The 144,179-nt window shown below is 45.5% G+C and overlaps 3 protein-coding genes across 7 annotated transcripts; 1 reads left to right on the top strand and 2 right to left on the bottom strand.

The window, feature by feature from the left end:
- Nucleotides 1-595: 595 nt before the first annotated feature.
- Nucleotides 596-27,022, bottom strand: WDR91 (WD repeat domain 91). 2 transcript variants are annotated; one of them, XM_088459241.1, is made up of 16 exons: nucleotides 26,818-27,022; nucleotides 25,444-25,580; nucleotides 24,151-24,330; nucleotides 22,730-22,937; nucleotides 20,137-20,219; nucleotides 19,330-19,445; nucleotides 19,033-19,219; nucleotides 17,529-17,678; nucleotides 15,080-15,267; nucleotides 13,280-13,430; nucleotides 7,409-7,503; nucleotides 6,142-6,310; nucleotides 4,360-4,468; nucleotides 4,019-4,131; nucleotides 3,727-3,924; nucleotides 596-2,199 (listed from the first exon to the last, which is right to left on the bottom strand). In XM_088459241.1, exons 2-16 carry the CDS (start codon nucleotides 25,564-25,566, stop codon nucleotides 2,035-2,037), a joined length of 2,235 nt encoding a protein of 744 aa, XP_088315367.1. In that variant the 5' UTR covers nucleotides 25,567-25,580; nucleotides 26,818-27,022; the 3' UTR covers nucleotides 596-2,034. The 2 variants fall into 2 exon arrangements, with proteins under 2 accessions (XP_088315367.1, XP_088315368.1); XM_088459242.1 differs by lacking the exon at nucleotides 26,818-27,022 and adding an exon at nucleotides 26,684-26,783.
- Nucleotides 27,023-29,823: 2,801 nt separating this feature from the next.
- Nucleotides 29,824-70,862, top strand: STRA8 (stimulated by retinoic acid 8). Its single transcript, XM_088459243.1, has 9 exons — nucleotides 29,824-29,936; nucleotides 38,757-38,955; nucleotides 44,046-44,121; nucleotides 50,300-50,387; nucleotides 56,044-56,208; nucleotides 58,311-58,599; nucleotides 65,825-65,901; nucleotides 67,035-67,140; nucleotides 69,439-70,862. The coding sequence occupies exons 2-9, from the start codon at nucleotides 38,785-38,787 to the stop codon at nucleotides 69,514-69,516; spliced, it is 1,050 nt and encodes a 349-aa protein (XP_088315369.1). The 5' UTR covers nucleotides 29,824-29,936; nucleotides 38,757-38,784; the 3' UTR covers nucleotides 69,517-70,862.
- Nucleotides 70,863-83,970: 13,108 nt separating this feature from the next.
- Nucleotides 83,971-138,946, bottom strand: LOC148473996 (solute carrier family 23 member 2-like). 4 transcript variants are annotated; one of them, XM_088459221.1, is made up of 13 exons: nucleotides 138,822-138,885; nucleotides 133,957-134,026; nucleotides 128,167-128,331; nucleotides 124,519-124,676; nucleotides 108,201-108,360; nucleotides 100,500-100,681; nucleotides 99,900-100,023; nucleotides 97,793-97,949; nucleotides 95,244-95,497; nucleotides 88,991-89,155; nucleotides 85,679-85,787; nucleotides 85,134-85,229; nucleotides 83,971-84,656 (listed from the first exon to the last, which is right to left on the bottom strand). In XM_088459221.1, exons 3-13 carry the CDS (start codon nucleotides 128,203-128,205, stop codon nucleotides 84,430-84,432), a joined length of 1,671 nt encoding a protein of 556 aa, XP_088315347.1. In that variant the 5' UTR covers nucleotides 128,206-128,331; nucleotides 133,957-134,026; nucleotides 138,822-138,885; the 3' UTR covers nucleotides 83,971-84,429. The 4 variants fall into 4 exon arrangements, with proteins under 4 accessions (XP_088315347.1, XP_088315346.1, XP_088315345.1 ...); XM_088459220.1 differs by lacking the exon at nucleotides 133,957-134,026 and having other exon boundaries at nucleotides 138,822-138,946; XM_088459219.1 differs by lacking the exon at nucleotides 133,957-134,026 and having other exon boundaries at nucleotides 128,167-128,349; nucleotides 138,822-138,946.
- Nucleotides 138,947-144,179: the final 5,233 nt, after the last annotated feature.

Raw genomic sequence — 144,179 nt, forward strand, 5'->3', positions numbered from 1 at the left:
TAGTACATAGACTCCCAAAGTTTGCAAGCTGCACTGTGGCAGGGACTGATGGGAGTCCATAGCGGAATGAAATTGAAATGCCGACAGCCGCTGGTTCAAATCCCGACAACGGCCCCCCGACAGGATGAAAATTCCGACAGAGGCAGGCAAGTATGCTAACCTCCCGTCTCCCCCCCCCTCCCTAACCCTCCCTTAGTGGTGCCTAACCCCAAACCCCCCTTACCGCTCCCTAACCCTCCCAGGGGGGTGCCTAACCCTAAACCCTCCCACCAAAACCTAACGCTAAACCCGCTAACTGCCCTAAATTTAACCCTCTCCCCCCCGCAGCTAACAGGACGGGCGCCCTGGACTTACTTCGTTCGGCCACGCATCGTCGCGGATTCCAGCGTCGGGATTTTGATAGGAGTCGTATTTCGATGCCTATCATAACTCCCTAGCCGGCATTCTGACGGGATTGTGCCCGGCGGCCGCAACATAACTGCATCCATAGCATATAGCCATCTCAACCATTTTATCAAGGATGTTACTCATTATTTACCAAATTTACTGGCCTTCCTTCCATTGGACAGGCCATTTAATAAACGCTGTGCACAAATTGTAATAAATGCCATTTTATTTTTCTTTTGTCGAATCCAAATATTTTTTTGCATTGGCCACAGAGCGGCCATGTTTATTGTTCGTGTATATATATATATTACAATCTGAGCAAAAGAAGAAGACACAGATGATGGAGGTGGCCGTCTATTCATAGGGCCCGGGAGAGAAATGGAGGAGACGTTAATATAAAACAATCACGCAGAGCACGCTGCAGCTTTAGAACGAAAATATACATCCCAAGGAACAAACACACACGGAGAAAGTGAAGGACATTCGGGGAGATTAATAACAGCTGTTGCACAGGTAACAGGGTATACAAAGGTAGGTGTAACTCATAGCAACCAGTGAGAGGTTGGGTCTCTATTTTTAAAACAGTAAAAAAAAAAAAAAAATGAATATATATACAATGTGACCGGTTGCTACAGGATACAGCACCATTTAATTTTTTATACAGTACCTGTGAACCAGTTCTCATAGATGTCCCCAAGTTGCAGCAGTAACATTTAACACAGAGATGGGTTTTACGAGATGAAAAACAACAGGCTTGAATCTGTCTGGCAAATAAAAATAAAATATAAAGCCTTGGTATATATCGCAGGGGTATAAAACTCCCATACACGGCCATTCTACCCTTATAACATACCCCAAGGGACTGCGAACAAACTACCTGCATGCTCAATGTGCAATAAAGTATAGCAGATATAGAATATTTATTTAAAGTTGTGTTTTGTGACCTAAATCCACCTGTTACTTTTGTGCTGTTTATACTTAAGGAATGGAACCCAACCAATTATGTCGCATGTGTTTCAAGATGGAACGTGTAACAGTCAGTGAATGTAAAAACACTCCTATACACAGGGATCGCCTCATACATGCAACTTGTTATTGGGTGCAGCCACTGAACGGAGGTCTCCATTTCGTGGACGTACCCCCAGAATTCATGATTATGCACTATTTATCCGCCTGGACCCAGGTACCATCACAGAGGCATCTGTTCCAGCGGCATGATTGTTTTCTAGTGAGTGTTCTCCTCAGGAACATTGGTTCAGGTGACAAAATGGCCGCCTCCTGTGTGTAAAAGCAACAGGTTCACATTAACACGAGACCCACCTTAGATAAAAGCTCCAATCTGGGTTTTTCTTTTTATATAAATAAGACACTGTGTGAACCAATATTCTTAATCTCACAGCGGGAAAAACTACATGTGAGATTTTAGCAACATTAATACTGTTTAAGTCCCATCCTTGCTAGAAAGTGCTGCGGTCTGGTCTTTCCCTCTGAGTTACTGGAGGAACTTTACACAAACATCCTGTTGATTTATGTGCGTAGAAAGGTACTAAACGTAAATGCTCAACAGGTATTTCCGCTGTTTAGGAGTCATGGTTATTCTAGATCCATAAAATCTGTCGCTGTAGATAAAAAATATGAGATGCTAAGTCAGGGCTTCTGGGCCAAAAGGGTGGTGAGTCTGATTTTCCCATCCATCGAGGCTGTTAAACAGGTCCCGCATTCCACCGCCGTGCTCCAATCAACTGTGACAACAGGGGCCCGGTGCCCGCCCAAAGAGAGAGAGTGCTCCAACGTTCTGCCATCGCTGTTCAGCTGCAGAGGAAGGGGGAAAAAAAAGTGTAATTGCTAATTTACTATTAAAATTATGTACAATTTACTTTCACCGACACGATCGTTTAACAGCTATTGCACAGCGCAACTTGTAACCTTTCCTCAGACCACCAAGTACAAGATCATCCAATCAAAGAAGCACCTTGCAGACCTGTATAATGTAACATGTAAGCTCACAAACCATTACAGAACAAAGCGACGATCTGGTATTTTTTCAGGAGGAAATTGCAAACATTTACATTAAGTGGGTCCTAGCACGGTAGTACATTGGACTTTACAGCAGTGATTTTTTTTTTTTTTTTTTTTTTCATTTTTGTACATCATGCACATATCCTGGTGTATAAACCCACAGAACCGGGCAGACTGATTAATCGGAGACAGTTCCAATACCAGCGATTACAAAAGTGGGTGCGCACCTTTAAATGCACTTTGACAAAATGGCTGCACTAGCGCAAATAAACGAGATGTGCAGATCCATATTGTAGTGGTTCATAACTCGCTGCTGTTTTCTTCAATACACTTAAGGCGCCTGGTGCAGACCTGGACGGACATCGGGTGCATGTTGCCCCCTCATTGGGTGCATGAAATAATTTAGATATTTGAAGATATGCAGAGTAAAACACCCCCTGCAGTTTGTCCGTCCCTTTTCATCAGGCCCAAGGTGTCCACGCCCACTGTGATTTGGTCATTTTTAACCAATATGGAGGGGTCCCAAAAAGACAGTCAATTCTGAGCTTTCAGCTTACATCGGGATGTCTAGTCGCACATTACCAAGTCTGACTGGGCCCGGTAAATATCAAAACACATTAAACGGCCCCGTGTGGAGTTTGTATATTCTCTCTGTGCTTGCGTAGGTTCCCTCTGGGTGCTCCAGTTTCCTTGCACACTCCAAAAATATACTTGGTAGGTGAATTGGCTGCCAGCAAAATGTAACCTTTGTGCGTGTGCATCATTATGAACACGCTGCAGCATTTGGGGGCGTGGCTGGTCACCGTTCCAGGAAAAGGTCGCTTCTGTTTTCAGGGAGGGACGAGGCCAGGGTCTGAGTTGGCAGGCGCAGGTTCCTGACCTCGCGATGGTAGCTTCTTTGGTCAGGCTACGCAAAGCTTCAGCTCCTGCAGCCTGACCAAAAGGCGCAACCATCCCGAGGATGCAAAGGTACTCGACAATGCAGCAAGGAGATGTCTGACACAAGACGGACAGAATAGCAAAGCTGTTCTGCAATTCCGCCCATCTCTGAATCAGGCCCAATGTGCGAAATAACGTGAAAAACTACAGCGCGTCTTTAAAGCTCAAAATGTTTGCCGACAACACGTTCTGGAAATAAATGAATGCTTAACGCAGAGGCTTTGGAGCGGATGTCATGCTGCTTCTGTAAAATATTATTTATTGCTTTTCCTATAAATGACACGTGCAATGCTAAACATACAGGATTCAGCGCTGACAGGTCTCCCAAAACAAACAGTCGCAGGAAGGTGTAAATGTTGTACTTTGCCAGGAAGGCTTTACCTTATAAATGACTCCTCCGTTGTTCGAGCACGTCAGCATGTAGTTGCCTTCAGAGTCAAAGGCGAAAAGCCGTCCGCGGGGGAACTGCACTTGTTTGTAGCCACTATACCCGGACAGCATGAAGGGCCCGGTGGCGTCAGGCGGCAGGGAATACTCCGACACTTTCTGACCGCTCTTGTGAATGTCCCATTGAATAAACTAAGAAATAAGAATACAAGAGAAATTATAACCAGTCAGGTCCCGGTAACTGTTCCCCATCTCGGAAGACTATTGTCCAGCAGTCAGCGCTCACCTTCCCGTCCTCTCCGATGCTGTACACCGCGTTCTCATCATAGCTAAAGTCCACGGAATAGACTTCGCCCATGTGGGCCTTCCAGCTCATGGCGCACTGGTGCTGCTGCATATCTGGGGGACAGAGGGATTGTTACTATGTATCAGGCACCAATTTAAAAACATTCCTAGGCCCATGGCTGCACCCATGGCGGTCACTACTGCACTCGGGACATGAGGGGGTGGAAAGAGTCAGGAGCACAATGACCTCATCTCCACCAACGTTATCAGGTATACCGCATCAGCAGATGTGATGCTTCTAAAAGATCATTCTGAGTAAAAGGGATTAAATAGAATATTTACCGAACAGTCTAATGACCCCGTCGGCAGCCCCGGTCACCAGCAGGTTGCCATTGTGGTTGAAAGATGTGCAGTTCACAGCGATGGGCATAGGTTCCAGGGAGAACTGGAGCTGGTAGGATAGAGACATAGATAATGGTCTATGAGGGGTATTCAATATGAAACGTAAACTTTGCTGTCGAAGTTTACGTTTCATATCGGAGCTTTTACCTGGGATAAAGTATCGGGCGCGCGCCCGCTTATCCCCGTATTCAATATGAAACCTACGAAAACGGGAGCCTGCAAAGTGGGATTTGCGTTAAATTACGAAATTTTCCTTAAAAAAATTGTAGAACCCCCCTAAAGCTGTAAAAACATGGGGGTTCACTATGGGTACCCCCGTTTTAGCCAACAAATGAAAGTCGGTGATTTAAATAGCTGCGGCAGGTGCTTTTTTCCCCGACATTGAAGAAGTGATGCAGAAGAGCACTTAGGTTATTTTTTGTTTTTTTAAGTGGTCCCATCAAATTTGGGGTACATGGAAAATGGGTACTAGCATATTTTGATGTCCCTAAAGTAATGTTTTTTTAAATTCTGCAACTGTGCACCTGGCGCTATTAATCTATTCTAGAATACACCTGCCGCATATTTGCAGAATAGTCCGGAACCTATTTCCCTATTGTTAAACAATTTTTTCCACCCCAATTTTTAAATTAAATTTTTTGGTGTGTCCCTATTTTTTTTTTTTTTTTTGACAGTTATTTTTAAAATGTCATTCCCAGGGGTGCAGGCTATTTTTTTTTAAGCCTGCACCCCTAAACCCCAATTCTGCACTTTTTTTCGCCACCTATTCAGTGGTGAAAAGTTATCCCCGTTTTGTTTCAAAGACTTTTCGAACCTGCGAAAAGTCTTTGAAATTGAATACGGTGTAAAACTAAAACCTGCGATAATGACGTCGTAGGTGCGAAATTAACGCAAAAACTGAGTTTTCGCTCCCATATTAAATACCCCTATATATATTAAAAAGAGAATTGTGCACCGTGGAATATGTCAGACATTCATCATCTCCCCTTCTGGTTCATTTTATGGACTACAAGAACCTGTAGTAGCTGCACCCACATGGGACGTAACAGGCCGATGAGGAAAAGAGAAACAATACCACTCACTGCACCTGTCCAAACTTGGCGCCACGAGCAGGATGTACAGGAGGTTACAAAGAACGTGCAATCCCCAGTAAAAAATAAAAAGTGTGTAGGCAGTAAGTGATAAGAGCTTCCTACTTATTGCTATTAAATAGTCAATCATAACGTTAGTTTGTACTTTCTGTGATGCTCTCCAAGTACGGTAACTTCTCATTTATGACCCCTGTGTGGTACTGGTGGTGTTGCTCATGGCAAACGCACACTAGCTTTGGTTTTGTAATCTAGACTAGAAAAATGACAGCTAGATTGTGATTGGTCGCTATGGGCATAACTTCTTTGACCACCAAGCTTTTAATTGGCAACTAAACACCTTCACTATATTTAATACACAAACATTTCTATCTCAAATACACAAGGAGCAGAGACATAATATTGCCTGGTGGGCCGCGTGCAGCACCCGTCCAGCCTCCTGCCGACGACGCCATCTTCCGCGTGATGCCTACAGGTGTAGCAACAGCTCTGGCCGGCAGACTGAATAGTGAGGACCCGCTGCCGGAACACCGTGGGGTATGTTTTGAATGAAGGAAGGTGCGGTGCCCCCCTGCACCCGTTACAGATATTCCACTGACGCCCAAAGTTGGTATGATGGTGGATACAGCCTCACCTGTTGCTTCATCGTTTTCGTGTCCCACAGTAATAATCTTCCTGGCACATGGTTGTTTACGTTCTCCCCTAACCCGGGGATGGGCGGGTCTACGTGGCTGGCGGAGCATGGGGCAGCCGCTGAACAGACAAAGGAGGTTCCGCTGGGGTTGCAAGCAAGAGACAAAATCCTAGGGGCAGAAAGATCTCTATCATGGCAGAGAACACAGTGTAAAACAGCACCCACCCCTGTATTTCTATGTGGGGGTGGAGGATAGGTAGTGTGAGAGGGGGAGAAGTGGAATGGTAGCAGGGAATAGACGAGAGTCATATTAGTAATAGCAGATACAGATAGCAGCAATAATGGATACATCATTGTTTTATTTTGGCCGAATTGATAAATTAGGAGATTGGAGCCTACTAATTCACTGATTGGCTGCGTGCGAGCACTGGTCCAGCCCACAAAAATGGCTGCACGCACTGTGTGTAGGTGATGAGTTTACGTTAATGAGAATGGGAAACCTACATTGTCGCGGTATAACTTAGGTTGACGGAAAACCGGTTATTGGAACAGCGCTGGGGCAAATCACCCAAGTGCCCCGGAAAAGCATCACAAATTGCTTTGCTTTTGAAACCATGTGTGTAGCCGGTGCGCCCAGTGCACCCTAAGGGGCGTCACCACTATCAGGACACGCTTCTGCAAACTTAGGAGGGTGCCTACGTACGGGGGGAGTAGGACTGAAGAGACGCACTGCGCAAACTCGCAGCAGTCACAGTGTTCATTCTAGCACCCTGCACCTGTCACAACCTGTGCTGTTTCTCTTTCCTGCCTGGAGTGTCGCTCTCTGCTCTGGTGCTTCTAGCACACTCGGCTGATGCAACAAATCAGTTAGATACAGACCAGAGTGTGCTAGAAGCTCCAGAGCAGAGGGAGACACCCCAGGCAGGAAAGAGGAACAGCACGGGTTGTGACAGGTGCAGGGTGCTAGAATGAACACTAGTGACATCTGAGTCTAAGGTTTAATCACTTTAGAACATCCCTTTAATGACGACAATTAAAATAGACTGGTGCGCCTATTTCAGACTTCACAAGGAACGTACATAACTGTCGACCTAACATACCACACCCCTCTAATTAGATGTCAGGCATGTTATCATTGGACTGGACCACAACATAAACGGAGACTGTATATTCACATTTACTTTACCAAACACGTGTAACACAAAGGAAGGAGAACTTGGTGCAGTAAGTAACTTTAATAATAGGATGTGGGAAACACGGCACTTACCGGGGCATATCGTCCACTATCCCGATCTCACACAAGTTCTTCTTTGCTTCTGTATCATAAAGACGGACAGTGCCGACCTCGCTCCCCAGTAACAGCTGGACCACCGACACCATAGAAAGAATTACAGGGGTTACATGGAAGTCACAATCCACAGCCAAGAGCCGGCAACCTAAATATCTGTACCCAGTTCATGTGTACATATCCCTCAGTCATTTCGTGGAAGAAGCAATAGCCAAGAAGCTATATAACTGTATGTAGACCAAAGTGATTGGACACCATTGCGCAAGTGAAATGCGTAACACTGCACAGGAGTTCCAAATGGCCACTAATGACCAGAACACTCGGTAGGGAGGCCCATGCACGTGCAGTTCTACGGGAACAATGAATGTTTTTGTCAGGACGACAATGTCACCGGTCATGCTGCCTGGGCGACGCTGGACTGGTATACAGAGAATTCGGTAACCCGGATGGGCTGGCCGGCTCAGAGTACAGATCTTATCTCCATTGAGAACTTCTGGGACTAATTGGAGCGACGGGGGCGTTCTAGGCCGACTCGACCTTCCTCAGTGTCACAGTCGGTCACTGTACATAAGGCGGAATGGCAGAACATACCCCCTGCTGCTGCCCAGGAACTTGTGGACAGTTTGCCAAGAAGGGCGTCTGCAGTAATCACTGCACGTGGGGGTCCTACAAAGTACTGACATCAATAACCTCTCGTTGATCTATTTGCCGTCAGCGTCCAATCCCTTTTGTCTACATAGTGTAATTACATAATTGAGGTGTGAGGTATAAAGTGCCTTATGCCTCAGTGATATTGCTAACCTAGTTTCCTAGTTAACTCAAAGACTGATAATTTGTTCCAGATTACCAAACAAATTCATTCTGGATTCCACCCCACGAGAGGACATTTATGTCTATCTCCTCCCCTGTTACCTGTTAACTTCCACAACAAGTGGTACATAATATTTCTATAAAAATAAGTTACTTTGTTCATTTTTATTTCCTAACAATGCAATGAAAAATCACAATAGCCCCAAAAATGTAAAACAAAAAGTCTGGCCGCTGTTGCAGTAGGGACTTGGAGCTTGCACACAGCTAAATCACCTTATTGAAGAATGAATACAATGTGTGTATTGTACATGTTGGTAAAGAGAAGTTAATGTGAATCTGTCCGTGTGCTGGCAGCAGACTATCGGGACATGGCCCAGGCGTGTTGTAGTGACAGAAGATTACACGCCAGCAACAGGCACCTCATCAACTCTCAGTTTCCAGTCTGTTATATTTATTAAAGCTGGACTAACTTACACTCACGCAGTACAGTAGCGATCACCATAAGCATTATAAAATAAACAGTGTAACCACAACTTATGCCATTCCCAACTTAGGGCCGTATTCAATTTGGAGCGAAAAGCCGTTTTCGCATGTTTTTGGCGGAAACTTTTCGCTGATGACGACATTTTGGCCTGTTGTGATTTTACTCCGTATTCAATTTGGAAGACTTTCCAACTAGGCGGAAATTCAATGCAATGTAATAGGCGGAAAACTTTCGCTATGGATAGCAGGCGGAAAAAAGTGCAGAATTGGGGTTTTGGGGTGCAACATTGCGGGAACAACCCTGCAGCCTTCACAGTCCCCCAAAGGTAAACTGTGTCAATTTACAAAAAAAAAAAAAAAAAAAACTTAACACCCCAAAAAAAAGGACTTTGAATTTGGGGGTGTAATAAAAAAATTTGGGGGTAAAAACTAGCAAACTTGACTCTGGGGGGGTCCCCAAGTGTTTTTGTGATTGCAGGGGCTTGCGGAAGGTGGATTTTTCATGTTTTTTTCAAACTTTGGTTTAGCAACTTTAAATATGCTGACCCCCATTTTCAAGTACCCCAAATTTGCTGGGATAAGTTATTTTCAACAAAAAAAAACTCCTAAATATGATTCTGCACCACTTATTAAATAACGTTATTTAGCAGCTATTGAGCCTGTTTAAAAACACCAAATACCTTCAGCAAGCCAAATCGGGGGGTACCATAGGGAACCCCCATGTCAGAGCATCATTTGGGGGGTGTCAGGCTGATTTCCCCAAATCTGACAGTACTTTCCACCTGTTCAAGTTTCACCGGGTCCAGTTTTCACCTCCTTTCAAATTGAATACGGCGATACGCGGGCCCGCGCGCGATACTTTTCCGCCTGCAAAACGAAGTAGGCGGAAAGTCTGGGGAGGCAAAAAAAAGTATTGCGGGTCCGCTCTAATTGAATACGGGCCTTAGCCATAGTCATGTGTGGTTTTTATGCATTCTTGAATTCGGACACTGGTTCCTAGAGATATGCCCCCTTACACACCTTTGAGGCAGTTGTGCCAAAAAGCCCCTCTCAGCACGTCAGGTCCTGTGAGACCCTGATAGCATCTTTATTTGCATTTTTTTTTTTTTTTTTACAGAAAATGCGTCTAAGGGCTGTATTCAATTAATTTCGCCTCCGCGTAAAAGTTCCGCCTACCCGACTTTTCGCAACATCTCGTGTTTTGGAAGCGAAAACTTATCGTGCGTGTCCCCGCTTTTCGCCCTATTCAGTCACTAACCAGGCGAAAAACGTCAAGCGGTGAATGTAAAACAGGTGAAAAGTACTGTCAGAATAGGAGAAACCAGGCTGAACCCCCCAAAAAGATGCACTAACATTGGGGACCAATGTAGAAGTGTTCCAATAGCCCTAATAAAACTATATGGGGTACTGAAGTTGCTTAAAATCCTTGTTATTAGCGTCATTGTTAAAGTGGTGAAGAATGGCATTAAGCAGGATTTTTTGGTAAAAATAAGTAGTCCAGTCAAATTTGGGGTACTTGAAAATGGGTGCAAACATCTTCTAAAATCTCTAAAGTGAAGTTTAAAAAAAACTTGTAAACAAAAAAACGCACCTGCTGCACGCACCTGCAATCCCAAAAACACCTGACCCATCCTTGCAGACCCCTAAGAAGGCTATTTCGCTAGTTTTTATGCTTGTTCCCCCACTTTTTACTTTTTCGCCCCAAAATGAAAGTACTTTTTTGGGGTGTTATGTTTTTTTCCTGTTTTTTTTACACACAGTTGTCCTATGGGGGGCTGTCCCAAGGGTTCCGAGTGGTTTCCCACGTTTGCACCCCAAAATTAAAATTTTACAGTTTTCTCCTGCTATTCTTAGGCGAATCTTTTTCGCCATTACATTGCATCGACTTTCTGCGTAGGCGAAAACTGTCTGGAATTGAATGTGGAGATAAGTTCCGAATACGCGAAAAGCCGCGAACGGCTATACTTTTCAGTGGATAACGGCTTTTCGCTTCTAATTGAATACGGCCCTAAGTCGCAACGTAGTGTGACCAGGACGCACCAGCAGACTGTGCCGATTCATTTGATATTTGCTACTTGCATATCTGTGTGTGACAGTCTCTGAATTTGTATACAAAGTGCTTTTTTTTTTTTTTTTTTCTTTCATTCCAAGTTCCGTTGAAGGTTCACATACAGGCTCGGTTGCACACAGATATACAAATGTTGCATATGAGTCTCCTGGTGCGTCCTAGTCACATCACATTGTGACTTTTTTCAGCAAAAAAAGACGCCCGGTGATAGCAGGGTTGCATGGGATCAGGACAGAAAGTCGCACTGTGTGTCATATTGAGGCTAGATAACCTGTGTTCTACTGCAGGTCCACAATGCAGATACCTCCGATGCGCATAATCCCACACACACACACACACACACACACATGTAAATTATACTGTAGGCACGTTTTGCAAGAAAAGCTCAGTAAAGGTGTTTCTGTAGCTCTAAAATAACCTGAGGACCCTTTTTGTTTGTTAATCTAATTCCGTTATTAGGAGTATTTGCACACGGACATTCCATCAGATTAATGGCAAAAGCAGTCTGCATAGTGTAACCGCAGAAGCCTGGGTACAAAGACACATCACAACAACACTGTAGGTCCTAGGATTATAATATCTATACCATCATTAGGTAACTTCAAACCATGTACTTGGTAACGACAGAGTAAACACACACACACTGCGGAGATCAGCAACACTCTGACTGCAGGAGAATAATTATTTCTAGAATGGAAACATTGCCTAGGGCTTTGCATAAGCAATAGCGGGTTAGATGTAATAGTGACCTGCAGACATCAGTGACTTCAATACACCTACAGTAAAAAGGCTCGACAGGGACAAAAAGGTCGACATGGATTATTATAGTCAGGTACAAAAAGTGAACAGGTTCACAAGGTCGACATTGAAATTGTCGACACAAATAAATTGTCGACACTTTTTTCTTATGGTTAGCGTTAGGCACTTAGCGGAGGGTTACTGTTAGGCTCTAGGAGGGACGGTTAGGGACTTACTGGAGGGCTAGGTACTAGGAGGGATGGTTAGAGTTCGGCACTTGCCCCTACAGTTAGAGTTAGGCACCAGAGAGGGGAGGGTTAAGGTGAAGATTAGGGTTAGAAAGCAAAAAAAACACAACATGTGTTGACCATTTTTGTGTCAACCATTTAAATGTGGACCTTTAGTACCGATCTATCTTCATCCATGTCGACCTTTTGTCCCTGTCTACTATTGACTGTCTATCTAGTCTAGACATTGTCTATCTTTTTACTATATATCTTTTATACCAAGCCCAGTGAGTTCCCGGCACACCTGGCTGATGTTTTAAAGCGGCAATCGTTTAAAGGGCAAAACCAGGCTGGTTTTTACTTTTAAACGATTGCCGCTTTAAAACACCGAGCAGACTGGGCAGAAGCCCTACGATGCCTGCAAGTCACAGGCTATGACATTTACCTCTATATGTTCATCCAGGAATAGAATGGATACCTTTCCCATAACCATTGCCACTGAACAAATAAATATAGGGCAAAAACAATTTAACGAGTTTGAGCCATTTCCTTGTATAGACTCCAAGGGAAAATTAAGTCACCCTAAAACACAGACTCCTGCTCATTTAAATTAAGTACCCCAGTACATAAACATAACCACATCCCTCTAGGTCACACAGCTGGTGATACAGGTCACTAATGTGTCTGCTTCTAGCATTGACCTTCCCAATATTTGCAGGCTTGATACATCCATGGTTGTCTTAGAAAACGAGATATCCTCTAGAAGCTGGCACAACGAAACCACGTCCTGGCTGGCACAAGCTGCTTATAAACATATTCTGCCTCTGTACATAACACTCGTTTTCTCTTCTAGACCCAAGGTTTGTGCTGGTTGAAAACCAAACTTTTTTTTTGTTGCCAAATGACGCTTTCTTGCTGCAGTCAGTAGCTGTACTGCGCTATACCCAACAGTGCTCCCTGTGAGCAGGGTTTCTGTCTTGGAAGCAGGAAGAGGACAATTACTATGTCACCGGAGCATTGTTAAAGAAATCCTGAAAACATGAGCTGTTAAGAGGCGTGTGAGGGCTGTCGTTAAAACAAACACACAGTAGTATACAAAAGGTTGACCTGTAGACACCGGTCAACAGCACGGACATGAATATCAGAACTAAAACTACGTGACCACTATTTTGTATGGATGTTTTCTTATGTTGTATCTTACATTTATTTAACAATGGATGCCGATTTTGTCTGTCTCGCAAGCCCGCTATGGGGGGTTATGTAATAGATTCCGATTTCACGGGAATTGGCAAGATTGGCACGAAGTTTCAAGCAGCAATCCGTTATAAAACTTAGAACGGATTGCCGCTTTAAATTTAGAGTCAGGTCCCAATGAAATCCCGCTGTTTAGTGAAATCAGAACCTATTCCATAATGCCCTATATGTTTGATGCAGTGTCTTGTACTTGTATTGTTTTGTAAGCATAAAAAAAAAAATTATAAAAAACCCCATAAAAAAATGTACAATTTAAAAACAGACACTCACCAGTCTGTCTCTCTTAGTTGCCCACTCAAGGGACAGGAGAGCGGACTTGGATATGGCTGAAGCCTTTGTCTGCATAATACCATCAATGGACCACACTTTTATAACCCCGTCGACATCCAGACTGGCCACCCGCCGACCCGAGCAGTCAACCCTGGAAAAAAAAAAAAGTAACAAAAAAGATGGTCACAATCTCTTGGAGACGCAAATGATTACATTACAGGGAACAGTTTTTTGTTTTGTGTATGGGAAAGTCCAGCTTAGAGAAACAGACTTTACTTCTATACGGTTTTACTAACTAAAAAGTATAACACAGAGTAAAATGAAACTGAGTTTCTGGTACATGATGGTGAACAGCGCCGCCCTAGAGGCCGCTGCCAAGTAAAGCACATCTAGTAACAAGAAACCAAAGCTTCACCAGCATTGCATGTAACATCCGCACAGGTATTTACTGAGCCAGCGAAATGAAAACCAACGATAGACTAGATTGTACAGTTTCTCGCTCTCTCTCTCTGTTATAAATATGATCTTTTAAGTTTAATATAATTATGTTTAGGCCTTTTTTTATATTGTATTTATAACTTATTTTTGGAGTTTCCTTTAGAAGCAATTAAATAAAAGCTGAAATTGATAGTAGAAATCTTAGTGTTATTTATTTGCATCTAATAAGTCAGTAAAGTCAAGCAAAAAATTACGCACATTTCATCTCCCTAATAGCTCCTCTTGGCGCGTCAGGGTCCGTGCGACTTGACCGCGCCGAGTGTCCTATTCGTTAAAAATGTGTATCTGCTAAACAACCAGGAGCGACAAAACTACACTGCTACCCTACACTGAACCTGGGGCTCTCTGTTCTTGTACGTCTGTGTGCAACGGGATGTAGCTAAAAGAACGAAAGAGAATATTGACAGAAATGTCTACAATATTAAAAATGCCAACATGCAAAGTGTCGACATTATCAGACTGTCGACAGATTGAACGTCGACAAGGTTTGGCTGTGGACAAGAGGGTTAGGGCAGAGTTTCCCAAACTCCGCCATTACAGACCAGGTTTTAAAGATATCCTTGCTTGAGTCCAGATATTTAAATTAAATTGACTAAAGGTACTAATTAAAGTCACCTGTGCGCAAGCATGGATAGCCTTAAACCTGGACGATAATGGCAGAGTTTGGGAACCGCTGGGTTAGAGTTAGGCTGAAGGGGGAGGTTAGGGTTAGGCTGTGGTGGTGGGCAGGGTCATTTAAGGCACTAGAGGTACGGTTAGGGGTAGCGGTTAAGATTAGGGGAGAAATACTCACTGGAACGCTGCAGCATCAGAGGTCTGACCCGGAAGTCACAGTCAAATGACCGCTGGAATCCAGAAGCCGTGCTGGATTCGCCGCAGCAGTCTGGAGTAGGAAAATCACTGCTAGGCCACCAGGGACGATATGTCGACATTCTAACAAGTCCACATTTCATCACTGTCTACATACTGAATGTAGACATAACATACCCAACCCATAGTGCGGCCGAGTCTCAGATCTGTGGGTTCCGATAAGAGCAGCCGCGGCTTTTCCTCGCTCCATTTTCCGCTGTGCTTCATCTGCGACTCAGTAGGTGCGTTATGCCAAATCCTGTGCGCAAAACGTCTTAGAGCCTAGCGTCTCTGGTTTACTGCGAGCGACATTGCCTGCTGCTGCGACGCAAAGACGCAACATTTTTTTTTTTTTTTAATTTAAAAATATTTGCCATGCTAGCCATCGCCATGTGCTGCAAAGACGCAGGGTATAGGAGGACACATCTGTACCAGAAGGGCTAAGACATGTACCTGCAGTGCATGATAGAGGAATGGTGTTCTCCATATTCTTCTTGGCTCAGAACTATAAACGGCTGCTCCGGCTTTTCCCCTCCTCCCACAGCGCTGCTCTTTATCAGTGCTTCCACCTGCTCGTGCTGCGTCTCAGGGCGAGTCTCGGGCTCCGTTTCGGAGCTCTCCGCCTTCTTCTCCGTGCTTGGCTGCAAGAATTAAAAACACTTCATGAGCCTGAGATGCAATTACCCATCTGCTATTTCTCTGCTGCAAAACAATACAAGATCTCCTTACACAGGGCCGGCTCTGGCCTTACACAGGGCTGCATTGTGTCTGCAGTAAGCCCATAGGATGAACAGAATAAGAGACACTGGCAGGTGACTCCTGACTGCGCTTCAAGGATTATGGACCTCATTCAGACCCGGTTGCGAGCGCAACTGGGCTGATGTTTTGGTCCTGCGCACACGCAGCAGCCGCACTGCGCGTGCGCAAGCCCCAGAGCGAGAGAGAAACTCTCTCGCTCCGGAGCTTACTACAAAAGGGGCGTTTGTCGATGTTGATTGACAGCTCGCCCCGTTTTGTAGGCGGGGCGGGGGGGTTGGCTACACAAACGGAGGCGTTCCTGCAGCAGTGATGTCAGTGGGGAGCTTCCTGCTCGATCAGAGCAGGAAGCTCCCTGGGGCTTGCGGTTGCCGAGACCCAACCTTAGGGTCACGTCGCAAGCCCCGATGGTCGCGATGTCTCGACAATCACCCTAGTCGGTCGCTAAGCTGTGGGTGGTAACCCACAGCTTAGCTAGCGACCAGGAGGCCGCACTAAAAAAAAAAAAAGCGGCCACCCTCAGAGAGAGCGATCGCTTCTTGCGACCGCCTCTGAATGAGGGCCTATGTCAGGACGCAGCTGCAGTGAGGGCTTGTGTGATGTCGCCGCTTCCGAACCACAATCATCCCACACATCAGAGAGACACACCCTGATTTGCGCAACAGGAGCAAAACCCTTAAGTCAGGGAACAATTGCACGTGTGTAGAAACACTTCTTCATGTAGGCCTTGCCTTTCATATGTGAGCCCTCATGTCGGATTGCAATATTCAGATTGGGGAGGGGGTGCAGGGCTATAGAATGTCCTAAAATAATGTGACCTGCTAAAAAGCACAAAGAAAAAAAAATGTTGTAAATAGATCTTACAAAACGATGGTTCTGCCAATCGCTTAATAGCGAGTTACGTTATAACATAGTGCAGTAAGGCGTTTTCTGCTGCAGATCATCAGCTGATGAAAGGTTTTGTGACGGCCGAGATCCCTAGAAAAATGAATTTTCTAGGAGCATATGTTCGCTACACTCTGTAACTGCCGTAAGATGTGCGAATTTATCTTGGTTTCCTACAAGCGCGACAGGACAGATGGACGGACAATGTCAGCTCTCGGTCATTCGCCGTTCCCTGCAAAAATGACTACGGGTCTATAGTGTACGGAATAAGAATACTAACAGACGGTCATTCACATGCATAGAGGGGAAAAAAAAAAAAAGAAAACAGAACACAAACTTCCCTTACAATCAGATTTGTATCGTCAATATATTCAATTCTGAGAAGTTCCTGAAACTTTTATCTATATATTTGTAAATTGTAGAAAGTAACTTTTTATATACAACCCAATACGGTATTTTAATTTTTTTTTTTTTTTAAGCTTTGCGATTTAAGCAAAACAATAGGAGACACTGAAGGGTCTAGTTACTAAGCAGTGTTATGGTGCATACACGCGGTCAGATTTTTCTTCACATCTGAACGATAACGATTTAAAAAATCGTTCATATCTGAAGGAAAATCTGACATGTCTGAACGATGCGCGTTCCCGATGGTCGGATAAGGATATCCGACATCTGATGTGTTTGCAGTCAGATTTGGACGATTCCATTCATTTTAATGCAGTCAAAAATCGTTCATAGTTCAAATCGTTGGTCAAATTGTTCATCTGACACATCTGACCGTGTGTATGCTCCTTTAGTAGACAGAGTGGAAAGTGATAAGTCTGTGATAAGCTGCCAGCCAATCAGCTCCCAACTGTCATTTTTCAAACACAGCCTGTGAGATGACAGTTGGGAGCTGATTGGCTGGTACCTCATCACTTTTCACTCTGTCTCCTAACACTGCTTAGTAACTAGACCCCTAAATCACTGCTGTCCAATGTCTTTATAGAATTCAACAGAACCCGTTTAATCAGAAACTTTCTTTTTTACAATTATGTTTGTTTTGCCCTCCCAGGAAGCCTTCCATTCTGGTGTGTACAATGGGTGCTAGAGGAGGACTTGTACCCAATGGAGATTTGGGGGTTGTTCAAGACATTGAAGGCCAGGAGAGAGAACGTTTATGAAACCTGGCGCAGGGAAAGTTGGTGCTGCCCCCTGCAGTCAGAATAGGATTGGTTACTACAGCCAACAACACACTTCCTTTGCATAGGTATTTGCTCACCTGTGACTTAGAGAAAAGCTCTTTTCTCTCCTGTAGGCGGCGCTGTCTCTGTTGCCCCACGCTGGCATCGCTGACTGAGGGGACGCTGAGGATGCTCTGCACGCTCTTCGCTTCCTTGGTTGCACTTAGCACCTCTCTTGTTTTTTGTACCTAGAGAAAAGTAAATATCAGCATGTACCCGGCCGTCTGTTGTACAGTGAGGTGGGCACCCGGGATCATGACGTGGTTAATGTCAACAACACAACGATGCCGAAAAAATATACTACACCCTTGAAATAGCCGTGGGTTAGGGAGAGGGTTAGGCACTAGCCGGGGGAGGGTTTGGTTTAGGCCAGTGTTGGCTAACCTTGACACTCCAGCTGTTATGGAACTACATAACCCAGCATGCACTGCTACAGTTTTGCTATTAGGGCATGCTAAAACTGTGGCAGGGCATGCTGGGATATATAGTTCCACAACAGCTGGAGTGTCAAGGTTAGCCAACACTGGTTTAGGCTGTGGAAAGAGAGGGTTAGGATACTAACCGACAGGTGTCGGTATCCTAACTCTGTAGGAATTGTGACCACCGGCATCCCGTACCCAACCCTATAATTTTATAGAATGTATTCGATAAATCACCGGTTCTCAAACTCGGTCCTCAGGACCCCAAACAGTGCATGTTTTCCAGGTCTCCTCACAGAATCACAAGTGAAATAATTAGCTCCACCTGTGGATCTTTTAAAATGTGTCAGTGAGTGATGACTACACCTGTGCACCTGCTGGGTGACCTGGAAAAAGTGACCTGTGTGGGGTCCTGAGGACAGAGGCCCTGATTCAGAGCCGGACGCTCTGACAGAGCGCTCGCTCTGAATCAGGGCCGGGCTTTGTTTTTTTCAGAACGGCCTCCTGGCCGCTCGCATAGCTGTGGGTGACCACCCACAGCTATAGCGAGCGGCTAGGATGATGGTCGCGATGGTCTTGACCATCGGGCTTGCGACGAGACCCTTGTGGTAGGGTCTCGTTGCCGCAAGCCACAGAGTGCTTTCGGCTCAAACAGAGCCAAAAGCACTCCCACTGACATCACTAGTGATGTCAGTGGGGCCGGCCCCAGACGGTAGGCGTTCCCATGGGAACGCCTCCGTCTGGGCAGCCACGCCCCTGGCCCGCCCACCAAAGGGGGCGTGCTGTCACTCAACATCGACAGCACGCCCCCTTTGGTACGAGACCCGGAGCGACGGATTGCCAGTCGCTATCCGGGTCTCGCGCATGCGCACGACGGAGCCGCACTGGGCCACCATCGACCGGCTTGCGAGCGCATAGCGCTCGCGATCGGGTCTGAATCAGGCCCAGAGAATGAGAACCACTAAGATAAATGATAGCTAGAAGGTTTGGTAAATCTCCCCCTATGTGACAGACGGCCTATGGAAATTCTAAACAACATTTACATAAATATTTTCTTATACAGTTATCAGTACAGATTAGCACTTCGGAAGTTGCTGAGAATCACAGCGGTCAACTATTTTACCTGACTATTCCCCGGCTCCTTCTTGAGCGGAAGGCCGGCAGCAGCGCTCTGCGTTGGCGAGGACACGGTGGCCTGCGGTGTCTTTGTGGCTACTTTTTTGCTTTGCGGAAGTAAAGAATAGAGGAACCCGGGGGTCTTCTGGGACTGGACAGCTGAGCCAGGATTTCTCTGATTGGACACCATGTTACTGGAGAAGAGAAGGCGTTGAGGGGGCAGCGTCACAAATTATTCAGTGCTAGTTCAAGTGTTAATAAAGATGTATAACTGAAAGGTCCGACCCCCTCAAAGCCCACTCACAGCTCGGAATCCCCCAGCCGGTCCATGTTGCAGACGTAGTGAGGCAGCTTGTGGTGGACCATGGGCTCGTCGCTTTCCTTCCTCAACCGGTGAGCCTCCGCCTGGAGTGCAAAGAGCTGAGAAACCCCCAGAGAAAGGAGGACACGTTATATGCAAGACATGCACCTATTTACCAATAGATCACTACAGGGGGAGATGTATCAAGCCCGCTAAGGAGGAGGAAAAGGGGAGTTGTTTCCCTTAGCAACCAATCAGCTCCTAGCTATCAGTTTATAGAATGTACTAGATAAATGAAAACTAGAATCTGGTTGGTGCTAGGGGGTAACACCCCCACCTGTCCTCATTATACGGGTTCGATAAATCCCCCCTTCATTTTCCTAGCCTCTATATTCCTCTTTTGCAAAATTCAAGTAGTGATGAACATACAAAGTAAATTCTGTAATTGACCTCATCAGTAGGGAAATATTGGTGAGGTGTCTGTGGTGTGCTGGGGTTTTTTTTTGTGGGAGTTCTCCAGGCTATGGAAGATTCAGATGAAGCTTCCCTCCCAGCAGGAACAGTTTCTTTTCCCTCTTCTTCTCAACATCCCTAACGAGGCGTGGACTAAGCCGGATTACAGATTTCAGGCCTCGCGCAAATTGCGGCTCATCTATCCTCACGTAGAACTGAGAATCCCCAGCTGAGGTGAATGCTCCCATAGCTTGACTGGCTAATGACACCATGGTTAGGACTCTAAACAATTCTAGCTTATGGTAGAACACAGACCGTAAGATTGAGGCCACTTCCATCTTTCCACCAGGTACCAACCTTCTGCCTGAGGGACTCATTCTCTTCTTGCGTGCGAAAAATCCTCTGGCACTCGGCGTCAAAGTTGAGGATAGTTGGAACAGGTGCAGAAAGTTAAGGACTCAAAATATAGGAGTAAAAAATAAATAAATATTTATATTATAATATTATACAATATATACAAGGATAACACATTTAAGCCATCCCAGGTGGAAGAGCAAAGCAGGAGACACAAAGATAACTGGCTCAGTATGTTCTGTTCTGTAGAAAGTTCATTGTTGGCAGATAGTATTTATTTTAAATGTCCTCTATTGAACAACAATGTGGAGGCGGCCATTTTGTGAGACGATCCCACATTCAGGTGAATGCAGCAGATTTGCTAGGAGCTAGTGACATCACTCACGCATGAAAGTGTGATGTCAGAGTGCTGACACGAAGGACAAATAAAAAACCAAAAAATAGAATAGCTGATGGAAGAACGAAACCTCAGAATACTATAAGAAGCCTAAAGAAAAAGGCCCCTCAGTACACAACACACAGTGGGGGAGATGTAACGAGCCTTAGAGACAGAAAGTGGTGAGAGTTAAAGTACCAACCAATCAACTCCTAACTGTCAATTTTCAAACACAGCCTGTATCCTGACAGTTAGAAGCTGACTGGCTGGTACTTTATCTTTCTACAGCCCCCCCAGTAACTGCAAAACTTTTGAAACAAAAAAAAAAGTTATCAATGGGAAGGCAAAATAAAAATGTATATTATGTAACCAGTCAAAAGTTTGGACACCTTCTCATTCAATGTTTTTTGTTTGTTTATTTCAATTATTTTCAACATAGCAGTTTAATACTGAAGACATCATGTTTTATATTTTAGATTCCTCAAAGTAGCCCCCTTTTGCTTGGATGACAGCTCTGCACACTCTTGGCATTCTCTCAGTCAGCTGCATGACGTAGTCTCCTGGAATGGTTTTCCAACAGTCTTGAAGGAGTTCCCAGAGGTGCTGAGCACTTGTTGGCTGCTTTTCCTTCACTCTGCGGTCCAACTCATCCCAAACCAGCTCAATTGGGTTTAGGTCGGGTGATTGTGGAGGCCAGGTCATCTGACGCAGCACTCCATCACTTTCCTTCTTGGTCAAGTAGCCCTTACATAGCCTGGAGGTGTGTTTGGGGTCATTGTCTTGTTGAAAAACAAATGATGGTCCCAGTAAGCGCAAACCAGATGGGATGGCATGGCGCTGCAGAATGCTGTGGTAGCCATGCTGGTTAAGTGTGCCTTGAATTTTGAATAAATCACCAACAGTGTCACCTGCAAAGCACCCCCACAACATCACACCTCCTCCTCCATGCTTCACAGTGGGAACCGCACATGCAGAAACCATCCGCTCACCTTCTCTGCGTCTCACAGACACGGAGGTTGGAACCACAAATCTAAAATTTGGACTCCTCAGACCAAAGTACAGATTTCCACCGGTCTAATGTCCATTCCTTGTGTTTCTTCGCCCAAAAACGATTCTCTTCTTCTTCATCATCCTCAGTAGTGGCTTCTTCGCAGCAATACGACCATGAAGGCCTGATTCACGGTCTCCTCTGAACAGTTGATGTTGAGATTTGTCTGCTACTTTAACGCTGTGATGACTTTATGTGGTCTCTAATGTGAGGTGCTGTTAAGTAGCGGGTTCCGAGGCTGGTAACTCTAATGAACTTATCCTCTGCAGCAGGGGTAACTCTTGGTCTTCCTTTCCTGGGGCAGTCCTCGTGAGAGTCAGTTTCATCATAGCGTTTGATGGTTTTTTTCAACTGCACTTGAGGATACATTCAAAGTTCTTGAAATTTTCCATATCGACTGACCTCCATGTCTTAAAGTAATGATGGACTGCCGTTTCTCTTTACCGAGTTGAGTGGTTGGTGCCATAATATGGATTACAACAGTAGTCAAATAGTGGTGTCCACTGTGTACTAACCCTACCTCTGCACAACACAACTGATGGTCTCAAACACATTAAGAAGGCAAGTAATTCCACAGTTTGACTCTTGACAAGGCACACCTGTTACTTCAAACCCATTCCAGGAGATACCTCATGAAGATGACTGAGAGAATGCCAAGAGTGTGCAAAGCTGTCATCCAAGCAAAAGGGGGCTACTTTGAGGAATCTAAAATATAAAACATATTTTGATTTAACACTTTTTTGTTTACAACATAATTCCATATGTGTTCTTTCATAGTTTTGAGGTCTTCAGTATTAATCTAGTATGTTGAAAATAATTTAAATAAACAAAAACCATTGAATGAGAAGGTGTGTCCAAACTTTTGACTGGTACGGTATATATATATTATTATATTTCAAATCACGCTGCAGTCAGTTGACGGGCATATTTGTAAAAGAGTTTCCTTTTAATTTTCATTAGTCCACTGCAATTTAGGACCAGCACACCGTTCAGAAGAGCATTTGTGTAGGATGACAAATGTAAAAGCGGACATTTCACTTCAGCAGCACTTAATGGGTTAAAGTACGTACAGCCACTTTATATGACCCTGCCGTGGTACTCGCACTCTCTCCGTGATCATATGCACATGACTCTCCCCCCCCCCTTCCTCTAAGCCCCCGCAGAAAGGATATGCATGCACTGGAAGAGGACGCTGAGGAAGTTGTGCAGAGATACCGTGAAGGTGTCAGCCCACTGGCGAGAGAAATACATGGAGAAGGTCGGGTTGGCATCCGGGGTGGGCAGAAAAGGTAGAGCGAACCATTCCTTCCATTCGGCCTGGTTCTGCAGCTCCGGGGCTTGCTTCTGGAAGAAGTCTTGCGCCTTGTCTGTCCGGTTGCTCTGCAACGGCAAAGAGAACGCTACAGCCATTTTCTGGAATGAGACCGAAATCTCAGCAACCGCAAAAAACTATTGCCGCAAGTGGAAAAACCTTTTGCGGTGCTGCCGAACGTTCCGTATGTATTAAGCGGGTTTCTGTTCTCATTATTTTGTCCACGTTCAGTTAGAACGCGGACATCAGTCATTCTACATAGCAAAGGTAATCCATGTGCAAATATGCATTTATGATACGTACCAATGGACTTTGCCCATATAGGGGGAGATTTAATAAAGCTTAGAGAGAGATAACATTTTGAGAGATAAAGCACCAAGGAGCTGATTGGCTGGTACCCAAGGCTTAGTAAATGGACCCCTTTTCCTATCTCCAAGCTTTATTAAATCTCCCCTTTAGTTGTACTGTAAAACAATATTGGTAGCAGCTTTGTAACATGCGAGACTCGTGCATGCTGAAAGACCCGGCACATACTCTAATTGCAGGTTACATGATCAGTAACAAAGGCTAGCATTCAATTCTGGCTCAGAAAGGCATGAGCAGGGTGTACGAGGAGGGTGTACTAGGGGGGTTTATTGTGAATTATTTTCTAAATGAAAAAAAAAAAAATATGTTCTGTTACCATACATGTTCCTCTGCAAATTACAATACAGACACTGATTTCCCCAACATGTTCACTCTTTCAGCATAAACCAATTACACGTGACTCCTCCCACATCACAGAAATGGCTACACCTATACGAGCCACCTTTAAGCAAACAGTTGCACGCAACCTGTGGAGCTGGGCTCAGTCATCAAACTCCAGCTGCAAAAGACGCCGACAGATGACAATTGCAAATACAGACCCCCCCATAGATGAGGAAGGGCACAGCAGCCCCAGATCTTACAGCAGGTGAATAGTGAACACATGCAAGAATCCACATTTAAAAACGGTTCATGTACCAGTACTCACAACGCATCTCCCTAACTCCCTTAGAACATTTGTGTCAGGTGTAAAGTCACACTTGTCAACAATCACAGCTGGCATTAATAAACGTAGAGGGCTGGTTCTGTGTCACGCGCAAAGACGCTGTGGTTGCGAGCAGCCGGGAAGCCTGTTTTATTACTTTTTGCTAATGCATAAAGTTGTGTCTGCGCACACGCTGTATGCGCCCGTGAAGAGATTTATGTGCAAAGCGGAATCAGCCCCATAGAGTGAAAGGTCCAATGAAAGATACATACTTGCATTGTGCAGACTAGATAATATCGGAACAGACTGGTCTTCAGCTTCCTGACTGTTGGGCGATACACATCTTCCAACCTACTGAAAAGACTCCGCTCCAAATAACCCCAGTAATCCAAGAGCCCGTTCAGGTCATAGCTCTGGATAAACTGCAGCAACTGGTCAACAATCCTGTCCACCTGAATAAGAAAACAGACAATGGTTTTAATCAATTAGGTTAATCAGAAAGCTATAGGCACAAATGCACAACTCTTCTCTTTTATCACTAGGGCGAAACGCGTCAGTTTGGACAAGACAAGTTTAACTGTTCCTTGACATCTATTATCCCCACAAGACTAGAGCGATATCTACTTGGTTTGGCAACATTTATTTAGGAAAATCTTTGTATTTCATTTTTTTTTTAATTATTATTTATTTTATAGACCAATATAGTTAGACCTTTGAACTGGATAAACAATATAGGGGGCTGGTCGTTAATGTTTTTCATGTATGTATTCTATGGTGTTACACACGATAGGTACCATTATAATATCACGTGGCACGCAGTTACCGTACCATCACTAAGATTATAACTTAATACCACTAATAACTACAACATGTACTGGCACCGCAGCCTCTGTACTAAGCCTTGAAGAGAGATAAAGTACCAACCAATCAGCTCCTGTCACTTTATAGGCGGTGTTTGAAAAATGACAGTTAGAAGCTGATTGACTGATACTTTATCCTTATCCATTTTATATCTCTCCAACCAATCAGATTCTACTTATCATTGACCTAGCACCTTCTAGAAGAGAATAGCCAGAATCTGATTGGTTGCAACGGGCAACATTTCCACTTCTAAAACCCGAACTTTAGTAAATATACCTCCCAGGCTTAGTACATAGACTCATAACTATAATTGTGTAGGCATATAATTTGAGATCCATTATTAGGACCGTCAGTGTAACCTGCAAACAATATACACACTTCATACGAGCACGGGTGCATAAGTGCTATTCTTACTAGGCATCTGAACCAATGCCATGCAAAATACACATTTCATATATGTCAGTCCTGGGCTAACTGCGCTGCAACCACACAGCTTTGCGATTTTATGTGTCTAGTTTTAAACAGCTGATCAGCCAACTCTGACAGCCTCATGTAATGTAGATAAACCCGCTAACGCGTTTCATTGCAATGTTGTCTTCAATTTCTCAGAATGCTTCGAACATAAGAGAAAACCAGGACTGGAATAAAACGGATAGAGGAAGGACAGAAACAGAATAGGAAGCATGAACTTCTGTCATACTTACACGAAAGCCTTTGTCTTTATCAGCTTTAATATCAGCTTCTAAGTATTTCAAGGTGTTGGTGAATCCTCTGAAAGTAAGATACTCTCTCACCAGGTCATCTGTACGTTCCACGGCGGACGTCATCTGGATGTGTGTACCTAGGAGTCGGAAAAAAAAATCCAAAAACACAACATTGTGACATATATTATTAATATATTTCACAATAGGTTTATACAGCTTTTGTCAAGAGAATAGGATTAAATAGGACACTGATAAATTTGAAGAAAAGTTACTCTTTGAGTCACCCAAACACACTTGATATCAATGTGAAAATCTGAGTCAAGACGTGGAATTTGCACCATTCCGGTAAAACAAAAAGAAACACTAAAATCTATTTAGAATTTGCACTTGATGTGCACCACAATACGTCAACATTTAGGCTAATGGGCACCCAACGTAATTTAAGGTGCATGGCTCGGTTTGCAAAATTAAACGATGTGCAAAAGTGTAAACATAATCTTAAGGTCTAAACTCATTCAGTTTTACTTGCACCACTTTCATGAGAGTAAACTTTTCTTTCTTCTTACTGTAGCCTAAATTATGTGGGAAATTAACTATAAAAGTGGTAGGAAGTATTCTATTAAAAGGAAAGAATGAGACCTAGTTGAATTACCTCCTTCCACCATAAGGAAATCAAGCTTCCATTCGGCTTAGTAAAGTAGGGTTTTTTCTACCTGGTAAAGCCAAACGGAGACACGTGATGGTTGACTGCCATCTTGAAACCAATAAGGGACTAACTGTATTGGAAATTTTACTGGGGTCAATTCAATTAGGAGCATTGCAAAAATCGCTTATTCTGGCCGCGATGTACGGGAGATGTGCAATACCTTACACAGGATAGGCCTCATTTCTGCATCATAATACGCACACCTGTGGGGCGATAACGTAAAACGCATAATGTAGGGGCAATATAGCGTGCTGCTGTACAAACGCAGTCACAATGACACATTGCCGGAATCGCTTGTAATTGACTTGACATTTTACTAAGTATCACATCAACATGAGCTGAGCACCTCCACTAATAGCCCTGTATCACAGACAGCATGGGGAGAACATCTCTGCAAATTAAAGGTTGCCAAATGTAAAGACTATATTGGTTGTGTTTGTAAAAAAAATAATATATATATATATATATATCACACATATACCTAACAACACATGCATTGTGCACAAGAGTAAACTAGAACGACATTGCTCTTACCTTTATGATCAAACTAAAACCAAGTTCTCACTTTCACTTTGAATGCAGGTATGACAATATACGTCCACATTCAGTGACACATACACACACTGCTGGCTGCAGAGCCCCCACTCTCTCTCCCCAATAATACATACGGAGACGCTGCTGCAGTATGCCCGGGAAGCTGCCGCTGCCGTCGGCCCCTGTGATCGGTGTGTACACAGTGCGGCGGGCGGCTCAGGTCACATCACATGACAGGGAGAGGAGGAAGCGCGGCCGGGTCACGAGGGGATATGAAAGTCCCCTACACACACGGGCTGCGCTGCAGCACCGAGATAGAGCCTTCTCACATCCGCCATGTTGGAGTGAAATCGAGGCTGACTCTGTCCTGCTGATTTGCTGTTTTTACACTAAAATTGTGCTATGCAAATGGTCACACACAGAGCTTGTCATGAAGCTGTAGGTCATGTGTTATGTAGCTATAGGTCATTTCTCATGTAGCTGTATGTCATGTAGCTATAGGTAATTGTGTCATGTAGCTATAGGTCATGTGTGATCTAGCTAAATATCATGTAGCTATAGGTCATGTGTCATACAGCTGCATGTCATGTAGCTATAGATCATCTGTCATGTTGCTGTAGGTCATCTGTCAAGTCCGCCGGTCTATTGACTACATCCTGTCATGTAGCTATAGATCATTTCTCATGTAGCTGTATGTCATGTAGCTATACACAATGTAGGCAGTAGCTATAGGTCATTAGTCACTCATGCAGCTATAGGTAATTTAGGCGGTATGCAGTCGGGAAGTCCACCCGACAGCCGTCTTCCCGACTGTCATATCCCGGCAAGGGTCTAAAGACAGGCGTCGATATGCCGATGCCGGTCATTAGACATATGCCGGGAGCCCGACGCCCGGCGTCCCGATCGAAGGGGCGCCGACTGCGGATAGCCGCAGGGGGGGGAGGGTTAGGTTTAGGGTTCCCGGGGGGGATTTAGGGTTAGGCACACCCCCGGGAGGTTAGGTTTAGGCTAGGGGAGGGGGGTTAGGGTTAGGCACCCCCGGGGGGATTTAGGATTAGGCAGCAGGGAAGGGGGGGTTAGGTTTAGGCACTTAGAGGAGGGATTAGGGTTAGGTACTGGGGGGAGGTTAAGGTTAGGCACCCCTAAGGGAGGGTTAGGGGGTAGAATTAGGTTAGCTAATACTTACCTGAGGATGATCGGGATTTCCACTGCTGCCGGGATGCTGGTGTCGGGATAAATCATACCAATTCCATTTAGGCTGTTGCTATATGTCATGTATCATGTAACTATAGGTATTTCATTTGTCATGTAGATATAGGTCATTTAGGCTGTTGCTATGTGTCATGTAGCTATAGGTCATTTCATTTGTCATGTAGCTAAAGGTTATGTAGCTACAGGTCTTTTGAAAATATTCATAATAAATATGTGCATTATTCTTTAGTTGTAATATTTGATAATTTTTAAATGTATGGGTCAAATGTTTTTATTTTTCCTATTTAAAATCTTCTAAATAGGAAAAATAAAGAAACATAAGACCCGTTTAAAAAGATTAATACTATGCCAAACTAATATTTTATTGAAATAAAGAAAAAAAAAATGTACGCGTCCGGTGTTTTACCCTGCCAGCAGCGACTTCACTTGTTGGAGCTAAGTCTGAGACGGCATCTCCCACCACCATTCACCAGTTCGGTGACATCCTTGTGGAGTAATGGCGTTGAATCCTTTCTGCATACTTGTAGACCTTGGTAATCCCGACGCTGCAGCACTGATCAGCAGATATTGCCGGAAATATATGTAAGAGCGTTTGCTATCTTCTGCACACGCCCCAACGCTGTATTTTCAGGAAGGGGGGGGGGTTGTGCATGGTGATAGAAATTCACTTATGGTTGCATTTCATTACTGTATTAATTTATAATTATTAATATCATGAAACTGACTGGCAGTGGTAAGAGGAGGCTCACCACGTCATTTCAAAAAAATTGATGTAAGCCCTGTTTACTGATACTAGATTTCAGATTTTAATTTTTTTTTACTGGTCCTATTTAATTTATGTAATAAACAATTATCTAATTTCAAGTCCAATTCCTGGGAAGACCCTGCTTTAGCATGACAATAAAGCGCAGGGACAGACACGTAACGTGGCTGCAGTTCACCTGAGTGGAGACTGTTTTTCTCATGGGCAACATTACGTGGCCCTTTTGCGTGTCACGTCAAAACAAAATCATTTCATGTTGACGTGAGGAGGAAAAACAACTAATGTTGTCTACAAGGCAATCTTAATAATAAGACCTCGGTTAAAAAAAACTATTGGCGTAAATTCAAAATTGCTCCCGTGCGAAGCCAGGGCGGGTCGCTAGTTTATATATATATATATATATATATATATATATAAAATGATGGCCGCCTAGGGATGGCCATCGGTGGGGTGTCCATCGATGGCACACAAACCATCTATGGTGTACCATTGATGGTTTGCACCCCTCGATGGCCACTGCTGCGGGGGAAAATGGCTGGCCGCAGGCCAATCAAAACACAGGGTCAGGTCTTAGTGATCGATGGTAAAATATTCAACATTCACTGGCCATAAACCATCGATGATTTTGAATCATCGATGGTCGATGGCCATCCATATGGGTGACACTCCGGGTCTCTGTGGCAAATTGTTGTGACTGAATGGGAGTGCCGGCCCAACAGTATATATATATACTTATATATATATATACTTGGTGGAAGGGGTAATTTTGGAGGGTAGGTTATATATATATATACACATATATGCATATACTATATATTTATTAATAATTGCTATAATCATGAAATCTGGATTACTTTGTTAGCAGACACTAAATATATATGATTTACACACATAACACGTATATAAAGCGTGTAGAATGTTGCGACTCTTGGGTAGAACGTTGAGGGCAACACGTGACCAGCCGCCTAGCTGAGCTCTGACATTCTCCCGCCATTCTTACTACGCTGCACTGTGGGTACACATCTGCTACAGTGTTACTACTCTCCGCGCCTCCGATTGGCTGCTCAGCCACGTCTGGGCAAGCGGCGCCGTCGATAGGACCGCCTCGCACGCTGATAGGTCGGCCTGTTGCTCCCTGGGACCGGAGTCTGCAGCAAGGGGCAGCTGCCTGCTGTGACGTCACGCGCTGGGAGAACTTCGGCTTATTACGAAGTTGTTGTTTTACTCCATCCATGATTTGATGTCAGAGAGAGCTACAAACTGGTCCGGTCAGATTGGGTAATGCTCGGCCTGGGGCAAACCCTTCACCATTCAAATATTCTGTATTACATAATTAGATAACAATACAAGTTCTATTATCTATTGCATCGTACATGGGTTCTATGTCATATATAGGTGTTTTCTTAAGTGTGTGACGTAGAAATCTATAGTACTTTTTTTTAAATCTATTTTTGTATATTACATGTAAGATACACTAAAGTCCATATATATATGTATATATATATATATATATATATATATCTCATATAGTCATGTTTATATATATATATATATATTCCATATGCACACACACACTAGGGGATTGTATGGTATATATGCCATGGATGGACACATTGGGCGCAATTCAATTGTTTTGGCCCCTCCCCGTGCCCGACGGAGCTATTCTATTGTTGCTCCTGCCGGGCGTGATCATTTCAGCTCTGAGCTGAAATGCGCGAAAAGTGGCCCGTTTGAGCGCCCAAACAGCACTTTTCGCGATCACACTCAGCCTTTGGTCGGGTGTAGCCATTTTATGCTGCTAAACCAAACCTCTTTGGGCGTGATTGACGTGAAGATCAGCATCAATTGAATAGCGCCCCGCAATCTCCTGTCACTTTACACGGGAGATCGGGCACGCTAAAACGATTGAATTGTGCCCATTGGCACTAAATATAGTGTGTCTGAACAAACTCGCTCTCGGCTACATTGAAATGATAATGTACGGCGCCATTTCTCTCGTCATATTATGAAAATCAGGACACGTTACAACAATTTTGCCATATAGGGCCATATTCAATTTGGAGCGAAAAGTCAGTTGCCGGACTTTTCGCCGTCATTTTGCGGTTGAAAACCTATCGCGCGTCCCCGCGTATCCCCGTATTCAATTCCAAATTGGCGAAAACAGGACTCGGCAAAAACGAAATCAGTTTGACACCCCCCAAAGATGCTCTGACATGGGGGTTCACTATGGGTACCCCCGAATAGCCCTGCTAAAGGTATTTGTTTTTTTTTAAATGGTCTCAATAGGAGCTATTTAGCGTCTTTGAGCAAGTGGTGAAGAATAGTATTTTGCAACTTTTTTTTGGAAAAATAAGTAGTCCCATCAAATTTGGGGTACATGAAAATGGGTGCAAGCATAGTTCAAAATCACTAAAATCAAGCTTTAAAGTGCACCAAAAAAACGCACCTTCAGCAAGCACCTGCAATAAAAAAACCCTCCCCATACTTGCAGACCCCCCCAAAGGTTATTTCGCTATTTTTTTAAGTTGTACCTCCACTTTGAATTTGTTTTGCCCACATTTTCAAAGTGCGATTTTGGGGTGGCCTTTTATGTTTTTTTATGCGTTTTTTTGACGCAGTTTGCGTCAAGGGGGGCGTACAAAGGGTGCAGAGTGGTTTCCGCACCTCTGCACCCCAAAACCCCAATTCTGCACAGAACACATTTGGACGCAGGGAGATGCAGTTTCCATGGGTGTTCCTGGGTGTATCAGGGCTAGCCGGACGTGGGTCGCCGTCAGCAACTGCGTTTTTTTCTGCAATTGCACTGATTTCGGTGGCCAAGCTCAGACTGACATTCTGCGCTCCGTAGGGCTGATGCATTATTCGTTGGTGCGACCGATGGTGCATCTTAATACACATATCAGCAGATTAGCGCCTCGCCCGATGGGGGTCTCTGTAGAAATCCTATCGGCTGAGATATTAGCAAAAAGGCGCAGTTGCGTTGCAAAAAAAAAAAAGTTGCAGCATTAGCGTCCTCCCCAGGCCTGTAATCCATCGTGTGGTGCGTTGCCTGCGCTGATAGTCTATGAGCCTTATTCAGTTTGAGCAGAGCCGCGTTAAGTTAACGCGGCCCGGACTTAACGCCGACTTTGCCTGTTTCGTAGGCGTTAAAGTATAGTGAGCGTGCACGCTTTACCCCGTATTCAATTTAAAAGTACGCGTAAACGACACCCGGCGATACTGTAACAAGCGGAAAGTACTGTCATGTTTGGGGAAATCAGCCTGTCACTCCCCAAATGATGCTCTGACATGGGGGTTCACTATGGTACCCCCCGATTTGGCTTGCTGAAGGTATTTGGTGTTTTTAAATGGGCTCAATAGCTGCTAAATAGCGTTTTTCTATACTTGATGCAGAATAGTATTTAGGAGTATTTTTTCCAGAAAATAACTTATCCCAGCAAATTTGGGGTACTTGAAAATGGGGGTCAGCATATGTAAAGTTGAAAAAGTGAAGTTGAAAAAATCATGAAAAATCCACTTGCCGCAAACACCTGCAATCAAAATAACACTTGGGGCATACTTGGGGACCCCCCCAGAGTCAAGTTTGCTAGTTTTTAACTTTGTACCCCAACATTTTTTTTTTGCCCCTTTTTCAAAGTACATTTTTGGGGTGTCCTTAATTTTTTTTTTTTTTTTTCCCGACACAGATTACTTTTGGGGGACTGTCTGAAGGCTGCACGGGGGTTCCCGAAACGTTGCACCCCAGAACCCCAATTCAGCACTTTTTTCCGCCTGCCATTCATAGCCGATACTTTACCGCCTAGTACATTGCATTGGGAAAGTCTTTCAAATTGAATACGGGGTAAAACCAAAACAGGCGATAATGACGTCATCGGCGGTAACTTAACGCGGATCCGGACTTGACGCTTCAAATCGAATACGGCTCTATGTGTTACATAGTGTCCTGTGCGCTATGCGTGTATCAAGAACACAGGTTCCTCCCTAAGGGGCCCAATTATATATGATCGCATTGGCAATGCGATCTGGGCATGACATTGTAAAAGGCGATCATAGCGCCGGAATGTATCATCCGGCACACGCAGGGACAGGGGCTCCGGAAAGGATCCCGTCCCTATGATGTGGGCCTGCAACGATAAAACGTTCCCGTATGTCAGATAACGATATCTGACATCGTCTGTGTTTGCAGTCAGATTTTGACGTTCTTTAATTTTAATACTGTCTGAAATCGTTCAAATCGTTGGTAAAAATCGTTCATCTGACAGATCTGACCGTGTGTATGCACCTTTACATTGGTTGGAAACAGAGAAAATAGTGGCGAAGTACTTATCTCAAGACCACAAATTGAAATTATACACTTGTTAGTGTTAATGGACCAATCTAATTATTATTCTTGTATTTGACTAATGTTGATAACAATGTATTTTTCTTTTTTTTTAATAATACAAGCTGTAACTTTTTGTTCATTCCATTGTTGCCTCGATATTATGAATATAATATACTTTTGTGGTATATATATTTGTGCATTACATTATATCTGCTGATTTCAATAAAAACATTTTTGAAAATAAGAAAGAAAATTAATAAATAAAGTTGCCTTTTAGGTTTAGTGCTTAAGTTTTTGCACCCCTGGTTGCATCATTGCATTTTTGTGCAAAGGTTTATGGAACTTTTTTGTTTGTTTGTTATATATTTAACTCTTTAGAGGGGAATCTGCAGATTGACAGATTTAAAATGAGTGATAATTAGGGCTTGTTAAGCACCATTCACCTTAATGACCAATAAGAAGCAGTGTTGAGCCTACTTACCATGGACTGGTGGTTCTAGACCTTGGGCAAAATACACTGCTCCCAGTCAACAAGTAGGTTCCTATGTGATTGTTGTTTTTCTAAATGGAGGGGGGGTCTGGGACGTAGTGTCAGGCGCACAAGAGGATATATAGTCTTATTAATTGCAAAACAGATACAGGTATTTTGCCCATATTTTATTCTGTTAGCTGAATATTGCAGCAGAACTTCATCCAAAGGCAAGGTAATTTTTATTTTTTTTCGTTATGGAAGCATTTGATTTTTAATTTAAACATTGCGTTAATTTAAACAAGCACATGTTTATTCATCATATGCACGTAGTTTGTACATGCACGGATTGAACATATTATTCCTGCAGCACGCTGCAAACCAATTGCTACTGCCTGCTTTCTGCAGGTCGCCGATGTAACGTTCCGTAAAGATGATTTTAACAATTCATAAGTTAGCTACTTTAAATTAATTTGCAAAAAAAAAAGAAAGAAACATTGTTTTAAAGCTGTGCAGTTTGTATACAATGGTACTAGTATGATTATAATTTGTTACTTTAGTGCCTGCAGATTCAGTGAGATGCAATAAGGAATATATTATGCACATGTTAGAAACCGAAAATATATATTGAGGTGCCTGGCTGTGGAGTTTCAAGCCCTAAGAGCTTACAATATAAATGAATAGGGAAGAGATGAGAACTAGGTATAAGATTCTCTAATGAGCATGTAAAAAATAAGCCTTTTTGCACATTCTGAGTGCTGAATTCAGGGGTGATGTTGAGCAGCATGGTGGCACAATGGTTGGCATTGCTGGGTTACACCTCCTGAGTTTTTGAGATTGATTCCAACCAGTGCCCTAACTGTGTGGAGTTTGTAGGTTCTCCCTGTGCTTGCGTTGGTTTCCTCTGGGTGCTCCAGTTTCCTCACACAATCCAAAAACATCCTGGTAAGTTAATTGGGTTCTGACAAAAATTAACCCAAGTGTGTATGTGTGTGTGCGTGTGGTGGGGAATATAGAGCGTAAGCTACACTGGGCAGGGACTGACATGAATGACTGACATATTCTCTGTTCGGTATATAAATAACTGATGATAATGAAATAAATATGCTAGTAGAGACTCGACTTCTTACAAAACTATTATAGTTGGCAGAACATAAACATGATTGGCAGTGTGCTTATGAACTGCGCAACGCTTAACGCAGATTTAATATTCACAAGTACTTTTGTGGAATTTTCATGCATTGGCATAATAGATTTGAAAACTTTTTTGCATATATAAATCAGAAGAAAAAGAAAAACTCCTTGCCTGGAATAGCTTTATCTTAGCTTTATTTCTGTGTTTTTTTTTTTTTTTTTCTTCTTAGAGTTTATGCTTTTATTTCTAATTTTTTGTTGCTTTTTTATGCATTTTTACAATTTATTTTTTTTTTGTCTTCCATTTTGTTTTACTGCTCATCTTTTTCCTCAGATGTTTTTTTTCATAATAGGGACTTGCAAAAAAAACAAAAAAACAAATTGATACCAGGTGGTACGGAAAAAATAGGCAAATAAAATAAAATCTATACAATTGTGTCCTGTTCCAGAGACTAGACTTTAAAACACCACCAATTAGCAAAAAATATGAAGAAAAAAAAAAGGTGTATTTAGACCCAAACAAGGATAGGGAACGAAAATTAGATTGATAATCTGCACATGACTAAAGTACTATCAAGTGATGGAATCTTTTACAGATACATTTGTGAAGGATAATGCCTACTGACACTAAGGGGTAAATTTACTAAAGTGAGAGTTTTCAGAAGTGAATTTTAGAAGAGATGTTGCCCATAGCAACCAATCAGATTCTACTTAACAGTTAACTAGCACCTTCTAGAACATAATAGCTAGAATCTGATTTGTTGCTATGGGCAACAGCTCTTCTAAAAACTCTGTGTTTAGTAAATTTACCCCTAAGGGAGGAATTCAATTAGCTGCGATAAAATGATAACTTTTTGCACGTTAAGTTTTTGGACACTTCACTCAATAATTTTGCTTATCGTGTCTATGTGTGCATTTTTTCACACAATACAACTGCAAAAGTCACGTTGTGTAATTGGCGTGTAAATTCTTGCTGATTTTGCCCACAGTAAGTGTAGGTGAAAATGGGGAAATCTGCGGTTACCCCCCAAAAAAGACAATGTGATATAGGATAACAGTAATGAAGTGTATTAATGGCCCTAATAAAAGTATTTGGGGTTCTTAAATTGTGTCAATTTGCTGTTAAGCATTTTTTTTTTTTTTTTTTAAAGTCAAATATAGAAAGCAAGTATTTTTCTGTAAAATGTATGTTCTACTTAAATTGGGGGTGCGTAAAAATGCCCATAAGTATATATTTGTGTCATTTTAAGCCACTTTTAAAAAACCTTCAAAATACACCTGTAACACCCACCTGCAATCTTAAAAACACCTGTCCCATTCATACAGCACCCCCATATACCTATCCCACATCAATTAACCCATTTTCCTCCACTTTGCACCTTTTCCCCCAAAACTGACATGTCATTAATGGCCAAATTAAGCTAATTAAAAAATAATTTTTGCCTAATTAGTCATTAAGGAGGGTGTCCCAGTGGTTCTGATCCAATTTCCGACATTTTTACCTTTTAAAATAGGGATCTTCCCCAACTTTTCACCTACTTAGGAAATGGTGAAAACTAATTTGCACCTATGAAAATCGTGGCTAATCGGATTGCACGGTAAGTATTTTTTCGCACGATAAGCTGTTTTTTCGCAAAAATGCGTCTTATCGCAGCTATTTGAATTCCCCCCTTAATACTCTAGTAAGTTATAAAATATCAATGTATTCTGTTTTTGTTGTTTGTTTCCTGTCTCCCTGGCTGATCTATAAGTACTGCATTAAAAAAAATATATAAATTTTTCCAATATTATCTCCTAAAGTAATATGTGCTACAAAAAAAATGCATAGTATATTTACGGATTGTGTGTGAAATCAAATAAAATTCAGCTTTTAAATTTATTGAATGCATAATATGTGCAGTTATTATTATTGTGTGTAATGTTCAGCGAAATGGCTTTTTTGCATTATTTTGTTTAGTGTGTTATTTTAGCACCTGAGGTTGTCAGTGATTGTGGGTCAGTTGGTGTCTGAAATTTTGTTTAACAGATTAAGAGGGAGAGCAGCAACGAAGCAGTAATTAAACCTGTTTTCGGTTTCCCACTGAAACTGCGGCCGTTAGCTTTAGTGGTCCACAAAATATTTAAAACGTGTGGATTCAGCTCGCCTTTTTCCTGACATTCACAAAGCCGTCCATTCAGTGTTTATTTATTTAGAGGTATATACGGCTCAGATATTTAATGCTCCTACTTGTTAATTTATTGTGGGTCTACTAACCTTTTGACTACATGTTACCTCCTATTTCACCATTTATCACATTTGCAGCCTGGGCGACTTTTTACATGACTGTGTGTAGAATATCCCAGGGCGCATAGCTTAGCGGCATAAAAAGCCGGCATATGCAGAGGGGCAGAAGTTCGCAGAGGGTGATGGGCAGGGTGAGGGTGATCCTTGCAGAGCACAGATTAAGAAGACAGCTGTGCCTAGTATGGTGGTGCAGCGCAAAAATTATATTTGAATTTACGGAGTGTGAATAATAAAAATAGATGGAGTGAAGCGGGCTCTCCCTTTTTTTTTTTAAGGGTGTGTTTTTTGTTTTGGGCCATGGTCAGAAGGTCACATGTTACTAGATTATTATTTATTTATTTGTTTTATTTTTTTTTACCTAATAGGACACATTTTGATCTTCTTAGTTGTTCTTTGGTGGAAAAATAAAGCTATAAAAAAACACCAACGTGCCTCACGCTCTAAGGGCTATTTCACACACACCAGTATTCACCGGATGACAAAAATCTGTTTGTTTTTTCCCTTGTGGATATTTTCCTTTCACATGCAACGGTTTCGTGACGATGGTTTTGCCGTGTGTTTTCTTTTTCCCCTATCTTTAACGTTGAAACCGTGGACGGCAGCCGTCCATTTCAGTGGATATTCCCAGCTGTAACACAGCGACCGTGCCATCTGAAAGAACCCATTCCCATACTTAATAAAATTTTACAAATGGCAAAAAAACGCCCACATTTTTGCCGTCCAGTGAAAACCGGCAGGTGTGAAATAGCCCTAAAGATTCATGTCGGCCATAATGCAGGCTAAGGTGAGTGGTATTTCAGCAGCCACACCTTTTTGCACAGTGCGCCTTTTGCGATTTTCCACCTCCCTGTGCATCTAGGCTCAATTTAACCATGGGAATCTGCCACCTGGGAATGGAGATCACGGCGTACGCTTGTAGGTGCTCTGGTGCCAAACCAAGGCGTATTGTGGTGCCCCCCCTGTACACATTTGCATTTAAAGGACCACTAATGCCCCAAAAGGTAGCTTTCCTGTTAAGGTGCATACACACGGTACGATCTGTACCACCAACGGCTTGAAAGATATCGTTCATAGATATCGTTCAAAGATCTTTCAGTGAGTCATCCTGCCACATTTCTGAACAGGGAAAACTGACGATATCGTCCAAGTTGGCCTGCATGCATGGACGATGAAAGATATTTATATCGTTCATGCGGGAACGCCCATCGTTGGTCATTGGTCGATCGTTCACTGCCTAAAAATGAACGATATGAATGATATATCGTTCAACGATATCGTGATCGTTCATATCGTTCAGGAAAATCGTCCCGTGTGTATGCAGCATTAAAATGTAATGAACCATTTTTTTGAGCTACAAAAGATTTTTACATATTCCCTTAATGAAAATCGTTCAGTTGGTCAGTCTGACTAAACTACAAACGTGAACACGCATGAACGATAATCGTTCATCGTTTTAACTCAGAAAGTGAAAGATTTTTTTCAACGATTGAACAATAAACTATATCGATAATCGTTAAAAAAATCGTTGGTGTGTATACACCTATAGGGAAACCTCTTTAGGAAATGCCCTAAGGCGCTCTAATACAGATCATTAAGCTGATATTTTTGTCAGTTAAGCTGCAGAGACATCCCTGGCCCTTACCCGTGAGTCTGCATAATAGATTTTTTTGTAGCGCAAGTCCGCCTGCCGTCACTCGCACTCTGCTGGCTCAGATAGCGTATCGCTAAATCATGACATCACAATCTACTGCAAAAGGGTGAGAAGGGAGAATGACTGAGAATGTATTTAGCGCCGTATGTAGACTACGGTTATTTCATGTACGTTATGTTGAGTCCTACACTGCCTAGGATCAGTATTAATGACAAATGGGGCTTTTACTTCAACAGACCCAGGTGCGGCGTGTTGGCGGTTTGAATGGACGCTGCCGGTGAGGGCAGCAGTAAGAAAGAGAGACGCAGCCAGGACACCGGGAAGAGGCCAGCGAGGAAACGCAAGGCGCGAACTCGGAAGCCCGCTTCTGTCTCACAGCTCATCCAGCAGCTGCGGGAGACCGTGTTCCCCGACCCCGACACACAAGCCACAAGGGTATGAGGGCGAGGGTTACTGACTATGAGCCCAGTCTCGCTGGGTCACTGAGGGTTTTTTTGTGTGTTTTTTTTTTATTTTTTTTTTAAGAGATTTGGGACTATATACAGAGAAATGCAACCAGGCCTGGCTCCAGACAATGTCACAAATAACTGTAAATGTATTTATGCCCTCTTTATACACTACGGTGATAGTCTATGTCACATCTGGCAGGAACATAGAGCAGTTTGTTGGTTTTAAACATTACAGAGATTTGGAGGTTTTAGGCTCTACTACGATCGACCCCCTCCCCTTCCCGCTCTCCTGACTGTGATTGTTTGATGCAAAGGTGCAGGATAGGAACCATTTTTGCATGGGCTATATTAATTAGCAATGGCAAATAATTAATTGAGTTTCCAGTGACCCTTAAGGAGTAAAGGCTTCATTCAGAGCCGCTCGTAAGCGGCCGCTCGTTCGTTCCAAGCGATGTTCGCACAACTGCGCATGCGTACGGATTGTAATACGCATGCGCGAACCAGTCAGTGCGGCCGAAAATCGTTTGTTCGCTATATAGCGAATGCCTGCTACTTAGAGTGACAGGAGAAGGCGTACGTGGGTGGTAACGGGGGAAGGTGCTTGAAAACGGGGAGTAGAGATCCGAACGCAGGCGTGCCTAAAGGTCAAAACGGGCGTTTTATGGGTGTGCATAATTAATACAGCAGCGTCATTGACCACGTCACTTGGTTGTTTTATAGTCAGAACTGATCGCAATATAGTGGTAGGAAAAACCAACCACAAGAATAGCGAGCAGTTCATACGCTGTTCGATGTACTCGATTAATCTAATAAATAGCGGACATGACGTATGATGCGAGCGTTCAGGGGGCGTATTTTTCAAAATTACAACCGCAAGTTTTGCTCGCTCGTTCAGACTTAGAGGCGTGAACAGACCGCAATGAGCGAACGGTTTATTTGAATAGCCACCCCTTGTTTTGGAACGAACAACCGCAAATAGCGAGCGGCTCTGAATCAGGCCCTAAATCTTTGTTTAAACAAAAATAGTAAGTAAAAAAGGAAAAGAATAATAATTTATAAGACCTAAAAAAATACCAGTGTTACTGCTCCTATAACTTGCTGTCACTGATTTATTTCTTATCCGTATACTCTGGAGAATAAGCCAAATCAGCCCCTAAGAACGCAATAGTAACAGTGGAAAAGTAAAAATGACAATAAGAAAACAGAGGGCAGATTGGTACCGATTGGGGATAAACACAGATAGCATGGAGAGGTTAGGAATAGCCAATAGAGTTGCAACAGGACAAGGGAAAAGGGCTGGCTTTAGGGATTAAAGGGTTTTAGAAGATGACCAGGTAATGCTTGGGACAGTGGGCCTGATTCAGACCCGGTCGCTAGCAAGCGTCCGCTCGCTGCTGCCGATGTTCGCTAATCTGCGTATGCATCGCAGTGCACGTGCGCGAGCTACTAATGGCGATCGGAACCCGTGCAAAGACAGCCCAGTGTAATGAGTGACAGCAGAGGCCATTTGTGGGTGGTAACAGGGGCAGTCCAGTGAAAACGGGGGAGTGAAGGTGCGACCGCGGGCGTGCCTGGGTGTCTCAACGCCGTTTCAGAGGTGTGCATAATTAACAGGCAGCGTCATAGTACCGTCACCAGCCTTTTTTCTTACACTGAAATCCTCGCAGTGCTTACGGTAGGGTAGAGGCAACCACAAGCGCTGCTATCGCTTCCGATGGTCCTCGATGTACCAATGTTTTAATACACTTCCTGGAGATGACGTGCGCTAGTGGGCATCTCACCATACGCTAATGGACGTCTGCATACACAAAGACATAGGGCCTGACTCAGACCCGTTCGCTAGATCCGGCCGCTCGCTCCCTGCGTATGCAAATTCAGCTAAGTGACGTCAAGAAAGTCGATTGCACGGCAAGGCATAAGCGCGCCCACTATGTCTTGGCGAGCGATCACTTTGTGTCACCATCCACAAACGGCCTCTCCTGTCACTCATTACACTGGGCTGTCTTTGCAGGGCGAGCGAGCGGGTCCCGATCGCTATGAGTAGTTCGCGCACTGCAATGCATGCGCAGATTAGCGAACATCGGCAGCAACGAGTGGACGCTTGCTAGCGAGCGGGTCTGGATCAGGCCTATAGTGGGTGTGCTTATGCCTTGCTGTGCGATTGCCTGTCTTGACGTCACTTAGCTGAATTTGCATACGCAGGGAGCGAGCGGCCGGATCTAGTGATCGGGTCTGAGTCATTCCCAGTATTCTGAGCATTATCCAATGAAAGTTTTTTGTCAGGTTTTTTAATATGAAAACGTGGCGAGTGATACCTTTGTGGAAGATAAAGGACCTTATTCAGAGGCAGCTGTACGGTCTACGACCGCACGGCCGCCTCGATGTTTTGCCATTGCGCATGCGCACGAGGGCCTCGTGCGCATGCGTGAGACCCGCTACGACCGACAGCGCCGGTCGTAGCGAGTCTCTTTCCAAAGGGGGCGAGCTGTCGATGTTGATTGACAGCTCGCCTCGTTCGGAAGGCGGGCCGGGGGGGGTGGCAGCCCATGGGAACGCCTACCGTTTGGGGGAGGCCCCACTGACATCACTAGTGATGTCAGTGGAGAGCTTCCGGCTCTGACAGAGCCAGAAGCTCTCCGGGGCTTACGACAAGTGAGACCCTACCCTAGGGTCTCGTCGTAAGCCCCGATGGTCGCGATGGTCATCACCCGAGCGGTCGTTAGAGCTGTGGGTGTTAACCCACAGCCTAACGACCGCAACAGAGGCAGGCGGTCAGGATGCAAGCGGCCGCCCAGATTCTGAGCGACCGCTTGCATCCTCCGACCGCCTCTGAATCAGGCCCAAAGTATCAACCAATCTGCTCCTAACGGTCACTGTACAGGCTGTGTTTGAAAAATGACAGTGAGGAGCAGCTTGGTTGATGCTTTATCTTTCACAGTTGTATCACTCTCCAAGCTTTCATGATTACACCCCTTAGAGATTTATGTACTAACAGTACCCACACACACTGTGATACTGGAGAGGCCATCTTAGACCTATTTAGCTGAGGAGGGTAGATTGTCTGGGCACAAAACGACCAACATCTACACTGAAACATTTATATCACGATTGGGGCCAGCAGAAGATCATTCAGTTGGTTTTCTTGTCATCCAACACTAACTTGGCCTGCGTGTATCACCTTAACTGCAGCAGCCTGGATTTCTGGTTGTATCTCTGCTGTATGATCAAGTAGGCAAACACGCCCCCCACACACACACACACACACACACACACAAAACAAAAAAAAAACTCACTTTATTTCCACCACTAATCTACCTGGTAAAAGCCAGTAAAAGATCAACATTTAAAAAGTTGGATGTATAAATGTTTGTTTATACAAAGATCCATTTGCCACCACAATCTTCCTGTATCGGTGCAATAGCAGCTTCACATCACTATCCTATATAGCTGTGTCTCTGGTATCCTCCATTCCCCTCCTCACATCACAGCCCTGTTGTCACCCAAAACATCACTCATCTCCTGATATACTCTGTGCTGCTGGGGGACCCTGCTCCTTCCACTAAATAACTCTCAACCTGTGGCTTCTTGCTGCCTTCATTCCCCTCCTTACATCATGTCACAGCCCCTGTCACATGCAGCCCTGTCCTCACTATGACATCCCTCATCTCCTGATATACTCTGTGCTGCTGGGGACCCTGCTCCTTCCACTATATAACTCTCAGGCTGTGGCTTCCTGCTGCCTCCATTCCTTCCTCACATCATGTCACATGCAGCTCTGTCCTCACTAACACATCACTCATCTCCTGATATACTCTGTGCTGCTGGGGGACCCTGCTCCTTCCACTAAATAACTCTCAACCTGTGGCTTCTTGCTGCCTTCATTCCCCTCCTTACATCATGTCACAGCCCCTGTCACATGCAGCCCTGTCCTCACTATGACATCCCTCATCTCCTGATATACTCTGTGCTGCTGGAGACCCTGCTTCTTCCACTATATAACTCTCAGGCTGTGGCTTCCTGCTGCCTCCATTCCTTCCTCACATCATGTCAATGACCCTGTCACATGCAGCCCTGTCCTCACTAACACATCACTCATCTCCTGATATACTCTGTGCTGCTGGGTGACCCTGCTTCTTCCATAGGGTCATATAGAGGGTGTACTGTATGTAAGTCCATGTTGGTATGGGTTCTTTCATAACCTAAGCATGTGTTTTATTATTAAAGGAGAGCACTGACCATAACTGTGCACACACCAATGATCTGTTGCAGAGGTCTCAGGGCCTGATTCAGAGCCGGACGCTCCGAACATGCGCCCGCTCTGAATCAGGGCGTTTTTTTTTGTTTGTTTGTGCGGCCTCCTGGACGCTCGCATAGCTGTGGGTTACCACCCACAGCTTATGCGAGCGTCCATGATGATGGTCGCGATGGTCAAGACCATCGCGACCATCGGGCTTGCGACGAGACCCTTGCGGTAGGGTCTCGTCTGCCGCAAGCCCTGGAGTGCTTTTGGCTCTATCAGAGCCAAAAGCACTCCCACTGACATCACTAGAGATGTCAGTGGGCCCCATGGGAACGCCTCCGTCTGGGCAGGCACGCCCACCAAAGGGGGCGTGCTGTCACTCACCAGCGAGACCCATAGCGACGTGTGCATGCGCACTGGGCTAACATCGACCCGGTTGCGAGCGCTCAGCGCTCGCGAGCGGGTCTGAATTAGGCCCTCAGTGCATTCGTCCATTGTGTATGCTGAACCAGTATTCATTGTACTGCAGACTTTTAGTTCTTTAGGACCCAGTGACATCCCTGTTAGCATGCCATGACCAATGTCTGAGGTTCTGATAGGCTGCCTCCATTGTACATGGGGGACAGTCGCTATTTACAACAACAGTAACGCAGACTAAGCCGTAGAAGCCAATCAGACACTTGCCATCATCAGTACAATTTGCAGTACAAATAAAAATTCTAAATGATATCTGATTGGTAGGTACAGGTCACATGACTCTTGTGCCATCTAAACCGTGTCATTAATGAGTCTTTGCGGTGTATTTCTTTGCCTGTCTTGTGTTTCCTGTCTTACAGCGCCAGGTTCTACATACGGCTAAAATATATATCCAGCAACTGGAAAACACACTGGACTCCCTGCTAAAAATGAGAGGTGGGAGCATCTATAAAGAGTGATAGAATAGACGTTACTTGCTTAGTATCTGTTTATAACTTATTCTTTATGTGAGCGGAACGTTTAACACATTTATCACGGCTTGGAGTGTAAATAACTGAAAAAAGAAACCCATATTTAATAATAGACTGTTTCTGTATTTCTGAAATTGGAGGGATACAATCAAAATTGTCTCTTAGTACAATAACCTGGCCATCAGTATATATTCCAAAGGCTTGACGCGTTTCAGTGTAACTCTTACACTTTCATCAGAATCACCATCAGGATAATGAATGATGCTGACGATCACCAGCACTACGGAACTGGTTGTGATTGGCCGTAGTCACTGAGGCATTGATTATGTCTTTGTGAGCACATAACGTTTGATGAAAGTAATGCATTTTAATATACTTTTCTGAAAAGAATATACCGGATGGTAAGTCGGGGGTGGTGTTATAATGATGGAACACTGTATATAGAGGCCACTGTTCAAACCTTCAGGAAATACTGCATTTTGGATTTATAGCTTTCTTACTATTGAAATAGGAATGTTTACTCTGTAATGACCGGAAACAGTCTTTCTTCTTCAGGGTCCATATGGGGTCCACAGGGTTGACGTTGGGGTATAGCTGGATTTGAATCCACGGGCTCCATGCAGTTAAAAGCTTTAGCTCCCAGGATGCACTGGGTCCATCCTCCTCTATACCCCGCCCCCGAACCACAGGCACCTCAGTTTAAGTTGGTGCCCGGCCAGAGTGGGGTCACTGTTTGCGCAGTGGGGGCAAGTTCCTCAGAGTGCCCAAATTCAGAATGGAAACTTTACGATCCATCATTCTGGCTATGGAACCTGGGGATTACATGGTCTCACTGGACATTCAGGACGCCTACCTTAATGTTCTCATAGCGCCTTCCCACCAGCGGTATCTGCGGTTTGCTATACTGCAGCAACACTTTCAGTTTGGGGCGCTGCCCATTGGCCTCTCCACGGCTCCAAGGGTATTCACCAAAATTAAGGCTGTCATGGCTGCCCATCTGCGGAGTCAGGGTATACGGCTTCTGCCGTATCTCGACCACCTCCTATTGCTAGAGGGCGCTCCAGAAGTACTTCTATGACATCTACACCTGACGATCGCTTGTCTGCAAGCGCACGGGTGTCTGATAAATTGGAAAAAGTCCACCCTCATTCCCTCACAGAGGATGGTTAATTTGGGAGCCCTTCTGGATTCTCATCAGCAGAGGATCTTTCTAACCCCAGAAAAGATCTCCTCCCTGCAGCTGCAGGTGTGCAGTTGCCTGAACAGTTGCCGGTTGTCGGTTCACTCGGCAATGCGGGTTCTTGGGTCCATGGTGTCCGCATTCGACATGGTGGAATATGCCCAGTTCCATTCCAGGCCCCTGCAGGGGCTGATTCTATCCAAATGGAATGGGTTGCCACACCGGATCAGGACTCAGATGCTGGTTTTGTCTCCGGAGGTGTGCCTGTCTCTGTCTTGGTGGCTACAGACACCTCATCTAACCAGGGGTAGACCCTTTTGGATCCCGGACTGGGTTCTCACAGATGCCAGTCTCCGGGGTTGGGGTGCAGTAACAGGTCCACATTCGCTTCAGGGCCGTTGGACAGCAGAAGAAGCAATTCTCCCGATAAACATTCTGGAACTTCGGGCCGTGTACAGGGCTTTCCAGTTGTCAAGTCACGTTCTTCAAGGAAAAGCCGTGCAGGTTCAGTCCGACAACGCCACCACGGTGGCGTACATCAAACATCAAGGGGGCACTCGCAGTCGGGGCAGCGATGACGGAGGTGTCACGCATCCTGTCTTGGGCGGAATGCCACCTTCCGGCCATTTCGGCAGTGTTCATTCCAGGAGTCCTCAATTGGGAAGCGGACTTCCTCAGCCTTCACGACGTGCATCCCGGGGAATGGTCTCTTTACCAAGAGGTGTTTCAACTACTTGTGGACAAATGGGTCCTCCCAGAGGTGAACCTCATGGCCTCCTGTCTTAATCACAAGTTGTCAGTGTACAGGTCCAAAACAAGAGATGACGAAGCAAGATTGGTGGACACTCTGTCGGTGAAGTGAACCTTCCGGTTTGCGTATCTATTCCCTCCGATATCCCTGCTTTCTCTAGGTCTTCAGAAATTCAAGCAGGACGGCGGCACGTTTCTGCTGGTGGCTCCGGCTTGGCCTTGATACTCAGATCTTCGGAGTCTCTCCATCGACACTCCGTTCCTACTGCCTCTACGTCCGGATCTGTTGTCTTAGGGTCCCTGCCTTTACCCGGATCTGGGTCGTCTGTCTTTGACGGCATGGCTCTTGAAACATCCATCTTAAGGTCCAAGGTCTTCTCTAGATCGGTCATCAGCACGATGCTGCGGGCACGCAAGCCTGCCTCAGCCAGGATCTACCTCAGAGTGTGGCATACCTATTTTCAGTGGTGTGGCACAAGAAATTACGATCCTCAAGTGTTTCGTGTTTCTAGGATTTTGGCATTCCTTCAGTCTGGTTTGGATCTCGGCCTATGCCTGGCCTCATTAAAAGTCCATGTTTCCGCACTGTCTGTGTGGTTCCAGCGAAGGATAGGACCGATGCCGGATATCCGCACCTTTTTCCAAGGTGTTCTCAGGATTCAGCCTCCCTTTGTTCCCACAGTGGCTCCTTGGGATTTGGTGGTGATTCTTCGGGCCCTCCAGGGTCCTCCATTTGAACCACTAGAGTGGAACTCAAGTGATTGACTACTAAGACTCTTTTTCTCCTGGCGATTGCTTCGGCCAGGAGGGTATCAGAATTGGGGGTGCTCTCCTGTCGTCCTCCCTTTCTGATATTTCACCAGGACAGGGCGGTGTTTATTACTTGTCCAGGGTTTCTACCTAAGGTGGTTTCTAATTTCCACATTAATCAGAAGATTGTTGTACCGGCCTTTCGGCCACCAGACCTCTCAGCTGGTAAAGCCTCCTTGGCTGTGGTCCGTGCTCTCAGGATTTATGTGGACCGGACCAGTTTCCTTCGGAAATCTGATTCCTTATTCGTACTCTTCGGATTTCACAGGAGGGGATGGCCAGCCAACAAACAAACTTTGGCTAGGTGGCTTTGTATGGCTAATTCTGAGGCTTATACACAGGCGGGCCTGCCTGTTCCAGCTTCTGTTAAGGGTCATTCTACTTACTCGGTCTGTGGGCCCCTCTTGGGTAGCTCGCCATGGCGCCTGGCTGTTCAGCTGTGTAAGGCGGCCACGTGGTCTTCCATCCAGACCTTTTTCAGTTTCTATGCTTTTGACACCTTCGCCTCTCAGGATGCGTCCTTTGGACGCCGGATTCTCCTCTCAGTGCAGGAGCGTCCCTGCCCTTAATTGGACTGCTTTGGGACATCCCCAAGGTCAACCCTGTGGACCACCTATGGACCCTGAAGAAGAAAATGAGAGATAAGGTAAGAACTTACCTTTGTTATCTATCTCTCTTCGATGTCCATAGGGTCCACAGGGCACCCACCCTGATGCACCTGGCTTCATATGGGCTGTGTTAATGGTCACCGGTTTTCCGTCTCCCTGTTAGTATGGTTCTTGTATGTTCCAGTCTTCCTTCTCTCTGTTGTTCCTCCTCCGGCCTTGGATACTTCCCAACTGAGGTGCCAGTGGCTCGGGGGCAGGGTATAGAGGAGGATGGACCCAGTGCATACTGGGAGCTAAAGCTTTTAACTGCGTGGTGCCCGTGGATCCAGATCCAGCTATACCCCAAGGTCAACCTGGCTCAGTGCTACACATACCATTTTAAGTACATTTATATGTTTATTTAACAATGTATACTGGTTTTATTTAAAACTGTGTGTGTGCTTTTAATCTGGGTCAACTCTGGGACCATTTTACTGCTGGCGGCGCACTTGCACCCGCCAGGCTCCCTTTCCTGTAGCCTGGGTAGTGAGCTGTAATGGTCCTAGTGCTGGCGGCACTGGGAGCTACTCTCCCGGGCCCCAGCATTCTGCAGCACATGTGGTGCCCGGCGCTTAGCGACGGCTTCCCCTTGTTGCTGGCTACCCTGTTGCCGCTCTGGGGTATCAGAAGCCGGCGCTCCTGACCCCCAGCGTACGGCTCTGTGCACACTCTTGGTGCTGGGGGTACAGGGAGCTGGCTCTCACTGTCCCCCCAGTAGGCGGCTACTCTGCCCTGCAGACCGGGACAAGCATCCCGGCTGCAGCGTCTCCCTGACACCCTGTAGTGCTGGGGTGCCGGGAGCTCTGCTCCCGGTTCCCAGCGGTCAGCCCACAAACTGTCCTGCAGCCTCGGGACTATGTGCTCTACTCCCGGGCCCCAGCAGTCGGCTCATAGCCCTGCAGTCTCCGGAGGTGCCCTGGAGGCTACGTGGCACAGCCGCGTTACCCTACCCCCGGCACACCGAGGGTTAATACATAGCTGCGGCCGCTGGAGCGGGTCCGGGCCGCGGCAACCTACAAATAAATATAAATGTATTTTTAAACACTCTGCACCTAGCGCCGCTGAACACATTGAAAAATGGGCGCCTAGCGCCTATACAGTTTAAATATGTCGTCTAGCGCCCTTTTTAAAAGGACGCCGCAGAAAGAGGGTTCACCCCTTCAGTGCTGAGGTGGCCATTTTCTACACTTGTGGTCGGGCTCCGGCCACAGTTAGTATGATTATAAGATACTCCTTAGTAGTAATGGACGATCAAAGGGTCTAGATCAGAGGTTCCCAAATGCGGTTCTCAAGGCATTCCAACAGTTCAGGTTTTAGTGATAGCCATGGTTGAGCACAGGTGCTTAAATCAAATTGACTGAGGTACTAATGAAGTCACCTGTGCTCAACCATGGATATGTCTGAAACCTGAATTGGGGAGCCTTGAGGGCCGCATTTGGGAACCTCTGGTCTAGATTAATATTTTGGATCGATGTGGGATTGTTACAGGTGTATGAATATTTTACAATTATCTTCTGGGGAAAATCTTTTTTTGTCATTTGCGTGTAAATTGTGCATGGTCCCTGGAGGCGCTTTCGTACACCAAACACAGCAGGACACTTAACCACACTGCTTCCAATGTGAGATATCTATCTGGCCGATATATTATTAAAAAGAAAAAACATGAGCAAATGCCTGGATCGACTGGGAATCGAACAAAGCTCAATCCCTAAATATCGATTTTCCTACATCACAATATTCAGTATCCATCCCCAAGTTATAATCCTACTAATCTCTCCTATTCAAAAGGATAGACTTCTGCTGAATTACACTTAAATGAGAGCCCTTTGCCTAGACTGCTGGAAAGATTTAGGGGCGTGTTCAATTTGAAGTGAAAACCCGTTATTGGCGGTAATTTATCGCCAATTACGTCATTTTCGCCTGTTTGAACTATCCCTGTATTCAATTTCAAAGACTTTTCGCCGGTGCGAAAAAAAGTGCAGAATTGGGGTTTAGGGTTGCAGGCTTAAAAAAAAATAGCCTGCACCCCTGGGCGTGTCCTTTTTAAAAGTTGTCTGTGCAAAAAACAATAAAAATGTCAGGACACCCCCAGAAATGTACTTTAATTTTGGGGGGCGAAAAAAAAATGTTGGGGGACAAACTTCTAAACTAGCGCAATTTATTCCTGAGGGGTCCCCATGTATGCGGCAGGTGTTGGGGTCCCCATGTATGCGGCAGGTGTTTTCTTCATTGCGGGTGGTAGCGGCAGGTGCATTTTTGAAGAATTTTAATAAATCATTTAAGCGACTTAAAAATATGCTTACAACCATTTTCATGTACCCCAAATTTGATGGGCATAATTATTTTGCCCAATAAAATAAGCTAAGTGCTATTCTTCACCCCTTCTTGAAAGCCACATTTATGCACCTGTCGCGGCTATTTAAAAACCCTGACTCCCTTCAGCAGGCAAAAAGGGGATACCCATAGTGATCCCCCATGGCAGGACATCATTAGGGGGGTGCCAGGAACATTTCCCGAAAATTCCCTGATTTTTTTTTTTCTATACTTTCCTTTCCGCCGGGTCCCAATTCCGCAGCTTCTGTAATTGAATACGGGGATAAGTGGGCACGCGCCCGATACTTTATCCCCTGCCAAACCTCCGATGTGGAGCTAAAAGTCCGGCATGCGAAAACTCCGGACTTTTCTTTCCAAATTGAATACCCCCCGTAATCTAGTAAAACACAGTAAACATCCTCTCTTCATTGTGTTGGTCACAGGTCGTTGCCAGACGGATGACAGTGGCTGCTGCAGCCTGGAGGATGTCAAGGAGGAATATATGCAGACGTATCGCAGTAACAATCAGGGGTAGGTGAAATGGGTCATGGACTACTCTTGGCAAACTTGGGCAGCACATAAACAAGATTTCTTCTAAATTATTTTAACATAATCGTAGTTATAAATTAGCTCTTTGTTCACTGTTAAAGTACAAACTTATGGGGTTTTTTTTTTTTTGTTCTATTTTTTTTTTTTTTCTATTATGAGACCTTTTTTCTTCTTCAGGGTCCATAGGGCTCCCATGTGGAGCCCTATCGGGTGTAGGTGGGACTTGGAGGACCGGACACCAACAGCAAAGCTTTTCAATTCCAGGATGCTCCAGTCCTCCTCCTGTACCCCGCCCATAGCCTGAGGGCAACTCAGTTTCGTTGGTGTCCGGCAGGAGCTGGATCACCGTTTCAACCGTGGGACTGCTATTAAGCAGCCCAAGCTTATTTTTATAATTGATTTTTATTTTAATTTATTTTACTACTGAGTAGCAGCGCGAGTCAGTCCTTTGGACGTCTGCATTACCCCTCTGCGGCGCCGTGACACCAGCCCTCGGCTAGGTACTCCCAGCGGGGCTCCAAGGGGGACCTAGCTAGCAAGGCTCCCCAGACCCAAGACTGCAGCCGGGACTCAAGGGGACAGGTAAGATGGATCCCCGCTGGCGGGGACCCGCGTCTATGTGCAGTCTTGCCTTGCAGTCTCAGGAGACAGACCGGTGGCGCTGATGCGGACACCGGTTCGTCCGGGACTCCACTAGACATCCAGGGAATTACAAGCACTGGCGCAGGGCTCTATTAAAGCCACGGGACCTGGTGGTTAATGTCAGCATAGCGGAGAAGATGCTCGCCCTGCGGCCCCTCCCCCAGCTCAGGGCACCATTTTACTGTGGACTTGCTGCTTATCCCTCACCCTCCGCCCCCTGTGACTCACTGCAGCCATTTTCTGCAATCAGGTCTCCAGGAACGTTGGGTCCAGTCTCCTTGTATACCTCTCCCCAGGGCCAGGTTATACAGCGCTATATCCTAACAGCTTCTAAGGTCTGTGTAGTTGATCGTAGTGCCCACTGCAGTTATATTGTATATTCTGCATTTGTATGTGACTTGTGCTAGTGCTGCTGTCTGTTTTTCTATTTTTCCTATTACTGTCAGCTTATACCTTTCCCTTTATTCTACTATAATCCTGGCATACTAAGGTATAGGGGGTTTATTGTACTGCACATCTCCCTATATTTGTGAGGGCTATTGCATACTACATATCGCTGTTACGCACTACACTGTGCCATATTACACACACATCTGGGTTGCTCATTGCTCTGTGTCAGATTGTGTGTTACATTATTCTTGCAGCTGTTTCTGGCAGAGGCAAGAATAACAAGCAGCCTGCTGCTCCCACTCTGGTGTCTTGTGTGTCCTGCTCAGCAGGCTTAGCTTCAGAGGACCTCATTCAGGATGGTCTTTGTGCATCTTGTTACACTGCCCCGGGCCCATCAGCCCCGGTGTCTTCTCCTCAGGTCCCACCCTGGGCTACCTTTTCACAGGTGCTGGCAAAATTTGTGGACCACCTAGCGGTCCCCGTGGTAGCTCCCCCTATGGGATGGCCACAGCAGGTACTCCCTGCAAATTCTTTGCCTCCCCCATGGGTAGACGTACTATCTACCTCAGTGCAGAGTGGCAGATGCCTCTACAGCCTATCAACAAATCTGCAAAAGGAAAGACCCTTACCTAGTAAACCTACTAAGCGTGCTGTGTTATCTTCCCATTCCACCCAGCTATCAGATTCTGAATTATCACCTGGGGAGGCAGAAGATGCAGGCCTCACTCACTCTGGTTCCCCCTCGGGAGATGAGGAACCCCCCTCTAAATGGAATATACCTGCACTTGTGAGAGCTGTAAAATCTTTTCTTCAAATAGAAGAGACAGAACCCGCTCCTAAGGCAAAAGAGCCATCATTTAAACAACAAAAGGTAGTTTTACCAGAATTTCCTCACTCTGATCAGCTATCTGATCATATGAGTGAGGCGTGGAATATGCCCATTAAAAGATTTCAGCTGCCTAAACGTTTAATTTCCTTTTACCCTCTTCCCGCTACTGATTGCACTAAATGGGAAGTTCTCCCAGTAGTGGATTCCCACAGGACACGTATGGTCAAGAACGCTACCTTACCTATCTATACTGTAACCTCCTTGAAGGAGACTACGGTTAGAAGGATGGAAGAGTGTCTAAAGTCTTTATACTTTCTTACAGGAGCTATTACTTGTCCTGCTAGGGCTACGGCCTGGGTGGCAAAAGCCATTGAGAGTTGGGCAGAGGCCCTAGAAGAGACCTTCGAGGGAACAGCTGTCCTTCATATCTCACATTAGAGATGCGGCCTCCTATTTGGGTGAAGCAGCTATGGATACGGCTCTCCTAGCCTCCAAGGCATCTGCCACTTCTGTAGTAGCCCGCCGTATTGTTTGGCTCCGCTCATGGAAGGCAGATTGGACTCTAAAAAGGCATTGGAGTCTCTGCCTTATTCTGGGGATATCCTGTTTGGCCCAGAATTGGACAAAATTGTGACTACCTTGGCAGCTACCAAGACGGCGTTCCTGCCCTCTGCATATAATGCGAAGCCTCAGTTGTCATCCTTTCGGTCCTTTCGTCCTCAAGGAAAAGCTAAAGATCAGTCCTTTCCAAGGCATTAACTAAGGCCTCCAAGCCTAGGACCAAACAGACCTGGTCTACTAGACGTCCACCTACCAAATCTGAGGACAAGCCTTCAGACTGACAGGGCAAAGGGTAAGAGAAGTGGTCTCCCATGGATATGCCCTTTCCTTCCTGAGGTGACCCCCCCCCCCAGCAGTTCTTTTGCACAGGACCTCCATTGGACCCAAGCAAGGCCCTGCTGCTCAGAAAGGCCATTCAGTCCTTACTGCACTCAGGAGTAATAATTCCGGTTCCCTCCTCACAGCGAGGGTAGGGCTATTATTCTACCCTTTACTTTATTCAGAAGCCCAACTGGTCTCATCGGCCTTTCCTCAACCTCAAGTCTCAGAACAAGTTTATCACGGTGCCCAGATTTCGTATGGAAACCCTCCGCTCTATTATCCTGGCTATGGAGCCTGGGGACTTTATGGTGTCTCTGGACATTCAGGACGCTTACCTGCATGTACCTATAGCGCCTTCTCATCAACAATATCTCCGGTTTGCTATACTACAGCAACATTAACAATTTCAGGCTCTGCCTTTTGGACTTTCAACAGCTCCTCTGGTCTTTACCAAGATCATTGCAGTTATGGCAGCCTATCTTCGTCGTCAAGGGATCAGACTGCTCCCATACTTAGATGATCTCTTGCTGTTGGCCAGCTCCCAGAAATTTTTCACCACCATCTACAGGTAACCATTGCCTTTCTACAAACGCACGGTTGGCTGATCAACTGGAAAAAGTCTTCCTTGACACTTTCTCAAAGAATTGTACATAGGATATCTGATTTAGGGGCGCTTTTATGTCGCTCCCCCTTTTTAATCTTTCATCAGGACAGGGCTGTTCTTAGAACGCGCCCGGGCTTCCTTCCCAAGGTGGTCTCTCGTTTCCACCTTAATGAGGAAACCTCTCAGCAGGTGAGGCTTCTTTGGATGTGGTCCATGCTCTGAAGATCTATGTGGACCGTGCTAGTTCCATCAGGAAATCGGACTCCCTTTTCATCTTATATAGATTCTATAAGAAGGGATGACCAGCTACCGAACAGACTCTGGCCAGATGGCTTCGCATGACTATCTCACAGGCTTATACTCAGACGGGCCTTCCTGTGCCGGGTACAGTATCTGCTCATTCTAATCGCTCTGTGGGTCCCTTCGTGGGCAGCCCAGCATGGCGCCTCTGCTGAACAGCTATGCAAGGCAGCTACACTACATGGTCTTCTGTCCACACCTTTCTTAGGTTTTATGTCTTTGATACATTTGCCTCTCAGGATGCTTCCTTTGGGCGCAGGGTTCCACTCTCAGCTCAGGAGCGTCCCAGCCCTTGAACAACTACTTTGGGACATCCCCATTGTCTACTTGTGGAGCCCTATGGACCCTGAAGAAGAAAAAGCGTGATGGTAAAACATACCCTTGTTAACTCTTTCTTCGAAGTCCATAGGGTCCACAGGGCACCCGCCCTGACGCACCTGGCTTCTATGGGCTTCTGCTATTGGTCACTTGTTTCCGTCTCTGTGTGAGAGTGTGATTCTTCAGTGTACCAGTCTTCCCTCTCTCCTATACTGCTCCTGCCTTGTGCTTGATAACAAAACTGAGTTGCCCTCAGGCTGTGTCTGGTGTATAGGGGGAAGGACCGGAGCATCCTGAGATTGAAAAGATTTGCTGTTGGTGTCCAGTCTCCAAGTCCCACCTACACACCCCATTGTCTCCCCTGTGTACCCTATGGACTTCGAAGAAAGAGTTAACAAGGGTAGGTTTTATTATAACTCTCTTTTTATGTGCTAATCGTGTCCCGAGAAGCCTAGTCCTCACTAATATAATCACATGGGCACGCAGGTCACACCTCTCCTGAAATACTCTAGGGTGCTGTGAACACCCAATGATCAGATTGCCTATTTTGTGCATATTCCAATCATCTGATTGCCTAAGGTTGGAGGGGGTCTGTGCGAGATGCGTCCTAGTTGGGCAGCTCTTCGGAGGAAGACGACCTGCGGGTAATGAAATCCTGGTGCAAGTTGCGAACTGAAAATGATTACCCTCCCCCTCGACATGCAGCTATCCACTAGTGTATGGTGGCTTCTCAGGTGCCGGGAAGAGGTGCCATGGATTGGGCGGCCATGACGGTACACTCAGGGTACATAGTTACAGCCCTAAGTAGAGTGAATATGTTGTGGACAAGGTGCCCCATCAAACCTGGAGCCCGGCGGCAGGCACCTCCATTGTCTCCCATAGTTCTGCTTCTAACCCCTATGCACAGGCCCCGCACATGCTCCCATTGACAAGGACACCCTTGTGGGTGCTCTAGTGAGCTTAAGTTGCAATCTAAATCGTAGTGTACGATAGACTGCTAATGTGCAACCAGTGTTTCTATATACTAGCCTTTCCCCTTTCCCTCCCTTTTGTCCATAGTTAGAATGCCCACTCTCCTCCCTCCTTGGCAGCTGGGCCCATTGTTTGATAGATCTGGGCGAGGGCGGGGTGATAGTACCACGTTGTACTGATGACTGGATTAATGAACTGCACCTTTTTATACATCTCCTCTTGTGCATGTGTGTAATACGCGCCCCGGACAATAAGACGATCTGCTAAGCTTAGCTTATCTTGGGTGCTTTTTGTATCCCCTTTTTTTGGGGAATAATCAAGCTACTCTTAAAAACTTTTTTATTTTTATTTTTGAGGGCAAAAAATGTCCAGTGCTGAAAATCAGCCCAACATAACCTGAACAAGAACCGTACAGCTACAATAGAGGTCACGTGCATTTGATCTCTTGGCTTTCACAGACCGGTCTGACTTTTGAGTAGAAAAAAGTAGGTTTTGGTACAGAATGGCCAAGGCAATTGAAATTGAATACCCGTCCCAGTAAGCATCTCTTTATATACTTACATTGCTGCAAACATTAAACCTGTATTTCTTATACATGGGACGAAGTGACTGCATTCATCATGACTGTCTTCTGCCCTGTAGTTAATAACGCACCTGTGCCGAGTCTGGCCTGTCTGTAATAACTGGCGTTCTACTGTTAGGGGCGCTGTTGCCGATACGGAGGAGAAGTCTGACGTGGAGCCCGTATTCTGGTTCCTAGAGCCAGACCTTTCGTGGGACCTGGAGGAAGTGGTAGAGGACTTGCAGATTAGCAAACCCCAGACCCCGGAGTCTTTTTCCTCGCCAGATCTTGTGGAATTTGAACGGTAAATGGGAAGTACAAATAGCGCTGGCTATGGGCCGAATTCGGTTAGCCGCAAACTAGGGCGCGCAACATTTTACCACCGGTAAAAGCGACTTTTTCAGAAAATCCGCATTGAGGGTTTGATTCAGCAAGGATCGCAGTTGCTTATATGCACACAATCGGCCGATTGTTGCGTACTGCGTATCCATCGCAGTGCGCAAACTAGCTATCGCGATCGGGACTGCGATCGCCGAGGCTACGCAGACCCATGGCAGAGCGATTGACGGGAAGTGCGGGTGGTGAAGGGGGAGGGGTTGGTCGGTCAAACGCAGGCGTGCCAGTGCGTTGGGATGGCGTTGCAGGGGCGTGCTTAAATTAGCCACTGCGATACCAGACGCAGCCTGAGGCCTAACAGCGTGCGCTGAAGTAAGCAATTCCTGTGTGAGGTCTGACCTGCCTTACCTGTGCGTATGGGTCCGATGTTACCGATTGTTTCGCTATGTTGCCCAAGTGTACAGATGTGAGTAAGGGGAAGTGGTCGGCTTTATGTCAGGCTGCGATCGCAATGTGAATGCAAACATTTACATATGACCGCTGATATTCGCAACTGCGCTGCGTACGTATAACCAGTATAGCGATCCTTGCTGAATCAGACCCTGAGTTAACACGGGTCTCAGTGGGAGTTTAATTTTGCTTTTAATGTTGTGTTTCCCCATTCAAAGGATACATGGACATGTAAAAAATAAAAATCAACGGAGTTTAAGAGTTAACATGTATTTTGTAAGATTCCCCCCTCTACCAATCTCTACAGACATCTCTAGTGTTGGCCAAACACTGTAGACGACAGTGGGACCAATCAGTACGAGGGGCTGGAATGATCGCTTTGTACCTACATACAATGAACGGTGTGTGGTCACGATCCATGAAATCGGCAGGATTATTGAACAATGTCTGGCAAATCAGATCAAATGATCGTGGCTGCCGTTCAGCGTAGGCCCAGCTTAATGGGGGGCATCCACTAGACGATTTTATCCCTGTCCAACCTCTTAACGATTTTCCCTTGAATTTGATCTTCCACTCTGAACGATTTGCAAAAGATCTAACGATAAACTATTGGTGCGTACACACTACACGATATGCTCCCTGAGCGATATCGTGTAGTGTTGTCCCCGGCAGGCTGTGCTCAATGTCGTTCATGACATTGAGCACAGCCGCTGAACGATATTATTAAAGATATCGTTCAGCGCCGGGCTCTCTCCCCCATTCCCCAACATGCAGCAACCTGACGAGGTCGTCAGGTTGGGCTGCATGTTAACCCGATGATGACGAACGACCCTCGGGAACGCGCGTCGTCATTATCGTTCATCGTTTTAGGGTTAAAAATGGACGATAAAGTGTACAACTGAACGATATCGTTATCGTTCAGTCGTCCACTTTAATCGCCCAGTGTGTACCCACCATATGCTGTTTCAATCTGTGATTGAGAGCTTTCAGCTATAGTGGGCAGATAGTGGTTCATCGTTTGATCGTTCAGCGCGAACGATGTGTAAACGATTTGTAAGCAATCAAGTGAAATTGACCTGCATGTTCAGTTGATGGAGGAGACGATAAAACGACCAGCGGGAGCGCGCATCGTACATCGTTAGAAACAATTCCTGCACGATTTGCAAACTATTTTTAAACGATTGAACGATAATGATATCGTTATCGTTCAATCGCCTGCTAAATTTGTCTAGTGGATGCCCCCCATATCATAGCAAATCATTCAGGGGCTCCCGAAACATATCCAGTGACACATTATAGACACTCCAGGAACTCTGAGGCTGCTCAGGAAAGACCTGCAGCCCCCCCCAGTGGTGATGTACAGTATATCCCTGTCTTCCTATCTCTCCCACCTATTGTCCAACAAGAACCACAGAGGAGGTTGGTGTAGGAGAGGGGGGTTCAATAAAAACTTCTACTGTATAGAACACTACAAAATATATTTTAGCTTGAATCCTAATAATCCTCCCTGGTTTAATGCAACAAGAAATTGCCAGTTGCCGTAAATCCTCTGCGTGGGCCCTATATATTTTGTTTTTGTTGGACACCAAGCTAATGAGCGTACCTTTGTTTCCCATGCAGGTATCTGCACTTCTACACGCAGACCGTAGACATGTTACTAGAGAACGGAGTAGTGTCCCCAGAGCAGGTCACACATCCCGTGGTGTCCAAAGCCATTTTCAGTCTATGGCAAGACCTCCCCCAGGAGGGGAAAGCCAACGTTTACCAGTATGGATTCCCACAAGCCAGTAGTACTCCCTGCTCCCTCGCTTACCCCTCCAAGGAAAGCTGCACCAATGGGGGCATACGAGACAGTGGAGCGGAGAGCCAGGAGGCGACCAGCTCGTTTCTATCTTCCACTCCTGAAGAAGTAAGTGATGGTAACCGTATAACCACAATACAGATCATCGTCATTTCTCACGTGTCGCACTGGGGGAAGCGGGAAGGTGGGTATTCATGTAGCCTCCTGGAGTTTGGTCTTAAAATTTGCAAAAGTCACTTTTTCCTTAGGGTCTTTGAAGGTACCCCTAGGACTAGTCCTGGAGGCCTGTCCTTTCCTCTTTCTTATGCCTGTCCTTTCCTTATAATTTGGTGGTTCACACTCCCTATTCCTCTATTCGATTCCGTGGCCGCATGGGGGCGAGCAGCTGGCATCGGCATGGATGTGCACCAGCCCTATCCAGGGTGCTAAATCTGCTTGAAATCGCTGGATTTTTGCGTATGTTTGGATATGCTGGAATACAGGGCCTGATTCAGACCCACTCGCTAGGTGCGATCGCTTGCACGATGTGTATGCAGATTGCGTAGGCAGTGCTAGCGCACAGCCATGCATCAGCACGCCCAGTATTTCATAGAGAGCGATCGCTTAGTGTACGCAGGCACCCACCAGCCTGTTTTAAGACGCCCACTTGTGCACGTCATGTCCAGGAAGTGTATGCGGCCATCGGTACATCGGATGCTATCTCAGCGCTTGAGGTTGACCATACCCTGCCGTAAGCACTGCGAGCACTTCAGTGTAAAAACAAGCCAGGTGATGTGTACTATGATGCTGTCTTATAATTATACACACCTCTAAAACGCCATTGAGATGCTCAGGCACGCCTGCGTTTGCACCTCCACTCCCCAGTTTTTAAAGGCCAGCCCCTGTTACCACCTACAAACGGCCTCTCCTGTCACTCACTCTGCTGGGCTGTCTATGTGCAGCGGGCGAATGCATTGTGAACTTTCACTAAGGTAGGCGCACGCGCACAATGCATACACTCTGCATACCATCGCCAGCAGCGAGCGTTTGCATCTTAGCGAGTGGGTCTGAATCAGGCCCACAGTCCCACTGAATGCTCACCCTAATTGCTAATTCCTTGCTGCTGCGCAGCGGCGATTCAGCTGACTTCCATGTGTTCTCTGAATAATCCTGTATATCGGGAAAGAAGCTAATGTTTGCCTTGGACAGTCTCAGGCTCATTGTTCCTGTTTATCTCACGCACTGGCGTAGGCCACAGGAAGATGATTCAGTGCTGCTTCCTGTGGCTGGGTCCTGCCCAGGACTAAAGCTGGGTACACATGTAAAGATTTTCTGTCCAACCATCCAACTAGTTGATTGGTTGGAATGAAAATCTGGTAACGTATGGGAGTAACTGATGATCAGCAATTTGCTCCTAAATGCCAGAAAATAGATGAAAATGGCGTCAGACAAGTTTGTTAAATGTTTGATCTAAACAATTTGTTCAAACAACAGTTTTCGTCCATTTTCCGGCATTTGGGAGCAAATTGCTGATTGTCATTTGCTTTCATAACTTACCAGATTTTCTTTCCAACCAATCAACTAGTTGGATGGTTGGACAGAGGCCCTGTTTCAGAGCCAGACGCTCTAACAGAGCGCTCGCTCTGAGTCAGGGCCGGCCTTCTTGTTTTTTAGAATGGCCTCCTGGCCGCTCGCATAGCTGTGGGTGACCACCCACAGCTATAGCGAGCGGCCAGGAAGATGGTCTCGATGGTCAAGACCATCGCGACCATCGGGCTTGCAACGAGACCCTTGTAGTAGGGTCTCGTTGCCACAAGCCCCAGAGAGATTTTGGCTCTAACAGAGCCGAAATCTCTCCCACTGACATCACGAGTGATGTCAGTGGGGCCGCCCCCAAACGGAGGCGTTCACATGGGAACGCCTCCGTTTGGGCAGCCACTCCCCCGACCCGCCCACCAAAAGGGGACGTGCTGTCACTCAACATCGACAGCACGCCCCCTTTGGTGCGAGACCTGGAGCAACGGTTTGCCCGTCGCTATCCGGGTCTCGCGCATGCACACGACAGAGCCGGCTCCGTCGTGCGCATGCGCTCTGGGCCACCATCGACCCGGTTGCAAGCGCTTGCGGACGGGTCTGAATCAGGCCCAGAGGCCCTGATTCAGAGCTGGCTGCTCTGACAGAACGCTTGCTCTGAAACAGGGTGTCTTTTTTTTTTTTTTTTTTTATGGAGCGGCCTGTAGGCCACTCGCATTGCTGTGTGTTACCACCCACAGCTAATTCAAGCGGCCAGGATGATGGTTGCGATGGTCAAGACCATCAGGCTTGCGACGAGACCCTTGTGGTAGGGTCTCGTGGCCACAAGCCCCAGAGAGCTTTCGGCTCAAACAGAACCGAAAGCTCTCCCACTGACATCACTTGTGATGTCAGTGGGGCCGCCCTCAAATGGTAGGCGTTCCCATGGGAACGCCTCCGTCTGGGCAGCCACCCCCCTGGCCCGCCCACCAAAGGGGGCGAGCTGTCACTCAACATTGACAGCACGCCCCCTTTGGTGCGAGACCCGGAGTGACAGATTGCCCGTCGCTATCCGGGTCTCGCGCGCATGCGCTCTGGGCCACCATCGACCCGGTTGTGAGCGCTCAGGGCTTGCGACTGGGTCTGAATAAGGCCCAGAAATTCTTTGTGTGTACTCCCCATAAAGGTGCGTACACACGGTACGATATCTATGAACGATATCGTTCAACGATATATCGTTCATATCGTTCATTTTTATGCAGTGAACGAACAACGATGCGTGTTCGCGCATGAACGATGATAATATCTATGATCGTCCGTACATGCAGGCCAACTTGCACGATATTGGGAACTTTGCCTGTTCAGAGATGTGGCAGGAGGACTTCACTGAAAGATATCTTTCATTTCATTGGTGGTACAGATCGTACCGTGTGTCACAGGGCCTGATTCAGCAAGGATCGCTGATGCTATCGTGGCAGCAAGTGCTTACGCAGTTTTGATGCGAAATTATGCAAATGTCTGCGATTGCAATGCCACCGCAGCACAACATAAAGGCGCCCACTTCCCTTTACTCACATCCCTAATATCTTGCAAGTCTGCGAAAACATCGGTACCATGGAGCATCATCGGAGCCTCACGCACATTTAAAGCAGGTCAGACCTTACCCAGAAATTGCTAAACTTCCTGCACGCAGCTGGAGCTCAAGCTGCGTATGCCTACGCTGTGGCTAATTCTAATTTATGCACGCCCATGCAACAGCGTTGAAACGCACCAGCACGCCTGCATTTCCCTGGAACTCCCCCCCCCCCCCCCCCATCTCCACCCTGAAACTGTACTTCCTGTCAATCACTCTGCGATGGGTCTGTGTAGTCAGTGGCTGGTTCGCGCACGCGTACTGCGATGCATGCGCAGAGCGCAACAATCGTCCGGGTGCGTGCATTTTTGCACTTGCCATCCATGCTGAATCAGGCCCACAGTACATTGATCCTTCTACTGACTGGCTATTCACACAAAAAGATTTCAGACCGATAATAGCCCCGTCTGTGTCTATATGATAACGTCGCGACCGATTATCTTCCTATTAAGATATCCACTGGCAGCAGTGCTAGTCCGTCTTGGTGCATCTTTAGACGAACCATCGGTCACAACATCGAAGCTTACGTCAGCCCTATGACCGTTTAGGGGGGCGTGTCTCAGACTGCCATAGCTTCGGTGGCTGACTTCTGAAGGACATTCTAAGCGACCAGGGTTGCTCAGAGGGCCAATGTGCAAACGACGGGCGTATCTTCGTACGCAAGCAGCGGATCGGAGCCACCGCTCCGATCTCTGTGCAATTCCAGACAGCTACAGCATTTGCATATTTTCGCAGAACCGCTGCTTCCGGAATCGCAGTCGCGGACGGATTTTGCGTCCACTTTTAAATTAGGTCCTTTGTCTAGTGGTGAGCACGTCCTAAGCCTTCTGGAACCAAGTACTTTGTAACATATGTACAGAGGGCCTGATTCAGACCCGGTCGCAAGCGCTGAGTGCTCGCAACCGGGTCGATGTTTGCCCACTGGGCATGCGCACGACGGAGCCGGCTCCGTCGTGCGCATGCACGAGACCCGGCTAGCGACGGGTGCTCCGTCGCTCCGGGTCTCACACCAAAGGGGGCGAGCTGTCGATGGTGATTGACAGCTCGCCCCGTTTGGTAGGCATGGCCGGGGGGCATTCCCAAGCGAACGCCTGCCATTTGTGGGCGGCCCCACTGACATCACAAGTGATGTCAGTGGGAGAGCTTCTGGCTCTATTAGAGCCAGAAGCTCTCTGGGGCTTGCGGCCACGAGACCCTACCATAAGGGTCTCGCCGCAAGCCCGATGGTCGCAATGGTCTTGACCACCGCGAGCATCATCCTGGCCGCTCGCAATAGCTGTGGGTGGTCACCCACAGCTATGCGAGCGACCAGGAGGCCGCACAAAAAACAAAAAAAAAACGTCTAGATTCAGAGCGAGCGCTCTTTCAGAACGTCCGGCTCTGAATCAGGGCCAGAGGGCCTGATTCAGACCCGCTCGCGAGCGCTGAGCGCTCGCAAGCGGGTTGATGTTGGCCCAGTGCACATGTGCACGAGGGAGCCGGCTCCGTCGTGCGCATGCGCGAGACCCGGATAGCGACGGCCAAGCCGTCGCTCCGGGTCTCGTTAACAAAGGGGACATGCTGTCGATGGTGAGTGACGGCACGCCCCCTTTGGTGGGCGTGCCGGGGGCGTGGCTGCCCAGACCGAGGCGTTCCCATGGGAACGCCTACCGTCTGGGGCCGGCCCCACTGACACCACAAGTGATGTCAGTGGGAGTGCTCTCGGCTCTGATAGAGCCGAAAGCACTCCAGGACTTGCGGCAACGAGACCCTACCACAACGGTCTCGTCGCAAGCCCGATGGTCGCGATGGTCACCCACAGCTATGCGAGCGGCCAGGAGGCCGCTCAAAAAAAAACAGAGGGACGGCCCTGATTCAGAGCGAGCGCTCTGTCAGAGTGTCCGTCTCTGAATCAGGGCCAGAGTGCAATGTGGTCCTCTCCACAACACCTTCATGAAGGTTAGGAAGATCAGTTTGGTAGCCTCAGCTAGCGCCAGCTTTGGGCTGCTTTAGGTGCGACGTGCTGGAGACTAGAGTACACTGACATCTTCTGCCCGATCTTTATTTTACTTGTATATATTGTCATGTAGGTTGAATTATTATTTTTTTTTTTTCTGTGAACGGTAGTTTGTCCTCTAATGTGTTGCTGTATTGTTGTCGTTCATTCTCTGTATTGCTTACTAACTGGGAGATGCATCAAACCTCAGAGAGAGATAAAGTACCAACCAATCGGCATCGAACGGTCATTTTACAGACCTTGGGCCTCATTGATCAATAAGTGATATTCTTGTTATCACTAGTTACTAATCTTCAATGGGGCTCCAACCAATCAGCTCCTAACTGCCACGTGTTTGAAAAATGGCAGTTAGGAGCTGATTGGTTGGAGCGCCATTTAAGATTAGTAATGAGTGATAACAAAAATATCACTCATTGGTAAATGAGGTCCTGTGTTTGAAAAATGAGTTAGGAGCTGATTGGTTAATACTTTATATCTCTCCAAGCTTTAATACATCTCCCCCTTAGTTTTCTCTGTCTGTGAACTGACTTCATCAGGGCATACCGTGGGTATGGTCTCCAACAGAAAGTAACTTTTCCTATGTCCTGGAGTCAGGTTCTGTACACATCCTCATGTATCCCCCTATAACTGCACAGGAAAGGGAATTATAGGTAAGTACAAAAAAGCCTATTGTGATATTATTCAGTTGAGGATATTGGGGGTGATTCAGCATCGGACGGAATTGCACAGTTGTACGCAGGCAGCTTTGCAATTCCGTCCTTGCAAATATGCAAATGCAGCAGGAGGTGTCTGACTCCCCCTGCTGTGTCTGACTCCCCCTGCTGTGTCTGACTCCCCCTGCTGTGTCTGACTCCCCCTGCTGTGTCTGACTCCCCCTGCTGTGTCTGACTCCCCCTGCTGTGTCTGACTCCCCCTGCTGTGTCTGACACCCCCTGCTGTGTCTGACTCCCCCTGCTGTGTCTGACTCCCCCTGCTGTGTCTGACTCCCCCTGCTGTGTCTGACTCCCCCTGCTGTATATGACTCCCCCTGCTGTATATGACACCCCCTGCTGTATATGACTCCCCCTGCTGCTTTTGCAAGGCCTGGAAACTGCATCCGTCGACGGGGCACACATGTCCCTGTTTCCAGGAACGCTGGCCGTCCCCACCCCCGCATTGCCCCATAAATGCAAGAGGCATTGAAAGGGGCTGCGTGCGAATACGCAGGACCCATTCTGCACACTTGCAGAATGGGTCCTGCGCACGCGCAGATTACCGACAATCGGGAATATAGCATTGCACAGCCCCACTGTGTACTTTTGTAGCCTTGTGTAAAACGGAACCATAGTGACACTTTAGCTGTCATTCTTTGGAAGTCTCAAAACCCCCGTTCTAGAACAGCTGTAGTTACCCGATCATGGCACTGTTAGTGCATGGAATATATGACGGTAATTATTAATATTTTGCCAAGATGTTCCTAATGACCTGGGGATCATGGGCTGCCTATAGTAATGTTTCCCTGCCTCATTCTTCTTAGCGCTTTGATTCATAGCAATTCCCTAGACCACCCCCCCCCCTCCTTCCCTCCCTTTTCCATGATATTTATTTTATTTTCCTCACCCCTCTGCCACATCCTAAATATAATTAAACACCCGGGTCATTGTCTGTTCTGATTTTTCTGCATTATTCTTGCAACTGTAGAATTATCTGTTTAGTCCAGTAGTCCCCAAACTGTTTTTTTCAAATAAAGTTTTTTATTGTATAAAGCACCAAAAGTATCAACGGTACAATATTTATTTAGTATGCAATACAAATAATGCAATTGCATAGTGTTAAATAAACATTCAAACAATGATATGTCTCTAAACGGAAGACACAGAAAAATAAAAACAAGATACATTTGAATATAAGCGGAATTAATTACTTTCTAGTATATAGAATATTAATCATCATAAATGATAAATTAGTACAATAAATTCTTAAATCACCTTTAAGCCAAAAGTTTCTTATTGAGAAATTCAGAAAAAATACTGATTACATAAATTCTCCTTAGCTGTCACCCTTAGGGTCAGTTTTGTGGGGGGTAGACAGGGTTACACTTCTGTTTGTTGATATATTTTACTATAAAGGTCTTAATGTGTTTATTACTGTCCAGATAAACTTCAAAAGATGGATGGATGGATGGATGTAAAGGTTTTAGATTTCATCTTTGTAATTGTTGTTATTCCATCAAGGTTCTCTTTGAAGATGCATTTGATGTAGTCTCCGGCTTTCTGGATCCCAACATCAATCAGATGATCTGCAGCCCCAGGTAACAATCCACATGCTGACGCGTTTTGGGGCAACGCGTTTCTCTCGTGGTTTAGATGGCATCTATTTGTTCTCATTCATTAGAGGGTCTTTTAGTTGTAATTTTAATATTTTTTTTCTATTCTAATTTGTTTAGGCGTTCTCTCTACAGAGGAGCTTTCTGTCCCCCCCCCCCCCAGATAATCAACGATTTCTACTGAAGTTCCAGCTGAAACTAGTCTTACAAAAGATCAAATGGGGGAATTCAACTGTTGGGTGCGAATTGCCGCTGCATTTAAACGCCGGCAACAGCAGTCCGCCTCGCACCCTTTGCCCCCGGCCCGATTTGCACAAGTGTGCTCGCTACCCTGCGGAGTGGCGGACACTTTTGTGCGAGATACCGCTGCCGTACAGATTCAGGCGGGCGAACTTATTCGTCCTTAATTGACTTTCCTTAAGGATTTTCATGATTAACCGGGAGGTTGTACACCAGTAGCAACGTACTGGATTGGCCAAACAAAGCAGTGCGTCAGGGTCACAGGCTCAGGTTGAGAATGGCAGGTACAGGCAGAATGGTCAGGGCAAGAGGCACAGAAGCAAAGTCCGACACACGGGCAGGTAAACAGAATGGACACAAGTGCTGTATCTAGGAAGTGGAACCTAATATTCTGGCAGCTGGCTGCAGCCAGAATGGAGTTTCATACGCAGCCAATCAGTATCTTCAATCAGCAGTCAGCTGACCACCAGAGAAGAACTGACAGAGTGGGCATCCTTGTTTTTTGTGTTAATGTTAATTCTACGACCAAGCTCCTGTCGGGCGGCCTGTAGGTCTGCTTTAATTTATATAATGCAACATTTTTTTCCCCTCTCATCATTTAGGACCTCTTGTTCCGTTATATTACAAGGCCTTATTGTCTCGTGTTCTAGCTGTACCCATCTGTATTCCTTATGTCATTTGTCTTGCTGTTTTGTATCGCTCTAAAATGTAGTAAAATCAATCAAAAAGAAAAAAAAAACAGCTTTCAGGTTACAAATCTTTACCCCACAGTTGATTGGATTCCCCGCAGGATGACGCACTTTAATATGTTTGGAGATCCCTGCATGCAAAGGATAGGCTTAGTATTGTCTGTACAGTATCTTTTGTTTAATTTGCAGAAGTTCCACGCATGGGGGATCTCCATTAAAGAGTCTAGAAGGATATTCACAGCTGTACCAGCAGATCACTGGTTTTCTGAGGACCAGGCTCTCATCCTACACCCAGGTAACAACGTATATGTGCCTTCATTGGGCAGTTTTTATTACCAGGGCCGGGGGGGGCTGCGGCACATGGCACCTCTTGGACGCTACTTGCTCCATTTACTCATTATCACCGTAAGGCTGTTAATGGAGTGTCCTCCATTGAACCTGCCCTACCATCCTGACTATTCTGGCGTCTTGCTCTAAGGCAGGGGTCTTGGGTCACCTTAAAAAAATACAACGACGCTCAAGGGCCACTAGGCTATACTGCTTTATTTAGACTCTGCCCCCTCCTCACACAATTATGTCCCATAACTGCCCCCCTCCTACAATTTTAATTAGGTTCCAGAACGGCCCCCCTCCTCCCACAATTATAATTATGCCCCATAACTGTCCCTCCTCCTCCATTAATTATGTCAGATAGTTTCCCCCGTCCTCAAACAATTATGTCCCATAACTGCCCCCGTCTGCAGTGCCCCCAGTAGTGCCCTTTATACAGTGCCCCCAGTAGTGCCCCTTATACAGTGCCCCCAGTAGTGGTCCCCCTATGCAGTGGCCCCAGTAGTGGTTCTCATTATGCAGTGCCCCCATTAGTAGTCCCCACTATGCAGTGCCCCCAGTAGTAGTGCCCCTTATATAATGCTCCCAGAGTGGTCCCCCCTATGCAGTGCTCTCAGTAGTGGCCCCCATTATGCAGTTTCCCCATTAGTAGTCCCCACTATGCAGTGCCCCTTATATAATGCTCCCAGTAGTGGTCCCCCCCCTATACAGTGCTCCCAGTAGTGGCCCCCATTATGCAGTGCCCCCAGTAGTAGTCCCCCCTATGCAGTGGCCCCAGTAGTGGTCCCCGATATGTAGTGCCCCCCAGTAGTAGTCCCCCCTATGTAGTGCCCCTTATACAGTGCCACTAGTGGTAGTGCCCCTTATATTGCGTCCCCAGTAGTGGTCCCCCCTATGCAGTGCCCCTTACATATATAGGACAGAGACACAAAAAAAAGAATCCCCGCGCCTGCCGCTGTCCGCTCCTGCCGGGATGCTGGCATTGGGATTTTGACCGCCAGGATCCTGACCGTTGGCATCCCGTACCCAACCCTAGCGCGGCACAGGACCATGTCTGAGCAGCTGTGTCTAGCGACCACCCGGTACGCATTGCATATGTTTATTACGTTTTGCAAGCGTGATGTTTTTTGCATCAGGGGATGGAATGAGCTGCTGCAACTTCTAAGCAGCTCTGGGAAGTCACCAGCTCCGGTGTCCTCCCACGTAGGATGTAAGAGAAAACGTGATATTTCTACATTCTGTAAGTTAGATCCTGTTACTTATTTAAATGCCCATAGACCAGCCACAGTTATTAAGGCTTTCATTTGGAGGCGGCATGAGTTTCCTTTGAGATACAATGGACAGTGGGGGGGGGTAGTAATGGACCTTTGAATGTAGTAATAATGAGAGCAGTGTTTTCTGTTTTACACTGTGACACCTTGGAAGGATAACATGCTGCCTTGTGCAGCCAGAGAGGATAACAGCTGCCTGGCAGTGACCCACTACGTATATCAGTGGCTGCAGGAGTTCTGGCTCTTGTCTAATCTCCATTTCCCTTGTGCAAATGTTCTGCACAGACTTTCATACTAATGGGACCACAGAGCGCTCGGCAACATCCACAATGGCAGGAACGGCGCAGTTCTAAGCAAAGGAAACTGGTCCTCACCTATGAACCTACACACCTTGGTTTTGCACTGATGTATGATCTGCTCATTGCATATGAAGGAGCTCGGATCCCATCTAAACCATGTTTTTTCAACCCGTGTTATCCACTTCTGCTGTCCGTTAATGATCATAGAGAACGATCAGATCTACGCCTATGATGTCAGCTGACGCGGAGGCTATAAACCTCACCTCGGCCTCCCCTCTGCTAAAATAGCAAACTTTAGGTAGCAAGTTTTCCTATTAGTTATGTTTCATGTCAGCGTTTTTAGTCAGAAACCTCCAGCCATACCGGCCTACTCTCCACAAACTTTGGATAGCCCTCCTGGGATTTGGAAGGGTAGACAACCCTCCAGCATCCAGTCCCCTTCTGCAGGGTGGAGGGGGCCATGACCGGAATTGCTGGTTCGTCATTAAATTCTACCTATCTGCTTTGCTGCCTAGTAATAAATAAACTCTGTCATTGTGCTGCCTCCAGTGGCGACAGTGTAGTATAGCAACTGGTATAGACTGGTGTCAGTGGCGGCCAATCTGGGAATGGGCGGTTATTTGACTATATATGTACATGAGCGTAGGATAAAAGAGAAAAAAACGGTTTAATGCAATTTTCCTCCACCCTCAGGCTTCTGTTCTGCAATGTGACTATGAGACCGTGCTTCTGAGGTGTACAGAAACCTTTGAAGATGAAGATGATCTGTGAGGATTTTGGAAGAAAAGCAGTCGTAGGTGCTGAAAAGAGAGTAGCATTGGGGGTTAAAAATAAAAAAAATTAAAAATTAGCTTCTTCCAACGCATCTTCTTACACACAGTAAGGCAGCCATTTTGTATCCTCAAACATTATCAATTCACTAGGAGCCAGTGATATCACTGAGGCCCTTTCTGTCCTCAGTGAACTGACAGGTTGTTTGTTTATTATTTATGCATCCTACAAAATGGCTGCTTAGTGTACTGGCAGCCATTTTGTGCCTCCCATATTAAATGTCAGGCTGCATTCTTATGATAAATTTGAAAGCCCACAATATGGCTGCCCCAGCAGATGTTGGCAATAGGTGGACTTTCTATTTTCCACAACTGCCTAAAAGTATTCAGCCACTGGGAGATTTGTGTCTAACTTATTTCTCTTTCCTCAGAGGCCTCTTAATATGAGGTGATGCTTATTTAAATATTTAACTTTAAAAGGTTGCAGCTCGTTTTGTGTTGGCTGTAATCCTTTTCTTAATTTATATTTATCCGTTTGTATTGCCAATACACAATTTGCAGTTTTATACCCTTTTTGTTTATTTGGTTGTCAGGCAAGAAACTGTATTTATAAATAAATGTACATATGTTTTAAGACTGTATTATTTATATTATTATATATGGTTTAATTAAACAGTGTTAAACGTAGTTTGTAAGCTTCTCAGGTTATTCTGCACGGAGTGGAGGCAGATTTTTCACAATGCAGAGCAAGGGCCGGTCTGTTCACTGCAAGTTGAATCATTTTTATCTACCGAACTTCTGCATTACTGAAAAATGCCCGAAACCCATTGTACTCTTCTTAAATAGCCATATGAAAAAAGCTTGAAGGATGCACTGAATCTAAAGGCCCCCATACGTTTGCCGGCCGTTTCCCCACCCGGACTGGAACTGCCAGTCGCAAATACCGATCGCCTGATCCGTTGGGGAATCAGTTAAATTCTTCATGTTAAAAAATCCCCCATTTGCTGATTCCGATCCTATTTTAGTCGGGATATGCAAATCCGTGAAATCCAACATTTTGGATTTCACAGATGCCCCGACGTTTGGGTTTCGGGGGAATTGCCCCAATATATTGCAGATGTATGGAGGACTTTAGTTTATATTCGTGATCTGGCAAAATTTGGGCACGGCAGATTCCACCCTCAGGGGGAGTTTTTAGCAAAGCATAGCAACCAATCCGCTTCTAGCGATCACTTATCTTGCACATTCTATAAAATGATAGCTAGAAGCTGATAGGTTGCTATGTCCTCCCGAGAAGGTTTGATCTCCCCTTTATCGTCCACCCAAATTCACCGTCTGATTATTAAGTGCAGGATACAGTTATTTGCTTTCCTGTGTTTATAAATAAACAAAATACGATTTTAAACACCCACATCTCTTGTTATTTTTCATATGCAAATCACCGTTAGGGTTTGGTTTGATATTTGACATATACTTGCATCTGATAAATGGTTAAATCCTAAAATAGAGGAATTTGTGCAGGGAGATGTATTAATAATCAGGAACGAATGAATTTCCTTTGACACATCCATTGTTTTGTATAAAGCCACAGTTTTCATCTGATTATTTATGGACTTTGGGGGTGATTCAGTACTGGGCGGAATTGCAAAGCTGAACGCAAGCAGCTTTGTAATTCCGTCCCTGCAAACAATCAAATGCAGCAGGAGGTGTATGACGCCCCCCTGCTGTCTATGACGCCCCCTGCTGCATTTGCGATCCCAGCAATGCGACCGAGGGAGCAGCGCCGGGCTGCCGGCCAGCTGAGTAAGCCTCAGCATACTCAGGCTTGCGAGGCCAGGAAACTGCGTCCGTGGATGCAGCCCATGGTCTTGCCACTGCCGGAAAACAGGGCGGACGCGCCGCCATTTGCAGGAATGCCGGCCGGCCGTCCCCGCCTTCGCATCGCCCCTTAAATACCTCTGCCTGTCAGGACCTGTTCTGCACTTGTGTGCAATGCTGAATTAGCCCCTTTGTCAGGGACCTTAAGCAATTTAGCTCTGCGTTCTAAATATCCCATTGACAGGGGCAGATTCAAGCACTTGTGAACTAGGTCGCTCGACTTGTTACCATGGATAGACCCCGCGGCCGTGACTTTTTCCCATCCTTTAAACATCCATTTTAAATTAATATTGGGTTCAAAAGGGAGAAATCGCGGCTTTTAGTTTGCACCTACAGCGCTGGTGATCACTGTGAAAATGTCCTTCACTTTTATGTAAATAATGTATTTAGAGGTGTTTAAATAGTAAACCATGGGCAATAAAGCCATCATTTTTCATGTCAATTCTCTAATAACAGGGAAATGGGTGTAAATGATGTGGGACATGCATGTTGGGTGATGTTCTGATGGTAATTGAGTTTGTGGAAATGCTGATGGGAGTTACAAGCGGTTTTTCCCAATATTTTACAAACTTGTATATAGACACTTCTAAACCACTACAGAGCAGTGGCGTAGCTAAGGTATTTATTCATTACTAAAAATCAACCAAATAATAAAGAGAAAAGGAATCCGTTACAATATGGGTGCACTCAATTCCTCGGATGCGGGTTGCATCTTCCATCCATACGTACTGTCTGGTCGATGGATGGGACATACATCCCGTATCCGCACCCTTATGTCCTCTTCCTGCTGTTCTCCATTTCTGCTATCTCCATTGACTCTGCTAAGCATTGTTTTTTTCATCTAATATTATGTTTTTCATTTATTTATTCCTCTACAACTTGCGTTTTCTATATAGGGAATAGCTGTTCAGCCCAATATTATCAGGGTCTTTATAAAGAATAATGTCACTCTTCAGTATGCGTTCACAATAGCATGGCTTTGTACATATAATTTGCTTGCACATACAGAATGTGCCATTAGTCTGCACTGTTAATGTACAAAGTGTCAGTGCAGGTATAACAACTAATTAATTAATTATTTATTTATGAGGGAGTTAGAAAGATATTTATTCATGTTTAATCAATATGGTATGAAGGACTTTGGGCCTGATTCAGACCCACTCGCGAGCGGCTGTCCGCTCGCAAGTGGGTCGATGTTATGCACTGAGCATGCGCACGACGGAGGGAGCTCCGTCGTGCGCATGCGCCAGACGCGACGTGCGAAGGAAAGTCCTTCGCTCGTTGTGTCTGATCAAAGGGGGCGTGCTGTCAATGTTGATTGACAGCACGCCCCCTTTGGTGGGCGTGCCGGGGGCGTGCCTCCCTGACGGGGGCGTTCCCACGGGAACGCCTCCCGTCAGAAGCCGGCCCACTGACAACACTAGTGATGTCAGTGGGAGTGATTTTGGCTCTGATAGAGCCAAAATCACTCAGGAGCTTGCGGTTGAAAACCTCAACCGCAGGCTCCGGCTCGCAAATTCGATGGTCTCGACCATCGCGGCCATCACAAAGCACGCTCGTATAGCCTGTGGGTGGTGACCCACAGCTATACGAGCGTCCAGGAGGACGCTCCATGAAAATGGAGCCCGGCCCTCATTCAGAGCGTGCGCTCTGCTCAGAGCGTACGGCTCTGAATGAGGGCCATTGTTCTCTTAGATATACATAAAGAATGCATTGTTTATTGTACCCATTATTACCAGAATCATTATACCAGTCTGAACTCTGAAGTCTGTGGAACGACTTGTGGACGTTTACTTTTATATAATTTGAGTTTATATTTTTTCATATAAGAAGAGTTATGGTAAGAACTTACCTTTGTTATCTCTCTTTCTATGAAGTCCATAGGGTCCACAGGAGACCTTGGGGGGGTATAGGCATGGCTGAATCATCCGGGCACCACGCAGTTAAATTCTTTCTCCCAGGATGCACTTGGTCCTCCCCTATACCCCGCCCTCAGGCCAGAGCAATGTCAGTCCATAACAAGCCAAAGGCCGGAGGAGGATAAAAAATGAGAGAAGAAAGTCTGGAACACACAGGAATCACATTCTCACAAAGATGGAGACGGAAAACCGGCGACCAGAGCGAAGCCCAACTGAAGCACAGAGGCGTCAGGGTGGGAGTCCTGTGGACCCTATGGACTTTGTAGAAAGAGAGATAACAAAGGTAAGTTCTTACCATATTTCTTCTTAAGTGAGGCAAGGCGGAAACCAAGAGCCAAACCCGCCAGCAGGAAAGCCAAAACACCTGGGGCTCGTAACCTCCGAGACGACAGCTTTAAAAGTAGGTATGCCACACCTTGTGACAAAACCCGGCAGAGGCTGGTTACCTGCTCTGAACATGATGTTAACCACAGAGCCGGAAAAAAAACCCTTGGACCTTAGAAAGGATGTCTCAAGATCTGCTCCTGAGGAAGGTATTCACCGAAACGCGTAGCGCGGACATCCTGTGTGCTAAAGGGGACGAATGGCAGCTGATTCACCACTTGAACTTTATTGCGGTGGTGCCGAGCTGGAAGGCCCGGGACCTCTTTGCTTCTTTAAAAAGCTAGCCCACCGCAATACCCATCAGGGGTGAGAAATCAAAAACCTTATCTGTGGATGATACATATATGATGCAAAACTTGTTTGGCTGATATGGAGTATGTCATAATGCCAATTAGTGGCTTCTAAAATGTAATGCTGCTGTGAATTCCCTGCTTAAGCACTTTAATCATTGATTGTATATCGATTTTATATTGTTCTATTTGTGTGGTTGTTTTATCATTCATGAAATTTTAAATAAATTTGCATATTAAATAGCAAAGCGAAATGGATTGAAGTTTACATCTTCAGTATCTATAGCGCCACTCACCATTACCAAAACTTTCTTTGTTATCAAGAGCCACGCCGTCAAAGATAGACGACCCAGTTCCGGGTAAAGGCAAGGACCTGAGACAACAGGTCCAGACATCGAGGCAACAGCAACGGAGTGTCGAGGTAGAGACTCTGCAGATCTGAGTACCAATGACGCCTGGGCCATGCTGGAGCCACCAGCAGGTCAGTGCCTCCTTTTTGTTCGAATTTCCGAAATACACGAGGAAGAAGGGAGACTGGAGGGAACAGGTACACAAACTGGAAGGCCCACCGTACCAACAGAGCGTCTACCAAGATTGCCTCGACATCTCTTGGTCTGGACCCGTACACTGGCAGCTTGTGATTGTGTCAGGAGGCCAATATGTCCACGTCCGGAAGGCCCCACCGTCCACTAGGAGCTGAAACACCTCTTGGAGAAGAGACCATTCCCCGGGAAGCATGTCGTGACGGCTGAGGAAAGTCCGCTTCCCAATAGAGAACTCCTGGAATGAACACCGCCAATATGGCTGGGAGACAACCTTCCGCCCATGTCAGAACGCGTGACACCTCTATCATTGCCGCCTGACTTTGAGTTCCTCCTAGAAGTAAGCCACAGTCGTGGCGCTGTCTGACTGAACTTGCACAGGCTTACCGTGAAGTATCAGTCCGGCTTGCTGTCGGGCCCTGTTCTAATATGTTGATTGGTAGGGCAGACTCCTCTGCTGTCCACCGACCCTGAAATGATGGCGGACCTGTCCCTGTGCCCAACCCCCGGAGACTAGCATTCATCATCAGGAGGACCCAGTCCGGAATCCAAAAGGGGGTGCTCCGTTGGTGAAGTGACCTGTCTGCAGCCACCAGGCAAGAGATAGACGCACCTCCTGAGAGAGCACTATCGTATGTTCTTATAGCTGATGGGGTAATCCGTCCCACCTGGAGAGGAGCAATTTTTACCCTGCATCGCTGAGTGGATTGACACTCGGCTACTGGAGATCTTTTCCATAGTGAGAAAGATCCTCTGCTGTTGTGAACCCAACAGAGCTCCCAGATGGAGCATCCTCTGTGATGGAGTCAAGGAGGACTTCATCCAACATATCAACCACCCATGAGTCTGAAGCACAGAAATTGTAAGCTGTAGACGGTGGTGAAGTATCTCTGGAGACCTTGCCAACAGGAAGAGGTCGTCCAGGAAAGGTAACAGGCGGACACCCTGCTGCCGCAGATGGCTTCCATGACTGCCGAAAGCCTTGGTAAACACCCGAGGTGCAGCAGAGAGGCCAAACGGCAGAGCCTGAACGGAAATGTTTGTGCTGTATAGCAAAATGGAGAAACCTCTGGTGAGACGAAGCAGTCTGAATATGCAGGAATACATCCTGAATATCCAGCGACAACATAAAATCTCCAGGTTCCATAACCAGTAGAACTGAGCGTAGGGCATCAATCCCTGAGGAATTTGTTCAGGGACCCGGGACTGAGGATAGGCCGGGTTCTTGTACACAGAAAGAGATTGGAGTAATAACCCGTTCCTTTTATGAGATAACTGGACAGGGACAACAACTCCTGCCTGAAGCAAGGATTGTACGGCTTTCTGGATATGTAAGGCCTTGTCCTTGCCTGACCAGAGGGCCAGTGTAGAAAAAATCGTAAGGAAAGCCCTCTGCGGAAGGAGAGGGCGTACCCGTGAGAGATCACATTGCTTACCCAAGTGTCTGTGGTGGCCTGACACCAGCACTGGGCAACTGAAGAAGTTGGCCTCCCACCCTGGGATCCCCCAAGGGGAGGCCTGTCACGTCAGGCCGAGTACGTCATCAGACCTGGCCTGCTGGACATTTAGTACTCCCGGCCACCACAGCTTACCCTGGGGCCGAAAGGACGAGGTTCCAGAATCCTGAATGAGTAGATGCTGAAGGCAGACACGCAGATCTAGCCGCTGCCAACTTATCCACAATCTTGTCCAGGTCAGGACCAAACAAGATTTCACCATTATAAGGCAGACACTCTAATCCTTTCTTAGAGTCCGCATATGCTCTCCCCGGGCACAGCCATAAGAAACGGTGAGCTGACACAGCAGCAGCCGAATCCTGGAAGTTAAAATGTCGACATCCAGAGCAGCCTCATCAATATATGCGGTCGACTCCCGGAGGTTACCTACCAGATTCACGTGGTCTCTGATAGCACCTGTAGGAAGGACTCCTCTAGAGAGTCTGCCCAGAACTCCATAGCCTGGGACGCTCAGGAGGTAGCCCTGGCTAACCTGGACACTGCCTCTGAAAGAGAATACATTGACTTTCCACCAACCTCTACCTTCCAGTCCGCAGTATCTTTTAAGAAAGATATGGACGGCATAGGTGGAGTAGCACTTTTAAGGAAGAACGTCACATAAGAATCCACCTCATGAGGATGATTCCCATTTGGTACAATGTTCCTCAGGAAAAGGATGGGCATATGTCTTTGAGGCTGGAAACATTTCCCAGGCGTTTCCAAGCCAGTTTCATGTGCTCTACTAGCTGATCAGAGAAAGGAAATTCCTCAGAAGTAACCATTATCTCCCTGACCAGAGCATGTTTGGACCGGGTAGCTGGTGTTCGTCCTCCTCTAAAACCAAGGCAGAACGTAATACTAGACTACGTCTCCTCCCCTCGTGGAGAGGACTCGAGCCAGAGACATCTAGAATTTCCCCGTCACCAGATGTCATGGCATCGCCATCATTCAGTATAGAGTGAGATGACGGCATAGGCCTTATAGCCGGTCTAAGGGGTTCATCCCCCTGTAGCAGAGCCTGGAGGGTAGTAGAGGTATCCTCCAGGGTCTGCACTGTAGTAGAGAGAGTTTTCACCCATGGAGGGGGCACAGAGGAAACCTGTATGGGTGTACTTGGTGAGGCAGGCCCTGTGAGGGCAAAACGGGGCTACTGTGGGAACCCCATTGGGGAAAACACAGGTCGTACTGCCATACGTCTCGCCATGAACGTCAATGCCGGAGCAAAGGACGCCCAAGGAGGCCTCTGCGAGGTGGCTGAGACAATAGAGGGTCCTGGAGGATTATATCACCTCACAACTCTTGTACCATGTCTCCCACACCTAACCCTGCAGCGCATGAGTTGCATGACAGCAGGGCCGGAGCAGAGTTGCGCACCCTGTATGAGGCAAACCACACATATATGAGGTATAAAACACACCCTGACACCACCTGTACTGTATGATATACGTGACAGCAGGACCGGGGTGGAATCGTGCACATCATCCTCGCTTACCGACATAGCAAATGAAGAGAATACGGTTTGTGACAAACCCCACAATCAGTATTCAATCAATATATATGTGCAACTATAAAGTGGTTCAATGCAAAACATGACCATGTCAGTCTTTCAAGTAATGATAATAAAAGACCAATATCAGTAAAGTGCAAAGTATGTATGTGCACAGCAGTACAGTGTAATGTGCCATAAATAATATAGCAAAATTCAGTGCACGCATACAAGAATGACCATAAATACCAAAGTGCATGCCGCTTACCTGGTCCCTGTGCAGCCCGGCCGCAGTCCAGGGGTCCTGCGGTGTCCCTGCTAGCCAAGACCCCGCTGCCCCTGCCGAGATCCCTGGATCAGTACCGGCGTCTTGGCGCCGGCGGGGTGACGGAGCGGCAGTGCGAACGTCCACTGGACTGTCCGTGCTGTCCGTTCTGAAGAATCAACAAAGAATCCTCTTCAGGGGCTGGACAGCTCCGCTGCATTTCAAGTGTCCCGACTGCGGACGGGCATCTAACGAACTGAGGTGCCTCTGGCCCGGGGCAGGGTATAGGGGAGGACCAAGTGCATCCTGGGAGAAAGAATTTATCTGCGTGGTGCCTGGATGACTCAGCCATGCCTACACCCCCCAAGGTCTCCTGTGGAGCCCTATGGACCCTGATGGAAAAATATCATTTTTCGTGTGCATATACGTCTTTTTTTTATACGCATGTCTTTTTATTAAGTGCCATCTATTTACTGCTGGCACATATAAATTTTATAATCATTAACACACATTTGTCAGCATATAGATGTCTGTTAGAAACTAAATCAGCTGAAACCCTCTGGGTTAAATGTTCAAAAGATCTCAGGTGAACACTAAAACACTAATTAACAAGCACCAATAATGCTACTTAAAGTATCTGAATGAGACAGGAACACTCAACTTCAAAAAGGTCACAGGAGTGACCGAAATGCATTGTTGTTCCTGATGTCACCTTCTGAAACACCGCGATTTTCTTACCTCCCAACTGAAGACTTTAGCCGGCGGCAAGCTGTGCCGACTAGAGGGAGAAGCACGACCCAGGAGCGGCCTTGTGAACAAGATCTATTGCCATCAATAGAGGTCCAGCACTTCTCCTCACCAAGCCAGACACAGAGACAGGTCCTAGTGACCCACGAGGGGGATGCCCCTTAATCCGATTGAGACCCTGAAAACATTGTCGGGACTCTTGGTTCCTGTGATCTGGGGGTCTTACATTTATCAGCTCATATACTGGAGGTAATATTGTGGTGATTTTAAATTGACCAGTGTCTATCATATGTGCACTCAAGAAACATTACAAACCACGAGTGAGATAAATAAATACACATACACATACACATACACTGGCCGTTTCCACTTTCTTTGAACTTTTCAAGCTTTTGAATTAGATCATTTTTTTTTTTTATGCGCTTTCTGATACAGTTGTATTTATGTACAGTAGTTTCTTGCTATGCTAATTCAGCCTGAGTATTTACAGATACAATGTTTGGATTTGTTTCAGCAATTATAATTGCCATATGACAACTTGCATTAGCCATTTGTTTTTATACAACTACATCCTTATTTTTATTTTATTTTGTATTCTTTTTAATATATGTATAGGCTAGCATGTGTTTGTACTAATAAAATAATGTGTTACCTATACTCTCCAGCGCAGAATTTTTGGGGCTTTTTATGCACTCAATCCTTCATAATAAAATATAATCTTTATTGGGTATACTCTATAAAACACAGATTTCCTGTTTCTTTACAGTGAGAAATGCTACTTATTGCTCTATGCTAAGCTGGGTACACACATAAAGATTATCTGTCCAACCATCCAACTAGTTGATTGGTTGGAATGAAAATCTGGTAAGGGATGAAAGCAAATGACAATCAGCAATTTGCTCCCAAACGCCGGAAAATGGACAAAAACTGTTGTTTGAACAAATTGTTTAGATCAAACATTTAACAAACTTGTCTGACCGACGAATTTCATCTGTTTTCTGGCATTTAGGAGCAAATTGCTGATCATCAGTTACTCCCATACATTACCAGATTTTCATTCCAACCAATCAACTAGTTGGATGGTTGGACAGAAAATCTTTACGTGTGTACTCAGCTTTACACAATATTCATATGTCATCATAGTATGCCCTTAAATAGGGTCATATAAAGCGAAATATCGTCAATAATTATAAAGATATAGGGCCTGTTTCAGAGCCACTCGTAAGCGGCTGCTCGTTCGCTCCAAATGATGTTTGCCCAACTGCGCATGCATACGGATCGTTATACGCATGCGCGAACCAGTCAGTGCGGTCGAAATTCATGTGCTCGCAAAATAGCGAATGCCTGATAATTTGAGTGACAGGAGGAGGCGTATGTGGGTGGTAACAGGGGAAGGTGCTTGAAAACGGGGAGTGGAGATCCGATCGCAGGCGTGCTTAAAGGTCAAAACGGGCATTTTATGGGTGTGCATAATTAAAACAGCAGCGTCATTGACCACGTCACTGGGTTATTTTGTAGCCAGAACTGCTCGCAAAATTGTGGTAGCAAAAACCAACCACAAGAATAGCGAGCAGCTCATACTCTGGTCGATGTACTTGATTAATCTAATAAATAGCGGACATGACGTAGGATGCGAGCGGCCAGGGGGCGTAGTTTCCCCAAAAACGACTGCAAGTTTTGTTTGCTCGTTCAGATCTACAGGTGTGAACAGACCGCAAACAGCGAACGGTTCATTTGAATAGCCACCCCTATTTTCTGGACGAGCGACCGCTAATTGCGTCCGGCTCTGAATTAGGCCCATAGAGTGATAAAGACAAGAAATATGAATAAAAAAGAAAAAAAAATGTAGAAAGACTGTGCGCTGTCATTATATCTAAATATACGATAAAGGATAAAGTTTTCAGAATTTTGTGTGTTCTAATCATAGGAAAAATTATTAACAGTCTTGAATGATAGGGTCACAGATTATTCATCATGTAATTCCAGGATGTAGTATTGCTACATTTAATGTAAACAGTATCCATTGCATCATCCAGTATCTAATAAACAATGTGGCCACGATCTTAGCAGATATAGAGCAAATATTAACTATTCTTAATCATAGGTATAGAGATTGTGATAGTACACAGTGGAAAATAAATATTTCCTAATTATATTTGGTACTTGTGTACTTTACGGATTCAGAGCCGGACGCTCTGAACGAGCGCCCGCTCTGAATCAGGGCTTTTTTTTTTTTTACTGTTGCGGCCTCTTGGCTGCTCGCATAGCTGTGGGTTACCACCCACAGCTTATGCGAGCGGCCATGATGATGGTCGTGATGGTCAAGACCATCGGGCTTGTGACGAGACCCTTGCGGTAGGGTCTCATTGCCGCAAGCCCCAGAGTGCTTTTGGCTCCGTCTGGGCAGCCACGCCCCGGATCGCCCACCAAAGGGGGCGTGCTGTCACTCAACATCGACAGCACGCCCCCTTTGGTACGAGACCCGGAGCGACAGCTTGCCCGTCGCTATCTGGGTCTTGCGCATGACGGAGCTGGCTCCGTCGTGCGCATGCGAACTGGGCCACCATCAACCCGCTTGCGAACACATAGCGCTCGCGAGCGGGTCTGAATCAGGCTCTCAGTGCAGAGAGAACCCAGTGAATGTTTTAAATGGTACTTGTGTACTTGACGTACACAAGTACCGAAAGTTGTCCCCTCGCGTGCTCGCCAAAAGGTTATGTTCCCCCTCTGTGCCCACTTGGATGGTAGGGAATGACGCTGGACACTGGCTGATGAAGTCAGGGTCCTCTCCGTCAAGGGGATTTGATTGATAGTAATGAGTGTAGGACTCTTGGGTTCTCTTTGCAATGAGTCCGTAAAGTACACAAGTACCTTATATATTTATGTTATACATCATATATTTTGATTCTGGTATAATGTAATAGAATTTGTTAGCTGTACGGGATGCAGTCAGGAAGCTGACGGTCGCAATGCCGACCGCCGACTTCCCGACTGTCAAATCCCGGCAAGTGTCTAATGACAGGCGTCAAAATCCTGACGCCTGTCATCAGACCTACGCCGGGCGTCCGGTGCCCGGCTTACCGATTGAAGGTAAGGGAATTGGTTAGGTTAGGGGGCTCCCGGGAGGGACTTAGGGTTAGGTGCCCCCCTGGGAGGTTAGGGTTAGGCTAGGGAAAGGGGGGTTAGGGTTAGCGACAGCAGCTCCGTCACTCCGGGGCTCACTGCAAGACGGGGCGGCTGTCGATGTTGTTTGACAGCTCGCCCTGTTTTGTAGGCGGGGAAGGGGGGTGGCTGCACAAACACAGGCGTTCCCTTAGGAACGCCTGCCATTTGTGGGCGGCCCTACTGACATCACTTGTGATGTCAGTAGTGGACTTCCTACTCTATTAGAGCAGGAAGTCCACCCAGGCTTGCGGGAGCCTAGACCCTCCCGCAGGGTCTCGCCGCAAACCCGATGGTCGGGATAATCGTGACCATCGCCAGGCCGCTCGCACATGTTGTGGGTGGTAATCCACATCTAATTGAGCGCAGTTTATTCCATAATCCCAGATGGTATTTCTACAGATCCATATAATTATGACCCATATGCATATGATGTATTCACAATCTCCAGTATATAGATGGTGCTGTGCAAACACTGCAACCAATATTCTCCTGTACCGCCTCTCGTTATATGTTCTCCAGTGATGTCGGGTGGTATTTCTATAGACACATACATATGACGTACTCTGGATCACTGATGTATCTATAGTACACCAAAGGGACCGGTATTTCACCCAGTGCCACCGGTTTATGCATCGGTCATTATTGTCACCGTTCCATAGTATGAGCATCATATTCCCAGAGTTACACATTATTTTATGGTCGCGGATGGCGTTTCCGCTTATATATATATATATATATATATATATATTTTAAAACACGTGTATTACATATTTTTCAATTTCAAAGATATAGACAGTGCACAGCAGAAGCCAATGCGCATTTCACTTAGGTTACCTTTCTCAAGGCTATTAGATCTTAGGGCCTGATTCAGAGCTGGGAATAGAGAGAGATCTCTCTCAACTGATCATCTTGGTGACACCAGGCTGCACTGCAGGTGGGGCAGATTTACAATGTGCAGAGAGATTTAGATTTGGGAGGAGCGTTTCTAAACTGACATCTAAATTGTAGAGTAATAATAAAGCTGTGCAGTATTTGTGGGCTACATGTAAAAGCAGCCAGTATTTACCCTACATGCAATTTTTTTTTTTAATGTATTTACACCCCTTGCATTGCAACATGGTTTGTCCAGGTTCACAGTTAAGTGCTATCTCTCTCTCTGGACCTCATTCAGAGGAGCTCGCTCTGAATCAGGGCAGCCGCTTTTTTTTTTTTTTTTTAACCCGGCTAATCTGTGGGTGACCACCCACAGCTTTTGCGAGCGGCCAGGTGATGGTCTCTATTATCGCGAACATTGGACTTGCGACGAGACCCTTGTGGTAGGATCTCGTCTTCCGCAAGCCCCAGTGACTTCCTGCTCAAATAGAGCAGGAAGCTCACTACTAACATCACGAGTGATGTCAGTAGGGCCACCCACAAACGGCAGGAACGCCTCAGTTTGACCAGCCCCCCCCCCCTCCTACAAAACGGGGCGAGCTGTCGATCAACATCGACAGTTGCACCGTTTATAGTGAGTTCCGGAGTGAGTGAATTTCTCACTCGCTACGGGGCTTGCGCACGGCACCCCACCATCAACCCGCTTGCGAGCGGGTCTGAATGAGGTCCTCTATTCCCAACTCTGAATCAGGCCCTTAGTGCCGGGCTTTCATTCTCTTTTGATATAAAAATCAACCATTTGACTCCACTACTTTGCATGTCCTGCTATTTTATTTGCCACACTTTGGGGTTCAGGGTGATTTCCCAATTCTCAAGGCCCCCATACATCAGCAATTGATTGCAGCTATTGTGCAATTTGCTATCGATTGAAAAAAGGGAAAGATTTTTATACATAATCGATTGCTGATGTATGGGGGCCTTTACATGTACGTCACTTAGGCCGCGCACTGCAGAATTATCGCCCAATATCTATGGGATGCCCGTGACTTTCCATTCTTCATTTGAATGGCGTGAGCTGCTCCAATTTATTTATTTTTGGGAGGAGCAAAATTATCCTGCAATTCGCATGGAAAATTAGCGCAAGACTTCACCGTACAGAAGATGGCGTTAATTGAATCTGCCCTATAGGCATCAGTGAAAGCTAGGAAAAAATGAAAACTTATAATGCTAGCGAATCTCACATGGAATCCTGGATTTAGTGCATACATACTGTATGTTATATGTGTCAGTTTCCTATTTCTCTTTAGTATATCGGATTGACTTGGAAGACGTAACCTCTTTCTGAATGGATATTATGTAGTCGCCTTTGCATTCTACGAAAAACGGAGAAAGCAAACCATGAACAATAAGTTTGACTTAGGGTTTATTTCCCGTTCCGGTGATCAACACACACCTGGTTTTGAATACAAATAACATTGCAGTAACATAGTTGCACCCATTGATTTGGGGCGGTGAGGAGTGATGGACCGGGGTGTTCTCATGGTCCACCGTTTATACTGACGAAATGTAACATCCCTTTCGTATCACAATAATTTGGGACGCAGGTATGAAATCCTCCTCGCTGCTAAAGAAAAAGTGACCATTGTGGGGCGTTCCGATTCGGAAATTCAATATCAGTTGCCTTTAAAAATCCCCATAAATAGATCTGAACAGAGATTATGACCGGGGATGGTGGAGTTATGTGATATTAAAATACTCAGACATATGGAGGCTTCAGTTTTTAGGTTGCCTAGAGCCTGTAAGACTTCAGCACCAGATTTAGTAAGGTGCATGAACAAGGAATGTTCCCGGGCGTGCAACCATTGACACTCAGTGCTTGGTCTCCGTGTAGCCGTTAAGTTCGCTGTTCTCATGCGTGACAAAGGGTAGCTCCTTGGGTTTCGGGCAGAAGGGGATATACCGAAGCCAGGAGAAGGTGCAGAACTTTGTGCCGAAGCCAAATGGAAGGTTGTACACCTCCCCAACGTCGCAGCAGTCCCCTTCGGTCTCCCCGTTTATCTCTTTCCATGCGGAAATTCCCCGCTCTTCTTGTGTACCTGACAAGCGGTAAGAAAAAGTGTGACGATGAAGGTGATGCTTGAGACTCAGCACAGCACCCATGACGGCTAACCAAATCATTACCAAGGGGCATATGTATCACAGCTTGATGTGAGATAAAATTGTGAAATATATATCACCAACCAATCAGCTCCAAACTATAATTTCTTAAACACAGCCTGCAAAATGTAAGTTAAAAACTGATTGGTTGGTGATGTATATCTCACAATTTTATCTCACATCAAGCTTTGATACATATGCCCCCAAGTCTTAAAAGACCATTCGCTAGCAGAAAATTAAAAAAGAAAAAAAAAAAAAAGTGGGCAAGACAGGAGTCCGGAGGATTCAAAGGTACAGACAGGAGGTGGGAAGATAAAAGGAGTGACTTAAAGGAAAATTGAGAGATGGGCGGCGTATCTGGCCCCCAGCATGAGCTCCACAAGTGAGAAATTTTGAACACGAGGAACCTGGTTTACCTGGTATCGTGTTGTCCAGAAAGAATCCTAGGAACCCGCCTACGAACATTCCTGTGGTTAACAGCACCAGGATCACGTGGTCTAATTCAACGATGCCTGGGCAGAGATGTACACAGCAAGTTACATTCACAGTCATGCCTAAGACACTTCTAGAGGCTCTACCATTGCAGCTCCAAGGATCTCCCCGCCCTCTATGTCCGTTCTAAGAGTTCTAGGTCAGTACAGCGGTTATGAAGTCTGTTTAGAGTCGTCATAGTAGGTGTCAAATTAAGACCGAAGATTGGCAAGGCACTATTTTAACCCCCCATGTGCCAAATGCCAGCCGGACACCACCTTTAATCATTTTCTGATTTCAGCAAATCTCGCCTAGCCTGTGCCCGAGGAGGCCCCACTCCGCTGCCCAGCCTCTTAGCTGCCATTACGTCATAAGAAAACACTGAGCGGGTGACCTCAGAGTGCAAAACAACTGCACAAGTAGGGTGGTGATTGCAAGCTTGCATGAGAATACTATACGTACAGATCAGACACAAAGCGCTCGCATTTACCTGTCTGTAGAAGTGACGTATTATTGGTCACCCAGTTCGGAATGGTTAGCCCACAAAATATGGAGAATCCAACTATGAATATGTTTCTCGAGGAATTCATGTCCACATACTGCAAATAAAAAACATGTAGAGTAACTATTACAAACGTGAAGCGAGTTCAGGCCTCAAAGTCTCCCAAAAATGAAGCATTTGATTGTTTTTAAGGACAGTGGACGGGATGTACTAAGGGGTGAAATGCAGTAAAAACTCTGGAGTTTGGACCCGGTGGGTAACGCCTATGGGCTTCTCTTTGCAACTCCCCCTGAGAGAGATTCCTCCCCCCCTAGCATCCACCCCCTCCCCCCCCCCTCCCCGATGCGTGTTTATGACCCAGAAGTACCTCTGTCGCAAAGGACAGCTCTTACCCCCCCCCCCATAATTGGCGGTATGTACAGCATCGCGGATGCGATGCTCAGTATATCCCGTCCAGTATACCCTATTTACAATTAGTTGATTTAACACTTATTAACAGAAGACCAGCCTTAAAGTGTCAGCCTCGCCCACTACCCATTAGGCCTCAACCCACAAATCGGTGGGCAGTTTAAATTATTTAATTAAAACCATTCACAAAACGGACATTTCCCTGCATCCAAATAACAGCTTTCTTTCTGCTAATTCAGCCTTATACCACAAGGAACATTTGGGGATGGTGAGAGGCAGCACATGCTTCTTTCTCTTCTAAACCAAACCCCCAGCCATCGTCCTTGCCTGATAGCTGCTTGCTCTCTTCTCCTATACTGGACTTTAACTTCCAGACTTCAATGCAGGGCAGGAGCAACCCTATCAGTGGGACCTGGCCAAGGTGGATGGAATCACCACTCCAACAGGGAGAAACCGGGAGAGGTCAGCTCTGTATGTTTGTCCTTCGACGGGGCTCTGCACATTAACCACAGAACCAGACAGGGCTCCGCACATTAACCTCGGCACCAGATAGGGCTCCGCACATTAACCTTGGCACCAGACAGGGCTCCGCACATTAACCTCAACACCAGACAGGGCCGTGCACATTAACCACAGAACCATATAGAGCTCTGCACATTAACCTCGGTACCAGACAGGGCTCAGCACATTAACCTCAGCACCAGACAGGGCTCAGCACATTAACCTCGGCACCAGACAGGGCTCAGCACATTAACCTCAGCACCAAACAGGGCCATGCACATTAACCTCGGTACATTAACCACCTCACCAGACAGGGTCCTACACATTAACCTCAGCACCAGACAGGGCCCTACACATTAATCTCAGCACCAGACAGGGCTCTGCACATTAACCTCGGCACCAGACAGGGCTCCGCACATTAATCACAGCACCAGACAAGGCTCAGCACATTAACCAGTCGGGAAGCCGATGGATGGATCCCGACCGCCGGCTTCCGTCTGTCTAATCCCGGCAAGGGTTAAATGACAGGCTTTGAAATCTCGACGCCTGTCATTTTACCTACGCCGGAAGACCGGCGCCCGGCATCCCGATTGAAGGGATGCTGGGTGCAGACAGCCGCGGGGGGGGGGGGTGGGTTAGGTTTAGGGCTCCCGGGGGGGACTTGGGGTCAGGCACCCCACCGGGAGGTTAGGGTTAGGCTAGGCGGAGGGAGGGTTAGGGTTAGGCACCCCACCGGGAGGTTAGGGTTAGGCTAGAGGAAGGGGGGGTTAGAGTTAGGCACCCCCGGGGGCGAGGTTAGGGTTAGGAACCCCCCCGGGGGTCTTGGGTTTAGGCGGCGGGGAAAGGGGGGTTAGGTTTAGGCACCCCTAAGGGAGGGTTAGGGGGGGAGGAATTAGGTTACTTTTATACTTACCTTGGGACGATCGGGATCTTCACTGCTGCCGGGATGCCGTTGCCGGGATTTGCGGCCGGCGGTAAATCATACTGAATCCGTTTAAAGTCTCCCCTGTTATCCCTTACTGAACTAATATATGCACTCAGTTCCGGTACAAGGAATATTTTTTTTTTTGGGGAGTTATAACTTATTATTCAACAGTAATTACTAAACTGCTGATAAATTATACATATAAACGCCAGACGGTACATTGGTTGCTTTGGCAGGGTAAATCGATGCATGACCTGTCAGCTTACGTGGAAAAACTATGGCCCTCATTCAGAGCCGCTCGTTAGCGGCAGTACGCTCGTTCCGAGCGATGTTTGCACATCTGCGCATGCGTACGGTTTTTAGTACGCATGCGCGAACCAGTCAGTGCGGCCAAAAATCGTTTGTACGCTATATAGCGAGTGCCTGCTATTTTGAGTGACAGAATGAGGCGTATGTGGGTGGTAACAGAGGAAGGTGCTTGAAACTGGGGAGTGGAGATCCGAACGCAGGCGTGCTTAATACAGCAGCGTCATTGACCACGTCACTGGGTTATTTTATAGCCAGAACTGCTCGCAAATTTGTGGTAGCAAACACCAACCACAAGAATAGCGAGCAGTTCATACGCTGCTCGATGTACTCGATTAATCTAATAAATAGCGGACATGACGTATGGTGCGAGCGGCCAGGGGGCGTTTTTAACAAATAAACGAGCGTATGTTTTGCTCGCTCGTTCAGACTTAGAGGTGTGAACAGACTGCAATTTGCGAACGGATCATTTGAATAGCCACCCCTTGTTTTTGAACGAACGACCGCAAATAGCGAACGGCTCTGAATGAGGGCCTATGTCCATCGAGTAATCCCTATATTATTCAGGAAGAGCTCTACTGTTCATGAATTGTACATATAAAGGAGAACTCCAGTATGGGGAAAGGGTTTAGGCAACGCCCATCCTGGCCTTAAAGCCTGGGGAATGTGTTCAGGGGTGATGCTGGGGGCTTGCATTGTACTATTACCAACTATCCTGGTTTGAGGACCCTGGTTGTACTTATTATAAAGATTACGGGTTGATTTACAGGGAGTGCTATGCCAGTTGATGTAGAGTATTTTGAGTGATTTCATGCTATGCACGGATATGCCAGATTGGCGCAGTTCTGCCTGCACCTGGGGAGATGGAACGGGGGAGGACGGGGCACCTCTGGCAGAGTACAGTAAGAGTGTGTTTATGCAAATATGGCTCACGTAGGCTTGCGGAAACACGCATATGCACCTGCTAGGAGGAGTATCTCTTTATGGTAGGTGTAAATACACACTGATGATGATGGCGTATAGTACATCGGACGGAGATGCTTCGATGTATTTTTATTTTACACCCATTTTGCTACTAAACTCTGCATCACCCTCTATGTATTTTGACAGCAGCAATATTCCACTTTTTTCTTGTCTGCATCTTTTTTTTTTCTACTCACCTGCAAATTAGAAATCCCAACAGCCGCTATTACTCCAAACATTACCAGGAACATTCCGCCAATGACCGGAGTTGGTATAGTCGCAAATACGGCGCCAATTTTACTAAACATGCCCATAAGGAGCATCAGTATCCCTCCGACAATTATCACCATCCGACTCCCAACCTGAAACACAAAAGACAGATGCCAGAGCGGATTTACTGAAGGGGTGCAAGTTGTGCCCAAGCTTCTCTTCTTCTGGCCACACACACACACAGGAAATCTGGTGTTTTTTCCAAACTTGCTGAATTATTATTATCATTTATTTATATGGCGCCACAAGTGTTCCGCAGCGCCTTCCAAAGTACATAAACAAATAGGTTGACCAGCGACTTACAGTACAGTACAATACAGGACATGGATAATATACATTGCTACATTAGTGACCATAACACCCAGATAAGCAACAATGCAAAGCAAACAAGTGTTAGGTGCCCTGGTAGAGAGAGTAAGAAGTAGATGAAGGTAGAGTAAGGAGAAGCACAAGAGAGTAAAGGGCCCTGGTCATAGGAGCTTACATTCTAAAAGGGAGGGTCAAACAGGTGTGACACAGATCTAGTGATAGGTATAGAAACAACCCTACTGAATTATTGAATGACGAGATTGGCAAGCGAGCCACATTACAATAAGTGCTGGGACAAATTATACAGGCCCTATATGCTATAAACTATATCTATATATATATATATATATATATATATATATATCTATATAGCTAGGAATTTCCTGTATGCTAGGGAAAGTTGACAAAAACAAAACGTTGGCGATATAAAAAAATTTAATTATAGGGGTATTCTATTCAAGAGATTTATTTAGGATGCAAGAAACTATTTAAAAAAAAAATAGTGATTTGTAAAGAAAATGAACATTTTGCAAACATGGGAAAGATGAATGAAGCTGAGCAGAGACTGGAGAAGTTTCCCATAGCGACCAATCAGCATCAAGGAAACCTTTATCAAGTAGATGCTATAAAATGAAAGGTACAAGCTGATTGGTTGGTATGGGAAACTTCCCTCCTGTCACTGCTTTTCATACAGTTTATAATATGGAGCGCTGAGGACATAAAGGAGAGGACAATGACACAGCAGGCACGTGTGCACCATCCCCAGGTCAGGTGCAAATGGTCCATGTCCTACTGTATCTCTGAACGCTACGTTTGCCCATGGAAGTTGGGATTGCCCGCCCACAACACTCCCATGAAATGGCGCTATTTGCTATCACATGGTCGCCGCCCAGTACTACCCAGAAACACAGTGGCTCCCGAGTCCTCTCACCGGTGCCACGTGACACATTACGTCCGCGACGCCGTTGAGAGGACCAGGGAGCAGCTCTGCTTTGAGGTCACGTCTGCACGCCGTCCCTCCGGTAAGTTAGTTGCAGAGCAATAGGCTTTGGGGGAAGGAGGGCGGCATGCGAAGGGGGGGGAGATACGTGTGCCTTTAAGGGGGCCCCCACAAGCCTTAATCCGGCCCTGAATGTATATTAAGTCCACGAGATATGCCTGCTTTCCCACTGGCGTCTAGCTGAGGAAACGGGCCCATAGGGGTCTATTTACTAGACCCCTATGGGTCCAATTGAGATAAACTGAACAGAGGTAAAGTATCAACCAATCAGCTCCTAACTTCCATGTCACAGGCTGCGTTTGAAGACAGCATGGAACCGATTGGCTGCTACTCCATCCAAGGCTTAGTAAACAGACCCCATAGTCTGTACACTGCAAAAGTGGCATTCCATCGTGGCATTAAGTTGTACCCTTTCTAACTTATTAATATAAGTGGTGTAATAAAACAGTGATGTAACGCTGCTATAGAACTTTGAAGCACAGGATAATCCTACAAATATAATAAGGAAGCATATCAAAGTCTCCTTTATACGAAAATATCTCATACAGGGTGGGATGTACTAAGCATCGCATTCGTGATGCGGTCCATCCCACCTCTGATCGGGTACATACTGGGGTTAATTACCCCAGTATGTACTTAGAAATACGTTTAAAACCACAAAGGACATTTTTTTTAAGGGGGCTTGGCCACACCGCAGCGATTAGGTCACGCCCCCTGTCACCTGGGCCCGGATCGGCTATCGTCGGCCCTGTGTGCAAGCCATGATTGCCTATGGAATATTATTACATTTTATCTATAAGGGTCCACAGCGCTGTACATAGGGCAACAGTAGGACAGTACAGGCAGGGTACACAGAACATTACATTACAGTAACCAAAACATAAACAGTGCACAAGTAACAATTAGTACCGCAATTCTCAGTACACAATACATCCAGGAAGGTGAAAGCTGTCACAGAAGTGCTAGAAAAAAGGGCTGTGACAACAGGTGGGGAGAAGGACCCTGCTCCTAGGAGCTTACAATCTAGGGGAGAGGGGAGAACAATGACGTGGCGTGAGCATGTGGATTGGGGATCTGAGGGCAGGTAGTAGGCAAGGTAGGGATGGCAGAGGTAGGAGGGTGGGGCTAGTGCCCTGGTGTGACAGGGTTATGTGGTGGAATCAGGGCCGGATTAAGGTCTGTGGAGGCCCCTGGGCAATAAACTGATGGGGGCCCCATCAATTACATTATCAAATATAAAAAAAGTTACAAGTGATTTTCCAATATTTCTAAAGCTAACTAAAAACACAGACATATTTCTGTACCCCAAAATAATCTTTAGTTACAGTAGGTGGAATCTTTAGTTAGGTGAAAATCTCTCTCTCTCTCTCTATTGTGTGCGTGTGTGTGTGTATATATATATATAATATATATATATATATATATATATATATATATATACATAGTTACACACACATGTATCTACATATCAATACATATACAAATACATATAAATACATGTATCCACACACATGCATATATAAAATGTGTGTATATGTATATATCTATATATATAGATACATACACACATATTTTATATTATCTATGTGTATAACCTTGATTGGATTTGACCTGTAATGATATAAATGTGACCTGTAATGTGTGCCTATTATATGTGTAGAAATGTGTGGTACCTGCTTGTCAGCTGTCTACAGTAGCTCAGCTCACAACCACACCCGGGGAATTAGCTTGGACGTGTTATTGATCTTTGAGGACTCGGAGTCTCCCCTGCAGTGCTCTGTGATTTGCTTACAGCGATTAGTTATAGCCCCGGCTCTGGTCCTGAGTGAGCAGTCAAAGTCTTGTGAGATGTGACGTCTTGATCTCGCGAGACTTTGACTGCTGCTTAAGTGCAGTACAGAGAAGCTCTTCGGAGGAGATTCCTAGATGTATTCCTGCTGTATTACAATGCCGAACCTCGTCGGCAGATGCTGTTAGGAAGCAGCTGAGCAGCCGCCGAGGAGGACCGACCTGAGTGCACACTCTGTTTTTTTTTGTTCTAGTTGTGGGGGCCCTGTGTGTGTGGGGGCCCCTGGACGACCGCCCCTGCCGGCCTGCCTATAATCCGGCCCTGGGTGGAATACTGAGAATGTGACCAAAAAAATAAAATTGTCTACACACATGAAGTCATTTTAATTTGGGCCTTCATCCAATTTTCAAACAATATCCCAGGATTCCAACAGAAGAGAGGATCATATCTGCATATGCCGCGTTCAGTAATTAAGATTATAAAGGGTAATTAAGAAGAGGTTTTGTAAGGACAACAAGGGGGAGGGGATGGGTTATTGTCAAAGTCGGTGTCACTGCAGGGTAACGGAGGTTATAATCGTGTCCATGTGTAGTCTGCATAATAAAACTTACAATAGTTGCATCATAGAGGAACATAGTCCTCCTGGTGCCTATAAAATGGCAATAAAACAGTAGTGCAACTATATGGCAGCACAGGGACTTTATTCAGTTTGGCCACATGGATAACAAACAGACCAGATTTGGGGGCCAATTTATCAAGCCCCTTTTTACCTATAAACCACGCAGTTTCCGCAGTAATGTAGTTATCGAGACTGGATTAGGTTAACAGATGGGGCAGATTGAAGTCGCCATTGGGTGGACTGTGGTCTTGTCCTGTTTATCAAGCTCCGAAAACTGTAGCTTTACAGAGCTTGACCCCGTTGGCTCGATCCCTGTGGAGGTATGAATCCGATCCCTCAATGGCAGCCTCCATCAAATAATGGAGCCATTTTCTCACATTGCACGAGTGACCTTATGCCCGAGAGCAGTGCCAGAAACTTCATTGATGCGACAGTGATAGCACTGCTAAGCTCATCGCTGCAACCCCCCTTATAGGAGCTGCTGTGCCGGCATAAGCTCATTGATAAACGGTCCTGAAAACGTCCCGATTGCTGCGGTACGGAATGATAATTACCAGGGGTCCTTAGGCTGTGCATCTGCTTCACATGGGACACAGGACCTCATTCAGAGTCGGTTGTGAGCGTTGAGCGCTCGCAACCGACTCGATGTTTTGGCCCTGCGCATGCGGAGCGGCCGCACTGCGCGTGCGCAATCCCCGGAGCGAGAGAGAAAATCTCTCACTCCGGAGCTCTCTACAAAAGGGGCAGCTGTCGATGGTGTTCACCGCCTCTGAATGAGGGCCTCAGTGTGTGCGGTTGGACGACGGCCATACAGTAGGGATGGACATCGATGGTCGATGTTTGCCGACCATCAATGTTCTTCTTGCGATGTTAGTGTTTTCACCATTCGATGGCAGCATACTGATGTTTGCTGCCATCGAATGGCAATCATTCAATGGTGTTGCGATGGTGGCTTCTTTTCTTTGAATACTAAAAGCTCTGCCTCCCCTGGCTGCTGTGTGCTGTGTCTCTGCATGTGATGGTCTCCATGGCTCATGCTGCTGGGATTGTTGGAGGCTGTCTCTCACTGCCTCAGGCCTGGCCCTCCCTTCCCCCTCTCTCTGCTAGCTCTGATTGGCTCTCTGAGACAGTGAGAGCCAATCAGTGTGCAGCCCTGGTCCTGCAGCAGCAGCTGTCACTCACCAACACACACAGATCCAGACTCCCAGTGCCAGCTGTGACATAGCAGCAGCAGCAGCAGCAGGGGAAGTGACAGTGTTTCTCTCTCCTCCTAGTCCTCACCTCTGACTGGCTGGCCTCAGCTGTGTTTTTTTTTTTTCTACTCCGGCTCCGAGCCACGCACCTAAGCCCCGCCCCCAAGCCCAATCCCGCCCCTTAACTAGTCATATTAATAGTTTTTGCCATCAAATTCTTTTGATGCGATGGTTAGTTACCATCACATCGAAAGATTTGATGGTGGAAGCACTGCCATCATATGAGGATGGGCTTCCAATGTCCATCCCTACCATTTATCGTACACAAAAGATAGAGGATCTCAATCAGACCTGCTCGCAAGTGGGTCGATGGTGAGGCCCTGCGCACGCGCAGCGGCCGCAGTGTGTGTGTGCTCAAGCCCTGGAGTGAGTGACAAATTCACTCGCTCCGGGGCTCGCTACAAAAAGGGGCGGCTGGTGATCGACAGCTCGCCCCGTTTTGTAGGCGGGGAGGCCGGACAAACTGAGGCGTTCCTGAAGGAACGCCTGCCGTTTGTAGGCGGCCCTACTGACATCAGCAGTGATGTCAGTAGGTAACTTCCTGCTCTGTTAGAGCAGGAAGCTACCTGGGGCTTGCGGGAGATGAGACCCGACCCCAAGGGTCTCATCGCCAGCCCCGATGGTCTCGACCATCGCGACCATCACCTGGTCACTCGCTAAAGCTGTGGGTGGCCACCCACAGCTTAGCGAGCGGCCAGGAGGCCGGCTTTTAAAGAAGAAGCGGCCGCCCTCATTAAGAGCGAGCGCTCGCATTTTGCGAGCGGCTCTGAATGAGGTCCAGAGTTTACTTCTGCTGGCCAGACTTCTGTATGCCTGACTAACCTCTTATTGATCCCAATTAGATTTTGATCGGAGTTGGTCCATTTGGTCTGTGCACACAGTTAGTTTGTGCCTTTTTGGTCTACAACAATAAAATTATTAATTGCGTGGACAATTAAGGGGCCTCATTTTACAGATTTCAGAAGTGGAAAAAAAAAAACTTTATATAACTTTCCAAATGCATTTAAATCCTAGAAATATACATTTCTTCCAATCCCAATTCAAAACCGAAAAAGACCAAAGCGTTATGCTTTATGCCACTATACTATTTTGGCGAACGTGATGCCCATTTGCAGTTTACATTTCTGTCTGAGACCTAAACAAATGTAAAGAAAAACATCAGGATATTAAAACAGGTGATCTCATTGGCAGGGGAACCCGGGACACTCACCCTGGTGATTCCAAGTGCACCAACATTCTCACTGTAGGACGTGGTTCCATTTCCGGTGCCCCAGGCTCCCGCTAACAAGCACCCGATCCCTTCTATTCCGATTCCTCTGTTTATGGCATGTTTGGGAGGGGGCGGTGCCCCGGAAAGGCGCGCACATGCGTGGTAATCGCCTATCGACTCAATCATGGATGAAATGACTCCAGCCAAAATCCCGAATACTCCCTCCAGACTGACGGTAGGTACTCCCCACTGGCCTGCAATATAAATGTGATGTATGAGAACATTGTATATAAGGATTCTGTTTACTATTCTACTAATTGTAGCCTAGCTTTCAAAAGAAAAAAAACTCAGCAACATCACCTTAGGAAATTCATTGCAACACTCACTTCATTTAAATGAGAATACATAAATGAGGGCACTTCATTTGCTGACAGTTACATTGTTCAATAAACTACAGTTGGTCAATCAAAATAAGCTCTGTGCCTTCTAACATTCTTTTGGGTGTAGCTGTCTAGGTTGTGGCTTAGGTGTATGATAAATGCTCTATCTATGTAGCATCTACTGCAGTCTGTGCGAAACTGCTGCTCCTAAGTCTAATAAAACCTACACAGTTCATTTACATTTTCAAATATACAGTAACTCACCCAAAACGTAGGCTGATTTGAGCTTTAAACTGCAGGTGACTCTTTGGAGGCCTTCAGCTCCGCAGATATGTTGAGGTCTTCATACCAACCGCATCATGCGGATTCCCTGTTGGTGTATGCTCCCCCCTCCTGGTCTCCCAGTGTCACTAGAAACCCTGAACTTGTAAGTTGTGGTCTTCAGAGATAAAGGAGTGCTGTGTCAGCTATGGACCGAGAACGCTTCCATTTCACGTGATCGGAGAAGGTATATTGGATGTAGGAAGAACATCTCCACTAGGCCTATCCCAGAACTCAGTAACATTCGGAGATGGCCTGAACCCATTTTAACTCTACATTCCAAATAAACTACTGGCAATACAGAAAGCAAAACGCATGGCAACAAGTGGAATCTGGTTACTTTTCTGGATTGGCCAACAACCATATCTGTGACCAGCTTGGCCATGCACACTGAAGGCCAAACTTGACAGAGCTAGACGGTAGCTGAGCAGACCAAACTAGCGAAAGGTCAGTTATCTGTTGACAAAAGTTATGTGTTCTTGTAAGGTTCATTCACATCCATAAGGCACGTCTTGAATGGATATTTCTAATTGGTCATGCTCCAGCCATTCATGTTTATAGCAGTCTTCATCTATTTTTTTTTTCCATCAGTATCCCCATAACTCAGTTTTTCCCCAACTCCATTCCTCAATTTCCCAACAACCTCTCCGCCACAATACAGGTTTTAATGAATTTCCTGTTTGAGTACAGGTGATGAAAATTGTGGGTTGGTGATTTTGATTCAGTTACCTGTTATCAAGCACGGATATCCTTACTACCTGGCCTGTTAAGGTGGCTTGATGAATGGAGTTGGAAACCATTGTCCCAGTTGAGAGAAATAGGACTTATAAAACATTACAAAGTATTGTACTGGCTTATGGGAGTAGTATTATACACATCTGTTGATCTGGGTAGATCCAGGAACACTGGCACTTTTAGGGGCAATAAAACAAACAAATAAAAAAACCTCACTGCATTACAGCCTGTGACAATACTCAGCAGGTACATTCACATATTTGTGTAGAAGACCCGACACTTAAGGGTCTCTATTACTTTGAAGTTCACCCGTTTTGAAAAGAATAATAATAATAGTAATAACAATAATAATAAAAAAGTGTGTGTGTGTATATATATATATATATAAAAATTCATAGATATGTAACAATGGTATCAGGATGATAGGCTTACACTAAAAATGGTATACTTTCAATAGGTCGACACCAGAAGATCAACATTCAATCGGTCAACAGGTAATTGGTTGACACTGACTATGGTCGACACAAAAAAACATGTGGTTTTCAGGATTGTTTAGGGTTAGGCTAAAATAAATCATGTGTTGACTTTTTTTGTGTCGACCATTTGAACGTGCCTTCTAACCCTGTCAACCTAAGTCACTGTCGACCTTTTAACTCTGCCAACCTTCTGGTATCCACCTATTTACTGTCTACATTCTTATTGTAGACCTATCAATCCACACTCGTAACAAATTGGGATGTTTTTACTAAAAGCTCCATGTAGGGTCTTTCATTTGGCTTACTGTGCATAAGGTACTGTAGTCCCCTATATGGAAAACGACCCCCCCCCCCATTATATAAGAAATATCTTTAGTACAATGAACTTTCAGATCCCTTGTGCATGTGGATAATACTCTAAAATGTTTTTTTTTTCGTCTTATCGAACGTGGTACGACTATAGGGGTAAAGTTTATCATTTATTAGTCTATTAACATGTATTTATATAGAACCAACATATTCCGTTACGACTTACAATTGGATTATATTAAATGGAATAATTTTAAATTATTGCATATTTATGCTCCAGTATATCCATTTTAAACCATGCATGAAGGAAAACTGGAATCACCGGTACCTGGGTAGGGGAAGCGGAACCACGGAGCTTCAGACAAAACATTTCCTTTAACGTCTGTACGACCAAAATAACCGTAACTCTCCGGCTTGGATGGAAGGACATTGGTGGCCGTCAAAGCATAGCAGATCAGCCAAGAGATGGAGATACCAAGGAGTACCTAGGCAAGAATAGTGCAAGAAGACGATCATTAATGAGTTTTGTAGCCTGTACCGCGTTGATGGCTAAGATTCCATGGTTGCGCAAACACATTGCTTTGTGGTTTGTGCCGGCCTAAATATCGTCCCTGGCAGAAAATACAAAAAGTTGCTTTTTGTCTATGAAAACAAAAACATGTATTTGCCCTGTCTAATAATGTCTAAGAGGGGTTCTATTTTCAATTTGACTTCTCACTTTTACACCATTAATAATAGTAATTAAAAAATTAAATGGCTGCCCCCAAGATGATTTTCTTAAAAGAGACTCATTTTAAGAAATATTTTGGAACCAGGAGATTCTGCTAATGCTCTAAGGTACAACGGGCTCTTCTGCCAAATTATAGAATTGTCAGATTGCTAATCTATGCCTGGTAAACCAAATTGGTCATATGTGGTAAGGTCCCGCCTATGGTGGCTCAAGCCATGTGTCATCGGTGGGAAACTGTCCGCGTGAAGCCAGCTATTATTAGAGGGCCAGCATCCAGAAACTGACGGCCTCCTATCAGTGTTTATAGTTTTCTCAGTGGTGAAGCCACTGTATAACGCTCCCGTGGGGCTTGTTTCATGGATGGACGATCGTAGTTTCTAGAACAATGCTCCAGTCGATTAATTACGCATAACCATGGCTGCTGCCAGAGCTTACAGTTGATGTACATGGCAACCGGATTTACACAGAGTGGAACTGCGTTGGCCCTCATTTGCAATACAAGCACAGCTTACTTTGCTGATTCTGTGTATTCTGGAACAGAAAACCAGACCAAGCCAATTCTTTGGAATAAAACTTAGCTGGATCCTGCCGAGTTGAGGTGTTGTCAGACCACAATGACCTGGATCCTGACTACTTTTTAAAAATCTTCAGTCTCGCAAAACCGACGGTTTTGGGTGGTTTTTCCTGACTGTTTTGTTTTACAGCGCTAGCCAGAGCTGTAACTAGACTTTTTGGTGCCCTGTGAGAGACAGCATTGGCACCCCCCCCCCATTTTTCAAATGGGGACATAGAATGTGCACCTGAAAAAGGGCCATGGCCTCATGGGGAAGGGCCAGGGAAGAGATAGGGGAGGCCAGGAGATGCTGGGGATAAATGAAGAGGAAGCTACAAGTGAGAATGATAATAAACAGAAAATGGACAGGCCCAAACAGAGCCCCCTGCCCTGCCATGGCACAGGCCGCACTACCCTAGTTACGGCCCTGGCGCTAGAGCAGGAGTTTATCCAGTGCTCTTGACCACAGCGCTGGCAGATTGCACTTTAGAAAACCGATGGACAACAACAGCAGTTTTCTAAACACCACCAAAACCGCAGTTTAGTAAAATGTTGCCTGAGGTGTTCCCAGACCACACATATGACCTGGAATGTGCTGGTTTCTGGGTGCTCCAAATACTACACGGATCAACTCAAAGTCAGGAATCTGTAATGCAAACTTTTCCTGGAGCTGATTGGCTCCAGGATTTCTGTCCGCACATTTACCCCCTTGGATTCAACAGTGGTCGGGTGAGTTGTTTGTTTTCAGAACACCGGATTGATCCAGCCACTTCAGCAATGAGATACATTTTAAGTTCATGTTCAAAAGCATTAAACCTGGCACGCTTGCTTTCAGATTCCGATTAATAGATCAGATTTAGCCCACACTCTAACCAGAAAACCCATATCCTGGCTCCTACCCCCATCTGTATTGCCCGTTCTACAAACTAGAAGCTGGATTTCAGTGTATGAGTGCCGTCTCCTCATTTCACCGCAGTATGTGCATGGATGTTTTGTACACTTGTGCCACTGCTCCGCTGGTTCACAAATCACGTTGCAACAGCCACAACATTGTAACCCGGGAGTAAGGACGTCACTTGTCCGTTACTGCTACAGGCGGATTGTTCTGTATATGCCCTTGCATATGTAAAAAGGTTACTTAGGCGGACTTACTGGGAAGATCTGGAAGATGTAGATCTTGGAAAACTGCCACTTTCTGCTACTCTTTGAGTAATAGGGGATTGGCAACGGTACATTTTTTAGGTACTGCGAAAACAAAACTATGAGGAAAGTCGTCCTGGAAGAGATTAACATAGAGAAAAATTAGATGTTTTGGCAAGTGCAACCATTATACGGCGCAATGAAACAAACCCGTGTTCCAAAAAGTTCACATGAACCCCAATACCACCTACACTTCTTCTTGCATCTTTCGAAAGTTTAAAACCTAACGAGAAACAAAAAAAAAATATTAATGGGCAGGGGCGTAACTAGGTATTTGAAGGGCCCATAGCAAAAATATGTAAGGACCCCACTGGTGAAAAATGTATATATCACATGTAACTTTGACAAGGAAGATGGGCCCCCCTCAGCTCTGGGCCCCATAGCAACTGCACCCCTTACACCTATGGTAGTTACACTCATGTTAACAGGAAATCCTCAGAGCTACAAACTAAAAATATGATCGGGAATTTTTGTCGTGCCCCCCCCCCCCTTATTTTATTACTTAGAGCGACTACAGAGCAGCTTCGCTAAGTTAGTTTTGCTTTGACTTACATGGCGGATATCCCCCAATGGGTCCCGGCATCTTGACCAGCGGATTGAAAGAGTGGCAGAGCAATCAGGGTAATCGTGGGGGCGATCGTCAAGGGGCCGATGAACCTCATGAGGAACCCAATCAAACCAGAAAACCCAACAATTATTTGGAAACAAGATGCGACCATGATGGCCCCTTGAACCTGAAAACAAGGTAATAAAGAGGAAGGTCAGGATGAGGTAGAACTTTACCACAGCGGAGATCAGCAGATCCTACTGCTCAGCCTATATGCAGATCGTTTTCCATTCTGGCCAATGCAGGTGTTTGTCAAATTGTACAAAGTCTATATTAAAATGTGGTCGTGACAATAAATAACAGCATAAAAATGAGGTGTAAATATAAAATATACTTATAGCAAAATTGTAATATATTCCAAATTTCGTTATGGGAATCCTCCTGGGCTGATATGATATTTTTATGAGAATAATAATAATTTTATTTATATAGCGCTTTTCTCCTAAAGGACTCAAAGTGCTTTACATTTACAGTACAACATGCTAAATAAACTTAAACAAGGGACATTAGTGAAATGCTTGGGTGAATAGGTGAGTCTTGAGTCTATTTTTGAAGGATTCTAGAGTGGAGGCCTCTCGAACTGTGCGGGGAAGTGAGTTCCAAAAGGTTGGAGCCACAAAACTGAACGCTTGACCCCCAGACAAATTCCGTGAGATTCTAGGTACTGTTAATAGTCCTTCGTCAACGGATCGCAGTAATCAAGAGGGACGGTAAGAAATCAGAAGCTGCTTCAGGTACCCTGGTCCATGGTCATGTAGGGCTTTGTAAGTTAGTAAGCCAATCTTGAAAACCACTCACCATCTGACAGGCAGCCAGTGAAGGGAGTAGAGAATGGGTGTTATGTGGCTGGAACGTGGCTGGTTGGTTAATAGCCTGGCAGCTGTGTTTTGTACCATCTGCAAGCGGTGCAATTCTTTTGCTGGGAGTCCAAGGTAGAGGGCGTTGCAGTAGTCTAGGCGTGATGATATAAATGCGTGTATGACTTTAGGCAGATCTTCTGAGGGAATTAAGTGCTTAATTCTGGCTATGTTCCTCAGATGAAAGAATGAGGATTTGATTGTGGCTGATACCTGATGTTTAAGTGTCAAGCCACTATCCAGGACAACACCAAGATTACGCACATGTTTAGTGTTTTGTAATTCTAAACCCCCAAGCGTAAGTCCTGTTGGTTAGCTATGCTGTAGCCCTGTCCTGTGACCTATCATTAGGGCCTCTGTTTTATCAGGGTTCAGTCGCAGCCAACTGGGACTCATCCACTCCTGAAGCTCAGCTAGGCAGCCATGTAGGGTTGTTATTGGGTCCTTTGTACCTGGAGCAAAGGACAGGTACAGTTGTGTATTATCTGCATAGCAGTGGTAGACCAGGCCATGCCGTCTGATTATTTCACCCAATGGTAGCATGTGTACTGCAAAAAGCAGGGGAGATGGTATAGAACCCTGTGGGACACCGCATGGAAGTGGCACTGGTGATGAAGAGTTTACTCCAGAAGAAACTCTCTGTGACCTGCCAGTGAGAAATGATTTGAACTAGCTAAGGACTGTGCCATCCAGTCCACAGAAATTTTTCAGGCGCTCAATTAGAATCCCGTGGTCCATAGTATCAAATGCTGCTGAGAGATCCAGAAGGATTAAAATTTAACAATCACCTCTGTCTCTTGCCATCAGAAGATTATTAAGCACACATACCAGGGCTGTTTCAGTGCTATGTCTTCTCCTGAATCCTGACTGGAATGGATCATAAATATCATGGGTAGACAAGCCGGTTTCCAGTTGCATTGCCACCACTTTCTCAATGACCTTTCCTAGGAAAGGAAGGTTTGATACTGGTCTATAGTTGGTCATGCAGTCGTGGTCTAAATTAGGTTTTTTAAGAAGTGGTCTAACAATTGCTTCCTTTAGTGGTTCTGGAAAAATGGCTGTTTGCAAAGAGCATTGAACTATTTTTGCAATTACAGGGCCAATAATGTCTATACACCCTATGAGAAGCTTGGTTGAGGCAAGGTCCAGATCACAGGTGGTGGGTTGCAACATTCTGATAATTTTAACAATGTCTTTTACATCCATTGTGTCAAAGCTGTTCCAGGGAGACAGGTGGCTTACCTTGGCAGGCTTGGTAGTTTGGCAATCCTTTGATGGCACTGTGGGGATTCCAGCCTGGATGGAGGATACTTTATCTGCAAAGAATTTTGCAAACTCATTGCATCTTGACTGGGAGAGGGATTCATCATGCTGCAGGCATGCTGGTTTGCAAAGCATCTCCACTGTACGGAAAAGCTGAGCTGGCCTATTGTTTGCTGCCTTGATCTCATTTGAAAGGATCTCTGTTTTCTTACGGGTGATTGTTGATTGATATTCTCGAATATGTTTGATTAGTGTTAACTTATCCTCTATCAGAATATGCCCCATTCCCTTGCTGGCAGCTGTTCTCTGCATGCTTTGGAGAAGCTTTTTGTTTTATTTAAACATAATTACATTATCTATACTGTACACTGCCATTGTACACCCAACTGGGGAAATACTGTATACAGAAAGATGTTCTGGAGACTTTTTTTTTTTTTTAATTATTTTTTATTTAGCAGTCAGGTTAATAGACTATCTTTGATAGGATTACAATGGTCAACAAAGCAGTTTAACTCAATCTAAATGTTATACAGATGTAATAAGAACCACTTAAGCGGAGTATAGGGCCTTTACAGCTGTTGTGTTTTAATATATGTTTTCTGTAGGCAGTGCGGAGGGCAGTGGAAGGAGGGTGACTGGAAAGGTAAAAAGTGGAGGGGTAAGAATTCCTTCCTAGGGCTGTAGGCAAAATCAACATTAGCTTGGCCGGGGTGATCAGGTCAGTGAGAATACAATTTCCTTTGCAACTTTATCTATTGCTCCGTTGCATGTAGTCTCCATGGAGATGCTTAAGAGTCCTAAGATTTCACTGCTCTTTCAGTGAGGCTATCTGTGAGTCGGACAGCATGTCGGCATTCATGTTAACAGTACAATTGTGTCACCCCTGCTTATAGCCCAATGGTTAGTAGGCCCTCAACAAGCCTCCACTTATCCTAAGCAGTCACAAGATACAATAGGATCTAATGCAGGGAGAAAAGATGTGCAGTATCCAAGGGCAAAGAAAACAAAAACTGCATTTAGTTAAAAGGAAAAACCTTTTTAAAGAAAAGGCACAAGTTACCATTGCACTTGCTGTATACGAGCAGATCCTGTCAAGTCGAAATTATTTTTCTTTTTTCTTTTCAAGTTCATTGGCTCCATATTAAGTATTTATTGCCATTAGTTTTGTGTTTTGTTTTTTGCTCATGTCTGCTGGGCTGTGTTCCGGTACAGAGTTCTATACATTAATGTATACACAGGTAAATCATTTATTCCAGTTTATCCCTTTTATGTTTAGGTAATGGATGTATAACTCACCAGAGCAGAACATGAGAAGGAGTAAGCCAATCCCTTCATTACATTAAATAGACCCTTTCAAAAGTCACCACGCGACCTACATGGTGGAAATGCCGCAGCCCTGCGTATGTTGCAGAGACTTTGTTACATTTATCCATCATCAGCCATCATGTTCTCCAAACACTAAGCCACATATTGCTTGGCCTGACCAACCCAAACACTATTGGAGCACTTCATACATATTGAAACGCTGAGTACAAATCGGAGCGAGGTCCATGCTCAGCATGGTAAGTCACTAGCAGGAGTGAGGCCAACTGGAGAGGTTGCCTCTAGCAGCCAATAAGATTGTAGCTATCATTTTGTAGAATGTATCAGATAAACGGTAGCTAGAAGCTGATTGGCTGCGAAGGATTGATAAATCCATCCAACAATCTGTTCTCTCCAACATGCACCACAACCCGTTATCAAGAATATCTATTGCATGGCATACATACATCTATGGTCCGCTTCCCCATCCTGCGATCGAAAACGCAGATCGACGGACATCGATGATCGGCGATCTGTCTGAGAAATTCAACGTGTTAAAAATCCCAGACTCGTCGATTCCGACCATTTTCAGGTCGGAATCGGGTAATTGAGATGAGTAACTTGTTGGATTTCTCTGATCCCCCGTCCCCGGGAGAGTGGGAAATTGCCCTGACAGCGGCTAGATGTATGGGCCCCATAAGCCGACTTATAATAAGGAATGATCTAGTGCAATTTTTACTTAAAACTAAAGATGGGACTGCGCTTATTTATAGAACCCAGTTGTGAGATGGCAGAAAAATTAAGATAGCAGTCGGGTTTCCCAATAATATTAATTTAATCACAAATTTCAAATTAAAATATACATGTATCACAATATACTTCAATAAATATCATTTAAAGTATTTATATTACTAAAATCACGATATGGATAAATCGATCTATGTACTTGCATTCAATATATTGAATAAAAACAGTCCCAAAAAAAGCACCAGCTGATGGAACAATTAGATATTGCTGATAATTATGAGGTGCTCCACTTGGATATTTATATGTGGAAAGTATCTCGTGCAGAAAGTTCTGTGGAAATCACACACGAATAAACAGTTCCGAATAGGCAAAAGACGCAGGTATTGTTTTGTAAAGCTCTTGATGTCACAAGCTATAGCCGCACTTGGTGTACCTGAACCACGGGGTTGCTCTGGGAGATAGCCTGACTCGGGCAGCCCTGCTCCAGCAATATCGTCGGGCTCCCATGTAATCCAGCTCTAATCAGCCACTTAGCGTCCACCGGGGTCTTTTGTAAACACCTTGTGTTATCCTGAGCGCTCGCTGCATTTCCTTAATGAAGTCCGTATTCGGCACGACACTCCAGTGTCTTTCTCAGGTCAAGAGATGCTGTAAACAGGGGGTTTATGACGCATTTCGCCCCAACATATAAGGGCTTTATCATGTAGTTGCATGTAGTCTCCAGGGAGATGCTTAAGAGTCCTAAGATTTCACTGCTTTTTCAGTGAGGCTATCTGGGATTCGGACAGCATGTCGCCATTCATGTCAACAGTACAATGTTGACAGTTATTATGTCGACATTACTGAAATGTTGATAGCTTACATGTCGACATCTGCGGAATGTCAACATGTTCACCCTAAAAAAAAAAATTGTCGACATTGTCCAAAATGCGGACATTAGGTTTACGGTTAGGTGTAAGCTTGGGACATACCACCGCAACCGCAGATTTGTGACATTAGTCGCAACCTGCGCCATTAGCTGCAACCACCGAGTTAGAGTTAGGCATAGAGTACTTGCATTCGCAACCGCTGGATCAGCTGCATTGCCAACTATCAACATTTCATCAGTGTTGACATGTTCAATGTCGACATTGTGAACATGTTACATGATGAATGGTAACATTCTAACAGTCTACAAAATATATCAAACCCCTACATAGTGCCCCACATGCAGAAACAAGTTTCTGAATTGCAGGTGGATATATATAAAACTTTATTTCAATGATCCCTGGAGTGTAACTACCATTGTGACAACCCTGCTAATAGCCCAACGGTTAGTAGGTCCCCCTGCTAATAGCCCAACGGTTAGTAGGTCTTCAACAAGCCTCCACCTATCCTAAACACTCACAAGATACAATAGGATCTAATGCAGGGAGCAAAGATGTGCAGTATCCAAGGGCAAAGAAAACAAAAACTGCATTTAGTTAAAATGCAAAACCCTTTTAAAGAAAAGGCACAAGTTACCATCGCACAGATCACATCACACTTGCTGTATACGAGCAGATCCTGTCAAGTCGAAAGAAGTTTTCTTTTTTTCTTTTCAAGTTCATTGGCTCCATATTAAGTATTTATTGCCATTAGTTTTGTGTTTTGTTTTTTGCTCATGTCTACTGGGCTGTGTTCCGGTACAGAGTTCTATACATTAATGTATACACAGGTAAATCATTTATTCCAGTTTATCCCTTTTATGTTTAGGTAATGGATGTATAACTCACCAGAGCAGAACATGAGAAGGAGTAAGCCAATCCCTTCATTACATTAAATAGACCCTTTCAAAAGTCACCACGCGACCTACATGGTGGAAATGCCGCAGCCCTGCGTATGTTGCAGAGACTTTGTTACATTTATCCATCATCAGCCATCATGTTCTCCAAACACTAAGCCACATATTGCTTGGCCTGACCAACCCAAACACTATTGGAGCACTTCATACACATTGAAACGCTGAGTACAAATCGGAGCGAGGTCCATGCTCAGCATGGTAAGTCACTAGCAGGAGTGAGGCCAACTGGAGAGGTTGCCTCTAGCAGCCAATAAGATTGTAGCCAGCATTTTGTAGAATGTGTCAGATAAACGGTAGCTAGAAGCTGATTGGCTGCGAAGGATTTATAAATCCATCCAACAATCTGTTCTCTCCAACATGCACCACAACCCGTTATCAAGAATATCTATTGCATGGCATACATACATCTATGGTCCGCTTCCCCATCCTGCGATCAAAAACGCAGATCGACGGACATCGATGATCGGCGATCTGTCTGAGAAATTCAACGTGTTAAAAATCCCAGACTCGCCGATTCCGACCATTTTCAGGTCGGAATCGGGTAATTGAGATGAGTAACTTGTTGGATTTCTCTGATCCCCCGTCTCCGGGAGAGTGGGAAATTGCCCTGACAGCGGCTAGATGTATGGGCCCCATAAGCCGACTTATAATAAGGAATGATCTAGTGCAATTTTTACCTAATTCCAACTCTGTCCAAACTCTTATATTCTTCTTTAAATCTAACTCACCTATGGATTTATTTTCAGACCAACTTAAAACTGTGTTAAATACATTAAAATGTTATCTGAGATAACGTCAGCGGGAGATCATACCTCCTCAGGCATTTCAAAAACTCACTGCGGCAGGTGAGCACTTGGGACTGTTCAGGGCCTGAGGCAGCTGCATAATGGATACTGATAGTAACCCCCAAAAATATTCATGAACAAAACACGTTCTGCCTGAAGATGCTTGAACTGGACGTCACTGCTCTGTAATGCTACAGCAGGGATGGGGAACCTCCTGCCCGGGGGCCTTATAAGGCCCTCGGAATCATTTGCTCTGGCCCTTATTTGGCTAGCAGGGTACCTAGAACGACACCCAGCAGCCAGAATCTATGCAGCAGTGCCACCTGGAGCGTTCTTAGGACGCTTCAGATGGTCACACCGCAGCCCTTACAGCTCCCCGGAGCATCCTCAGGATGCTCTGGGCATTGCTGTAATCACCGGCAATTGTGGTCACGCAGAGGGGGCGTGGCCTGCACCAGGCCTGCGAATAATGTTATATATATCAAAATGGCCCTCGGCAGAGAAAAAGGTCCCCCACCCCTGTGCTACAGGTATAAAGGCGGCATTTCATTTAGCCGTGAGTTTCCGTAGTTGCTTCACCTGTAAGGTTTATGCGCACAAAGCGGCAATTACGGTAATGATAACAGCGTTCGTTTTTTGTTGGCACCTTTTCCCTAAACTGTCTTACAGCATCTGATTGCATCACTGAGTAAATCTAGACTGTGTTTAAATTGGTCTAATAAACATAGAATTATTTATTTACATAGCTGAGCTCAGTGTGTTACAGTACACAATAAAATGTTATCTTATTGACACTTTCCCTATAAATCCTTATATATGGCGGCTTTACCACAGTTTACAAGTAACAGGAAATTTAACACATTACTGTACCTCCCGTATCCGCGACTGCCAAACTTCCACAAACTCCGGAGACGTGGCATTTGCCAGGGTGGCATTTTGGGTCCATTCTGGGCATCTCCACTTGGGGAGGGATAACATGGCTAGAGTTGGTGTCAGAAAGGTAAAAGTTCCTCCCTGCAAGATTGGCAACCTATAAATACAATACCAGCGATAAATCATAGTGACTGAAACCACCACTTACCCTCTGGCTAACAAGACACATTATATTTACACTAACAACACACATCAGTGTCTGGAATCCAAAGACATAACGAAGGGACAAAGCATATACTGATAACAAAACAATGGGTCTGTATCACAGATGTACTCTACTTCGTTGCTGCTGTTTTTGGATGCAGCAGCCAGGCTACAATAGGCCAATGCAGCCGGGGGAGTCTGAAGAAAAGAGACGGCTCCTGCCGGCATCGCAGATCCGAGTGCTGCATCCGAAAACACAGCATTCCATCACTATTGCGACCGTTGGTCATGATGGTTGCAGCCATTGGTCATCTGAGTAAGCTTTTGAATGGCACAGCCGGGGTCAGGAAATCTGCGTCGGAAAACACAGACCCTGACAGTGACAGCCCCCCGTTTTGTAAAATGGTCAGCGTTGATGCCCCTGCACCGCCCCCAAGCAATCTTGCAACACTCGTTCTGCAATGCACAGAACAGGCCATGTGCAAACCATCGGGTGGGCATACCAGACTGCAACAGGCCCAATGTCAGCTGTCTGCTTGGCGTACGGTACAGTAGTGGTTCAGAGTTGCTCTCTGTGGCTTGTATCATCATACCTAATGAATCTATAGATTGTAAGCTTGCGAGCAGGGCCTTCCTACCTATATATCTGTCTGTTATTACCAAGTTTTGTTCTATTAATGTTTACAATTGTAAAGCCCAACGGAATATGCTGCTCTACATAAGAAACTGTTAATAAATAAATAATGACATGTAAATACGGTCACTGGGGATTGGTGTGACAACCACAACATATAGTGGGTAGTGACCACGGACACGCACAGAGTCACATTTGTGTCAATGTTGTGTAGTTACGGTTTGTACTGTAGCTCCACAAAAATGATCAGAGGTGCCGATCAGAAGTAGGCCACTACTGACCTTTATGTGTGGTCATCTGCCGACCACACTAAAGGCCTCATATAGAGGCAAAGGCTGAAGTGTACGCTGATGCGCCTGTCACTGGAGTCGCGGCATTGGCTCAATATGCAAATGCTGGTGCGGTAACCTGCGTCTGACTGTGCAAGTCCACTACCAGCGTCTCTGCGCGCTGTAACGCCGGCGGTGATTCTCCACTACCAGCGTCTCTGCGCGATGTAACGCCGGCGGTGATTCTCAACAGGCCACCATCGCGTGCACCACCAACACTTGTGCCAGACCTATGACAGGTGTAGGCTCTCCGTGTGAACATGGCGTCTGTGGCTGCGGATGTGAGTCTGAGAACGGGGGCTCCCGTAGCACGCCCATGAGATGGACTTTTGCAGTTGCAAATAATCACTCAATCACATGAGCACCGGCATAGCGTGCCGCTCTGGATCAGGCCCAATCTGATCCACAGGGCCAGTTTAAGCTTTGAGGGGGGCCCCAGGGCAACTAACTTGTGGTGGTCCCTGTTGGATGAGGAACACTCTGGTGCAGCCTCCATCCTAAAAAGGACAAAAAGTTACAGATCTGCACACATAAATCATAGGTCATGTAACTAGATAATAAATACGTAATCTATACCCCATTCAAATGCATCAGAAAATTGATATTTGGGGCTGCAGCCTAAACAACCAATCAGATTGATTACACAAAGAAGGGAGGAGAAAAAGGGGTTGTTCTAATAGGTGCACAAATATAGAATATTACAATGTAACTTTTATTAATTCCTATTAAAAAGACTCATTCCATATCTTATTGGTTGAGTCTATTCCACAGTGAAATATATTAGTTAATAAAATAGAGGATAGATAGTAATATTAGTGCTCAAGAGAATGAAAGATGTGTTCATAAAAAAAAGAGAAGAAATACAAGGTGTCTGTTTTATTACATCTAATTTATCTCAGTTGTATCAACATAACTGGCCTTTGATCATTTAATCTCAAAAATGGAGTCTAATATTATTATATATTGAAAATATGTTACTATATCACAGAGCATATTATTCTCCTAAATACTGTAGGTCTGATATTCCATGTGCATGAATACCCACATATTTATATATACATGTGAGTATATGAGACTCCTTTCCATATACTGGTTGGCTTTCAAGACTATCTGTGTATACAGAAATAACTCTAATCTGATAGTTGTAAAGAAGATCAAGTATGTACTGTATCTTTCACCACGGAAGATCCATATAAACTAATCAGAATATTTCTAAACAGAATAGAGTATGTTTATCACACCATAAGTAATATATATATATATATATATATATATATATATATATATATATATACACACACACAGTCAGGTCCATAAATATTGGGACATTGACAGAATTTTCATATTTTGTCCTCTATTTACCACCACAATGGCTTTGAAATGAAACGAACAAGATGTGATTTAACTGCAGACTTTCAGATTTAATTTGAGGGTAATTACATCCAAATCAGGTGAACGGTGTAGGAATTACAACGGTTTCTATATGTGCCTCCCACTTTTTAAGGGGCCAAAAGTAATGGGACAAACTAAACAATCCTAAATCTAACTTTCACTTTTTAATACTTTGTTGCAAATACTTTGCAGGCAATTACAGCCTGAAGTCTGGAACGCATAGACATCACCAGACGCTGGGTTTCATCCCTGGTGATGCTCTGCCAGGCCTCTACTGCAAATGTCTTCAGTTCCTGCTTGTTCTTGGGGCATTTTCCCTTCAGTTTTGTCTTCATCAAGTGAAATGCATGCTCAATCGGATTCAGGTCAGGGGATTGACTTGGCCATTGCATAACATTCCACTTTTAAGCCTTAAAAAGCTATTTGGTTGCTTTTGCAGTATGCTTCGGGTCATTGTCCATCTGCACTGTGAAGCGCTGTCCAATGAGTTCTGAAGCATTTGACTGAATATGAGCATATAATATTGCCCGAAACACTTCAGAATTCATTCTGCTGCTTTTGTCAGCAGTCACATCATCAATAAATACAAGGGAACCAGTTCGATTGGCAGCCATACATGCCCGCGCCATGACACTACCACCACCATGCTTCACTGATGAGGTGGTATGTTTTGGATCATGAGCAGTTCCTTTCCTTCTCTTCTCTTCCCATCACTCTGGTACAAGTTGATCTTTGTCTCATCTGTCAATAGGATGTTGTTCCAGAACTGTAATGGCTTTTTTAGATGTTGTTTGGCAAACTCTAATCTGGTCTTCCTGTTTTTGTGGCTCACCAATGGTTTGCATCTTGTGGTGAACCCTCTATATTCACTCTTGTGAAGTCTTCTCTTGATTGTTGACTTTGACACATATACATCTACCTCCTGGAGAGTGTTCTGGATTTGGCCAACTGTTGTGAAGGGGTTTTTCTTCACCACGGAAATAATTATTTTGGTCATCCACTACAGTTGTTTTCCGTGGTCTTCCGGGCATTTTGGTGTTGCTGAGCTTTCCGGTGCGTTCTTTCTTTTTAAGAATGTTCCAAACAGTTGATTTGGCCACACCTAATGTTTTTGCAATCTCTCTGATGGGGTTGTTTCCATTTTTCAGCCTAATGATGGCTTGCTTCACTGATAGTTACAGCTCTTTGGATCTCATATTGAGAGTTGACAGCAACTGATTCCAAATGCAAATGTCACACCTAGAATCAACTCCAGACCTTTTACCTGCTTAATTGATAATGAAATAATGAGAGAATAGCCCACACCTGTCCATGAAATAGCTTTTGAGTTGATAGTCCCGTTATTTTTGGCCCCTTAAAAAGTGGGAGGCACATATAGAAACCGTTGTAATTCCTACACCGTTCACCCGATTTGGATGTAAATACCCTCAAATTAAATCTGAAAGTCCGCAGTTAAAGCACATCTTGTTTGTTTCATTTCAAAGCCATTGTGGTGGTGAATAGAGGCCAAAATCTGAAAATTCTGTCAATGTCCCAATATTTATGGACCTGACTGTATAATATAGCAATCTGTGGATTAATTCACTGTAGTTAGGGGACCCGTATTTTACATCATATCTATTGCCACACATACAGTATAATAGATACTCTTTCAGTATGAGAGCTCCAGCAGCTGTTCATAACACAGTCATAAACTGGGAAATAGGCTCAATGAACATACAGTCAGGTGCATAAATATTGGGACATTGACAGAAATTTCATATTTTGGCCTCTATTCACCACCACAATGATAGTGAAGCAAGCCATCATTAGGCTGAAAAATCTGTACATGCTTGTTGTAGTAGTGGTTGCTATCATTACATTTGTGTCTTCTTGTTAGCAACATTGTAATTTTATTATCAGAAGAGATTATGTACACTCCAACTGAGTAGTTTAGAGCATAAGGTACAATCGATATACCAGTTAATCAAAGGTAACAGGATAAATAGTAACATTATCTCATAGACATTTCAGAGCAGACACGCCGCTGCCCACGTGCATGCTTTGAGTGTACAGAATCTCTTCTGATAATAAAATAACAAATATCAGACCCAGGGCCGTAGCTAGGGTAGTGCGGCCGGTGCCATCGCACAGGGCACCACAGGTCAGGGGGCACTGTTTGGTCCTGTCAAATTTCTGTTTATCATCATTCTTGCTTGTAGCTTCCTCTTATTTCATCCCCAGCATCTCCTGGCCTCACCTATCTCTTCCCTGGCCCTTCCCCATGAAGCCATGGCCCTTTTTCAGGTGCACATCTTATGTACCTATTTGAAAAATAGGGGAGGGGGGGGGCCCAATGCCCTCTCTCACAGGGCACCAAAAAGTCTAGTTACAGCTATGGCTAGCGCTGTAAAACAAAAGAAAACAGTCAGGAAAAAAACGCCCAAAACCGTTGGTTTTGCGAGACCGAAGAATAATAAAAAGTAGTCAGGATCTCTCTTCCCTGGCCCTTCCCCATGAAGCCATGGCCCTTTTTTGGGTGCATTATGTCCCTTTGAAAAATGAGGGGGGCGCCAATGCTCTTTCTGGCACAGGGCACCAAAAAGTCTAGTTACGGCTCTGATTAGACCTATTTAGGAGAATACTATCCTCTGTGATATAGTAACATATTTTCAATATAGAATAATATTAGACTCCATTTTTGAGACTAAATAATCAAAGGGCAGTTATGTTGATACAACTGAGATAAATTAGATGTAATAAAACAGACACTGTATTTCTTCTCTTTTTTTTTTATGAACACATCTTTCATTCTCTTGAGCACTAATATTACTATCTATCCTCTATTTTATTAACCAATATATTTCACTGTGGAATAGACTCAACCAATAAGATATGGAATGAGTCTGTTCGATAGGAATTAATAAAAGTTACATTTTAATTTTCTATATTTTGTGCACCTATCAGAACAACCTTTTTCTCCTCCCTTCTTCATGTAAGCAGCCTCCATCCTCAATGCAGACAAGTAAGCTGAGCAGGTGGTCTCTAGGACCTGCCAGAGCTCAGTGAGAGGTCCGACCTCCGACATACTATTGTACAAGTGCAGTGTAGCCTCGCGTCTTTCTCCCTGTGTCTTATGCTACTTGTTGCTACTTGTTGTTCTACCTGGTTCAAACATTTACCATCATATATACTTTGGCCAAGTGTGTTCGCCCCTGGTGGGTAAATTGTGTGGGGGACTACTACATCCAGCATTACTGCTGCGCACCGTACTGCTACACAGTTCTGCTATTAGTTTATGGGCCCCACAGTCTCAAGTTGATAGTCTCTGGATATCCCCATACACTAACCCTTATGTGTAAATACTCCCAGCACCAAAAAGGTGTTAAACCCGCTCTAGTGCCCCTAGTTCACATTATGCCACATGGAAGCTACAGTTTATATTAATGCCACAGTGCCCCCACGCTGGTGTGGGGGAACTATGTGTGGGGGTCCCCTGACTAACCGCCCTGTTGTTAATCTGGCTCTGCTGCTCCAGAAGCCTGGGCCATGCTGCCATATTTTGTCTAACTTGGCCACACCAGGCGGTAGGATGGGTCCATGTACGGCTGGCATAGCTCTGCTGTCGGGGCTCACCTGGGGGGAGATGTACTAACCCTTTGAGAGTGAAAAAGTGGAGAGGTAAAGTGCCAAGCAATCAGCTCCTAACTGCCACATTTCAGGCTGTGTTTGAGAATGACAGTTAGGAGCTGATTGGTTGGTACTTTCCTGTAGACCTTATGCCTTCCAACTCTTCATACGTTTTATCACCCGTTGACCTAGCAACAGATAGAGCAAAACATGACATCATCACAAAAATTGATTTTCAAAAGCCCTGTTCAGCCAGAGGCCGAGCCCTGGTGTGTACATGCCCGATTTATCGCTGTTGCTGTAATGCACAATCTTGTTTTATGACTTTATTGACTGTGTCAGGAAGTAATAATATAAATTAAGACAAAATTACATTTCAGAACTAGAAAAAGGAAATAAATAAAAATCACAACTCTCACCATGGGGCTTCACCATCAAAATCTAATTATATAATATACTAGATGTTGCCCGCGGATTCGCCCATGATGGAATCGCTTCTGCCAACATTTTTTTTTATTTGAGGTGTTCTAGTTGTATTGGTTTGTATAGGGGCCCTGTCGCAGGAGTGTCCCATATGACCAGCAGTGCTATAAAGACTGGTGGCAGCAACGCCTTCACCAACCACTCACACCAATGTCACTGTGTGCCCTGTGCACAGACTGCTATGTAACCTCTCCTATTCACCCACCACTCACACCTGTCACTGTGTGCCCTGTGCACAGACTGCTATGTAACCTATCCTATTCATCCACCACTCACACCAATGTCACTGTGTGCCCTGTGCACAGACTGATATGTAACCTATCCTATTCACCCACCACTCACACCAACGTCACTGTGTGCCTTGTGCACAGGCTGCTATGTAGCCTATCCTATTCACCCACCAGTCACACCAATGTCACTGTGTGCCCTGTGCACAGACTGCTATGTAACCTCTCCTATTCACCCACCTCTCACACCTATACCACTGTGTGCCCTGTGCACAGACTGCTATGTAACCTCTCCTATTCACCCACCACTCACACCAATGTCACTGTGTACCCTGTGCACAGACTGCTATGTAACCTATTCTATTCACCCACCACTCACACCAATGTCACTGTGTGCCCTGTGCAGACTGCTATGTAACCTCTCTTATTCACCCACCACTCACACCTGTCACTGTGTGTCCTGTGCACAAATTGCTATGTAACCTCTCCTATTCACCCACCACTCACACCAATGTCACTGTGTGCCCTGTGCACAGACTGCTATGTAACCTCTCCTATTCACCCACCAATCACACCAATGTCACTGTGTGCCTCCTATTCACCCACCACTCACACCAATGTCACTGTGTGCCCTGTGCACAGACTGCTATGTAACCTCTATTATTCACCCACCACTCACAGCTCTCACTGTGTACCCTGTGCACAAATTGCTATGTAACCTCTCCTATTCATCCACCACTCACACCAATGTCATTGTGTGCCCTGTGCACAGACTGCTATGTAAACTATCCTATTCACCCACCACTCACACCAATGTCACTGTGTGCCCTGTGCACAGGCTGCTATGTAACCTCTCCTATTCACCCACCTCTCACACCAATGTCACTGTGTGCCTTGTGCACAGGCTGCTATGTAGCCTATCCTATTCACCAACCACCCACACCAATGTCACTGTGTGCCCTGTGCACAGACTGCTATGTAGCCTATCCTATTCACCCACCACTCACACCAATGTCACTGTGTGCCCTGTGCACAGACTGCTATGTAACCTATCCTATTCATCCACCACTCACACCAATGTCACTGTGTGCCCTGTGTACAGACTGCTATGTTACCTCTCCTATTCACCCACCACTCACACCTATGTCACTGTGTGCCCTGTGCACAGACTGCTATGTAGCCTGTCCTATTCACCCATCACTCACACCAATGTCACTGTGTGCCCTGTGCACAGACTGCTATGTAACCTATCCTATTCATCCACCACTCACACCAATGTCACTGTGTGGCCTGTGCACAGACTGATATGTAACCTATCATATTCACCCACCACTCACACCAATGTCACTGTGTGCCTTGTGCACAGGCTGCTATGTAGCCTATCCTATTCACCCACCACTCACACCAATGTCACTGTGTGCCCTGTGCACAGACTGCTATGTAACCTCTCCTATTCACCCACCACTCACAGCTGTCACTGTGTGCCCTGTGCACAAATTGCTATGTAACCTCTTCTATTCATCCACCACTCACAACAATGTCACTGTGTGCCCTGTGCACAGACTGCTATGTAACCTATCCTATTCACCCACCACTCACACCAATGTCACTGTGTGCCCTGTGCACAGGCTGCTATGTAACCTCTCCTATTCAACCACCTCTCACACCAATGTCACTGTGTGCCTTGTGCACAGGCTGCTATGTAGCCTCTCCTATTCACCCACCACCCACACCAATGTCACTGTGTGCCCTGTGCACAGACTACTATGTAGCCTATCCTATTCACCCACCAGTCACACCAATGTCACTGTGTGCCCTGTGCACAGGCTGCTATGTAACCTCTCCTATTCACCCACCTCTCACACCAATGTCACTGTGTGCCCTGTGTACAGACTGCTATGTAATCTCTACTATTCACCCACCTCTCACACCAATGTCACTGTGTGCCCTGTGCACAGACTGCTATGCAGCCTATCCTATTCACCCACCTCTCACACCAATGTCACTGTGTGCCCTGTGCACAGACTGCTATGTAGCCTGTCCTATTCACCCACCACTCACACCAATGTCACTGTGTGCCCTGTGCACAGACTGCTATGTAACCTATCCTATTCACCCACCACTCACACCAATGTCACTGTGTGCCCTGTGCACAGACTGCTATGTAACCTATCCTATTCACCCACCAGCCATCATTAGGCTGAAAAATCTGTACATGCTTGTTGTAGTAGTGGTTACTATCATTACATTTGTGTCTTCTTGTTAGCAACATTGTAATTTTATTATCAGAAGAGATTATGTACACTCCAACTGAGTAGTTTAGAGCATAAGGTACAATCGATATACCAGTTAATCAAAGGTAACAGGATAAATAGTAACATTATCTCATAGACATTTCAGAGCAGACACGCCGCTGCCCACGTGCATGCTTTGAGTGTACAGAATCTCTTCTGATAATTAAATAACAAATATCAGACCCAGGGCCGTAGCTAGGGTAGTGCGGGTGGTGCCGTGGCACAGGGCACCACAGGTCAGGGGGCGCTGTTTGGGCCTGTCAAATTTCTGTTTATTATCATTCTTGCTTGTAGCTTCCTCTTGTTTCATCCCCAGCATCTCCTGGCCTCCCCTATCTCTTCCCTGGCCCTTCCCCATGAGACTATGGCCCTTTTTCAGGTGCACATCTTATGTACCTATTTGAAAAATAGGGGAGGGGGGGGGGGCCCAATGCCCTCTCTCACAGGGCACCAAAAAGTCTAGTTACAGCTCTGGCTAGTGCTGTAAAACAAAAGAAAACAGTCAGGAAATACCGCCCAAAACCGTTGGTTTTGCGAGACCGAAGAATAATAAAAAGTAGTCAGGATCTCTCTTCCCTGCCTTCCCCATGAAGCCATGGCCCTTTTTTGGGTGCATTATGTCCCTTTGAAAAATGAGGGGGGCGCCAATGCTCTTTCTGGCACAGGGCACCAAAAAGTCTAGTTACGGCTCTGATTAGACGTATTTAGGAGAATAATATCCTCTGTGATATAGTAACATATTTTCAATATATAATAATATTAGACTCCATTTTTGAGACTAAATAATCAAAGGGCAGTTATGTTGATACAACTGAGATAAATTAGACGCAATAAAACAGACACCTTGTATTTCTTCTCTTTTTTTTTTATGAACACATCTTTCATTCTCTTGAGCACTAATATTACTATCTATCCTCTATTTTATTAACCAATATATTTCACTGTGGAATAGACTCAACCAATAAGATATGGAATGAGCCTGTTCGATAGGAATTAATAAAAGTTAAATTTTAATTTTCTATAGTTTGTGCACCTATCAGAACAACCTTTTTCTCCTCCCTTCTTCATGTAAGCAGCCTCCATCCTCAATGCAGACAGGTAAGCTGAGCAGGTGGTCTCTAGGACCTGCCAGAGCTCAGTGAGAGGTCCGACCTCCGACATACTATTGTGCAAGTGCAGCGTAGCCTCGCGTCTTTCTCCCTGGTGTTCATGCTGACTAGACGTGACTCCAAGTCTCTGCAACATACTAGCCGTGCAGAGCCCATACACACCACAAGTACACTCCATCACCACCGCTATAGTGTGTGGGCATATTGCTAATATTTACCGCTGCCGAAACTGGATTATTGGCTGAGACAAGATCAGTTTAAAATTGAATCGCAGCAACGCCATTTCGCGAAATGGCCGCCTAAGCGCCATTTTAGATAAACTCACACTTTAGTACATGAGGCGATAATACTATTAACATCATGCGAATGCATCTGTGACCATCGCCATAAGTTACGGCGATTCACCAAAAGCCTATTTCATGACTTTACGTATTATAAAGGATATATTTCAGAAATGGCTTTACAGTATGTCAAAATTGGATTGCATTAGATGAATAGAGCAAATTGGCCACGTGACAACTAGCTTGTGTAGATAAGCTTCCTGGATAGTGTCTGTTCTCACTACAGGTGGCCTGGCTCGAATACACACCTTACATTAGCAAGTTTCCTGCAATGAAATGACTTCAAAGACTAGAGTGTTATCTTTGGTTTGTCTCTTGTAGCTGGGCTATTTGCATTCACACAAGAGACTGGGAGAATAAAGAGTTTTTCTTTTGAAGCCTGGGACAGGTGGGGGGCTGCTGACAGAGGGGGCATGTGGAACTATCATGCTCAGCAAGTCACACTGCTAGATGTTCACTTAGCGAGATTTAAGTGCATCATTCCTCATACACACATTAATACGCACAATTGCGCTGTTAACTAGTCGCATACTAGCGAATGCATAGGACTTTGTATGAAACCGCTGTTTTATTAGCTTTATGCGCATGCATCTGCCCCAAGTTAACTAGCGTCCTTATATCAAACCCCGCATACTCACACATTACATATTCACACATAAGGTTTAATAAGCTTTAAAGTATAAGATTTAAGTTGGTTCAGTTAGTATAAATGTTGTGAAATAAAGATATTTGATTACTAAGGTTTTATACATGCTAAGAAAGCCGTGTTTGGTTTCGTACTGATGCGTACTCTTTCAACAGAATTCCGGTACTATCGGTGTGGAGATCGCATCATGCATTCCCAACTTATGGACCACAGAGACTACAAGCAACAAAATGTATATTTTATGAACAACTGTTAGGATGTAGCATGGGGGCGGGAGGGAAAAGACCCCCAGTTGTTAGAGGCTGGGCGAGTCTATTTGGACCAGCCTGTTAAATGCACTGTAACAGATGCTTCTCCCCTGGGAACCAATGGCATAAGCAAGAAACTTCTCTATTGTCCTGTCTATTCTGGGGGGGGGGGGTATAAATATGTGTGCTCAAACACCGGGTCTTAGTCTTCTTGCTGAACGCTGACGGACGAGGGGTTTCTTGCTGATAACTAACATTTGGACCAGAGGCGCTGCGTATATATACTGTACTTGGGTCTGTATAATTCCTTTGCGCTAAATTGTACACAGATCATAGCGTGTAACTGACTGTACTTTTACTTGAATAATACTTTGTGCTTCGGAACCACATGTTCTGAGTCTGGAGTCTCTATTTATTGTATGACTGCGTACGCAAATTAGCGTCATCCTTAGAGGTTTATAGGAAGGATTTTAGAAGGTACAGGCAGGGGTATATAGAGGTTCAATTTTAATATCGTCACCGCTCACACGACCGGCACATACAATGCCCAGCGATACCCTAAAGCTCCAGGCTGCTTCTATATGCTAAAGTTATACCGGTCATATCCCTGTGTCTTATGCTACTTGTTGTTCTACCTGGTTCAATAAATATAAACACTGGTAAAGCTGTACCACGTGTGGCCTAACCGCCACCAGCATCAAACAACTGCGGAACGCACATTTGTGTGTTCGCCCCTGGTGGGTAAATTGTCTGGGGGACTACTACATCCAGCATCACTGCTACACAGTTCTGCTAATAGGTTATGGGCCCAGCGTCTCAAGTTGATAGTCTCTGGATCCCCATACACTAACCCATACTCTGCTAATAGCCCCTACTAATAAACTTGTCAATGTGATCTGCTGGCGATGGAATTAAAAAAGTATAATGTGTATAAATACTCCCAGCACCAAAAATGTGTTATACCCGCTGTAGTGCCCCATGTTCACATTATGCCACACGGAAGCCCCAGTTCATATTAATGCCACAGTGCCCCCACGCTGGTGATGTAGCTATGTGTGGGGGTTGCCCTGGCCGTCCTGTTGTTAATCCGGCTCTGCTGCTCCAGAAGCCTGGGCCATGCTGCCGTATTTTGTCTAACTTGGCCACACCAGGTTGTAGGATGGGCCCATGTACGGCTGGCATAGCTCTGCTGTCGGGGCTCACCTGGGGGGAGATGTACTAACCCTTTGAGAGTGAAAAAGTGGAGAGAGGTAAAGTGCCAAGCAATCAGCTCCTAACTGCCACATTTCAGGCTGTGTTTGAGAATGACAGTTAGGAGCTGATTGGTTGGTACTTTATCAATCTCCAAGCTTAGTACATCTGCCCCCTGGTGTGATTTAATTTCTCAAGTAAATGTAAAATAAAAAATTATATATTTTTCCTGTAGACCTTATGCCTTCCAACTCTTCATACGTGTTATTACCCGTTGACCTTGTAACAGATAGAGCAAAACATTATATCATCATCACAAAAATTGATTTTCAAAAACCTTGTTCAGACAGACGCCGTGCCCTGGTGTGTACACGCCCGATTTATCGCTGTTGTTGTAATGCACAATCTTGTTTTATGACTTTATTGACTGTCAGGAAGTAATAATTTAAATGAAGAGAAAATGGCATTTCAGAACTAGAAAAAGGAAATAGATAAAAATCACAACTCTCACCATGTGGCACACGGGCTTCACCATTAAAATCTAATTATATAATGTACTAGATGTTGCCCGCGGATTCGCCCATGATGGAATCACTTCAGCCAACTTTATTTTTTATTTGAGATGTTCTAGTTGTATTGCTTTGCATAGGGGCCCTGTCGCAGGAGTGTCCCATGTGACCAGCAGCGCTATACAGACTGGTGGCAGCAACGCCTTCACCCACCACTCACACCAATGTCACTGTGTGCCCTGTGCACAGACTGCTATGTAACCTCTCCTATCACCCACCACTCACACCAATGTCACTGTGTGCCCTGTACACAGACTGCTATGTAACTTCTCCTATTCACCCACCACTCACACCAATGTCACTGTGTGCCCTCTGCACAGACTGCTATGTAACCTCTCCTATTCACCCACCACTGACACCAATGTCACTGTGTGCCCTGTGCACAGACTGCTATGTAACCTCTCCTATTCACCCACCACTTACACCAATGTCACTGTGTGCCCTGTACACAGACTGCTATGTAACCTATCCTATTCACACACCACTCACACCAATGTCACTGTGTGCCCTGTGCACAGACTGCTATGTAACCTATCCTATTCACCCACCACTCACACCAATGTCACTGTGTGCCCTGTGCACAGACGGCTATGTAACCCATCCTGTTCACCCACCACTCACACCAATATCACTGTGTGCCCTGTGCACAGACTGCTATGTAACCTCTCCTATTCACCCACCACTCACACCAATGTCACTGTGTGCCCTCTGCACAGACTGCTATGTAACCTATCCTATTCACCCACAACTCACACCAATGTCACTGTGTGCCCTGTGCACAGACGGCTATGTAACCCTTCCTATTCACCCACCACTCACACCAATGTCACTGTGTGCCCTGTGCACAGACTGCTATGTAACCCATCCTATTCACCCACCACTCACACCAATGTCACTGTGTGCCCTGTGCACAGACTGCTATGTAACCTCTCCTATTCACCCACCACTCACACCAATGTCACTGTGTGCCCTGTGCACAGACTGCTATGTAACCTCTCCTATTCACTCACCACTCACACCAATGTCACTGTGTGCCCTGTGCACAGACTGCTATGTAACCTCTCCTATTCACCCACCTCTCACACCAATGTCACTGTGTGCCCTGTGCACAGACGGCTATGTAACCCATCCTATTCACCCACAACTCACACCTATGTCACTGTGTGCCCTGTGCACAGACTGCTATGTAACCTCTCCTATTCACTCACCACTCACACCAATGTCATTGTGTGCCCTGTGCACAGACTGCTATGTAACCTCTCCTATTCACTCACCACTCACACCAATGTCACTGTGTGCCCTGTGCACAGACTGCTATGTAACTTCTCCTATTCATCCACCACTCACACCAATGTCACTGTGTGCCCTGTGCACAGGCTGCTATGTAACTTCTCCTATTTATCCACTACTCACACCAATGTCACTGTGTGCCCTGTGCACAGGCTGCTATGTAACCTCTCCTATTCACCCACCACTCACACCAATGTCACTGTGTGCCCTGTGCACAGGCTGCTATGTAACCTCTCCTATTCACCCACCACTCACACCAATGTCACTGTGCCCTGTGAACAGGCTGCTATGTAGCCTATCCTATTCATGTGACCGTGGGCCCAAAAGCTCCTCTCCCCCCACCCCTTACTGGCCGCGCACATTGTGCTGCACCTATCTCTTGCACTGATGATGTCAATACATTTTGTTTTTGTTATTGCTCAGCTTTAACCTGACAGATGGAGGTGAGACAAAGTGCTGGTTATATCTAGGAGTTTCCACTACAAAGTGATGCAGTTTTCATGAAAATTGGTTCAGTAGTTTTTGAGCCAACTTGGAACAAACAGACCGTTCTTAGTATATTAGTATAGATGGTGTAAATTTAAAGACAAATTAACAATGGGTGCGGATGGAGCTGCAGCTCCAGGCCACCACATAAAAATAGGCCCATCATCATGATAGCATGATAATGACCAGTCTCCCAGTTGGCCACACAGTCGCCATAAATCATAACTATTATTAAAATTGTATATCTATCTTCCGCACAAAATTATGCACTTCTTCTACTTTTACATATTTAGGGAGACATTGGGGCTGATAGTGCAGGCGGTGTACACACCCATTGCACTGGCCACACCCACACATCAGTGGCCACACCTCCTTCACTTCTCACAATAGGTCCCTGACTACCGTGTTGCAAGGCGTGAGGGGCCATGAAGTGAATCAAGTCATCAAAGCCTTGGGCACTCCGTCTATAATGGAGCGGGTGGGGCTTGGTGACATGATTGCTCCACCCACTCGATGATGCAAATAGCATTATAAAGCAGGAAAAGAAGGCAGGATTGCTTCAGTTGTGCATTATACTGTCTCACTGATACAAGTTTAGTGTACAACGTTTCATGACTCAGGACCTCATTCAGAGCCGGACGCTATTTGCGGACGCTCGTTCAGAAAAAGGGGCTGGCTATTTAAATTGAGCGCTCGCTCTTTGCGGTCTGTTGACACCTCTATGTCTGATGAACGAGCGAACTAAACATGCGCTCGCTATTTTGAAAAAAACGCCCCCTGGCCGCTCGCATCATACGTCATCTCTGCTATTTATTTGATTAATCGAGTACATCGAAAGGCGTATGAACTGCTTGCTATTCTTGTGGTAGCATTTTCCTACCGCAATCATGCGAGCAGTTCAGGCTAAAAGACAACCAAGTGACGTGGTCGATGACGCTACTTTGTTAATTATGCACACCCTTAAAACGCCCGTTTTGACCGTTTGGCACGCCTGCGTTCGGATCTCCATTCCCCGTTTTCAAGCACCTTCCCCTGTTACCACCCACAAACGCCTCATCCTGTCACTCAAATTAGCAGGCATTCGCTATTTTGCGAGCACACGAATTCCGACCGCACTGACCGGTTCACGCATGCGTATTATACAACCCATACGCATGCGCAGATGTGCGAACATCGCTCGGAGCGAACGAGCGGCCGCTTACGGGCGGCTCTGAATCAGGCCCTCAGTGCGATGGAGGATTGCAAAGCAAAGTCTGATATTACCTGACCCCAAACAGAACCTGCAGGAGTGTGCAAATCCCAGAGACAAAGAACATAGTGCTGATCAGGTGACTCTGCGTCAGGTGGTCGTGAGTCAGGCAGAGATCTTTAGACAGGATCAAGGGAATGGCAACAATCCCCCCTAATGCAGTCAGGTAATGCTGTTGGACAAAGAGAGAGGACAGATCAGGGAGGTGCAATAATCACAGGGAAATACAGTATATTCCATTAATATATATCTGCTCTGGAAGTTGCTGAATAATAATCAAGGGCTTAATATTATTATGACATTTCTTGCAAAAAATATATATTTTTAGTAGAAATATCATTAATAATAAGCCGGGAACTCAAATCATACAAAATAAACTTAAAACAACTAAGACTTATTTAATAGGTATGTCGTCAGGAAGCCGGCGGTCGAAATGCCGACTGTCAAATCCTGGCATGGGATTAATGATAGGCGTTGAAAGCCGGGCGGCGGACAGCCCCTGGGGGGAGGGTTAGGTTAGGAGCTCCCTGGGAGGGGACTTTAGGGTTAGGCACCCCTGGGAGGGTTAGGGTCAGGCTTACTGGAAGGGGGGTTAGGGTCAGGCCCCCCCTGGGAGGGTTAGTTTTAGGGTGCGGGGAGGGGGGGTTAGGTTTAGGCACTTATGGGGGGGAGGTTAGGGTTAGGCACCAGAGGGGGAGGTTAGGGTTAGGCACTAGAGGGGGAGGTTAGGGTTAGGCACCCCTAAAAGAGGGTTAGGGTTAGGGTGGGAGAGGGTTAGGGATAGTGAGAAAAAAAACTTCCCTGTCGGGATCTGCTGTTGCCGGTCTTCCGGTGTCGGGATTTGAACAGCCGGACATACTGATTCCATTTAATATGATTAGTAACTACAGTAGTTCAATAATAAATATTATTAATAGATCTATAGATTTGGCTATAAAATTAGATATATTAATGGCAACTATGAGCATTGACTTAAACAATTCAGTAATGATTGTCCATATAATTCACTCCCACAGAAAATGTAGAGGGGGGCGGTCTTGGAAGACCCCACTGCTAGCCGGGCCTGACTCAATGGGGCCATTCAATTAATGGCGGTGGCGGTGTGTTATTGGGTTGTCCGCATGTGCATATCACCAGTTATTGCCATGGCCAAACCTTGCTAATTGTTCTGAGCACCTCTATGGGGGGCATACAGTCAGGATACCGTTGTGCATGCACATAACATCGGAGCCCCATCACTGGCGGCGTTAGGCTGGCAGCAGCCCAGTAGAGGTCCTCGTCCAGGACGGGGACTTCGCTGGACCTCGCCGGAGGGGTAAGTATTGGTAAATACCAGTGCATTTTTTGTTTGTATCACAGTGATTCTAAAGGAAAAATTGCGCTGGTGTTTAATATCGTTGATAAATGGGGGGCCTCTGTTCACAAGTGCATTGCCACAGGCTACATAGGCCATTATTCTCAGTTTCATGGTTAGTGCATCTACTGCCAGAAGATAAAAACACTGACCGGGATGCAGTCAGGATACCGGCGGGCGCTATCCTGCCCACCGAAATCCCGACACTGAAAGCCTGACATGGGACTAAAGATAGGCGCCTATCATTAGCTCCACTACAAAATCCCGACACCCTGAATACCGAACGAAGTTAAGCCGGGTGTCTTTGCGTCTAGCCGCGGGGAAGGGTTAGGTTTAGGGTCCCCCGGGGGGACTTGGGGTTAGGCACCCCCTCCCCCCGGGAGGGTTAGGGTAGGGAAAGGGGGGGTTAGGGTTAGGCACCATTAGGGGGGGTTAGGTTTAGGCACTAACGGGGGGAGGTTAGGGTTAGGCACTAAGGGGGGAGGTTAGGGTTAAGCACCACAAAGGGAGGGCTAAGGGAGGGTTAGGGTTCTTACCAGCCCCAGTCGGGAATTAGGTCCGTCTGTGTTCCGCTGTCGGTATTTGATTCGGCGGTTATTCAGCCACCGGCATTAAACACCGATTTCCTATAGGGAGCGAGATTTGAATTGAATCTAGAGAATATCTTATCCGTTAACATGGTATCAGCCCAGTCTGGTAATTCTGACGGTAGAAATCTAATTTCTATTAAGTGCTTCAGGAATTAGTCAGAAGAATGACATAATAACCTTTTCTTGCCCCTCAGGTGGGAACGGTGGCCTTTACAGCTGAGATTCCCAGAAATGCACCAATGCCATATAAACAGATAAACTATTGCCTATATTTCTACAGTAAACATTTTTAATTTTCTGTTTATGGTACAAGCCATGGCTGCGTTTTATATATGCATCTAATTCACTGTTGGGCGCTTCCAGTCTCTGTTCCACTATCTAACATCTTTATCTAGATCACTATATATATATATAGCACTAATGTACCAGGTGTGGGATTCCATCTCATGCTGAATGCAGATAAAGGTCTAAGCAGCCAATCAGAGAAGTGAAGAGGACTGAGAGGATACCTTGTATTACAGCATGCACAGGACATTCTAGGTACGGAGTGTAACACAGATAACACCACTCTGCCATTCATTTATGCTCCCTTACATAACACAGTATCATGGGCCGGGTAATTAGGTCATGGTGGCTGCTATCTATGGTTGTCATCTTTTACAGAAAACAAATTCCATCTTTCCTATCACTATTATATACTGTATCTGCCCTGTTATTAACATTTACGCCCGCTGCCATTTTTACCAACCAGATGGCAACGCACATAGGGGGAGATGTATCAAACCTGGGAGAGAGATACAGTGGAAAGAGATAAAGTGCCAATCAGCTCCTAACTGTCGTTTTTCAAACACAGCCTGTAACGTGACAGTTAGGAGCTGATTGGTTGTTACTTTATCTCTCACCAAGCTTTGATACATCTACCCCCATGATGGTGACTTATTATGTTTACTAATAAGCATTGTTTGGGTTTGTTTTGAACTTGATTCTGAGTCACTGTCAAAGCGCTCAAAAGTGCGGCCATCCGCGGCAGACCAAATATGTTACCTTATGCCAATGGGAGTATATGTAGGGCTTCATGCCTACGTGGTGCACTGCCCACCGATTTACCATCCGCAGCTGTCATCTTTAGTATTGCCATAACCACCCACCCACCCCGGGCTGGGTGCAAAAGATCCATCAGAAACAGGTGACCCGCTTCCATACGCATGGCTAAAACGGAAGTTTGGCGACATGCCCATGGGACCCCACGGCACTCCCACAAGATGGATCTTTTGTATACATCCTCAAGGTAGACGCCCAGAAATGCCCATCTCATGGATGTTGAGATCCGGCTGCGCACAGAGTGAACCGGCTGCTCCCATATCCTCAGTCCGCATGCCTGCGCAGCCTGAAGTTGATTTTTGTGGCGCGTACGCATTTGGATGCGAGTCCATCTCAGAATCAAACCCTTTATTGGATATTATTAACATAGTCTTCATTCTAGCACCCTGCACCTGTCACAACCCGAGCAGTTCTTCTTTCCTGCCTGGGGTGTCCCTCTATGCTCTGGTGTTTCTAGCACACTCCGATAGTGCAACAAACCACTGAGATACAGACCAGTGTGTGCTAGAAGCACCAGAGCAGAGAGCGACACCCCAGGCAGAAAATAGGAACTGCATGGGTTGTGACAGGTGCTAGAATGAACACGATTAACTCTTACACCAAATTCCCAGAATTACCTGGATTCCTAATAAGATGCACAAGTACCAAGGGGGCATGTCGGTCACCGTGTATGCCAGCTTGTTCCGTCCATTATCAATGTGACTGTTTCTCCTTTTCTCCTCCTGTCGTGGGTCTTTGCCATGGAACGAAGAGTTGGTGTTGAAATGGTTGGCATCTTCTATCTGGCAAGGTGAGACAAACTGTGAATAGAGGTCAGTAGCTGAGGGTGCTAGACAGGAACCTATTACTTTTAAAATACTCTGGGGTATATTTAATAAAGGTTGATTTTGAACAATTTTAAATCTAATAAAATTGACCTTTAGTAAATATACCCCTTGTGTCAGCACTGCACTCGCTGTCTCATGAACAGGTTTACTCTGAAAAGGGGCCAATTGCCTCCAGCTGGTGGTGTAACTATAGTGCCAGGAGCAGAAGCACCAGCTTCGTAGACTTTCCAAATCCAGAAGTACTGTGCGGCACCATCACTGCGCGGTGTTACCATAAAGATGCAGGAAGTCTCTAACATCTACTGAATGGCAATGTTGGTACTTCTGTGCATGGGAGTCAACTTTTTAAAATGAGTAGGGGCAGTAACATTACATCTACAACATGTCTCATAAATGCTAAGCATAGACATAACTGCCAGCAGCACACATATTGGGGGTGCCCGAGCACCATCAGTACCCACAGAGCTGGCGTGTATGCATCAATGTGCCCCATGGGACTCTGATAAGATCTTCCAAAGATCCAAAGGCATTCCTGCTGACATACTCAGTTTAAAAATCAGTACATACCTAAAGGCGACGGATTGCCGCAATGTTGCGATCCTGCAAGCCGGCATTGCAGGACCAGTGAAATCCAATATGTTGGATTTCACAGATATGCCGATCATGATCAAATAGTGCAAAACATTGGGACTTCTGGCATGGGAACTTCTAGCTACTGCACCACAGGTTCTCAAACTCGGTCCTCAGGACCCCAAACAGTGCATGTTTTCTAGGTCTTCTCGCAGAATCACTAGTGAGATATTAGCTCCACCTGTGGATCTTTTAAAATGTGTCAGTGAGTAATGAATACACCTGTGCTCCTTCTGGGTGACCTGCAAAACGTGAACTGTGTGGGGTCCTGAGGACAGAGGGCCTGATTCAGAGCCGGACACTCTGACAGAGCGCTCGCTCTGAATCAGGGCCGGGCTTTATTTTTTATGGAGCGGCCAGGATGATGGTCGCAATGGTCAAGACCATCGCGACCATCGGGCTTGCGACGAGTCCCTTCTGGTAGGGTCTCGTTCATCGCAAGTTCATCGTGATGTCAGTGGGGCCGCCCCCAAACGGCAAGCGTTCCCTCGGGAACGCCTCCGTTTGGGCAGCCACCCCCCCCGGCCCGCCCACCAAAGGGGGCGAGATGTCACTCAACATTGACAGCTCGCCCCCTTTGGTGCGAGACCCGGAGCGATGGATTGCCCGTCGCTAGCCGGGTCTCGCGCATGCGCACGACGGAGCCGGCTCCGTAATGCGCATGCGCTGTGGGCCACTATCAACTTGGTTGCGAGCGCACAGCGCTTGCGACCGGGTCTGAATCAGGCCCAGAGTTTGAGAACCTCTGTACTACTCCACTGCCTTTTTAATGGGGATTATCAAACTAACTAAATAGTTTTTTTTTGCTGGAGCCCAAAAGATGTCTTTGACCCAGTGTTGCTATCTCTGGTACCCCTTTACTTCATATTAACTTTTCCTAAAACAAAACAAAAAATAGATCAGGAATTATATATTAGGGATTAGACAGATACAGAATAATAATGTGATTAATAACTAAACCATTAAAAAAAATAGTGTGGCTCTGAATAGAGTTATTGTTGAAATATCTGTTGCATCTCCAGAGTTAGTAAAGTGCCATAAACTAGCAAGATTGGTAAAGAGAGGTAATTGGTATAAGATCTGTAATCAAGCAATAAGACCTTGCATCATGATTGCACCGCTAAAACAGCCGTAAGGGATTAATAACTAGTATATTAAATATTAATAGGGAGCACACAATAAATTTGAAAAGAGGAGATTACGGGTGTCCTAAATGGCATCAGAGACAGGTTATAGGTGAGCTGTGTGCGTGCCCACAGCTTGGTGCTCTGGTTTTTAGACATGTTAGCAAATCTGCCCCCTTCTTCTTAATTCTATGGGAACCTAAAGCATACAGTACTTGCCTACTATTTTCAGGAAGATTGTGAAAGCAACACCTATGAGCGTAGCACAGAACCGTAACTAGACTTTTTGGTGCCCTGTGCCAGAAAGAGCATTTGTGGCTCCCCCCCTCTTATTTTTAAAATACTGACATAAGATGCACACCCAAAAAAGGGCCAGGGAAGAGATAGGAGAGGCCAGGAGATGCTGGGGCCAGGGAAGAGATAGGGTAGGTCAGGATATGCTGGGGATAAAAGGAGAGGAAGCTACAAGTGAGAATGATAATAAAAAAAAATTGACAGGCCCAAACAACGCCCCCTGCCCTGTGCCACGGCACTGGCCGCACTACCCTAGTTACGGCTCTGGTGTGGCAGTAAAGTGGGCGTGTACTGCTACATCTGAGAGGCGTGTCATAACATTGATTTACATACATAGCTTATCGAGCCCCAAAGCAGTTAGTAAGATCTACTTGTTGATGAAAACACACTTTTCAGAAAATCCATAAAGCCATAGAGATCATTGGGGTAGATGTATGATAGCGGCATGTTAAGTGCCGCTATAACGCTTCCTGCTTCGCCTATTTACCGAGGCTAAGCAGGAAGCACTACCGATGAGATGTAAGAACATGACACCACGCCCCCACACCGCCCACCTATGCCACTCTCACGCCTCCCTGTTGTGCTAACCTGGCTGCCCCACCAGAAAGTGGGCAAGTATGTCCTGCGCAGATCATTAAGTGTTGGAGATTTATGTAAACATCGGATTTACGTAAATCCCTGAATCAGGCCCTAAAGCATTTAGTTGGGTTTCACCATTATACATTGCTTAGAGCTGTATAATCTGCTGATTACAGCGCTAGCTTATTAGGCCGTATTCACACTGATGATTCAGGCGATTCAGAGGCATCTTATCCAAACCCTGGGGAAAGCTTAACTCAGCAAGGGAGAACACGCGTGCGCTTGTTTTAATCCTTTTACTATGCCACGTTCAAGATTACGTCTGAAACACATTTTACACGCTCCGACTCCTCCGTGCAGTTATGACGCTAAAAAGGAAATAGATGCTACGAAATCTATTTACAATACACTCCCGTAATAAGAAGTGGAATTAAAAAAACCAAAAACAAAATAAAGACAAAAAATATTTTGGTTAAACAAAAACAAAAAAAACCATTCCAACTCACCATTTACAGTTTACCACTAATCAACCAGTTTTATTGAACTTAATTTAGGCATTAATTATGATTTATGATTCAGAGTTGTATGCGAATGTCGCTGCTTTTGCGTATGTGTACGCAGAGCATATGCAAAAATATGCTAATATTGGAGACGCCGGGATGTGTATTGAGACGCCCGCAGGCGCCATTGCAAATTCAAGCAACTCTGTACCGATACAGAGTTATATACGGAGATCCTTTGTTCATCGGCCTCCGGAGTAACTCCATGGTCACGCAGAATGGCCGTCTGGACTGAGATGCTGGAACCATGTTTTGTGCGTACGGGATATGCACAGATGCAGGACACTTCTCAAAAATGGTCGCGACACCGACGTTTCAGAGGCACAGCCCCAAACGGCTCTTAATGGTCAATCACTCTGCGAATAAAAAGTCACTACTAGCGACTATGGTAATGGTCTTTGATGTATGCGCAGACAGCCGTTAATCGCTAAACATCGAATCAGGCTCAATATCCATTCTGATTCATTTTGTTGAAAAGTAACTTTAATCTCTTAACATTTAAAAAAAAAAAAATAAATTTAGGGGCCTATTCATGATGTTAATTAACGGGCCCGACTCTGATAATTAACTCGAAGCAAAAGCTGGCGTTACCCTCCGCATCGGAGCCCGGCGGCAAGGAGATAGATGCATACGGAAAATGCAGTAAACAGGGGTTTTACCGCATTTTCCGTTTAGTGCATCCATGCCTGCATAGAGCAAGGGGGCGTGGCAGGGCAATGTCGCGGTATTGGGGGCGGGGCCAGGGGCTTGACCGCACAATCGCATCATCGTGGCCTCCCTCACAGCAGCTCAGCACACAGCTTGTGCTGGGCTGCAGTGTGAGACTGCTCGCGGCTGTTGCAGCAGCCAAAGCAGTCTTCTATGGCTGTGGGGGGGAGCGATCACACTGATCGTGCCCCCCCCTGCTTAGCGCCGGGCTGAGGGGCTGACAGCTCCCCCCTCCCCGGCGCACTGGCTGCAAAAGTTATTTTAGATTTATTTTTTCTAGGGGGCGTGGCCACTCCTCCCGTGAATAGGTCATGCCCCCTCCTTTACCCGGGCCTGGCCAGGCTCTCTACGGTCCTGCCGGTGGGTCGGGAGCAGCACCTGATATTCGGGAGGCTCCCGGCCAAATCGGGAGGGTAGGCAAGCCTGTATTAAGTTGCCCGATTCCCATGCAGGGGAGGGAGAGGAATAACTGACACTGGGCATGTAGAAGTAACTGGCCATGGTATGCCAACTTATAATAAAAGGTTTTTATATTAAAGCCAGGCCCGCCGAGAGCCGTGGCAGGCCCGGGTAAAAGGGGGTGTGACCTAATCGCGGGAGGCGTTGCTACGCCCCCTTCGAGAAGAAAAAAAAAAAACACTTTCAAAGCGGCTCTGCGCGCTGGGGAGGGGGGCTCTCTGAGCCCCCTCAGCCCGGCGCATAACCAGTGGGGGGCGCGATCAGCTTGATCGCTTCCCCCACAGGCATAGGAGACTGCTGTGGCTGCTTCTTAGCAGCCGCGAGCAGTCTCCCAGTGCAGCCCAGCTCACAGCAGCATGTGCTGGGCTGCTGTCATGTAAGAGGGGGGGAGCGGTGCCGGACCCGGGCCCCTCCAACAAGCCCGGGCCCGGGTAATTTGTACCCGCTCCGCCCCCCCCTCTCGGAGCCCCTGATTAAGGCACAGGTTCTCAAACTCTGTCCTCAGGACCCCAAACAGCGCATGTTTTCCAAGTCTCCTCGCAGAACCACAAGTGAAATAATTATCTCTACCTGTTGACCTTTTAAAATGTGTCAGTGAGTAATGAGTGCACCTGGGCACCTGCTGGGTGACCTGCAAAACGTGACCTGTTTGGGGTCCTGAGGACCGAGTTTGAGAACGATTGTAGCAGAGGTTCCCAAACACGGTCCTCAAGGCTCCCCAACAGTTCAAGTTTTAGAGAAATCGAAGGTTGAGCACAGGTGGTTAAATCGGAATGGGTAAGTAATGCCGGCTGTCGGGATGCCTCCGGTCATAATACCGACAGCGTCATCCCGATGGTTGGTATCCCGACAGGGGTCGGGTAAGTATACTTACCCTCCCTCCTTCTCCCCCTAACTCTCCCATCTTGTAGCCTAACCCTAACCCTCCCCACCCCAGACCCTAACCCTCCCCGTTAGTGCCTAAACCTAAATTTCCCCCCTTACCCTCCCCCCTTAGTGCCTAAACCCCCCAGTGGTGTCTAACCCTCCCCCCCAGGGGTGCCTAACTCTAACCTCCTCCCCCAAATCCTAACTTACCTAAACCTAACCCTCCCCCCTGTGGCTAACACCCCCGGCGCCCCGGCTTACCTTCGTTCAATCCCTTGTCGGGATTCCATCGTCGGGATTGAGACCGGCAGCCGCGTACATCATTTAAATCAAATTGACTGAGGTAGTAATTGAGTTACCTGTGCTCAACCATGGATATCTCTAAAACCTGAACTGTTGGGGAGCCTTGAGGACCTCGTTTGGGAACATCTGCATTAAGGAATAGAGAGGTAAGCAGTCAGTGGGGGTTCTCCAATAATAGATCATCATCAATTCCTATTGGCTGAGTGACTGAATCACTTGAGAGTCAAATGAATTAGGAGTGATGCCATGTGCCCTTGTGATGGAGTATTAATGCCAGTAACGGCACACTACATTACCCTTACATTGTGCATTTCAGTTCACTGACCCATAGGTGTATAAATGCGCATACTCAGACTACCATACTGTATATAAGGCTGTTGTGTGCACAGCTTCATACTAATTTTAGGCAAAAGCACCATGAAAACAGATTACTTGTAAGGTAACAAGAGTATACACCAAAGAAGAGATTGGAAAACGCACTGAAAAATCCTTACTGAAATATATAATCAATATGTCTCTAAAAACCTATTAGGGACCCTTGCAAGGATTTGCAAAATATTATCCAATTGATCATGAGACAAAAGTCTGCTGGATCTATATTATTGGTAGGTCCCTGGTGCTCCCCACAGTCTGTTTATGACATATAAACCAAATAGAGAAAGAAGAAAAAGGACTCTTTTTTGGGGGGCACAGAAGGTATAGAGTCGTGACTTAAATGTACTACTCTAATTTAGATTTATACAATTGCTATATCATAGGGACACCTGCATGTTTTGTGATTTCCACACTTTTGTGTCCACAGGTGACATTGACATTTGCATTTCATGTGTACCTTATGATAGCAACAAACTAGCAGAATTCAGTAATTTTTGATTGCAATTTGGACTGTGGTGCCCCACTAACGAGCAGCAGCAATATTTATCTGAATAACGATGATGATATTGAATGATCTAAGTGAGGCTAATTATCATTTCTTTTATGTGTGATATAGCACTGCACAGCAATATATGGATGTGCAATGTCTATGGAGAGGTATCATGAGTCACTAAGGCACACTTCCTATATAGATATTATTTTGGGTTATGAGATGTGTGAAAATCATTTCAGAGTGTGTATGTTCCAATGCACGCAGGTATAAAGATATACTCTCCATCCACTTGTTAGATAACAAGGTGGATATACATACCTGCTAATGGTCTAAACCTTATTGTTTGTGTCTTTTTGGACCTTAAATTTGGCTGTATTGCGAATTATTAGTGATAATGAAACAATTCAGTATATTATATACAAAACTATATTAATTAAGTAATTAATTCGCCAAACCCTGTTTTGATAGGAGCAACAAATCTCCCTTTCTGTGTATATTGTTATATACACAAATAGAATTGTGGGAGTTAATATCAATTCTCCTGTCTGTGCACAATATTTTGTCCGTTTATTTGTTTGTTTGTAGTTGTTCATGTTTTTTAACAAAAACACATTAAAGGTAACAAGAGTGTAAAGTGGGCGGTAACAAATCCTGCATAGCAATCAGTGGGCGGGGCTATGGTGCTGGTGGGTGGAGCAGGCATAAATAGCTTTCCAGCCAATCACTTTATGGTACGTATAATTTGGAAAATATGCATTATCAGAACATAGCATAATAATATATAATCACTATAATAATGTTGGCGTGAATATCACAATATTACCTCCATTTTAAACAATACTCTGTCACCATATCATCAGATATGGGGCCTTGGTTCACTTTCCATAAACCAACTATGGGCCGTATTCAATTTGGAGTGAAAAGCCGTTTTCGGCGAAACTTTTTCGCTGATGACCTTATTTTCACCAATTCCATTTATCCTTGTATTCAAATTGCCCGACTTTTAGCCGGTGCGAAAAGTTTGCACCTAGTAACCAGCAGAAAAGTATAGCCAATGGATACCCGGCGGAAAAAAGTGCAGAATTGGGGTTTTGGGGTTCAAAATTGCGGCAACCCCCCTAAACCCTTCTTACACCCACCTTGACACAAATTGTGTAAAAAAATGCAACTCCCCCCCCCCACAAAATACACCACAAAAAAAGCACTTTGAAAAAGTGGGCGAAACAAATCAAAGTGGGGATACAAAATCAAAAACTAGCGAAATAGCCTTTGGGGGGGGTCTGGAAGTATGGGGGGAGGTGTTTTTTTTTTATTGCAGGTGTTTACTGAAGGTGCGTTTTTGGCGCTTTTTAATGCTTGACCTTAGCAACTTTAAAATATGCTTGCACCCATTTTCATGTACCCCAAATTTGATGGGACTACTTATTTACCCCCCCAAAAAATTGCTAAATGCTATTCTTCACCCCTGTCCCAAAGACACTAAATAGCGCCTATTGAGACCATTCAAAGACCCCAAATACCTTCAGCAGGGCTAATGGGGGGTACCCATAGTGAACCCCCATGTCGGGTGTCAGACTGATTTCTCCATAAAACGACAGGACTTTTCGCCTGTTTGGGTTTCGCCGGGTCCCGTTTTTGCAGATTTGGAATTGAATACGGGGATAAACGGGAACGCGCGCGATAAGTTTTCACCGGCAAAACCTCCGATGACGGCGAAAAGTCCGGCAATTAACTTTTCGCTCCAAATTGAATACGGACCTATGCCGGAGTCCACCCTTGATACCTTTCTGCTGTCTTACAATTTTTTTTCCACTTTTCTTTACTCTGCTTCCTATATAATATTCTCCTGATTCGAATAACCCTACTCTATGGTATATTTATGTATGCATTACTTTTACTTTCACTTTTGTTACAGAGATTTTTGCTGTTTGTAGTATTGTAGAATACTTTTAAAATCACTGTACTTATTACTAAGGGGGCTATTCATGATGTTAATTATCGGGGTCCGGATCCTGATTAACATTCTAACTCGCCGAGGAATCCGGAGCAATTCATCATTGCTCCGATGCGGATGGCGGCTGATGCGAAATCACCTGGTCCCCGTGAGCGGCTTCACTGCTCCTTTCCAGAGTAGTGAATCTTTTCACTGCTGACGGGACTGGACATTCGCAACCTACAGGTCACGCATGCGCACAAGAGCCCCGACGTCCGGCGGAAGGAGCCGTACAGGGGCGGAGGTATCCGAAAGGATCCCTCTTCGTGACCCGGGACGGGTGAGCGGTGAAGATGGCGAATGCTCCCGCAGTCAAGCTCCGAAAAATATAATATTTTCGGAGCTTGATGAATTCTGTCCCCATACTAGCGTGTGTGGACAGGGAGCCATTCCGCAAAAGGAAGGTAAGTAGGAGTTATCTGTGATGATAAATAGGCCCCTAAATCCACATTGTGGATGTGATCAATTCTTATGAATCGTCCTTTTTGTGACTTTTATGTTGAATTTTTTTTGTTATTCTCTTTGATGTTATGCAGTGTCCTTAAAATAAAAAGTTTACAAAAAAAATCACAAAGCCTACTGTTCTGTTTCTCTCTACACATAAAAAGTTAAAACTATCACTGTAATAAGTGTATAATCTCTCTAGCCGTTTCAACCAGTTTAAACTATAGAACCCTCTTCCTCAAAAAATACAAATACACACACATTGGAGGGATGGTTATAGTGGATCAGGCTGGGAAGTCTGGAGTGGTATTTACTTTGTCTATGAACTATAAGCACTTTAAATGACAATTGTAACAGCCAACCAATCTCTCAGCAAAGTTTAATCGGGAACACCCCTGATTAACACATACCAACTGGTGTAATGGTTAGCGTTACTGCCTCACCGCAATAAGGTCATGGGTTCAATTCCCACCATGGTCCTAACTGTGTGGAGTTTGTATATTCTCCCTGTGCTTGCGTGGGTTTCCCCCGGGTACTCTGGTTTTCTCCCACACTCCAAAAATATACTGGTAGGTTAATTGGCTCCCAACAAAATCAACCCCAGTGTGTATATGTGTGTGAGCATGTGATAGGGAACATATATTGTAAGCTCCACTGGAGCAGGAACTGATGTGACTGGGCAAAATATTCTCTCTGTAAAGCGCTGCGGAATATGTGTGCGCTATATAAATAAATAAATAAAAATTATATTACATGTCCTCTCTTTAAATTAAACACCTTGCTATGAAGCAGGTTATGGTGTGTGCCTTAAGCTGTTGTTATATAGGGCAAACACTAGATATATAGGGCCAAATGTAATAGGGTGAGAGTTTAGAAAAGTGAGAGTTTCTGACACTTTTTAAACTTTGCCAATGTAATAGAGTCCAAAAACAAAGTAACAGAGCGAACTTGCATGTTTTTTTAGACTTAAAAAACTCTCACGATTTAAAATCTCATTCAGATGTTTTCCCATTTTGAAGATAAAACTCAACCAATGTGAGAGTTTACTGCTAAACTCTCACATTTTCTAAACTCTCACCCTATTACATTTGGCCCATAGGCTTACTATATTATCCCTTTAAACCAGGACACATGAATTACACAGGTTCTGTAGCTGATATGCATCAAAGCTTGATGTGAGATAACATTTTGAAATATATATCACCAACCAATCAGCTCCAAACTATCATTTCTTAAACACAGCCTGCTTAATGTAAGTTAGAAGCTGATTGGTTGGTGACATATAGCTCACAATTTTATCTCACATCAAGCTTTGACACACATTCCCCTAAGACCAGGTGAAATGCAGACTTGAAGTCACCCAGCCACAGAACCTGTGTAATTCATTCATGAGTGTCCTGGTTTATAGGGATAGTATAGTAAGCCTATATATATATTACCCCAAGCAAGTTTAAATAAAATTATTGTGGTATTTTAAACAACTTACTGAAAGTCTGTCTCCACCAGCTAAACTAAAGTTTCACCAGTAAAGTAAGTAACACTTTCTGACTTCTTATCTAAACCCTTCTCACCACTTGGTTCACAAATGTCCGTAGTTCTAAATAATAAATTCTGACCTCAAACGCAGGGTTATCACAGCCGCTGATTTCTCTGTCCATCTTCTGGCTCCAGGTGAGACAGTCTCAGGTGTGGGGGGGACTAGTGAGCTACCTGTCCATTACCTGGAGATATCATCAACAGCTGCCAGCTAATTCCTCATGTTAGCACTCTGGAGGGAAGATCCAGGCTGGCCTGTATGTGACTCCGCTGTTATCCAACACAAGTCAATGTTTAATAGACCAGGAAGATGATTTGTGTGAGATCACTTGTAAGAGTTGATGTCTGTGGTAGGGATTTGTTACACTCGCTGGGATAGTTATTTCTAAATAATGGCGTTATTCATAATATCAATAGTGACTTGGCAAGGGAGCATTGGAGTGAATTAGATTTTGTGCCCAGTTTACATAACAATCTGTACAGCTGCCAGGATACATAACTGCGGGCAGAGCCGTAACTAAGCATCATGGGTGATCGAGAACGTTGGTGCCAACCAAATGGATAGTGGTGGCAGCACACTTGAGGCTGGGCAGCACCCTCCTGTACAGTGCCTGTAGGCATTGCCCCCTTCTTTGTGCCCCGGGCAGAGGTACATATGTCACTGCCCTACTTATGGCTCTAGCGTAAGCATTTACAACTAATCACATACAGCATAGTTGCAAAGCAATGATGCTACAGATGTGTCCTCATACACAGCTTGCCTCAATACGCCATGCAGCGCGACTTGCCTGGCGTTAGTGAGCTTTCAGGTCATGTGCCACTCTGCTAGCGTCGGTGTCTTTTTCCAACACTTGTATATAAAGTGTCGCATATCAAATTATTCAGCATCACATCGCATCTTAGATGCATTTTCGTAAAAAAAGACTCCCGGCGCTAGCAGACTCTTACGGGACCTGGCGCACCAAGAGGGGATTTTTAGCGTAACTGCAGCAAAGATGTGTAAGTAGTCTTCATTCTAGCACCCTGCACCTATCACATTCCGTGCAGTTCCTCTTCCCTGCCTGGGGGGGTCTCTCTGCTCTGGTGCTTCTATCACACTTTGGTCCATATCTCAGCTGTTTGTAGCATTAGAGCAGAGAGAGACACCACAGGCAGGAAAGAGGAACTGCATCCCGTTTTCGGGGGTTTACCTTAAATACTAAGTATCCCCCGTATATATAAAGGAGGGATCCCTCCATTACTGCTGGCAGGCGCCTCCCCCATAGTTTTCTATGGGGTATGCGATGCTGCCAAATTTACCAATATCCGGAATGGGATGCACTCCAGATATTGGCTCCCGTACCTAATGCCAATTGACGATGTGTCAGCCGCTGTAGCCTAGGGGCTACACCGCGCACTATTAGTCGATGGAGGGATCCGCCGGATCAAACCTCCCCCCCTCCTCTTCTCATATGGGTGTGACATCAGAGACACAAGAATTTATTTGAAATTAAAATAAAGTGGTCAACAAAGGTTTTTTTTTTGGGGGGGGGAGGAGTAGAGCCTTTGTATTAATAATCACGGAACTACCGCTATTATTACAGTTCTGTATCGCAGCAGAGATTTTAATGGGTGCGGGGCACAAGGGCCCCTGGGTCCAGGGGGGCCCACACCGCACACCCTGCACCCATATTTTTAATACCACTCCGCCTCCGGAATCCCACATCGGTGTCGGTATCAGCTCTGTCAAAAAAAAGCCAGGAAAATGTCCGCCCTGGCGTTTTGCGCATGTGCAGTAGAGAAAACACCAGAAAATGGCTGCGGCTCTATTTTTCCGGTGACCTGTGCATGCGCTGTAGACTCTGGGCACACACTAGTGCCCAGAGTCTACTGGTGCGGTGCTGCGCTCTGTGCACTTCTGGCCTCCGGGGAGAGTGGTGGGGGCACCTGGACAGAGACTGCACATGGGACCCTTCCTCTCTTGAAATGCCACTGCCCCGCTATGTACTAAGGAAAACTCACAGGGACAGCGGTTGCTGGGACCACTGTCCTTGTGTGTTATGTACCCGCCATTTTGTGGAAGTCTGTCACATTTGTGAAAGACTTCTCCAGGGGAAGCTGACACTGCGAGTAATGCCGGGTACACATGGGCGCCGAGAGGGTGGGGGGCGGGAACAGTTTACAGAGGGGTAGGCCCCGGGTCCGGCATCGCCCCCCCCCCTCCCTCCCTCACAGCAGCTCAGCACACGACTTGCGCTGGGCTGCAGTGCGAGCAGTCTCCTATGGCAGTGGGTGGGGAGCGATTACACTGATCGCGCACCCCCTGCTTAGCGCCGGGCTGGGGAAGCTTACAGCGCGCCCCTCCCCATCACGCAGCGCTGCGCAAAAGAGAGTTTTTTCTTTTTTGGCAAGGGGGCGTGGCCACGCCTCCTGCGATTAGGACACGCCTCCTCCTTTACCATGGCCCGCCCGGGCTCTCTACAGCCCTGCAGGTACACACTGAGCGATAAGTACAATATCATACCTGAGGTGTCGCTCTATGCTCTGGTGCTACTAGCACACTCATAAGGCAGCAAACTGCTGAGATACAGAACAGAGTGTGCTAGAAGCACCAGAGCAGAGAGCGACACCCCCAAGTAGGAAAGAGTAACTGCACAGGTTGTGACAGGTGCAGGGTGCTAGAATGAACACTAATATAATACAATTGTAATCGGACCCTGCTACTCTTTGGCCAGTGTCCAATAGGGTAGTACTAAAGAACTAAGGACCTCATTCAGGGATCTAGTTACTAAGCAGTGTTAGGAGACAGAGTGAAAAGTGATAAGGTGCCAGCCAATCAGCTCCCAACTGTCATCTCACAGGCTGTATTTAAAAAATTAGAGTTGGGAGCTGATTGGCTGGCACCTTATCACTTTTCACTCTGTCTCCTAACACTGCTTAGTAACTAGACCCCTCAGATTTGTATGCTATGCCGATATTTACGCAGATGGCCGATGTTTTTATTACAGCGTATGCGTCTAGTTCCTCTGCGATGTCGCTCGTAGAGAGAATTTAGATGCAGAGTGACTGACAGTTAGGGACCGTCTGTGGGTGGTGTCGCCACCGCTTCATAAAACCGTTTAAAAAAAAAAAAAAGCGACTTTTGTACGCAGTTGTTCCATCGCCCATGCTGCGAGTCATAGGCTTACTCAGAGGGCTGGTGATTGACTGATCTGCGAACGATGCAACATTTTTTTACGCAGGTGCTGCGATTTCTTACAGAGATGCTAGGATTTGCAATGCGGCAGGTGGGCGTCGGCAGCTGACGATCTGCATATTTTCACATAGCAGCTGCGTAAAAAGCGGCAGTCGCGACAGGATTAACATAATCTCTGAATCAGGCCCTAATACAATTACTAGTAGTCTGGAACATTAGTTTGAATTATATATACAGTTATTTTATAGTCATTATTTTCCAGTCATATTACTGCATGGATAAATGTTTTATGTAGCTATATTGGGCCCGATTCAGAGGCGGACGCTAATGAATGCACGGTTGCAATTTTTTATTTTTGCGGATTAGCAGCAGCGGTAATATGCAAATACCAGGTTTACCCTTCCCCGTGTGTACTAGCGTGGCTGGACTTTGTGACACAGGGGAAGCTGGAGTGATACATAAGGGGGGAGGGCTGTAGTGACATTGGGATTGGGGAACTAGGAAGGATCAGGGATCCGAGAACAAGCGCCGCCTGAAGATGGCGCTTGTTTTCGTGAGCAAACTCCGAAAAAGTTTCAGTTTTCGGAGTTTGCTGAATATCGGGTTTCGATCGGACTCCTGATGATGAATTGCCCGGTAACTAAAATATGCGGAAACTAGCGTTTCCGCATGGTTACCGGCCATTTATCAATGATGAATAAGCCCCAGAATCTCACGTTTGCTAACATTTAAAAATCAATGTAAAAAATCGTCGGTTAGATTTGCAATGTAGCTCCTGGAACAAAACAACGATTTAGATCAATTTAAAATCCATTAAAAGTTACGTAAATTTTACTCCAAGGTCTGCTTGCAAATGTCACCCGTCAAGTCAAGTTACATTGTGTGCCTTCTCTTTTCCATAATTTATTTATCTTCTACCAGACCCCTCGTGTTATAATCCTCCCCGAATACAATAGCTTGCAGGCATGGCCTTGGATAAAGGAATATGGGCCCTCATTCAGAGCCGCTCGTTAGCGGCAGTACGCTCGTTCCGAGCGATGTTTGCACATCTGCGCATGCGTACGGATTTTAGTACGCATGCGCGAACCAGTCAGTGCGGCCGAAAATTGTTGGTACGCAGTATAGCGAGGGCCTGCTATTTTGAGTGACAGAATGAGGCGTATGTGGGTGGTAACAGGGGAAGGTGCTTGAAAACGGGGAGTGGAGATCCGATCGCAGGCGTGCTTAAAGGTCAAAACGGGCGTTTTAAGGGAGTGCATAATTAATACAGCAGCGTCATTGACCACGTCACTGGGTTATTTTATAGCCAGAACTGCTCGCAAATTTGTGGTAGCAAAAACCAACCACAAGAATAGCGAGCAGTTCATACGCTGGTCGATGTACTCGATTAATCTAATAAATAGCGGACATGACGTATGGTGCGAGCGGCCAGGGGGCGTTTTTAACAAATAAACGAGCGTATGTTTTGCACGCTCGTTCAGACTTAGAGGTGTGAACAGACTGCAATGTGCGTACGGATCATTTGAATAGCCACCCCTTGTTTTTGAACGAACGCAAATAGCGTACGGCTCTGAATCAGGCCCATGGTTTGATGTCATCATTAGGGATAGGTCCAACATTAGCCATTAGATTTGTTTCTAGTGTGCACAGAGGAATTGCATACACTTCTTCCCTAGTGCATACATTACTCTGTGCACGATGAACATTTTTAAAGTTGCGGTCCCTTATACAAAAGCCGTCTATATACAGAGAGTCTAATAGTAAGCTGAGCATGCAGGGGAGAAGTGGGACTGAGCAGTTCTGCATTAAATTATAACTAAACACGCGTCCAACAATCAGAACAAATGCATAAAATAAAATTCAGATTAAAAGAAGTGGCATTGATAAATAATATATATATATATATATATATATATATATATATGTATATATATATTATTCACAATAAAATGAAACAAAAAGTCACAAATATTTTCATTTACATATAATGTTACTTAAACAATTTTTTTTGTAAAGCTTAGGCAAAGAGCTACAATAAGGGGGATATTTACAAAGGTGCAGATTTTTAGAAGTGGAGATGTTGCCCATAGCAACCAATAAGATTTCCACTTAATATTTATCTAGCACCTTCTAGAAGATAATAGCTAATATCTGACTGGTTGCTATGGGCAACATCTCCACTTCTAAAAACCTGCACCTTAGTAACTATACCCCTAAGACGGTTAGAGCAGAATATTTGCTGGATGGGGACTTGCCTTTAGAA

Source organism: Taudactylus pleione, unplaced genomic scaffold, assembly GCF_031769625.1.
Source record: "Taudactylus pleione unplaced genomic scaffold, aTauple2 ptg000903l, whole genome shotgun sequence".
NCBI lineage: Eukaryota > Metazoa > Chordata > Amphibia > Anura > Myobatrachidae > Taudactylus > Taudactylus pleione.

Coding starts and splice junctions, on each gene's coding strand:
- LOC148473996 (XM_088459219.1), bottom strand. CDS start 138,863: ATGGACAGAGAAATCAGCGGCTGTGATAACCCTGCGTTTGAG. Junction 124,677..128,166: donor GCATCTTATTAGGAATCCAG/GTAATTCTGGGA, acceptor TTTGTCCAACAG/CATTACCTGACTGCATTAGG. Junction 85,788..88,990: donor TTGGGATTTCTAATTTGCAG/GTGAGTAGAAAA, acceptor TTTTATTTGCAG/TATGTGGACATGAATTCCTC.
- WDR91 (XM_088459241.1), bottom strand. CDS start 25,566: ATGACGTCCGCCGTGGAACGTACAGATGACCTGGTGAGAGAGTATCTT. Junction 7,504..13,279: donor CAACTAAGAGAGACAGACTG/GTGAGTGTCTGT, acceptor TCGGTGGTCCAG/CTGTTACTGGGGAGCGAGGT. Junction 3,925..4,018: donor GCATCGGAGAGGACGGGAAG/GTGAGCGCTGAC, acceptor CTTATTTCTTAG/TTTATTCAATGGGACATTCA.
- STRA8 (XM_088459243.1), top strand. CDS start 38,785: ATGGACGCTGCCGGTGAGGGCAGCAGTAAGAAAGAGAGACGCAGCCAG. Junction 58,600..65,824: donor TATCTTCCACTCCTGAAGAA/GTAAGTGATGGT, acceptor TATTCCATCAAG/GTTCTCTTTGAAGATGCATT. Junction 65,902..67,034: donor CAGATGATCTGCAGCCCCAG/GTAACAATCCAC, acceptor TTTAATTTGCAG/AAGTTCCACGCATGGGGGAT.